The sequence below is a fragment of the Rhinolophus hipposideros genome (assembly GCF_964194185.1).
Source record: "Rhinolophus hipposideros genome assembly, chromosome: X".
In the NCBI taxonomy this organism is placed as follows: Eukaryota; Metazoa; Chordata; class Mammalia; order Chiroptera; family Rhinolophidae; genus Rhinolophus; species Rhinolophus hipposideros.
In genome coordinates, this window is record NC_138046.1 from 126,343,535 (window position 1) to 126,465,430 (window position 121,896).

The window sequence follows — 121,896 nt, forward strand, 5'->3', positions numbered from 1 at the left end:
CCCCTGGGGCCTCCGGAGGGAGCATGGCCCTGGGACACCTTGATGTCACATTTCTGGTCTCCAGGACTTTGAGAAAACAAATCATGTTGTTTCAAGCTCACCAATGTGCGGCCATTAGGAAAGAAATACACACAGTGATACAGGGTGTGTGTTTAGGAAATCTAAGGAAATGCGTCTTTAGCCGAGGAGCATATTATCAGCAGTCCACACTGCTGGTCCAGGGCAGACTTTCCTTGGCCATTCCCACAGGTCCAGAATTGGGGAAGTGATGAGGAACGAGCAAGGTCTCCACACTCTCGGAGAACCCTCTGTTTTGGGCACTGTTCTCATTTTCTCCTAAGAAATGCAGTGCCTCTCTGGGAAGGGGGCATGGGCAAGTCGGGGGAGGGGCACGGCAGTCAGTCATGGTTTCAGGGATGAGATTTGGGCACGGATGTCGGAGAGCAGGTCTTCTCCAAGCTTCCAGGCAGAACCCCAGACACAGGCGTGGAACCACGGTGGGTCCAGGGCAGGTGGGTGACCCCAGCTGGCCTCTCAGGCTGCAGTGAGGGTCAGCAAAAGAAGAGGACTCAGGAAGAATGCCCTGAGGAACTGTCAGAGAAGGACTTCAAAGTCCTGGAGAAGGAGCCACGCATGGTCCCAGGCTGCTCTGGACCCTGCCCCACAGACGTGGCCTGTCCTGCACTCCCTCATTCCCATGGCCGTCATGGCCGCCATTTCTTAACCCCTCACCCTCTGGCCGGCACCTTGGCTGTGCCCAAGTCCACTCTACCAGCATTCTCATAAATTGGCTCTTTGACCATATCATATGTTCCTACAGCAGAAAAACTGGCAATGAAGAAAGTTAAAGAAATATACCTCCAACTTCACACTTCTCACAAATAATCACGAACCATACGGATCTCATTTGACCATAACATTTCTTCCTTCCTTCTTCCTTCTGCCCCCTTTGTGTCTCCCCCACCTCCATGTACACAGAGGGAAGACCATGTGGGCACAAAATGAGCTCAAACCAGGAAGAGGGATCTCACTAGAAACCAACCCTGCTGATCTTGGACATCGAGCCTCCAGAATCATGAGATAATAAATGTTGTTGAAGCTGCTTGTGGTGTTTTTTTCTAGCAGCCTGAGCCATTTAATACACTAGTTTGACACCCACCTTTTCCTCTCCATTGTCACCAGCCTCATCCAGACTTTCATCAGCTCCAGCAGAGCTAGTCAATAGTCAATAATCTTCCGGGTTGTCTGTGTGATGGCTGCCAAGAGAAGTTGATTGACCAGTGGAGAATCATTTTTTTTTTTAATTTGAAATTATGTGGCAAGTTATGCTGGATTCCACTTAACTGCTCAGAAGTGGAGTCCAGGCAACTCCTTAATCAGTTTCATTTCCTCCCAAGGTTGGTTTTCCCCCCCTTTGGACATGTTTTATGAGCCTTCTGCCAAGACTTTCATCATTTTCCATTTCTCCCTGGAATCCCCTCCATTTGTCCAGGTCTCAGTTCTCTCTGGCCCACCTCTCAGCTCTGAGTCTGCAAGCTGTCCCTTCTTGGAACTGAGATCTAAGGACACTGAAGATAAGTAGGAGTCCATGAGATCACACAAAAAAATGGGACTGTGGTGTGTCTGTAGCAGGGGCTTGCTTACGAGGTGACTCATTCTCCAATAACAGGAATACATTGGTATGAAAACGTTTAAGCTCTGCAGACTCATTCGATTTGTGTTTGGCACTCAGCAATATTTGAAGCACTTAGGGAGTGAATTTAGGTTACATGTTGCAGGCATTGATGTTGACACAATGGGCTCCTACAGCAGGCTTTTTCGTCTTCTATGCATGCATATTGTCATTGTTGCTGTTGCTGTTGTTTTGTTTCTTATGCCTTTTGTGCAGTGAATTGCATCCCCGGAAAAGATACATTGAAGTCCCAAGCTCCTGTATTAGTAAACGTGACCTTATTTGAAAATAGGGTTTCTTGCAGACGTATGTAAGCCAAGATGGGGTCACTATGGTGCACCCTGATCCCATAGGACTGGTGGTCTTACGAGAAGAGGAAAATACCGTGTAAAGACACAGGCCCACTGGAAGAAAGCCATATATAGACAGAGGCAGAGATGGGAGTGATGCATCTACAAGCCAGGGAACCCCAAGGATTGCTGGCCAGCACCAGAAGCTGATAGAGGCAAGAAATGTGTCTCCCTTGCAGGTTTCAAAAGGACCCTGGCCCCGCTGACACCTTAATCTTGGACTTCCAGCCACCAAACACATCATTTCTATAAATTTAAGCCACTCAGTCTGTGGTACTTTGTTACAGCAGCCCTAGGAAAATCATATAATATCTCCCCACTACTCTGCTCAACTCAATTGTATTCAGTCATGTCAAAGGATTTACTGAAAATACCTTACGTGCCCTCAATTTTTCTAACTGTGGTTGGTGAATATCAAATAACAATTCTTCCTTGGATTGGGGTGGGCTGAGATTAATCTTTCATTGATCTTAGGCAAAATAAGAGCAATAAACACATCTACCCTATTAGCTATCTATCAATCTCTCTACCCCTACATACTTCCAAGGGTAATGCTGCCAACTGATCTTTGGAAGAAGATCATTCTATTTGGAGAGAATTTCTTTCTCACCTTTTGACTATGAAGCTTCTCTTGTATAGCACGTGCTGTAATATACAACAGAGGAGGGATTACAGACCCGCCAGTAACTAAAGAACTATTTGATAAAGAGGGCTGGGACGATTGGTTTTCCACATGGAAAAAAATGAAAACCATATGAACACACACATACACAAATTCCAACTGGATTAAAGTTACACTTATGCAAGAAAATATAGAAAAATATCTTTCACTTCTGAAGTCCAGAGGGATTCTTTCAAGAAAATACACACACAAAAAATGTTCACCATGAAAGAAAATGCCAGGGGAACTCCCTTAAAATTAAGAACTTCTGTTTATCAAAAAGCTTCATAAGTGAAACGAAAAGGAGGAATAATTTGAACAAATTCTCTTCCCAAAGGTTTCAAATGATGCTTTTGCAGGATATACATACAACTTCAAATTTATAGGAAAGACACAACTCATTACAAACTTGGTGAAATCAATGAGGAAACATTTCACTCAAAATGAATATACATATGTCCCCAAACCACTGAAATTATGATCAACTCTATTCATTCAAGGAAACACGAGTCAAGACCACAACATGATAAATATTATCATCATTTCACTAGCAGCATTTAAATAATCTGAAAAGGCCAAGCATTGGAGAGAATGGGAATCTATGGAGAATACTCAATCATCTTGAATCTATAAGTGAATATGACTTCGCTGGAAAACCATTTTGCATAATCTACCAGCTTAATCACACAGCTATGACTCAAGAATTCCTCTCCTGGGTGAATAGCCTAGGAAAAGCCATGTAGGCATGCACCAAATACATATGACTGAATATTCATACCATTTGTGTTGGTAATAGCCACGTATCCATCACCAAGAAAATGTAGAAATATATTGGTCCACTCACTCAATAAAAAAGAAAGAAAAATAATGAAATACAGACACAGGCAATAGGAAAAATCTAAGAAAGCACATATTAAGTGAAAAAGAAAGTCTAAAGTGTTATTATAAAGTACAGGATAGGTCCAATTCGATATCATATAATATATGCAAGTCATACACACACATATATGGTTTCAACTTACTTGCATGTACTATGTTCAGAGAATTTTAAAAACAAGGACATGATATACTCTAAATGTAGGGTAGTGGTTCATTCCAAGTTGAAGTAAGAGACAGGTAAAGAACATAAACAAAAGGTTTCATTAATGATACAGGTCTCAGGTTACACAGTGGGTCTTTGGTGGTTTGTTATATTCTTATGCCTTACATATTTCATATTCTATCCTTCAAACACTGCATTAAACTACAACACATTATTATTTTGCAAGAATGGAGAGCTCTTACTATCCTTGCAAGTTGTCATTGTCTTGTGTTTATGCCCCTAGTGAAACCCACAGATGTTGAAGAAATTCTGCCCACATTCCAGACCACCTAGAAATTGTCTTTCTGGTACGATTCTCAGTGTGAACATTAATTGACTATTCCTGTAAAATGTTGCATGTTCTTATTAATAAGCCTTTGCTTAGCTTTTTTGGCACAATGTGTTGAAGCAGAAGCTATTTGAAATGTCTTATTCTACCTAGACAACTTTAAGCCAAGAAAATGATGATCTCTGCATGTAACATGCCTTGACTCATTCAAGAATGTTGGGGGGGACATTTCAGACGTCAAGAGCGGCGTCTCCTCCAAATCTCTTTTAGAAATTCCTGCCAAAATGCCTTCAGTCTGTTAACATTACATGTCCTCGGGAACTTACACGTGCGTCTGGAGGGGATTGTGACATCCCCATGATACTACCAGCACCCTACTTATATTCTCAAGTGGACTAGAATGAAATAAACAGAGGGGCCATCAGGACAGCTGCCAAAATTCTGTTTCTTGACCTGGTGAGTCTTCCATCGTGTCTGTCTGCTAATAAAATCATGAAGCCACGTGTGCTTTGTGTAGTTTTTTTGCATTCCTTTTACTTAACAATGTTACTGAAAAATAAAGTTGTTTCTTTATTTTACGTGCTGTATTCATTTTATTTCGCAATGTTATTTAACAATAAAGTTGTTTCCATCTTAGTTTGTGTACTGTATGCGTTTTGTTTAAGAATTTACTTTCAAAGCAAAGTTGTGTCTTTCCCGTATGCCCGGCATTCGTTTTATTTCACAATGTTGTTTAAAAATGAAGTTGTTTCCATTTTGTTTTAGGGAACAATAAAAATAATTTCTTACGATGTCCAATTAAATTGTACTGTTTGGAAGAAATTATTTCAGTTTTATGCAACAATAAAAAATTATTTATTGTTAAATAAGTTGGTTTCTGTTTAATGGTTCATACAAGTTATTTAGAGCTGAGGGTAAAATATAGATACTTTACGAGAACAAAATAAAGATGTGAGTGTCTATTCACAATCCACATGTGTTATATGGCTTCAGAGTACAGAAGGTGCGTACATAAATGGATTACCCAAGTATGCTTTAGAGAAAGTGGAGTTTAAACTTGGTTTGAGGGTTTGAAAAGGAAGAATGGGGTGAAAAGAGGAAGATGACCTGCCTGCGAGGCAAAGAGGGAAGATGTGAGTGAGTGAGACATGGGCACATGACTTTGGGATTCATGTTGTCATAAGAGGGGATTGAGAAGAGGGGCCTAATTTAAGTCGGGGTTGGCAGTGGAAACAGATGGCAGAACTGCAGGAACTTGTAACCCAAAGCCCGAAGGTCCTAAGTGGTACATCAGGAGACCCAAGAGGGATCCGATCAGGTGTGTGGCAGGAAAAAAAAAATGGTATTCAAATGGATTGCAGGAGACAGTAGAGTAGACTTTGGAGATTGGAAAACGGTTGCGTTACCTTGGAAGCTGACTCTGACCTGCAGAACGTCCAGAACGTCTACGGGTGATGTGGATGGCTTGATGGAAAGACAGAGTTGCATCTGACATGAAGATGTTGATACAAAGAGAATTTTTTCTTTCTTGAGTAATGATGGCCCATGCAGTACATCTGGACTAGAAGAAATTTTACCTCTTTTCTTTTTTTTTTCCCCCAACAACTTTGGCTTCCTGATTCGTTGTTGCAAAGGCAATGTCTATTCCATTTTGATTTCTGTGGTTAGGAGAGAAAAAACTTTCAATTTTCCAAATAAACACTTTAAAACTTTCTAAAAATGGCATATTGATTCTAGATAGAATAGAGTATAGATGGATGAATGGATAGATAGATAGACAGATAGATAGATAGTAGATGGATATGTAGATTCATATCTAGGAGATATATGTAGTTAGAGAAGAGCCTGGCCGATTACTGATTCACAGGATAGCTAAGCACACTTTTCTTTTTTCTTCCATAGTGAAGTAGTCATAGGCTATGGTACAAGGAGAAAGAAAAACACAGCTGGGAGTTGAGAAGACAATGCAGAGTGAGGCCAAACTGTGTAATCAGAAGCACTTCTAATCCCACCATTAATTTCCTGAAGGGGAAAAAGCCCTCCCCTTCTTGCTATGCACACTTGAAATTGATTCTTTTTTAAGGGATCCATCTTCATCGATTGGGTTAACTTCAGGGAACGCCCACCAACAGATCTTTGCATGTGGGTGGGAAGTTGTGTTTTGGTGGAGAAGGAAGCAGGGTTTGAGGACTAAATCACAGGAACTGGGGGAAGTGGGGGGTGAGGCAAGTCAGTGAGCTCAAGAGTTCACGGCTGTACACTTTGCCAAAGCATCCTTTCTTCTCTGAGGCCATTCGGGGGACAGAAGCACCAGGGGGGAACCTTCACGGTGCCTTGTGCCCTTGTGCTAAGGACAATGGTTTGAAAGAGTGTGGTTTGGGTGGAGGCCATGTGGTCAGAAAAGCAGGGGCTATCTGCTGGGGACCAAGTGGGTGGTAATGAACAGAATGAGGCTATTAGTGGGGAAAGCCCTGGGGTCATGCTGCGTCCAGCCTTTCATTTTGTCCCTGGCAACAGTAAAATAAAAATAATAAAAAAGACAAAAGCTTCACCAACTGGCTTTCCTCACTTATTTTGCATGAATTGGAGGGGTTGTTTTGAACAGCATCTCAAATATGACAAAGTTAATGAAATAGCGATGGTTTCAGAAGGAAATAAATAAAATGATGGTCTCGAGAGTAGTGAAGGAATAGAATAAATCCTTTAAAATACTGGATCTAGCATTACGGCTCTTCAATCTTTACATACGTTCACGTGCATGTGTGTGTGTGTGTGTGTGTGTGTGTGTGTGTACGTGCACATCTGCACATGCTTTGAGAAATTAACAGATGTCAACTAATTTCCCATAGAATAATCTGGAAACACATTCTGGATCTAGCAGGGACATTTTGTAGTTGCTATCAAACTGTGCAGTAGACAGACAGAAATCGGTCTTATTTACTATACACACACCTCTGTCTCTGACTACTAAGTTATAACTATAGTTGCTGAGTTTTTTAAGCTCCTCCTCCTAGTAGAGGAGGAAGAGAAACGGTTTCTTCTTGTTATTAGTGACCAAGATGTGAGCAGCAGCTCCTGTCTGAGTTACGGTTTTCTCCACATCAAAACCTATTGGCTTATTTCTAAAGTCCCTGGGGCCAGGTATAATCATGGCTCTGTCCTCAAATGTAAGATGCAAGCTAACCAGGTTTATCAACAGCCAGTTTATGAAAGTCTCCTAGTTCCTAGTCTCCTAGGCCAAGGGGTATATGGTCATGGGAAATTGAGACCCTAGGTTTCTCCCAGTCTCACTGAAAAGGAAGAAGGAGAAGGAGAAGGAGAAGAAGGAGGAGAAGGAGAAGAAGGAGAAGAAGAAAGAAAGAAAGAAAGAAAGAAAGAAAGAAAGAAAGAAAGAAAGAAAGAAAGAAAGAAAGAAAGAAAGAAAGAAAGAAGAAAGAAAGAAAGAAAGAAAGAAAGAAAGAAAGAAAGAAAGAAAGAAAGAAAGAAAAAAAGAAAGAAAGAAAGAAAGAAAGAAAGACGGAAAGAAAGAAAGAAAGAAAGAGCAATTGATAATTTGGTGGCCGTGTAGTCAGGACTTCTGGGATAGCCTTTGTTCAAAATGCTCAGCCTCATTTTCCCTATATGTAGAAAGAAAAGGAAAGGATGGGAACTGGTTGTGGAAGACAGATGGAAATAGGATAGGAGGAGAAAGGAAAGGATGAGGACTTGTATTGATTGAATCCTAACTCACACCAGATTTACAGCACAAATTGGGAAGCAGATAGAATGACCCACACTCTATAGAAAAAGAAACACAGGTTATTGGGGTAACTCCAGAGCATAGAAACAATTACTTCCAGGACAAGCACTCCAACACGCGTTTCCTTAGCATCACTGTCTGTCTTTCTCTCCATGCCCTCCTTCCTCTGGTACTCCGACATCTGGGCTGAGTTCAATTGGGAAAATATGGCCACCATATTGAAGGAGAAGCATCAAGGAAGAATTGTACCAACACCAAAGATGGGTGAGTCACTCCACATGTTTTTTTCTCTTGAGTTGAAATGCTCAATGCTTTCTTTTCAGATCAAAAACTCGTTTTTTTTCCAGTCAGAAGCGAAACCTAAAATTTAGCTGTCCTAGTTCTCTAAACCCAATATTTTAGTAATTCAAAAGGAAGCATCATTAAATGAATATGTAGAAGAGAAGTAGAAAGCCTCACTTACCCTCTAGTTATTTCCCTTAGGAGGAGAACAGAGAGATGAAAGCCAACAAACAAACAACCAAACCATCTTCCTGACAGTGTTAGGTCTTGGCCATGCCACATGTATAGAGCAGATACCATGTGTGTCTCATGGGACAGGCTGAGTGGATGATGGAAAAGCCGAACCATTGATTCCAACACATTAACAGCAATATTCATTGCTGACCATGAAAGATGTACGCTAAGAACAAAAAAGAAAGTCAACAGTAACCCATGGTGGCACCGATAGGAATGTCAGTATTTCACAATCTCTCCTTTTCCCATATATTTAGTTATTTCTACTGTGAATAAGGTACAAGTAAACTGCAAAACATGGGATATAGACTTACACGGAATAATATTCTTCCATCCGTTATAAGCACGTTGTGGGCAAGAAAGTCAGCTATTGATCTTCAATTCAATACAGTAAATAGTATAGACATGCATTTATATATTAATAAATTTATTCCAAGGTGATAATGGGGAATCGAAACTCTAGGAACTAATGAAGAAAAACTTTATAGAATAGTCTCTCTTATTTAAGGTACAAGGACACAGGAGTTAATAATATACTCTCTTGAACTCTTAGTAATAACATCTGATATTTATCTTTTATTTTTTTGTATGTGAATATTCAGCCACTTTATTCATAATTGCCAAACACTGGCAACAAACCAAATGTCTATCAACAGGTGAGGGGACAAACTGTGATCCATCCATACAATGGGATATCATAAAAAGGAACAGAAACTGGTAAACAGACCAACACAGACGAGTCTCAAAAGCATTATGTTGAGTGAAAGGAACCAGACACAAAAGAGGGCATAGTGTATGAGTTCATTTCTATAAAATTATAGAACAGGTGAATTTAATCTATGGTGACAGGAAACAGATTGGTGTTCGCCTGGGGACAGAGATGGGGGTGTTAACTGAAAGGGGCATGAGGGAACTTTTGGGGTGATGGAAATATTCTGAATCTTGATGGTGGTGGTGGTTACATGGCGTACACATTAGTCAAAACTTGTCACGCTGTACACTTAAGATGGGTGCATTGTACTGTAGGTAATACATACCTCAGTAAAGTTGACAGCAATGTGTCATGTGTTACCTAGCACTGCCGCTTCATCTAGTGGTAGGCTTTTCTTCATGTCCTGTACCACTATCACATTCCATCTGGGAGTCTTCAGAGGTCTTTTGCTAGCCTCATCTTTTGAGGACCCACCTGTGCTGGACACTATTGGAAGTGCTTACTGATTTCATAATCGTTTCCTGATATTTATCTTATGCTTAGCTTTCCAGGGCGATGCCAGATAATCAATGAACCCAAAAGTACCTACTTAATGTGGAGTCTAATGAATATTGGGAGAGTTATATAACACACTACACAACCTCAAACAATTAAAATCTTACAACTTATTCATTGTTTAAATATTCAGATTGTACTTTTATGGTCTCTTTCTACCGTGTTTCCCCAAAAATAAGACCCACCCTGAAAATACGCCCCAGTTAAGATCTCAGCCAGACGGACGCATTTAGTATGTTAGGACAATATTCCAGAAGAAGATGACTGTAATTGAATCAATGTAGATTGTTGTACATGAAAAATAAGACATCCTTTGAAAATCCACTCTGAAAATTAATATAAGACCCGGTCTTATTTTCGAGGAAACATGGTAGCAGATGCCAGTAAGGTCACTGATGAAAAGTGAATGGAGATTTCAGTATGTATTGACTAAAATTATACATCGTAGATGAATGAAGTTTACTGACAACCGCAGAATCAAATTGTTCCTTCAATTAATTTCTACATCTGAAATATCCAAATGATTGCATCATTGGCTCTTGGACATTGAGACACAAATCAAGGTGGAATTGCTTGGAGGGTTTTTCTTCATATGAAATATTGTGGATGTGTGATTATGTGTGAACAAGCTGGTCATGAACAGGCTATGATGCTGAAAAGGCTTCAACAAGGATTTTTATTTTGAAGGAGAAGAATTATTTTCTTTCAACCTTTGAAAAGATGAGTTTTCCCCCCATTCTTAGCCAAAGATGACGTTGACAGGAGTCGTCGGTATTCTCTTTGCGGATATGAAATGTGACCAAACAGAAATCATTACGTAAGGTCAAAGGGCAGGTATTAAGGCGGTGCTTCATCGAGAGGAAATTTGGATGCTGCGTTCCTCTCTGCACCCAAGGCTGACTTCAGAGCTGGGCTGGCTTCCCAAACTTCAGCTCCAACCAAAGCTGGGGAGTGCCAGGGAAGCCAACCAGATCACAAGATCCAAGAACTGTAGGAACACAACTCAGGGGGAGGTGACTACACTCAGTATCCCTCATAGGAGCTGGAGTTTCCATGCTATTAGATGCACACTCATTGGAAATTTCCCGATGCAAGGGTTCTGGCAGGTGTTCTGGGAAATTTTAACAAGTTCTGCAAGAAAAGACATTGAAACAGGTCAGAGGATTTCTAAAGAGAGAAGCAAAATCATCATCATCATCATCATCATCTGTTGATTCTTGATTTGTCGCCATCACCCTGTGCTGCTTCCCAGAAAAATGTCAGGTGTCCAGGTGTTCAGAGCTCATGAGCAAAACGCCTCTAAATGAGGACACTTTTCAGGGCACAGGGAGAGTATTAATTCAGCACATGTTTACTGAGCATGCAAAGCCGACTTCATCCAACTTCCACTTTTCTGTCAGCAGAGCCCTGGTTTTTTGGGAGGACAGGTATATCCCTCCTTTCCGAGGCCATATACTCCAATGGAAGATTTGGGTGAAATGCTGGTTATACCAAGCTAACCATGGGTGTTTCTGCTTTCCATATCATGCATGGTTTCAGCGTAGGCATACAGCAAAGCTTTATGTCAAGGCATGAGGTTAAGTCTTCCAGGGACAAATCAGGAACAGTTGCCTTTCGCTTGAAAAGAGACAGTGGATGACAGGGTCTCTACTCCCCCATAGTTGCACATCATCAGGGATATCTGCTCTACGTGTCCCCCTGCCCCTTGAGGGAAACAAGCCTGTAGGCAAAGCCAACGCTAGGGGGAAGGCAGAAACTAGAAGTTCTCACCAGGTGGAACAACGTATTGACCTACTGGGTAAACCTCTTAGGCTGATTGTGTGTCCGTTTCTGCTACAAGTGATGCAGGGACTCCATGTCATCTTACACACAATCCTTTTTGAACACCTTCTATATAGGAAAAGGGTATAGGCATGTCCATATTTTGGGTTGCTTCTTGTTAAGATCTAACTTAAACAACGAGAATTCCCCACCTCCCCGTCCTGAATGGTCATATTCCTTTTATTGAAGCAGCATAGACCTTCCTCTCCTCGATAAGAAGCTCTTGCATTGAGCTCTATTCTTTCTTCCTGAAAACACTCTTCAGGGAGCCTTGGGGTCTCTGTGCTACTTACACCCAAGTGGATTCATCCTGTTACTCCCTGGCTCTTAACACTTCTTTGTTCTTGGTCTGGAAAACACCAAGTATCTGTTTTGCCCTCCCAAAGGAGGTTTAGCCCATAAACTTTCTTCCATTGTTGCATATCGAAGCTCAGTATTTGTTTTTGTTTTGTGTTTTCCCTCACATTGATTCACAAGTGTGGTCAGGTTCAGAATTCGCAGAGGTTAAAAACAAAACATGGCATCATAGAAAGGGGAAGCCCCATTTTCTCTCACCATCCCGTGACACCAATGTGAAGTTCAATGTCACCTGATGGGTGTTGCAACGTGGCTACCTGAATTTTCTCCTTGTCCCTGGAGGATATGGCTTTCTCTGGGTGCTGCGATATTTATTAGTTCTTCCTGTATACCACATCAGCCTAAATTTCAGTGGCTTAAAGACAACAATCGTTGTTGGGCTCATGGCTCTGTGGGTGGGTGATGTGAGTAGGTCCCAGCTGGGCTCACTCATACATCTGTGGTCAGCTGCTGGCCAACTCTGCCTATGGGGTGTGACTGGCTGTTGGCTGGGGCAATGGGGACAAGAGGGCCACTTAACGCTCATCACAGAGCAGCCTGGGTTGCACGTCCTCACATGCTGGTTGGATTCTGAAAACAGTGGTGAGAAAGGAACTGACAAACTTCTAGCAACACGCTTTAGAACCTCCCTGACTTCACTTTCCCTGCATTTCATGGTCCCGGCAAGTCACAAGACAGCCCACATCTATGGTGGGGAAATAAATCACAGCCAGATGTGATAACCAACATTATGACAGGGTGGAGCCTCGTGAGCAGTGAATATCAGTTGCCGAACAAAACCTTCACTGCGTTCCCTCTTTTATGCCCTGGAGAGAACCAACGTTGGCTTTCAAACAACGAAGAAATTTGAAAAAAAAAACAAAAAACATGAAAACGCTAGAAGAGCCATGGTTGCATAAATACGGCCATTTTGGAATTGTTTTCTGCAATCTTACTGGAGTTCTTCTGATTTAGTTAAAAGTTAACTTGATGAAGGTCTCATGTGGGACAGGTGAAGGTGTTGGATCATTTTCTGGGAAGCTGAGTCACTTTTTGAGGCATTTGATTGGATTTCCCCTAAAGATGGAAAGTCAGGAAGGACACCACAGGTTGTATCCTGAATAACTCTTAACTCTATCTTCTGCTTCCAGCAAGCCAGAATGGTGGAGAATTGTCTAAGATACAGGGCTGGAAAGAGACTGGCTTTAAGTGAGAAGTCACGTTCTGAGGCTGGTATGGGGTAGTGAGGAAAGAGGAGGAGTGGATTTGGAACACTGAATACCAATCCAAATCGCTTTTGACAGCTCCCCTTAAAACACCCAACTTGAAGGATGATTTCCTTTGCGTCTTCCACCTTGAAGAAAGATTCCCAAAATGAATGATGGACCTTCTTCTCCAAGACTTGTCTTCCTCGTGCTAATTCCTGAAGGTCCTGTTCAACCTGCATCTCTTCCTGAAGGTATTCCAGCTGCCAGCATCTGTGACTCTTCGTTTGGGGTCTCCCATTTCTAATGTATGAACGCTTGGATACCCTGTGTTCTCAAGTCATTTGCAAGAAACCTGAAGGCATGGAGGGCGTCTATCATCTCTTTGTTCCCTCGCCTGCAGCATTCCAAAACCAGTGGTAGCTTAAGTAATGTTCTAAACCGGCAATCAGCAAACTTCCCAGAGCTAAAGAGTAAATATTTCCAGCTTTGCGGGCCATATGGTCTGTGGAAAGTACTCATATCCACTGTTGTAGCAAGAAGGCAGCCACAGACGTTACATGAATGAATTCGCGTGGCCGCGTGCCAATAAAGCAACGTGTCACTAAACATTAATCTTCCTTTGAACCTTTGAAAATATTTAAAAATATAGAAACCATACACAGGCAGACAGCAAGACTGATTTGACCCGGGGTTCACAATTTGCCAACCGCTGTAATAAACTGATAAAGATTTAAACATTTAGGAAGTCACGCAAAACCTCAGAAAATTAATGACATCACTTGCACTTGGGTTTGTCTTCCAAACTATGCTATTGTTTTGGAAGCCGTGTTTTATTCTCCTCATTTCCTTAGCTTGTAATAAGATGCAGTCATATTTGTGACTGAGGGAATCTATTCCAAACCAACGTGAGCTTTTAAGACATGCACTTTATTCATCGTTTCAATGTTTAAAATTTATTGTTACTTCAGATTGACCGACAGTGGTATATAAGTTTTAGGCATACGACAGCGTGATTCCACATTTACTTCTGTATGTAAAGAACTGATCAACTCAGTGCATGATAAAAAATAAGATTCTCCTGCTAATTTACTCATGAAAACTCCCATAATCCATTTTGCACGAGAGAACTTTGCATCTGACCCAACAAGGCACTTACTTACGCCAACACGTAACCCCTTTCTTCCTAAGCGTGACGAATACGTAATGTTACAGAGGTGCCACGTTAGTGTCTGGTCACAGATCTATTCCTGACGTCCCACTGTGTTTGTCTACTCCATTTGATAGTGGAGCAGTTGTAGACGTGGCCATAAATTTATTATTTAGCAAGGCAACTGGGAACATGCCCAAAGCCACCTTTTCAGGCATCGTATGCTTTTTTAAGTGCAGAATCGCACAAGAGGTGTTTGTTCCAGAGCCAGCTCAGAAGCCAGGAAGACCACAAATGGTACGTGCTCTTTGGGAAACATCTCTCCCCCACTGTTATGAAGGGGAAAAAAAGTCAATTGTTTATTTTTGATCTCGTCGAATATTTCTGAATTCATAGAAATGGTCAAATCATAACTTTCCAAACCTCAAGGGCGGTTTCCACTCAGGGTCTGTGTGGCTTTCCCCACCTGGTCCATCCGAGGCACACTTGCTCCAGGCTTGTGGATTCCACCTCTGAGGTCCCACAAATTGTGTTTACAGAGCATAAAAACATCACGCCGAGTCAACATTGGCTGTTTCAGAACATTCTAGTTCAGGCATAACCACACGACGTGTCATCTACTCACCGCATACTTCTGAAATGTTTGCCTCGGTTCCTAAAAATGGTGGGATTGAAGGTGGGGTGGGCACCGTTCTCAGCTCTGCAAATGGAAGAACGGTTTATTGTGCCAACCTGCTGCTTATGCAGCTGCGTGGCATGTGGGCACAGGTGTTCCTGGAAAGAGCCAACCCTTAAACCTGAGGCTGTGGTTTCAATGGCATGACCCTCCCCGGTGGCAGTTCCAGACCCTGCCGGCCCTTAGCAGCCCATACTACATAAATTGATGCCACCATCTTTCTGCTCCCATGGTCACCCACTCATATCCTGCATCTGCAAACACTCTCTAGGTTTCTGGGTGACACTTTTTGTGGAAAGCCAGCATTTTGGGGGGAAAGGCAGAACCACAGCCGTACCTTATGACCCTTGTCCAATTCCACCAAGGGCAAAACAAAGTGAGAGAGACAGAACAGGTCTAAACTTGGAGACCCCAAAATGGTTCACATTCAGGAAAAAACACAGCAAAACACTCTGTTCTTAAGCTTTCCACCTGTTTAAAAGGATTTGTATCAAATCACGGGAAAGGGTTACAGCAGTTTATCACTCGTCTCTAAAATCAGACATAGGTTGGGATGAAATCAATGTGGATGTAAATTTGACCAACAACCAAAATAAACGATGATGTGCGGGAATTCCAGACGTGAGGAGGCCAGTGGTGCTTGTCAGTGACCCAGGTAAACGTGGCAGGGTCCACCATCCGTCCATGACAGATAAATGAGAGCCTCGCAAGGTTTCCTCATCCAGATTCAAATACAAACAGATGTGAGCCGAAAGATACGCAAGCCGGCAGCCAGGACGGCAGAGCTGTCCACTTGAAGGTTTCTGGCAGAAGTTGTAAATTCCACGAATACCAAAAAGTTATTATTAGAATCTCATTAGAAAGCTCCAAACCACAGGGAGAGGGGATGGGCTGTCTCTCTCTCTCTCTCTCTCTCTCTCTCTCTCTCTCTCTCTCTCTCTCTCTCTCTCTCTCTGTCTCTCTCTCTCTGTCTCCACATACATGATACATGTAAGGAAGAATAGAAGAGTTTGTTGTGATTTGACCCCAGATTGAAAGCCATCTCCAAGCGTCGTGTTTCATTAGTTCCAGCAAAGACAGGGTAGGTGCAAGAAGGAGCCAACTCCAAAGTGAGAAGAAGAGTTGTCCCCAAGACCACCCTCACTGCTGACACCAACTGCACGTTTCAGGGTCCCCACGACCACCCTTGGGTCTGATAATTCACCAGAAGGACCCCAGACCTCACTGCAAGCTTTAGACTCGTAAGTGTGGGGTGTTACCCACAAAGGGCATGTTTTGCCGTCCGCCGTGGGGAGAGGGGCACGGGGCAGGGTCCAGGATAGGACCAAGTGTAACCTCTTGTCGTCCCATCCCTAGGGAGCTGTGGACAGCGCAACGCGTCCTGGCCACCAAGTGTGGCCATATGTGTGAAGCGCTGCCAGGAGGCAGGCTCAGTGCAGCCTGTGTCCAGTTCTTCCTGGGGTCCGAGGGGCACACCTCAGTGTCCCCCACCTCTGAGGCCTGAGCTCTCGCTACAGAAGCCAAGTCACACTCAGGCACACAACCATGGGTGTGACCTGACCCCACCGCCCCAAATCACAAGATTTGGCGAATGAGGGTCCTTGACAAAAAAAGACAGTCCTGTCAGACAGGACATTCCAGGGGCTTAGTGGTCACCTTCCCAGAGCCAAAGTTACGGGTCAGGCGTCTCTGTAAACAGGTTAGTTTCTTTCCTTACATAGCAGGGGTCGCTGCAGACATTGTTTTGTCTGCTTTATGAGAAAAGCCGTATGGTCGCTTAGCAGTGTGTGTGTGTGTGTTTCTGTGTGTGTGTGAATAATTAAAACATGTGCCTTGACTGCTGAATTTATGGAAATTCTGTGCCCAAGGTGACGGCTTTTTTCAAATCACCCCCGAGCCCAGCCCTGGGCACCCCAAAAGAAAACATACATATATATGTACCTGTATACATACATATATACATGTATAACATGTATAAACAGCTAGTATCAGTGACATCTACATTCATACACATATATTTGGTTTTATACATATGTAACTATGTACATATATACCTAGGTGTATGTATAGCTGGTTAAAATATGTGTTATATTTTATGCACATACCATTTACACATAAAACTTATGCACCTACGTATACATCTGTGCATAAGTCTGCATATCTATCTGCTTAAAATGATGCCTCCATATATTATTTTATATACATATAAAATTTGTACATACAAAATTATATATGTATATGATGTGTGTTACATAGCTGCTTAAAATTATATATAAACATATATACACACATACATTTTGATACAATTAATCAGCAATAGTTGACATACACCATATTATGTTTTATACACTCCAAATTATATATACACGCATAGACATACGTGTGAGTGTATGCACACACATCATGCATGCACATGTGTATGTGTGTATATACATGTATAATTTTCAGTACATGTAATTATAGGTGTACTACTCTGTATTCATAAATACACGTATATTGGGTACATACATAAAATTTTTTAACCACCTGCAGTGCTTAGGACAGAGCTGGAGGAAGGAAAGTAGCGTAACCACTTTAGACATAAAATTTCCAGGGCCACGAAAATATTCAGTAGTCAAGATGCATAATGTTTTAGTGCAATATTATAATAAATCCAAATGAAAGCAAAAAACTCCATGAAGAATGAACTATCAACATTTTTAATGATGACAAGTCCCTTTTCTCTGAACGAGGCTATTTTTACATCCACTCTGAAGGGCTCACTAAATACCCACAGAGACTGACTGACCTTCCCCTTGGACGGATGGCCTCACAATCATTATTGGGGTGGTAAAACGTGATTTGGCACAAGGAAACCATGACTGCATACTTAATTAGGCTCACATTGGCCCAAACTGCATGGAAGTCACAGCAGCTGGCATTGCAAGAACCACATTAATTGTCATTTCAATGGCTCTCCATTGCAAACAATAATATGAATGGAGCTGCCCTCCCAGACAACCGGCCTGGCATGTCTGACACCTCAAACCTGTGCAGGTAAAAACAGGACAAAGTCACCTCAGGACGGGGCCTTAGCAACCTGGTGTCCCAAAGAGCTGTTTGCAAAGACAACAAGAAAGCAGGTGTCCTGACTCCAGGACGATGACTCTGGGCTGAAAATTAAAAACACTGTTTAGCATCAGGGTCACCGTGTCACGTTATCCTCACCAATAGCAACACTTCCTTCTGTGATGTCATTGTCCCCTCCCTTTGTCATAAACACCCCTGGCCTTTGTTTCCTCATCGGAACACTGTCTGGGCTGCTGCCTGAATCAGTGCTTCCCAAATGACTACTCTTATTGATCTCAAATAAACGCTTGTGACCTGTCACTTTGGAAGACATTTTTATTTTTAAGTTAACAGCACATACTATCCTGGGTTGACTTTCTGTGGAAAACCAGTTCCCAGAGTGTAATGCATGAAATTTTGTTGAGTTGCACCAATCCAGGAAGGAATCGTGGCTTCTGAGCAGAGTTTGGAAAGAGAGAATGGGACGGTGAGAAGTGACCGGGCACAGAGGAGCCTGTACCAGAAATTGTCTCTGATCAAGGCCTTGGAACTAGGAACTCGAGAGAGACAACCAACAACCTTAGTGCTCCTCAAAAAGGCTGGGAAAGTGCCCTTTAACTTAACAGTCATGGAAAAAAAAACATAACCAAGCCAGTTGCAGTTCAGGGTCCTTACAATGTAAGAACATGGAGAAAGCTGGCCCATCTCAGGAACCATCACGTTAGAATTTTGCTATAAGAGTCCCGTGTTCCCATGTGTTAGGCAAACCAGTGCCACTCACCTATCGTCTGCTTACAAATGTGTGCTTTGCAAGCTGGGATTTACTTGGGAGCGTATGATGGGTTGGATCTGTGCCAAGAACCCATCACAGGGACCATACACCTGTAGGAGAAAGATGTGTGCCATAATGGGGGTGTCAAGAGGAAACCATGACAAGACCCCGCACTCCTGCAGTCTTCCCCTGCCCTGACCACCTTTATGTAAAGAAGGGAAAGAGGAAGGACAGAAGGAAGGAACTCCAGGCAGAAGAGGACGGGTCCTGAAGGCAAGTGGCCTAATTTTGCAGGGCCCCCCACATTTCCATGCCCACACGACCACCACCCTCCTTTTGCTATCACGCAAGTGCACTCCAGCTCAGGAACCAAGCCCAACTCTGCCACACACCTAACACCAACCAAAGTAAGCAAGCTCTACATCATTCACAGAAATGGCAGTTCCTTGGGTTGCTCCAAAGGCCTGCCAATAACCCTGAATTTTAAGAATTAATTCCCCAAAAGAATCACATAGCAAGACATCTGTCCTCTCATACCCTTCACAGAAAAATTCTACTGGCCTTTTCGCTTGGCAAGTCGCAACCACTATGGAAATTTCTTGGCCAAACAGAGCTCTCTTTGAGAATATGTATTTACTTATGTGAGGTTTTCCTGTAATAAACTAGGAGAAAGCCAATCCTTTATTGTGTTTCCTAACCGCAACCTAATGCAGGCTAAACAATTGTGTTGAATTTTATATACCATTTTTTTTAAAGTATCCCATTAACCTCTCTTCCTTTGTTGTTAAGAGCTAATATTTACAGAAAAGTGAGAGCTAATATTTACAGAAAAGTGACACAGCCATGTCGCTTTCTTTCATACCTTAAGTTTAGCTCCTAAGGATAACCAGGAGTGATTCCTAGGTAGTTTTTTTTTGTTTGTTTGTTCTTTGTTTTTTAAAAAAGGCATAATGGCTCACCTTTGGGTCTTATTCCATTTTTCAGGCAAGATTCAGTCACTGATTGCATTTCTCGTCTGACTATGGAGAACACAGGTTACACCCACAATTACAATGCAGTCCATCTGCTGCCTAGTGACGACGTGGCCCAGAAAAAGCTGGTCATCAGGGAAACAACTGTGTCATCCGCCCAGGAGGACACGAGGGTCCCCAGGTGAGCAGGTGCCGTCACAGTGAGATTTCTCAGGCACGGGATTCACGACCCAAGTGGCTATCCTGCAGCTTTGAAATCACAGTAATTAAAAACAAACAAACAACAACAACAACAACAAAAAACAGTGATGCTTATTTGACAGAACATGCACAAAGTATTTGGTTTAAAACAAAAAATGTCAGCTTGTGAAAAATAACAAAACAAAACAAAACGTTTTTCTTGCCAGTTTTGTTACTTTGCTCTGAAATGCTTCCTGAGTCATCAGCCGCCAGTGAAATCCCCACAAAGAATGGATCAAATGAGAAACATCATTCTTCTGCTCAAAGCCCCAGGGAAAGCACATGCCTCGTGCATGTGAACGGTTCCATGAAAATGAAATTCTTTGTGTATCGATTGAATCAGGGAGATTCAAAGTGAGAGGACAACCGCCAACGAGCAACCTTTTCAACTCACACACTCCCTTGCTCGGGGACACAAAAAAAGGCAGGAATTGTGAATCACACACTGTTATCATTTGCAAACAAAATGAAATGTTTCTAGGGTGATCGGCAAGACCATCTGGTTTCAATTGGCCTGAATGTAAGTTTTGATGTTGCCTTCTTTGTTTGTTTCTTTTGTCCTGTTGCAAGACAAGAACCTCTGTTAAAAAAAAAAAAAAAGTCATTGAGAAGTTGGTTCTGGCTCATTTACCCATACATGGAGTTTTAATTTGGATTTATGATTGATACAACTGCGAAAGGTGAGCCTGAGGTCTGGAATGCTGGTCTGTATGATATAGTCCCAGGGGAAAAGAGTTGACTCAAATCACTACTCAGCATTATCTGAATACAGACTAGGGGGGAAAAAATAATAAGATTAACCAAGTGTTGATTAGGACTAACATTTGCTGCTGTCTCTTTTCTTTCTTCCCTTTTTTTCTTTCTTCCATTGGGCAATAACTCTTAACAATTTTGACCGTAGAGGCCACGTGTGCTGCACACCAAATATGTCCCGCTCTGTGCTTGCAGACACAGGGCATGTGTGCCCTTGGAGCTGAGTGGGTCAATGACAGTCGTCCTGGACCATCTGAGAGGATGGGACATTGAAGTGCTGGCACAAGGCAGTCCCGAACTCTCTTTTCCCCTCTGGAGCGGGGGCTACCAATGGTGGAGGTGGACATGCTGTCAGGAGGGGTGGAATCAGTCCAATAAGCAGCTGACGCTTCAACAGAACATGGTGACATGAAGGAAATGAACCTTTTTGTCTTACACATTGATATTTGGGGGTCTTGACCACATAACCCTCCAGGTTGACATAGCTGCTTGGGAGGGTGGGGTTGACCCTCCCAACCCTTGACATAGCTGCTTGGGAGGGAGGCCATCTTGACCTTGACCTGTAAAGACGCTGGAGGTCACAGGGGTGGGATGACATACCCTAGTTAGCGCCTGAAACCAGCGGTACAGAGATCGAACTCTATTGCTTTCTCAGATCACCTTCCCATAACAAACCTGATTTTGTGTTCCATGATAAGAAGCTCTGCACAGAGAATGTGTTGGAACAGGGGAAGCGTTCTTCGGACACTTTCCCACCCATCTCCCCTGCTCGTTTGGGAACCATGGTCTTCCATTAGCATGGAGCCAAACAGAAATGCTCCAACAGAAATCGAACATCCAGGGAAATAGTCCTGGCAGTTAGACACACGCTGGCTTACGTTCAAACCGCAGGATGGCAGTTACTGAATCCTTGTGGAAGCACAGTATCACCCAGGGTGGTGAGGAACACGCCAGGTGACTGGGCAGGGAGACGAGAGGTGCAGGCAAAAGATCAAGAAGATGAGGTTGGTAGTAAGGTGGAGCCAGGGCAGAAGAGGTGCAGAAATAAAAGAGGAGCAAGCCGCCATGTTGGTGCTGGTTGGACCCAACCCTGGGCAACGTTTTGCACGAAAGCACAGATGCTTGGGGTGGAAAACAATCACGAGCCCTACTTCCGACAAAGCCATGCTGCTCTACCTGCCTTTGGGGCAGTGTTGGGTCCGGCGTGGAAACCATTCAGTGCAGACTGCAGTTTCCTGCACAAGGCACTTGAGGGTGACCAAGGGCTAGAAATGCACAATATGGAATGAGTCAAAGCCTCTCTCCTCCAGCCCCGTGGGCTTCATCTTATAGAGTAAATGCTTTTCCTCAATCGACTGGATGCATGAGAATGGAAGAGATGTCTCAGCAATGGTCAAGGGGATGCAGAGAGATTCATGTGTCTAAATAAGAAGAAATTTAAAGATTTTAATTTAAGATATCTTTGAATACGTGGATAGATACATAGATAGTTAGATAGATAGATAGATAGATAGATAGATAGATAGATAGATGATAGAAGATATATCTACCTACATACTGGCATAGATGTATGTATATAATTCTAGCTATCATCCATCTATCATCTACCTATCTATCCATCTGTCATTCTATCATCTATCTATGCATTCATTATCTATCTATCTGTCTATTTACGTACCTATCTATCCATGTATCATTCTATCTGTCATCTATCCGTTCATTCATGATCTATCTATCTATCTATCTGTCTGTCTGTCTATCTATCTATCTATCTATCTATCTATCTATCTATGTATCTATCTATCTATCTATCATTGTGTCTATCATCTATCCATCCATTTATTATCTATCTATCTGTCTGTCTATCTATTTATCTATCTATCTATCTATCTATCTATCTATCTATCTATCTATCTATCTATCATGTATTACTCTATCCATCCATCATCTTTTACTTTGGTCTTTTCCCTTACATGTGAAATATAGGTCTACTCACAGCATCACTGCCGGTTACTTGGTACATGGGAATGAGGAATAGTATCTTCTCAGTGGAGAAATGTGAAAAACATGGCTTCATCCACGTGATCAAGGTCAACATCAACAATGGAAAGTCATCTTCATGGCACTCACCCTGCATGTCATGTAATAAGAAAGGCACTTTACCTGTACGAGGCAACGCCATCATATGAGGGACAGGTCCCTGGTCTCCAAACAACATGGGAGCCTCATGCATGGAGTGGTCATTTATCCATCACCTAGGACATGCCAGCTGCTAGACCCAATCGTACATAAGACATGGGTGCTCATCTACCTGTGAGAGGCCTTTCACACCGAGAGGTGGCCAGCGTTTATCTGAGCTCCATGAGAGTAGCTATCGGGAAGCCCTGACTCAGGCGGAAGCCCACACAGTGTTCCGATGAGGACACAAACGCCAGGCATGTTTGTGAGAAAGGGAGGGGACAATGACATCACAGAAGGAAGGCGTTGCTGTTGGTGACGCTCCATGGTAAACAGTGTTTTTAATTTTCAGCCTAGAGTCATCCGTCCTGGAGTCACGACACCTGCTTTATTGTTGTCTTTGCAAACAGCTCTTTGGGACACCAGGTTGCTAAGGCCCCGTCCTGAGGTGACTTTGTCCTGTTTCCCCCTGCACAGGTTTGAGGCGTCAGACGTGCCAGGATGGTCCTCTGGGAGGGCAGCCCAGCTCCATGTCAAAGGGTTCCATTTACATCATTCTTTACAACTTTTAACCCCAAGTTGTGCCGTCAGAGAACAGAGAACTGGGACAGAATATGTGTATATGTTTAATAATAAAAATAACATTAATTAGAATAAGAAGTACAGATTTTTACAAATCTGTTACAGTTTGCAAATACTTTTTATCTATGTAATCCTCTCTGAACCTGAGACGTAATTACTGTACACAGAAGGAAACCATTTCCAACAGTTGAATGGCTGTACGAAAGAAGCTGGGACTCCATTCCTGGATGTTACCATTCTAAATAGATGGCCGCACTTATTCTAGCTGAGGGTCCGGTTACATTGGAGATGTCTTCATTAACAGAACTGCCGATAAAAAAGCCACATCCAGAGCTCAGTCTAAAAATGTAAAAGAGGTGCCATCTTTGATCATGCCTCCTTTGCTTGAAACGATAAGAGATATAATTTATATACCACAAAATTCACTTTTGTTAGGAGTTCATGAGTTTTCGTAAATTGACCGAGTTCTGTAGCCAACGCCATGAACCAGTTTCGGGAACTTTCCATCATCTCAGGAAGTTCCCATGTTTTCATGTATCCCTAACCCCACCCCCACCCACCCTAGTCCCAGGAAATCTGCTCTCCGTGTGTTCAGATCTGCCTTTTCTGGGCCTATCCTAGAAATGGACAGCGTGTGCTCTTTCATGACGGGCTTATTTCACTCAGCCTCATGATGTGTTTTGTTTTATTGAGGTAACATTGATTTGTGACATTAGATAAGTTTCAGGTGTACACCAGTAAAATTCGATATCTGTAGGCTTATTTCTTTTAAGAGCAGTTTTAAATTCATACTACGATTGAGAAGAAGGCATCGAGATTTCCCATACACCCCTTCCCCCCACACAAGCACAGTCTTCCCCACCAGAGGACACATTTGTCACAACTGATGAACCTACATTGAAATGTCATCAGCACCCAAAATCTATACTTGACATCAGGGCTCACTCTTGGTGGTGTACGTTCTGTGGGTTTGGACAAATGTATAACGACATGTATTCATCAAGATGGCATCACACACGGTGTTTTCACTGCCCTAACCATCCTCTGTGCTCTGCCTGTTCACCCTCCCTCCCAACCCCTGGCAACCCTGATCTTTCCACTGTCTCCATAGTTCTGCCTTTTCCAGAATGTCATAGAGTTGGGATCAGACAGTGTGTGTCCTTCTCAAACTGGCTTCGTTCACTCAGTCCTAGGCAGCTAAGGCTCCTCCATGTCTTTTCAGGGCTTGAGGGCTCATTTATGTTTAGCGCTGAACAACATTCCACGTCGGGATGGACCACGGGTTCCTTCTCCATCACCCCTTGCAGGGCCCCTGGGTGCCCCCACTCCCTGCCTTGCCCTAGCTGAAGGCACTTCCGCTGCACTCACACGCCCTATTTTTTCCGTCCTACCCCCTAGCTTGGCCCCTACTGTTTGCTGCCAAAAGCCCACGACCTTCACATCTGCAGCACGTTGGAGATATGCCCTACTGAAGAGCTTGGTTCTCTGTAATGCTCTCTGGGCACGTCAGCAACCACGTTGAACCTGGTTGCCCTTTTATTCCAGAAGCTCTTTCTGCCTTCTGGTTTGGGAGAGAAGGAAACAGCTTCTCAGCCACAGTATTGCAACACACCTGGTGCCCATGGAAACCCCGGACGTCTTACTTTCCTCCTAATCCCTCCTTAAATCTATGTGGTAACCACAACCAGAGCCCGCCCCAATGTCAAAGTCTCCAGCCACAGATACAAGCCTCCTCCCGCACTTTTTAAATCCTCTGGACCATTTCCTCTCTCCTCCCAACTATTTGTGACCTCATTGCCTCTGCCTACTGATTAAGCTCAGTCCTGTTTCTTTTCAAGGAAGCCCACTGTCATTGTGCCACCAATGGCATGGACTTGCTAAGACCAGTCCCACGTGTGGAATTTTCAGACACTGAACAGGAAAGCCACAGTCTAAACAAACTGCACATTTGCAAAATCCACGGCAAAAGTATCAGCTGCTTGGGGCTGGGGATTTTGCAATTGCCCAAGTAAGACATTCCTATGTCTACGTTAAGAAACATCCTGACCTGCAGAAAATGTTTATGAGTTTATTTCAGAGCAACGGGTGAGAATTGCTGGGAAGCAAAATCTCCACGGACTGAGAAAATGCTCTGGAGAACGGCAGTTTTGCAGCTTATTTTACACATGAGAATCGAAGAAGACATTTCAGGGGTTACATGGAATCCATGGGCGACAGATAAGGGGCCAGGAGAAAGCCAAGGGAGGAAACCTCTGGGGTTGAATAAAACGTAACACGAAGAGACACATACTTCTTTCACACTGGTGGGTGCAGGATAGATAACAATTAACATTGAGAGCACGTATCAGGGAACAAGAAAACAAGGAGGGGTTCTGTGGTCTCCTGCTCGGGTTGGAGGTTGTGCCCTGAGGGGTCTGAAAAGGAGATTACTCCCACACTCCAAGGGGGTGTTATCGTAGGTGCAAAAAGACAATAGACAGGCTAACTTCAGGTAAAGACTGACCTTGGTCCAGGAAGCTACAGGCCCGGGATGGGACTACCCGCCATGTCCCACTTAGTTAGGAATTTTTATGTTCAGATCATCCTATGGGGTTACTTTTGATCTCTGAGTTTGTGGGGGCCCCTATGTTGGCCTCCCCTGAGCTTGTCAGGTTTAGTATGTGGCCCTTTTTTTCACCCACAGCTAACAGATCCTGCAGTCTGTAGGAGGGAAAGTTTGTTTTTATAGGGAGAGGGGATGGTTATTTAACTCTCCAAGGGGGAATGAAAGCCCTCCCACTGCTACCTCTCCTTTCTTCTCCCTAAGGGATGGGAAGTGGCCTGTTTTGTTGGTAAGCAGCCTCAGGAACAGGCAGTACTTTCTCTCTCTCTCTCTCTTTCTCTCTCTCTCTCTCTCTCTCTCTCTCTCTCTCTCTCTCTCTCTCTCTCTCTCTCATACCTCTCTCTCTCATACTGACCTGCAGAGCAGCAGTTTCTTCCTTAGACTGTGCATATCTTTTCCTAACTTGACAGATAAAAATGGGGTAACATGTTAATGCACAATGACCAGTGCCCATGCTGCTGATTCAAGGTAAAAATGGTCACCTCTGAATGCATGTCCTCGCATTTCCTCTCATCTCCCCCAGTCAACTCTCAGAGAAATCCATGGTAGGAGAGGAGAGTCCAAGATTTGTTTTAGAAGTGCCATACCAATCCACTATAAGAGCGGAGGGGACATAAAAATTGGGGCCACCAATGTCACAAAGTTCAGGGGAAAGGTCTGAATAAAATCAAACGCAGTAACTGAAGGAAACCAGATTTTGGGGGGCAAGCAAGTGATACAGTTTACAGACATGGAATTATCATGTGGTGCACCTGAATTTTATGTAATGTTATTAACCAATGTCACCTCAATAAATTTTTAAAACATCAGGTGGGACTAGACTTACCGGGACGATTACTTCCTAAGGTGTATAAATGTCTAACCACTATGCTGTACACCTGAAACCAACACGATAGTGTATGTCAACTGTGATTGAAAAACAAATTTCTAGAAACACAAAACAAAAGACATGTTCTCACTGAAACGCTGCATGGAAGTTGAGGCGATGCATGTCTTCCGTTGGTAGAGACGACCAACACCCGTTGCGCTTGTACAAAGGCAAATTATCAGGTATGTTTAGATGTTTGCATTCTGGTTTCTCATTGGTTGTTGTCTTAGGTTGAAGAGTGTCCCCTCAAAATTCATGTCCATCCAGCCTCAGGATGATACATTATTTGGCAATAAGGTCTTCTCAGATGGGACTAAGTGAAGGATCTGAGATGAGGTCGTCCTGGATCGAGGGGCCCTGAACCCAATGACAGTGTCCTGGATTGGGGGCCCTGAACCCAGAGACAGAAGAGGAGGGACCCAGACACAGAGGAGACGCCACGTGGAGACGGAGTCAGAGATGGGAGAGACGCGGCCACCAGCCCAGGGACGCCTGGAGCCCCAGGGAGCTGGAAGGGGCAGGAGGGACTGTCCCCTATTATTTTCAGAGAGAATGCAGTCTTGCCAATGCCTTCATTTTGGACTTCGGACCAGTGAGAAAACAATTTTCTATTGTCTTAATACACCTGCTTTGTGCTCATTTTTATACAGCAGTGCCAGAAAATCAATAGAACAGTCTTCTATTGTCCGAAGGGAAAGAAAAACATTTTAAACAACAGATGATACTTGTATCTTCAATGAAGATATCCAAAGGACACCGAAAGGGCAGCTTGAAAGGGAAGCCCCTTACTGCATGGGGTCAGGTGCATGCCTTTTCTCGTATGAAATGTTTCACATAGTAGGAGTGGAGCATACATACCCAGGATGTTGAACCTTGCGAGCTAAAAATAATTACTCTTCCTTCCCCCTTCTAAGTTCCTCTACCTGGGTTAATAATCAAATTAACAGGGACAGATACGCAGGAGAAAATGTACCAAGATTATGACAGATGTACAAGCCAGAGATGTCATAAGATACGGGACCCAAAACGCAGTGGGTCATTGTGGTTCAGATGCCATTATGGACAAAGGAGAAAGGGGGTAGGAGGCTGAGATTTTGAGGGAAATAGGCAGTTTACAGGTAACTGGGGAAGAACAGAACATGTGGCAGGCAAATTCCTGCTAGGCACCCCAAAACAATGGGACACGGGAGTGAGATGGGGATTGAGCAAACAGGCCCCCACTGGAGACTTTTTATGTAATGCTAAGGAAAATATGCTAAGATTCCCTTCCTGGAGAAGCTCTTTCCATTGGAATCGCTGAGACGAGAAAAAGGGACCAGTCAAAGCCTTATTCTGAGTCTTCTGTTTCTTAATAACCAGCTATGAATCAATATCCCAAAAGGCACAGTTTGGCACAGAAGCCAAAACTTTGGTTCTCTTCAAATGCAATGGAAGCCAAAAGCTGATAGGGGAACAAGATTCTAATTTGTCCATGTGGTGCACCTGTGGGCGGTGGGTGGTGGGGCCGCTGGGCACCTCTGGAAAGGTTCTCCATGGGAAGTAGTGCCCCCAGGCAAATTTAATTTGCTGGCTGAAACAGGACTCAGCTGGCCAAGTAGCCTCTGTGATACCAACAGACATCTCCTAATTTAATCACCATAATTCAAAGCTATTGTAGGAACAGGACTCAGGGACGTGGTTTCCAAAACTTGGTGCTCTCTGCATTTGGCGCCAGAGAGCTCTCTGCTCTGGGGAACCATGCTGGGCTCTGTAAGGTGTTTATCTGCGTCCCTGCTCTCTGCCTGTTAGATTCCAAGTGGACCCCTCATCCTCTCGTTGGGCAACCAAAAATGCCTCCATACATTGGCCACTGTCCCCTCGGGTGGGTGTGAAGAAATATCCCTTTCTGGTTGAGGACTGCTGTTTTAGAGACGATGGGGTGCAAGAACCACTCTCAATGGAAGACGAGTATCTCACGTTTCAACGCAAAGTTCTCACAGCAAGGACATTTCTTCAGCGTCCCATCGGTGAACTGAAATGGGAGCAACATTACAAATTAGTGCCGTGGGTACCCACAGGGTGGCTGAAACAGAGTTATGGGCTGTGTCACCATTCTGGAGTCCAGATGTCTGAAATCCTTGGAGCTCCTTGGCTGGTAGGCAAATCACCCTGAACTCTGCCTTCACCTCCACGTGTCCTCCTCTTTCTGTGTGTGTGTGTGTGTGTGTGTGTGTGTGTGTGTGTGTTTCTGTCCAAATTCCTCCTTCTAATAAAGACACAAGTCAGACTGGATTAGGATCCAGCCTACTGACCTAATTGCTCTGTGACTCCATCTGCAAAGACCCTCTCTCCAAATACAGACTCCTGGGTGTTACAACTTCAGTGTATGAATTTTGAGGAGACACAATTGAATCTATAAGAATGCATTCGCTTTCAAGGAGGACAGAAGGATATAACTGTACCTATCACAATGTTTCCTTTCTGGCACGGCGCATTTCTTTCTGTGTGGGTGATGCTACAGGGAACCTGTAAAATCTTGTATTTCCATCTCTGGCCCGGAAAGCATTCCAGACCAGCTTTGGGGCTTCCCGCTGTAGGTTTCAGCAGGCAGAGCACATCAGAGCTGGTGACCTGGGCCAGCATGCTTCCAAGGCAGCCATAAACTCACGAACACTCAATCTGCTTTACAGAAAGGCCATCTTGAGACTTCCTCTCGAGAGAAACACGAGAACAGACAGCAAACTTGGAAGACCGTTCATTCAAAAACAAACACTGGGAATTTCCATAAGTGGAGTGTTTTGTTTTCTTCTTTTCCTTTCAAATGGAAACATAATTAACAACGGCCCCTCTACGCTGAGTTTTCTAGAAACACTGGCCTGACGTCATTCACTATTTTCTTCCTCATTCTCCATTATTTTATACATCTAGGTTCCATGCTCTGCTTTGGAAAAAAAAAGAAGATGGACATAAAAATCTTAACAATATGTGCTCTGCTAAGAACCCCCCATAAATTAAACATGAAATAGGTAATTATATTTATGGGTATTTGCTGAAATGTCAACTTTCTTCTGGGCTGTGTGCCCAGATATTGTCCAATTACTGATATGGAATGATACTTTGCATTTCTCCATAAGTGGGATCTCCAGGTCTTTTGGAAAACCCTGCCTACCATCTGTGAATGTCCCCAAAGGGACTTCCTCTGGTTCCATTGTCATCATGCTGTGATCTGGGCTACGTGGTGGCCGCCATATGTTTCTCTTCTACCTTGCCTCTCATTGTTCCATGTACTCAAGGATGAAAGAACTTTATGACCGTTTCTGGGTGCCTACCACCAAAGCACTTCACTTGGTGCCCCAAATCCCCCCTTCCTTCCCACCTCTGCCCCACAGCCATTCCCTAGGGTCCCACCTGTACTACCCAGCCACATGCTGCTTGCTGAGGAGAGGAGAAAAATGGCTCTCCCACCAAGCTTAGTCCTGGCCTCTGTCTGTCTGCTCTACATGACCTTAGAAAGTTGTCAGACACATGATTGGTTTTATTTAAAGAAATCATCATATTCAGAAAGACAGACAGAGAGATAGAGATAGAGGGGGCGGGGGAGAGAAATGAACCCAGTGTCTTCAACTTAGTTCAGCCCTATCCAGCAATTTTAAGGAGAATGTCCCACCTCAATCCAATGAATGAGACTAGAAATGGGGATGGATTTGTCAAGGTGGGATTCCAGAAGCTGAGGTGGGTTCCTGGCCCTTTATATTCCCTGTAACAACTATGTAGTGAAGGCAATCACATTTCCAGTAGTAGAGGCTGTCCAATTCCCATCACTAGACACAAGCACCCCTATAAATACCAATCGTTGATACTGGAACCACCATGACCATTAGTCAGAATGCATTTGTGACACTGCTTTGATCGTCAATCAGGGACCCAAAGGAAGGAGACATGGGTAGCTTCACATGGGTAGCTTGACCTGAGGAAGGAAAGCAAACATTTCTAGAACATGAAGAGTATTTAGGCAGCATGGACACACTCAACAAACTCAGGTGGGCAGGCTGAGCCCAGAAGGTTCTCTTTCGGGGATGGCTTGATTGCAGGATGGGGAGCTACAAGACCCCTCGCCCTAAACAAGCTTGATTTATTTTCTACTTAGCAGTTTTGCCAAATAGCCACTCTGTCAGAAAATCTTGAGCCTATTGGCCCGATCTCAGTCATTGATTGTTTTCCCTGGACTGAGGTGATCGCGGTGATCAGGGCTCATCATGTTGGATGTAGATTGTTCTTTACGGACAGAGAGATGACCACGACTGACCCTCCTCTCCTAACCTCAGTCATAGATTATTTTTCCTGCACCAAGATGATCACTAGCCATCATCTCTGCCATTGATTATTTTCCCTGGAATAAAAAGACCATCACTCACTCTGCAGGTCAGGGATCTTTCTTTCTGTTGCTGTTCATCTTAAAATAGTTTCTGGTGTTAGAGGTTTGGGTGGGAGTCAGTGACCCAATATGTTTCGTTTGCATGTAGGAAAATCTCCCAAGAATCTTTGAACACGTGGTTGTGGTCATTTAGAATAGGACTCAGCCTTCATGTGGTTATTTGCTTTTTTGGGAGATTGTACTGGGGGCAGGATACATGTATTACTTGGAAATGAAGATCTGCAAGACGGAAAATGTAAACCGATATATTATGGAGAGATAAGGATCTTTTGCCTGAAGGAGACAGAGCTACTCATAGAACACAGCCAAAATCCAGTACAGGTATCAACATATCCAGAAACAGAGAATGTATCTTCGAAAGTTTCTAGGGAGATGGAACAGAGGAGAAAAGACATCCAAGAGGCCAGGTTGGTCACTTTATGCCTTATTCTGCGTGGAGGAGAGAACACCCTGCCCGTCTAAGGTCAAGTGCCTACTTCTGGGGAGATACACCTGCCCCCTTTTTAAGTTAATGTATTTTTTATTTAAGTACAGTTTGTATACAATCTTACATTGGTTATATTAGTTTCCAGTGTACGATACAGTGGTATAGAGACAAGTTCTTTCATCTTTTTGTCTCTCAAGTCGGCAAACATGCAAATCCCTTCCATTTGGTGACTTCTTGAACACAAAACAATCCCAGTTAGCTTCCCAAGCACATTTCCTAGTTGGAGAAAATGAGCAGATCAGGGTGACCTTTGCCATGTTTCCTAAATTAAGTTTACAAATCAATTTTGATACATGACTACACTAGCATTCTGGTGGGCATGCTAGGTCTTTGGCATGCCATTGGATGGATTTTGCAGGAGGCAGCGTCACGGAGCCCAGAAAATGCTCTGACAACTTGATGTTGCCCAATGACACTTACTCACCGATATCTAACCCATCACTCCATCTCTCCATGCGTTTGTGGATCAACCACAGCACTGGCCAGAAGCCGTATCTCAAATGGCTGTCCTCATTGGTCAAACCAAGGAGGGTCAGATAGCTAGCTGATAGGACCTGATAAGGTCACCAGCAAGGGACGACTTTGCATGCTGTGACTCAATTCAAACTGTTGAGGAAATAGAGAAGATCCTGTCACCCAAATGGACCTCCGAACTGTGTGTCTTCTCCAAGAGGCTTGAGGTGTTCTTTCACAGACGTTCTGTGTAAAAATGACAACGTGATCAGGAACAAATGACAATTGTAACTCCATGAAAAGTTATTCCCTAAGACGAGGACAGATTGATGAAAAAAGAAAAGACGGTCAGAAAAATAACGAAGACTTGGCCAGCATATAAAATACTCATGTTTATATGTTCATGTCTTCCCTCAATAATTCCTTAGGAACAAGACAATTACCGGCGAAGGAACGTAATGCATATTGTCATATTTCAAGGGAAGAATGAAGTCATGCTACAGGGTGCTGGGGTCGAGATACAGTCAGAGGTGTGACAAAACAATTTCTAAAATATGGAATATATCAGTATAGTCCTCATTCCTTTTATTTATGAATAAAAGCAATCAGTGCACTCTCAGCTCAAACCAACGCCTGAGCCATAATTCTGACTTATTTCTTTATTTTTTGTCAGAAGGCTTGATTCTGGGAATGGGAACTCGCAAGACACGTGTGTTTAAAATTCTTAGCCCTTCACACATCTGTCATGAACGATTGTGACCAACTTAGCATCTTGGTCTGCCTGAGTGGGTGTTTCGAAAGCATCCCTTGAATTCTCGAACGGGATTTCATTATTCATTAGCAGGTCCGCTCTGCTAGATGTACAGTCAGCATTCCAGATCCCTTCCTTTTCCTGTCTCTGTTCATCAAAACCTGTTTCTATCTCCGTATTCTCAGGTCCTGAAGTTTCTGTTTCCTTTACAACGTGCTTCACAGGTAACAGGCTGTGTGAGAATGGGCTGCAACTGACTTCTCAGTGGAGACCGAGTCAGCCAGCATTTCTCATCCCTGAGTCATCCTTTCTGAGGTTGGAGTCGAGAATTCACCTTGAATAACCCGTGGAAATACAACATCTTGTCCCCAAAGCTTTATTCAAAACACAGGATAGGAAGGAGGGAAATCTCTACATTACCAAAAAAAAGGGGGGTGTGGGGGTAGAAATTATCTTGTTCTTGCATTACATAAGACTCAGAAAATCTCATAAAAAATGGTTAAGATAATCCAGTTCAAAATTGATGGTTCTGATGGGAGGGGGTTGGGGGGACAGGGTAAAAAAGGGGAAGAGATTAAGAAGTACAAATTACCAGCTATAAAAATAGTCACAGGGATGTAAAATACAGCATAGGAAACATAGTCAATAACATGGTAATAACTCTGCATGATGCCAGAGTTATTATCTCGGGGGGGATCTCTTCTTAAACTATATAAATGTCTTACCACTATGCTGTACACCTGAAGTTAATGTACTAGCGAATGTGAATCGTACTAGAAAAGCCAAAAAAAAAAAAGAAAAAAAAGGTGAAAATACGATGTAGTTTAAACCGTTTGTTTTGAAGGTAAGGAACCTTGCAATGCGAACGGATCAGGTGTTGCATTCCATGTCACGCAGCAAAGGACACAGCCAGATGGCACTGGGGGGTTGTGCTACAGCTTCATGCCTTCACTCCTGCACCTGTAGGTGGGTGGGGTCTCCCACAGCGGACCAATGAGAAGACTGAGATTGCCTAGGGTTCAATCTGCTAACCCCTTTCTCTAATAACAACTAACTTTGCAAGTCCCCCCCATCCCTACTCGTGTTAATGTATTGGCTCGGTTTATTCCTTCCTCTCATCTTTCTCCAATTCCCTTTGGGGCAGAATAATGCATTCACCAGCAGGGAGACAAGTAAGGGAATCAAACCTCCTGGCTTCTCTCTCGTTTGCCTTCTCATCTTCTCCTGTGGCTTTCTTTTGGCTCCATTCTATTGATGCTCCCACAGGAGCTGTCTTCCTGGGGCATGGGGTGGGGGGAGAGGTGTTATTGTGGATAGAGAGAGGAGTGGCAGGCCAGAGAAAACATTCACCCACCCACACCCAGCCCGGCTCAGCTCACGCTCAGTGGATATGTCAAACACACCTGTCTCAAACTCAGGGAGCGAGCAGAGGGAGTGCTGAATAATCGTGCTGGGATTCCTGGTTAAATGTTTGCAAAATAAATCACAAACTGGAATCAGAGGTTTACTTGATTCCATGCATTAGCAGAAGTTTGAAATGGACTAAGAATTAAATATGCATAATGACGCCACTCAAGGAAGGAAGGAAGGAAAGAACGGAGGGAAGGAGGTAGTTTTATTTCTAATGTTGCGAGGACCCTCCACACTGTTTTCCATAGTGGCTGCACCCATTTGCAATCCTAACAGTGCACGAGGGTTCCCTTTTCTCCGCATCCTCGCCAGCACTTGCTGTTTGGTGATTTATTGATGATAGCCATTCTGACTGGGATGAGGTGATACCTCATTGTGTTTTTTATTTGCATTTCCCTGATGATTAGTGAGGTTGAGCATGTTTTCATGGGTCTGTTGGCCATCTGTATGTCCTTTTTGGAGACATGTCTGTTTTGGTTTTTCACTTCGATACCCAACTTGCCAAATAACTCTTTTTTTTAACTGTAGCCAAACGCACATAACAAAATTTACCATCTCAGGCATTTTTAAGGGTACAGTGCAGTAGCGTTAAGTGTATTCACATTATTGTGCGACTCATCTCCAGACGTTTCTTCATCTTGCAAAACTGAAACTCGGTTCCCCACTAAACAACTGCTCCCCGTTTCTTCCTCCCTGCCGCACTTGGCAATCTTAATTTTTTTTTTAACAACAACACATTATTCTATAGTATGAAAAAACTGTGTTGTATCAAGACTACCCCCCTGGCAGACATCCATATTGTTTCCAGTGTGGGTACCACAGACATCGCTGCGGGGACTATATTTTGCGTTGTGCGTGTGCTGCCAATCGATGTACTGATTCCACAAAAGGCATCGCACAGCTGCTCTACGCCAGGCTCCCTCTTGTTCTCGGAATCAGGGGTTCCAGAAGACAGGCATGGCCTTTTCTCACATGCAGGCAACTTCGATCCCAGTAGAAGGCAATAGAAAGAAAACCCCAAAATGAAAAGACACCCGAAATGTAATGTGAGACTCTCGGGGACCAGACCAACACACTGCAAAAGGTTTCACGTTGGAATAAGGATTGTTTTCAGCTGGAGGCAATTGAAAAGCAGTCGATGCAGGAAGATGTCTTCCCAGACCGTCCCTTACGTGGTTTAATGCAGAAGGTTATTAGAAGGGAGGATGGGCACGAATCTCCTCCCTGGGCAAGTTTTGTGGCCGTGGGGAGGTTGGGAAGTCAATGCCGAGAGGGACCTGCACACACACAAACACACACACACACACACACACACACACTGATATTTCCAAAGCCAGCTGCCATGAGCACTTCTTGCAGGGCCATTTGTTACCAAGGCATCTCAACATACACCCTACGTACACCCTTGGAGCCTTGGGCTCTCAACAAGCCTTGCTTTCATTTCCTCTCACAATGCGATCATGAAAAGTGACCTCACCCTGATTTCAACACCCGTTTCTCTGAATGCTGCCAGCAGAGGTTGGTCAGTTGGTACATGTATTGCCCCTCTGAGCCATTCCTCCCCAAACTTGCTTGTTTCTCCATTTTCCTGTGAGGGGATAGCTGGGACCCTTTCACTCCTCTTTGCTCAACTCATGGGGAAGGCTGCTTTAAACAGTTAGATCTCTAGCTTGCATTTCACTTGGGTTGTGAGGTTGCAGGCACGATAAGAGTCTCCGGGGAAAACCCAACAACTTAGGAGGAGCGTGGGATGATAAGAAAAAGAATAAGCTGTCTCCTTCCTGGGTAGACAAGCGGGCAAGCAACTTCTCGCCAACACCTTCTGCGTTCCCATCATCCCACAATGTAAATAAAGGAAGGTGCTTATTGAAACATGCAGGTTACTTAGTAGCTTCTAAAAACCCTTTACTTCATTAAATTCTTTGAACATCTCCCATTATGCCTTCCCTCATCTAGTGGGCTGTAGAGAAATACCTTTCCCCAAAGAGCATTTCTGGGTCTGCCACAGATGTAGCTGATGCTTTTCACTCACATTCTTAGCTTCTCAATGTCTTTGCTCCATCTCTAGCCCCATCAATCATGTGCTCACAGGTAGAGCATTGCATTGCAAGGAAGAATATCACCCTTTTAATAGCCCTACAGACATCTACTGAGAAATGTCACACTTGAACAAAGAAACATATTTAAAATATTTTTTTTCCTATTTCCTAACTTTCTTGGTCCTTTACCTTGAAGTGGTATTGATGCAAGATGATCACTGTCTTTTATTTTAAGGAGATCATCCATGTTTGGTCTCTGGAGAATGAGATGGACCCACACCCTCCCCCCCCCACAAAAAAAAGCCAGTGTTTGCTCCTAAGAAGGGTATGATCTGAACTCAGCAGTGTCTTCTTAGCTTTTGAGATGTTGCCCATGAAGTTGAAAATGAGGCCAGACAGAGAAGCATGTCCCAAAATACCCTTTGCAATTGTTCAGCCAGATGACATCAAAACAGCAAAGAAATATGATATCGTCATATCAAGCTGACCACAGCTAGGATCTATGTGAGAAGCCTGCCATAAGCATATTGGGTTTTTGTTTGTTTGTTTGTTTTAACTTTTATTTATTTTTAAGTGCGTTTCTCCAGGACCCATCAGCTCCAAGACAAGTCGGTGTCCTTCAATCTACTTGTGGAGGACGCAGCTCACAGTGGCCCATGTGGGAATCGAACTGGGAACCTTGTTGTTAAGAGCACCACACTCTAACCAACTGAGCTAACTGGCCGCCCCCATATTGGTTTTATCATTTTCTTTTCCTGGCTTTTTCTATGCCTTCTTTGGAAATCCACCTCAAATTCACAAACCCAATGCACCGTACATCAGAGGTCAGCAAAACATACACACACGAGTCCATCTTTGCATGGCCCTTCAGCTGACAGTTTTTATATTAGTAAATGGTTGGGGGCAAAAACATCTGGAGAAAAACTATTGTGTGATGTCTGAAAAATCACATGAAACTCAAATTTAGGTGTCTATAAAGTTGTATTGGAACGCAGTCATTCGTTTTTGCGCTGTCTGTGGGTGAGCACAGTTCCAGGTATCATAAAATAAACCGCTGTCCAAAGGGAGATGGAAACTCACGGCCTCTGGATTCAGTAACCCACACGTCAATAATTTGAGTAGAGTGGTTATTATTAATTAGTTGTACCGTATAGTCAGTTAAAATAGCAACAGAAAAGAAGACAGCTATTTGTTTTCTTTTCTGCATTATACGTTCCGCGTGGCCCAGCGACACCAAACACACATTATGTATGGTAGACCTTACTTATGTGAAGTGCAGAGACAGGCAAAATTCTCTCTATGACGTCACCAATCAGCCTAGCAGTTTCCTAGGTGATGATGCCGGGTTATATAACAGTTCCCTTACTGATGACGTCCATGGAAAACTACTCTGCCTCAGAGAAAGCTTATAAGAGTTTATCTGAGCCACACTGACAATGATTGCCGGGAAGCCAAGTCTCAACCGATGGAGAAAAATGCTCCGCAAAATGGCAGTTTGCAGCTTATGTTCTACGTAGAATCAAAGGAGGAAGGTTCCATGAAATTCATTTGTGGTAGATTAAGGGGGTGGGAGAAAGCCAGGCGGGCAGAGCTCTGAGATTGAATGAAAGTAAATTGGAGAGACAGGTACATTCACATAGGTGGGTACAGGATAGTTCATCGTTCACTTTTTACAGCACATAGAGATGGCAATCAGGGGACTAAAACAATAATAATGAGGAATTCTGTAGTTTCCTGCTCTGGTCCCGAAAAAGGGATTCCTGACATTCCAAGGATGTCATGTTAGGTGCAAAAAGACAATAGACAGGCACAGTTTTAAGGCACAGAGTAACTTTATGAAGGAAGCTTTTGGCTAAAGATGTGACTTCCTGCCATGGCCCACCTTACTCAGGAATTTTTATGCTCACACCATCCTATGTGGTTATTTTCAGTCTCCTGTGCTTGTCAGGTTTAACACGTGGCCCCTTTTCCATTCACATTGGTCAACATGTCATTTCCCTTCCCGGGTGCTGGTAGCATTTAGGTTTGTTTCTTTCGGCGGATGTGGGGAAGGCGTGAAGAAAGATTTTCCACGTGCCCTCCCAGGTTCCATAGCTGATAACGGGCAGATCAGTAGACGACAAGGGGTACACATTTATTAATGTTTACTATCATGCACGAGGGCATCACGTTAAAAAAAGGGGGGGAAGACACAAAAAGCACTGAGATTTTGTCACTGAAACTCTCCAACATTTTTCCTTGAGTTCACCTGCCCATGCACACTGGCCCACAGAAATGCACGAGCAGGAGTTTTCAGGTTAGGAAGGAAACATAGTTTAATACGGAATTGGCCAAAATGGAGATCGACAGAGCTTATGTCCAGAAAACCCAGCTCTCACCAATGGCGTGTGGGTTGCCGATTCTCTGGGGCAAAATCTCTAGAACCTGTGGGTTGGGGGTTCAGGGTTACGCTGGGAGCTGATAGGTGGGAGGTGAGGTAATGAATCATTTCTTCAGCTCTTGAGGACAGTTCTGAGGTCTGTTCCATGTGCCCCTTTCCTGAAAAAGTAACCAGGGGTCAGTCATTCCACCTCAGGGCTCCGGAACTGAGACATAACTGAGATCAAGACGCTGCCTTGATGTGGCCAGAGGTCTGCACCTGTGACCATTGGTCAGGTCCGCCTACTGTCTTCTGCTGCTGGGGGTGGCGTGGGGGCAGTGGGGGGGTTGTTGATTATCTGGGGGAGAGACTGGGTCTCTGAGGGGTGGAGAGAGAGAGGAATATGATTCCTGGAGCTAGGGTTTAAAGCTACATTTAGAGTCATAAGGACCCTCGGTTTCCATTCTAGAGCTTATATCCTGACTTAATAGGAGGAGGGGAGGTGGGGGGGATGATTTTAGGAAAGGTGGACCCTTAGAGGACGAGATGGGAGGTGTGACAGTTTGGGACAAGGTCCATTTGGGTGTGGGGTCCGAGTCTCGTCTCCTGGGACAAGCCGATGACAGTCCCAGGAAAGGAGGGATGACAGGTGGCTCCCTTTTAGAGAATTGTTAGGCAGCAACGGCAGACACGTGCCAGTACACATTTGTCCAACCCCATACTATGTGCGACACCAGTAGTGAAATCTGATGTCCACTATGGACCCTCGTGAATAATAAGGAATGGATATCGCCTCATTAATTGTAATTACGTATCGCGTTCATGCAACATGAGAAGAAGAGTGGTCACCTGAAACTAATATAATGTATGTCAACTGTATTTGAAAATATTTTTTAAAAGACATTTTTTTGTGGGGTGTTTTTTTTTTTTTTTTTAAATAGTGGAAACTGGGTGGGTGAATGGGTACAAGGGGACTCTGGACTTCCTGTTTAATTTTCTGTAAACCTGCAAGTGCTCCTAAAGTGAAGTCTATTCTTCAAAAAAAAAACAACAACAAAACATAACAAGAGGTTTGCCCTCTACTTGTAGGCTTGTAGTTTTACTAGAAAATGCAGCTGATCTTAAAATGAAGATGCTGACTTTCTCTCATTGGCCGACTCCAGGAAATATATATCCTGTGGCTAGGCATGCTTTCTTAAGACTTGTTTGCCCTCCTGCGCAAGCGGCAGCCCTCCAGCCCCCTTTCCTGCAGGCTGTAGGATTCCAGGCGTGGCTAAGCCCTGTGTTTACCTTCCTGCTCACTTAAGAGGACACACTATGAAGTCCCCGGGAGGTCACCGTGCAGATGGAAGGCCATGGAGCTGCAGAAACCCAGCCTGAGGATTGAATGCTTTCAGACATTGGGTTTGCATTTTAGGTGCCAGTCTGCCAGAATTAGGAATATGGCTTTGGGGCAAGTCGACTGCACTTTGTTTACAGGGAGAAATCCTTTCAAATCAGCCTTTTCTCCCTGTGAAGCTACGTGCTCGGCCCTTACTTTGTGTTTTATTCCCGATTCCAACCAGCAAAGCAGCTGTGGGTTTTTGTTGTTGTTGTGTTTTTTTTTCTTTTTGGCATGTCCGGGCACCTCTCTTGCTTCATTTGCACAACACAAAGGGAGCCCGTCCTTGACAACGAGAACAGAGGGGTTCAAAGTATAAGCAGAGAGTGTGACTAAAGAACCAGTAACCCGGGAAGTTGATTGATTCCTAGCGTGGAGGCAAATCCCTTGGTCAGGCTCCAGCCATTGGCTCCCCATTGAAAGCCGCAGTCTTTGTAAAGCAGGACTAATAGTGGTGACGCCTCCCTCCCAGGGCAGGGTGGCCTCGGTGAGCAGGAACGTACAGTCAGGTTTTAGCGACTCCCTCGCAGGCTCTAAGAACTTAAGGAGGGCTGCCGGGTATTCACGGGACGGTTCTTTGTAAAGGGGTTCGTGCCACGATGAACAGTTGTGATCAGTCGTCATTCATCATTTTGCCAAACGAGGTACAGCCCCCACGCCTTTCTGTGGCCACTCAAACCTCACAGCTCATCCACACAGGCAGCCACCCATCTGACTGTCCTCTGGGACCAGAAGATGAAAATGCAAGGTCACCTCGGGCCTGTTTATCTTCTACACAGCCATTCTTCCGGCAGTGGTGCCATGCCATCCACCAAGGAACATGCTCAGGGGCCATACTTCCTGTGTAAGCCAGGCTGCTGCAGAAAATAGATCCCCTAGGAGGTAGATAGATGGAGAGGTAGGTGGGTCTACTGCCGTATATATGGTAATATATGTCCTGCTCCAGTCCTCCAGGTGAAGTGCCCTATAAATGATAGTATGTGCCCTCAGTGTGCTCTCCATTGGCAACAAGGTTTGAAAGAGAACAGGCTTCGTTTCTACATATAAAATGACATGGCTGCTGGTCATTTTCTAGTTAAGTGGATGGCTTCAAATTGCCAAAGTGATTTTTCAGCTCTCAACATTTCCTTCCTTATTTTTTTTCTCGATTGCTATTACCCTGGAGAGGTTTAGCAATCAAATGATGACAGCATTGCGTTGCCGTTGAATAAGAAGAGTTTTCAGTCTTGGCTGACCATGGCGCTTTTCCCGAACCTCACTTAAATTTCTTTCTTTAGAGTCATTTATCATCTTAATTCCTTTCGAAGGACCACCATTTCCCCCTGGGATGTAATGCAACTGTATTTTTAGAGCTCCAAGTTTTTGGCCTTGATGTGGACATTGTAGCAGAGGGGTGTCCACACTGCGGCCCACGGGCCAACTGCGATCGGCAATCCATTGTTAATTGGCCCGCAGCGAATTCCAAAAATATATTTAGTTTACTTAAATAAACCAGGTGAGGCAATACGTACTTCACCTCGAGGGAGTGGCCCGGCTGTTTGTGTATTTTACCGCATATGGCCCTTGGTGAAAAACGTTGAAAAAAGTTTGGACACCCCTGATATAGCACCTTTCATAAATCCCTTTGTCTATGATTTTTCCCATTGATTAAAAAAAAAAATACAGCGACAACGTATCTGAGAAATCGAACCCTTACCTCATTATGTATTGGCGTCCCTTGCTCTTCAGAAATGTTTGATGGTCACAGCTTTCTCGGGCTCAGTGTCTGGGTTTTATCCGCTGGTGACATGAAGTAGATGAATTTCTCATTCATCAGACCTGTTTAGATGACCTTCAGGCTTCAAGCTTCGGCTGTGGTTCAGAAGACAAGAAGTCACAACGTCTCCCGTTTCATCAAGCCTGCTTCATCTGCTTATTACTTGTCATGGTCGCTGGTGTTTCTTGCTCCCAAATTCTACATTTGGTGTTAAGAAAATCCACTCAAAGTCCAGAAATAAGACATTTAATGACTTGTTTGTCCATAGTGGTCCATGGCTTTCTTCTCCTTAATTCATCAGGAGGGATTTATAGTTACTATGGAAACTTGATTGACACAAAGGAGCCCAACAAGGGAGGAAATGAACCAACCCTGGCACTCTATTATTCCTACACCCTTCTGAAAAAAAAACTCTTTTTTCTTTTTTCTTTTTCTTCTTTTTTTTCTTTTTCTTTTGGCTCAGAAAAGCATTTGACTGGCAAGCATAAGGATGAGTCAAGAAGTTATAAATCCTCCCTAAAACAGGTCACTCTTTATTCAACCCTGATTATATTTTGAATCTATGGGCTCCTTGAGGACGCGTCTATTCTTGATTGTGGATTACATGCACACATGCACACACACGTACGCACACGCGTGTGCGTGCATATACAAACACACACCTAAATGCAGCTGCAGCCCCTCCATCATTGCAGTTATGTTCTCACGTGCGCTCATTCCTCCCATTTTCATCCCCCCCACTTTCTGGGTGTGATCTCTGGCACACACGTCCTCTAAGCAGCGTCTGTTGACCACCTGCAGGCAAATTGACAAACTGGGGACATTTCTCTTCCCTTGTGTCACCTTCTCTTTGTGCACTATTCTTAAAACTCCACTCCCGCCTCGGGGAGTGGGGGTTCACAACTCAGGCCTTTGCCCACTCACTCCCAAGGAAAGTCACCTGACACTGTAATTCACAACGAGGGAAGAAGGGCTTGGAGCTATGCGTCCAGAATGCTTCCCAAATACCCACTGTTTCCAGCCTGAGGAAGAATCAGAAGGCCACACAGTCTTTACACATGGTTTTCATCTAAAGGACGGAACTAATTCAAAGGAGGTCAGCATTTTCGAAATTAATTAGGGCTCCTCCTCTCGGGGAAAATCCAAAGAATCATCTGTTTTGCAGCCAACTGAGGTCATGGTGGGTTTTTTTTTTTTTCCTATTTCTCTATTCAAGCAGATGGCTTGCATTGAAAACGATACTTGCTAAGGGAATTCCAGATTTGGGGGGAGATTCCTGAATGTGAAGTTTCATGAGGCATCTTTCAAAGCTTAGACTCTGCGTCCAAGGTCACTCCAACAACAAGTCACCAGGGAAATTCATTTCTCTCCTGTGCCGTCCTGGGTGACAGACAACAGGTCTGAAGAACCCCAACAGGCAGCTGTCATCCCCCACTCAGATTGGCACAACTCCCCCAGGAACCTACTTGCTACAGGATTTGAAAATGGAGCCATAGCCTGGAGCCAAAACCATTGTTACAGACCCAGCTGATTTCCTCCATTGCAAAAAATGGAACGGATGTAAGACAGACCATGATTCAACCAAGAATAGAAACAAAACTCCCTGAGCTTTGACCGTACCTGACCGCCATTCCCAACATGTGATCCCAGGTCCGTACCATGAGACACTATTCACATATTCATATACTATGAATATACTATGAATATACTATTCATATATTTATACCCAGGGACGGTGTGTGGACCAACTGTAAAAACAGGCCTCTGCCCCATGACTGGCAGCAACCAGCACAGGAAGCCCAACAACCTGGGAAGTAATTGGCCCCAAAGAGCCAGCGTTCGGTCAATTACTGCCAACATCTCTAATTTTTGCTCGCGTTTCCATCTTAGGACCAAGCAGAGTGTCGTGCAGGGTCTCAGCTCCCGCTCCCCGCCCAAGAACGCAGGACACGGTGAGGCCAAAAAGGAACACCCATGGAACCATAGGTAGGGAAGTCAAACCAATATATTCTCGCTGGCGTCTGGGCTGGAGACACAGAAAGCAGGATCTACATAATCTGCCTAACAGCAGTCCGCACTTGCCAGCCACCATCTTCTTGCTAGCCCCCATTTCTTTTCTGCTAGCGTAGCCACAACCGTTACATTAGTGGCCAATGGCTTACGGGTTACAGCTGACGGCCAACCAGCCACAGCTGCTGGCCATCTGATCACAGTTGATGGCCATTTACTACCCGAGCCAGCACCTTTCTATGTGAGGCCGAGAGCCCGGAAACTGTTTTTTGGGGGCTTAGTTCCCACACAGAGAAAAGCAAACAGGCACCCCAACCGATCACATGGGATGCCCTTTGTCTAATGAGCCCCTCCCGGCTTCTTCCGGGTGCCAATAGCCTCCATTCAGGGTACAGCTCAACCTTCCTTCTCTTCTACCAGCAAGCTGCCCCCCTCCTCAGCCTGCCTTTGAGTTTCAGTCAAATGCACGTGATAGAAATCAATTGCGTTGCTCAGCCATCTCTGAGCACACAGCCTGTGCTTGTTCTCATTTATTCCCACACCATCATCTCCAAATTCTTCATTATCTGGCTCTACCCCCGCCCCTTATTCCCAGCTCCCCCGATGTCTGCTCTCTCATGGCTCCGAGCCTGCACACCTGCCATCTCCCACACCACTTCTTCTCTCCAGGTCACCTTACCACCTGCCACTCGTCCCTCACAGCTCGTCTAGGTTGCTCTGGCTTTGAGAAGCCTCGTCTGGTTCCTCTAATTCCACCCTTAGAACAAGCCCAATTCCAGGTACCATCCACGCCTACCCCCTCATCTGCTCTTCTTTCCTTCTGAGCCAGAAGCTCACGAAGGTCCAGGATCCTCTCTGGTCTCCTTCAGACAGTAACTCCTCACTTAACATCATCAATACTTTGTGGGACCTGCAGGGAAATGATGTGTAAGGAAACGAGCTTTTACCACGGGTAAATTGATATAACCAAGAGTTAATTTTCTATGGCTTCTCATCAATGTTATGATGAGATGATATTCAATGGAACGAGGTTATTTGAGGACCCAAGACCAGGCACAGTGCTCGGCAGATCTTGATTGCTCAAAAAAGCATTGATGGATGAATTAACGGGCTCACTGTGACGTCTCCTCCTTCGCCACCCAAGCAGTCATTGTGTAAGGAATCCATCTACCGGAAGAGATAGCTTTGCAGTGTGCGTAATGAGTTACAGGACCATGCTGTAGTGAGTCAGACAGCGTCTCTCCAAAACCCATGAGCACCTGGAACTTCAGAGTGTTACCTTATGTGGAAATAGAATATTTATAGGTTAAGATGAGGTCCTACTGAAGTTAGGTGTGCCCTAAATCCAATGACTGGTGTCCTTATAAGAAGAACAGAGGACACAGGGAAATCTAGAGGAGACGGATATGTGAAGACAGAGGCAGAATTTAACGTGAAGCTTCCATGAGCCAGTGTAAGAAAGAGAAAAATCTTTTTTTCTGCCCTCTTAGGTTCTGTACCAGGGGCCTGCAAATTAAAATGAACAAAGAGAGATTAATAAGAGAATAACTAAATGTAATCATGTGCTTTTGTATGCAGGGGAGTTCACAAAGGAAGATGTGGCTCAAGGAGGCAACCAGATGATTAAGGTTTCTGTGGCATCTTAGACTAAACAAAAGAAATGGGTTTGGGCTTCCCGGAGGAGGCAAGTTAACAAGAAGGTGAGGGGTATGCAGATAAGAGTCTGTCCGATGATAAGAATTGTCTCTGGGAGTAGCTAGCTCTTTTTCTGGTATAGAGACATGTTTACTCATACAAATGAAAATTTCCTTTACAAGAAGGGAAAATGTATACTCCATTTTTAGGCAGTTAGGGGGAGGTAAAGAGCTTTTCAGGCATCTGGTCATTCTCAATCACCTTTCATGCAAAATAATCCATATACCAAACATGCATAATTTAGGGTAGCGTGTTCTGATACCGTGACAGGGAACATCAGGGATTGCCAGAGCCACCAGAAGGTACAAGAGAGATAGGGACAAGACACGCCCTCATAACCTCCAGGAGGAACCAACCCTGCCCACAGCTGATGTCAGACTTCCGGTCTCCAGAACCAAGCGAGGACACATCTCTGTTGTCTCACCACCACCCCCCGGACCCCCGAGTTTGTGGTCATTTGTGTCTGTTACCCCAGGACACTCATTCACATGCCAACCTGGGAGTCTTTATTTGCTTCCCGGCAGTTCTCTGTCCTGGTCCAGCTGCCTCCTTAAGTGGTCCTTTTTCTGTAGCCTGAATGCTTCCCAGACACTGTGGCCCCTCCATCGGGAGCGTGATGGGCAGACACCTGGCATCCAAAATCAAAATGAAATGAAACGAATGTCCTGACCTCCCAAGAGAAAGGGAAAACAGTGTTTCTACTGAATAAAACAAGCTCAAATGACTCAGCACAGAGTCGAAGCATAGCTTTGTGTCCAGGTTGGTTTACTGTTTCCATGGATATGTGAGATGTAGAAAAAAAATTTTAAAAAAATAACAGTGTTGAGGGAGGTCACAGCTTATGAAAATTCTTCTCCTCTAACCTACGGAAAAAGTCGCTGTATCACATGGAAAAATTCCTTGCAGAAGAATCCTTTATTCAAATTTTAATAAACCTATTCCTGGGACAAAAAAGAAAAAAAAAGAAAAAGTTGCTGAAACTTATTTTTATAGTTGTGGCTGTTCTGCAAGTTTTAGACCATTTTCAGCAAGACGCCACTGATGTAAAGTGTTGAATTTAAATAAAGTTAACACAAAGTGGAGTTCACCTGAGGTCAACTTTAACCCGTGTGCATAGTCTCACCCAGCCTACAGGTGTTTGATGTTATAGATTTTCCCTTTTCTTGCAATCACCCTGATTTTTATTTTATGTGACATCGACATAATCTCAGCATTTTCACATCAAATGGCTTCAATTAGGTGTAAAAGCTGGTTCAGTTCAATCACACCTGCTGATCACACCAAACATGACTTCCCTCCTTATTTCTCAAATCTCTATACCCACAAAACACTCAAAGAAACTGCAACCCTCTAACTCTTCACAGGAAATAATAAAATTAAATTAAAAGGTAAGCTAAAATACCGTAACATAAAATAACATAAAATACAATTAAATAAAGTAACATAAAATAATAAAAAGCTACAGTCTGTAACCACAGGTTTTGACGAAAAGTCAATGTTCTTCAAATTATGTCTTATATGCACTGACATCCACTATGGGAGAATTAAGAAAAATAAATCAGCTCTCTGATCCATGCTTTATAGTTTTCAGGGGAAAAAATACTTCTGACAGTTTTGAAACGATTCTTTCCAATGGGAAAGTTAGCAGTAAAGAGAACAGTGGAGGGGGGAAAGGAAAAGAAAAGTCCCTTTCAGAAAAAATATTAAGGGGTGTGTGTGTGTGTGTGTGTGTGTGTGTGTGTGTGTGTGTGTGTTGTAATCAGGGTCTCCAGCTTCATGACCCTGGCCAGAGGTATGAACACCATCTCTCCCATATCCTTTCCTGGATGACTGCCTCAAAATTTGGATTCAGGAGCATAAAAAGCCAACCAGCTTTGCAAACAAACAGGGATATCTCTTATTTTTACCTGTGACAAAACTATTGAGCCATGTTTTTGTCCGGGAAGGGGAGTATTCCCACTCCACCCCCCACCCGCAACCTTGCCTCTCCTCTTTAGTTCTTATGGCCAGACTAAAAGTAAGAGAATAAAATTGACCCAAGACTAGTTTAATAGGAGGAAAGAAATTTAATAGGAGACTCCCAATGTGAGGCTCAGATCATGAAATGAGGCTCAAAGAAATGATTGAACCAGGCACCTTTTTATATTTATTGGTTGGACAAACAACCAATAAATTCGTAAAGAAATTGACAGGACAAAGGAAGAAGAAGACAATGTCAAGCGAGGGGTAGATATTCATTAAGGAGGAAACTGAAACAAGTCAGTAAGTTAGAAAGGGGGCGACGAGGTTTGTTTACACAGACTCTTTGGCTCTGAGTTGTTTAGTGGTCAGGAGTGTCGTCCAGGTGTGAGAAGGGCACCTGTCACGTAAGAGATACACCTCGACCTTTTAGGGGGACAGAGAGGTGACAGCGCTCTTCTTGCACTGGCAGTTTCTTAAGTAAATTTAAGTCAAAATCACCGAAACGTCAGTCTGGGATATCTTGAAGCAGCACCTAGAGAGGAGTCAGAAAATTACAAGGTCTACCGTACCCCATGGGACAGTAAGAGAGGGTGACAGGAAGCACTGGTGCCCCAAATCCCCATAAAAGGGTCTGAATAACCTTAGGAACAAAGACACGAAAGGCAGCTCCCTTCCCCCAGGTACCCGGCAAGACTGCTGGTAGGGCCCTGTCATAGTCCATCTCTAGTGACTCCCACAGCCAGACGACTAAAACCAGTAACAATAAGTTGTATTATCTACGAAAACCTTTAAATATGTGTTTAAAAATGTTTTTCCTGCACTTCGGCAAACAACAGTCGGGATTACCATGGGTTATTGCCAATCACGTCTTAATTCATTCCCCCGTGAAAATGCTCCACGTTTTCACATATCTGAACACCAGCACTCTGTTGCGTCAAAATCACATTTAAAAACAAAAAACAGAAAATGTTTACACTTTTGAGTGCATGGCGGTGTTTTCCTCGAACTCCCTGACTCGATGACCCCATCCTGAAAGCGAATTCTGTGTGAGACACACACTTATATGCCAGAGGGTGTTCGTTCCAAGGAACACCTGGGTTGATGTGCAAATGGTGTTATTCTCCCAGGGATGTTCGATGAGGCTCACAAAGGTGGGACGGTCGGCTGAATATCACACCTGGGTTGAATGGCAAAGCCCAGACAGAAACGCAGGCGGAACTAACCACCAGGTCCTGCTCCCGGGCTTCTCTCACCGGGCCATCCAGCCGCCCCTTGCCCCAGGCTGGCACCACCGTCCAGCGGGGTCCCTGTGCCCTCTTCTGAGTCAAAAAGAACAGGACTTCGTGGGTCGCCCAGTGGGGAGGGCTGCCTGGTGGAGGGTGAACGTTACATAGGGCAGGTGTGCAGCCAGGCGCCTGCACCTGCAGCTACCCCCACGGCCCCTGCGCCTTGGTCCCCGTGCAAACTGTGAAACCATGTGGCCACTGCATTCTCTGCAGCGTGTGTTGTGTGGGGTGTGTCTGCACAGAGCTGACGTTCGTCTCCCTGCAAGAAATCATGAGAACCCTTGGGCACTGACGCCAGCTAAGCTGTGTTTCCATCTGGACTTAGAAAATGTTTCCACGTAAATCTGCAGAAACAACAAGCGAGTCTAGATTTCATCCACAGTGTCACCAGATCTGGGATAAGCATTAGCCGGAGGCCATGATTAACTTCACATTGGTCTGGCATAAACAAAAGTTGCCATAGGTCTTTCTTTGTGCTTGTGTGTGAGGGATCCAACTACAGTTTCATCATCGATTTTTAAAATGAGTCGCACATACTTTTCGTAAAGGTCACTGACACCTTGTGGTTGATGGTATGTCCGTCTGTTCCGAACCTTTCCAACGTCTTAACAGTTTCCCTTCATATTTTAACTCCGCGCCTGATGATTACGGTACAGACTTCAGACTCCAAAGTTGTTCCCTAAGTTGGGCTTATATTATTTGAAGTGGAAGAATTTTTTTTCCATGGGAGTGGAATTTCCGCACGGCTTAAAAGAAAAAAAAAAACAGAAAAGGAAAGCAGCTACGATCCACGAAGTGTAAGACAATATTCTTCCTCTCGAACTGGGTGTGTACCACGCATTTGCAAATGAGAAAGGCGTAATTACCGACAGTGTTTATTTAATTTTCACCGATAACCAGACCGAGTGTAGGTAGGTGTGCTTCTCTGCACAGAGTCCTGTAGAGATGTTTAAAACGTGGGTCCCTAATCCTTTCCGGTACTTGGGTATTGCACAGCTCCTTCGGAATTCAATCGCATATAAAAAAAGGTGTTTCCAAGAGGCCTTTCAGAGACGTCTTCCACTCACATGGCGTTTTTACATCGTCAGCTGTTCATTGGCTGCCAATTTGAATTGTTTCTCTCCAAGTCTTAGGAGTCTGTCTTCTACAAGAAAAGCAATATACTTCACTGTTCTTTATCTCGGAAAGAGGGAGCGTCCTTTGGATGAACTGAAATCTTCAAAATGGCTTTCTATTCATTTGCTTAGCCTTTTCCACCCAGTGACTTTTTCCATGTGGACATGGAATTCTGTTCTCCTGGAAATTATATTTCTTTTGCTGCTTCTGAAGCGTGAAAGCTTTCTTGTGAGAGGGCAGGAGGAGGTGGTGAGATTTTCACAGCTGCTAAGTTTCTCCCCTGAATTCATCCAAGGCTCAAACCAAACTGGTAACAGCCAATGCCTTGCTATTTCTTGTAAAGTTTCACTAAGCAAATCTAGAGAACTTTTATTTTGCTAAAATACCAAGTGGAATGTCAGGAATAACAATTTATTACTACTCCGTTTTCACCCCTTAAAAGCACACAGAAACCCAGTTTAATACACTGGCTGCTGGGCAAATATCTACTATGGAAGCTGTACTGGGTTAAGTGGTGACTCCTAAACCATATGTCCATATCCTAATCCCAGAACCTTTGCAAGTGATATTATTTTGGGGAAAAAATATTTGCAGATGGGACTGAGTGAGGGATCGGAGACGAGGTCGTCCTGGATCAGGGGGCCCTGAACCCAATCACAGTGTCCTCATCAGAGACATAAGAGGAGGGACACAGACACAGAGGGGACGCCACGTGGAGACAGAGGCAGAGATGGGAGGGAGGTGGCCACCAGCCCAGGGACGCCTGGAGCCCCCAGGAGCTGGAAGACCCAGGAGGGACTGTCCCCGGGGGCCTCCGGAGGGAGCGTGGCCCTGGGACACACTGATGGCAGACTCCTGGTGTCCAGGATTGAGAGAGGAAAAAAACCACTCAGTTTTGTGTAATTTGTTGCAGCAGCCACAGAAATCTCATATGGACACTTTTGTGGAACACATGGCTTCTAACTTTTTAGCAATGCCCATGTTCTTCTTCCCTTGCTACAGGAACCAGTGCGGGACGACAGGACGGCTGGGCACCGGTCTGTCTGTTGTGACGAGTGGCCATGCCCATCTAGGGTGCATCTGAGTCACGGTACTGGCCCTCAGAGCAGACGTGTGAGTCTTGGTTCTATGGCTTAATAAACTAACTGAGTCTTGGTTCTATGGCTTAATAACATTATTCCTCGTCGCTTATTTGCTCTCTGCTAGAGCTGCCTGCCTTGCCCAGAAAGCCATAGAATTGCACACAGAAAAGAGTGGACTTGGGTACCGATTTCCACCTATCTGAGGTGCCTCATGGAAGGAATCAACCGGGCTTGGTAGAATGTCTTCCCATTATCATCCCGTAAGAGAAGTAGACACACACGGGGAAATGAATCCAGTTTACAGGTAGTGGGGATGGTGTGTGTAGCGTGTTTTTTCCAAAGGGAGCATGCCTGGGGCTGAGGAAGGCTCACAGGTCCACACCACTGTCATCACGACACGAAATGTGGTCTCTGCTGGGTCACATACAGAGCAGACAAACCTACGCCACGTTCGGTAACAGGGAACGGAAACGTGTCCCTCTCTCTATCTTGTATGCTCCGTGAGGGGACCAGAGAAATGCAGCCCAAACCAAAGCCTTGTAGAGATGGTAACGAAACTAGTGCTTCCTCCCTGCTTAGACTTTCTCACCGTTCCCCACGAAGACTACACATGCACAGATCGAAAGACATTGTCCCCAGATGACCCTGTTCACAGAACATGTTTACAATGCAGCTTCTCGGATGTTCAGATAATCACACAGTAATACATTGCAGGCGGGTTGGAGGTGTAAAACCAGCCTGTAACTCTTAGAACCCCCTCGGGTTTTGGTAGACTGCTATTCGGCCATTGGTCAAGAGTGCCTGCCTGTTTTCAAACAACAGTCGGGTGGAGAGACTTAGAAGGACATCGAAAAGGTAAAGAGGTTGGAACGTGACTGGGAATGAAGCACCCTGAGTCCTTAACGGCAATGGAAAGAGTGAAGTCAAGTCACGTAACCGAGTCATGAGGGTTATTGAGAGACGATTTAGAATCATTATTTTGCGTCTCCCTGGACATTCAAGGTGGAAGTGAGAGGGGTATGTACTGTGTCCTAAAGATGGATTGGGCCATGGAATCTGATTTTTTCCACCAAAAGTAATCAACCAGAAGTTACATGGAGGCCTTGCCGCCGGACATTTCCACGAACTTGCCTCAAGTCCTGAAAAGAGTTACAGACAGAGCGAGACTGGCGTCCACGGTGCCCCAGACTGTATTGCAGCGAACAGCAGCCATCCTTCACTGAATATTTAGAAAAGAAATATGGTCTGCATTATGCTAGCTACCTGTCGGAACCAGACGTTTTCTCCATACCACCTGAAGGAAATGTGCTGTGAAAGAACAAGCCCCACGTCTGGAAGCCGTTTCTCTATAACTCTCTGGGTCACCCCCAGGATTCATCGCATCAAACTGCTACCCTACAGCAACCCCGTAAAATGACTCATGATACCAAGGTGAGGATTAGCCGTTCGATCAGCCATGGTGTGGCCCCTCCAAATTGCCTTTCATTTATGGAGCAAAAGCCCAAGGCCGCTCACGATAATACAGCTTCTTTCTCAACGATGGTCCAGAGCAAAGAAACAACAGCAAATAATACTGAAGTAGGTTCATCTGAGAGTATGGATATCATCTAATCCCCCTGTCCTGTTGCTTTAATCTAAATACCGTTCTGGACCAGCCTACGTCTTTCTATGTCTAATGCCAGCACCCAGGTTCAAAGTTCCATCATCTGCCACTTTCCTCATTGCAAGGCCTTCCTACCTGGGACCTCCCCAATGTCCATTCTCGTGCGTCTTTGCTCCAAAACCCACGTGACACCCAGGACGATGTAACTCTATATCGCTCCACCTTGGATTCTATATAAACCCATCTCAGAGGCTCCTCCCTTCCCCCCAACACTTGGAGAGTTTCTTCCCATGTTCCTCTGTTCCTACTGAAGACCACTTCTGCCAACACCACGTCACTAGCAGCTGCCCACTTCGTAATGTGTCTGTCCTCCATTCGAAGACAAGGATGATATTCGCACCCCCAGCTCAGTCTCACCGGTGTATTATACACTCACGGCATGTTTGTCGAATGACTACATGATGCATTTGGAGACGCGCTTGAAAGCTGATTTAAATGCATAAGATTAAAGAAGTCCATCGAAAGAGATGTGGCGAGGTCTCGATTTTCCTGGGTCGTGCCTCAGCCCCTGGTATGGAATAACTTTATCAGCACAAATAACACGTGACTTTGAACTCTTCCGTTCTCAAAAGGACTATGACTTGCCTTCTCTTCGAAGGCAGGACCCAACATGAACTCACATGAAGCAGACATTCCCACGAACCAGGGAACCAAATGCTGTGGCTGGAGCCAATGTCCCCAACTGCTCTTTTGTCACCTGTAAACCAACAGTGTCTTCTCAGGCAGTTGTCACCATCCCTGTATTTCCACTTGGGTGTCTCGGTGGTGGCACTCAGGGCTGGAAACTTGTTTCTCCCTTGAGTGCCATCTGTGCCCCTCGCACCAGGTTGCCTCCAGCAGTTCAGGCAAGAAAACAAGACATTACCGGTGATAACTTTCCATCCCTTGGCCCTGCTACCCCACAACCAATTAGCAGCAAGTCCGGTTACTCTGCTGCAAATATGTGTCTGAAACCCAGGTGTAATGCCGTGACCCTGGTGGGTCCATCATCATGCCACATGTGGCCGACTGCTGCCAACGCCTCTCCTCTCATTGTCTACTGACCGGGTATCACCTCCCACCACTCATTGCCCCACCCCACATTACAGCAGCGTGAGTGTCGGAGAAACGCATGCATTCCTCAAAACCCACCAGTGCCTTTCTGTCTCCAACCACCCTCCCCTTTCCCTCCACACGCACAAAGATCTGCAGCAACCTGCTGGAAGCCACACAGTTTTGGCCATGAACCCTCCTTCCCTGTCTTTTCCTCCACACCTGGGTCCTTCCAACGTGATGTCCCTTCTAGCTCTCGAACGTCCACCTACAGCCCATTAAACGTGAAGAATGCAAGGACTGGTTTGTGGCTTGCCGGGTCCCACCTACAATGTCAGAGATGCTTTTGATAAGGAATGAAGCCCGTCCCAGAATGCCGCTGCGGGTTCCAGGAGAGATTCAGAAGGAGAGTACTCACAATCGGTCAGGCTCCATGGCGCGCTGTCATGGAGCTGTCAGCCGGGGCCCCTCCCCGGTCACCTGGGGTCCCACCTCTTAGAAGGGACCACCACTTCTGGCTTAAGGCTTGGCTATCGTCATCCTGAAATTCTTCAGCATGTTGGAAGAAAGACCCCGGCCTTTTCATTCTGCACTGTGCCCTGCAAATTATACAGCCAGTCCTGACCACCGTTACCACTCAGCCCAGGAACTCACAAGAGTGCATTTATGTACACAGAGGATTGCTGTCAACGGTGCATGTTTCTTGTGTCTAGATTTTCAGAATATTCCCTCAGCAGAGACCTCAGTTTGGCTCTCGGGGTGACAGCGAGGGTGCCTGGATCATTGCTTACAGTTCTGCTAAGGAGAAGCAGGGTTTTCTTTAGAGCTGAAAGAAAGGATACAGGCGCAGGAAGTGTGGGCGTGGGGGGATAGTCGGCGTTTGCAGCCTAAACGTTTCACTTGCCTCTCCTCGAAATGCAATGGGAAACAGAGTCGGGCAGCAGCATGCCTTCTGAGTCAGAAATTCATATTTTTCCATCCTACTGCTCAGTCTGCAAAATTCCCCTGGAAAATGTGCCATGCTCTATTAGCATATGCAGAGGTTGCCTGCCCAACACCCCCGAGGCTTCCACTCAACCCACACACACAGTACTTGGCAACTCGGGCTGTCTGTATCTCCCAAACGTCTTCTGGAACCATATTAATTAAGGAGACGCACTCTGGCCAGAGGCTGGGTTTCAGCAGCTGCCAGGTGACCTTAGGATGTCACATACCCTTGAGCCTACGAGTCTTTCCCACCTTAAGTCCATCCAAGGTAGGATTTGCTTCTGAATGCCGCTGGCGTCCCAGGTCAAGTTTCCTAAAAGATCTGGATTTCAGAATGGCTTTCCAGCTAAATACACTGATTCCTTAGATAAGTTGCATCCAAAATTAGAAGAGAGGAAGCAGATGGGAGCTTGGCATATTTTTGTGCATATCTCACGTCTAATTCTCTTCCCGCCCCCGAAAAAAAGACGATCTCAGGACAGAAGAAAGTGGGCATGTTTGCTCCACATAACTGAGTGCCTGGATTCTTCTAGGTGTCCAATTAACGCTCACCATAGGTGGGATGGATGAATAAAATAGATCACAAATACTCGGTGTAATCACTGTGACTGCTTAGGAAAATCCAGCTTTTTCCCGCCTCTCTGACTTTGTCTAACTTTTGCTTTCAGCGGTTTCTACCAGAAAACTATTATCCGATCAAACATTACTACCATTTGAGGGGCATTTGTAAACCCTTTAAGATGCACCAGGCAGGGGGGGTGAATTTCTTGACCCAATCGGAGGTGACAGGCTGAAAAGGGTGTGTGTCCCTTGCAAATTCCTTTCTCAGGAATGGAGGTGCAACATATGCGACCTTCATGAAAGTGAAAGAAATGTGTGCGTTTAAAAAGTTGAGAGATTTTTGCATCTGTTGCGCAGGCGGCTATGTCAGTGTGACCCCTAGCGGTTAAATTAATCTAAGGATTAAAAACATCTATAGTTCAATAGGCTGATTATGACATTGGGGATTGGAGAAAGTATGTGTGTGTGTGTGTGTGTGTGTGTGTATAATGTTACGTTTACATTGTGTATATTATGTTGTGTTATGTTATGATATTATGTTATATACAGAAACACTTTTTTAGAGCAATTTCAGGTCCACAGCAATATTGAGAGGAAGATACAGAGATATCCCATATATCCCCTGCCCTCCCCCAAATACCAACTTGGAAAATAATTTTAAGTACCTACATATACGTAGCCAGAATTTTAAAATTTATAACTCGATTTTGGGTCAACGGTTCATTAATTTTCCAGTTTGGGGTGTTTGGACAAATGGGAAAGGTCTGTATTGTTTTAACACGTGGCACGCAAGCATACCTTGTTTTATTATGCATTGCTTTATTGCACTTTGCAGATACGCATTTTTCGTTTTCTCTTCTTTTTTTCTTTTTTACAAATTGAAGGAAAGACCCTCCAGCAGCAAAAAGGTTACAAGTCACTGAAGGCTCAGATGATGGTTAGTATTTTTCAGCAATAAAGTATATTTTAATTAAGGTATGTACATTGTTTTTACAGACACAAGGCTGTTGCACATTTGATAGATTACAGTCTGGTGCAAACACAACTTTTATAGGCACTGGGAAACGAAAAACCTAGTGTGACTCTCTTAATAGCAATATCCGCTTTATTGCAGCCATCTGGAAGTGAACCCAACATGTCTTCACATTTCTGAGGAACTCCTGTACCTTAATTTTAATTTTAAGGTACATTGAAAACTGCTAATAGATAAATTTTGATCTGGTGGTCTATATGGGGCTGTGTGATAAGTTTTTTATACAAATTTTGCAAATGGAAGAATCGAAGTATACGAGGTCTGACTACTAAATTTGAGAACTCATCCTAGAAAAAGTGCCACACACCTCATTGCTGAATGTCACTATGGTCACCTTCGAAGGACTCCCCTTGGGAAGCTGTGCACCGACGCCAGCACCTAGTCCACCCTTCAAAGCAATGTTGGAACTCTTTTTCTGGAATGGCCATCAGGGCTGTCGTCGTATTACCCTTGATGTCCTAAATGTCATCCAAATGCCTTCCTTTCAATATTTCCTTTATCTTCGGGTAAAGAAAGAAGTCACTGGGGGCCAGATCAGGTGAGTAGGGAAGAGTGTTCCAATACAGTTATTTGTTTCCTGGCTAAAAACTCCCTCACAGACACAGTGCCCTGTGAGCTGGTGCATTGTCGTGATGCAAGAGCCTAAATTGTTGGCGAAAAGCTCAGGTCGTCTAACTTTTTCATGCAGCCTTCTCTGCACTTCCAAATAGGAAACTTGGTTACCTGTGTGTCCAGTTGGTACAAATTCATCATGAGTAATCCCTCTGATATCAAAAATTATTAGCAACAGTGTTGAAACTAGTTCACTATCTTGATTGTCAGACCTCGTAGGTGGGTTAGGGACTTGTCAGAAGACCCCTAGATGGCAGAAACAGTATTGCTATTGAACTCATACTGTCAAACCCCGTGAATCTTTTTCATTTCATCTCAATAGATATCACTGTACAAAAATATGAAGAAAGGAACAAGGTGAGTCTTCCGCTGTATGTAGCTTGCTTTTTCTCACAGCCTTCTGTCCATGTGACTAAAAGAAGTGGAAAGGAGGGAGAGCTGCTAGGTGTCAACCCCCGGGACATTCAAGCTGGTGGTGCTCACTCCAGGATGTGGTGTTGGTTATGCCCTTTGCTATCTCTGCACTCTGTTTTCCTTATCCATAAACTAAGGGGGTTTGATGAGGCAATCTCGGAAGACCCTTCTCAGGCTAAAATTCTGAGATTCTGTCCTGTGAGATCCTAAATTCAGAAGGAACCTTCTCATAAGCTATATGATTAAAGAAGGATGGGTTGGAAACCTTAGAAAAAGTTGTGGTAGAAAAATGAATAAGCTTTCCTCAGTAATCCTTTCGGGGATGAAAACATCCAAGATGGTTACCCAGCATTTCTTAGGGGAAAAAAAAAATCCTTGTTTGGTATTTACTATTAATATAATTGTTTGTGTTTGACTTTAGGTTTGCATGTTACTCCTTAAGAAAGACAATGATAGAGTAGAGATGTTTGGAAAAGGGATCAAACACAAAATTCTGTTTGTCTTGAGGCAGCAACTTGCAGTGGTATCGTGGGTGTCTGTGCGTGTGGGTTTAGGATTGGCTTGGCAAGGGATCCTGTATTCACCCCACGATTGCTGAGCTGTGTCCTCCTGACCAAGTCACAGGACACTTGCAAGCACCAGATACTGTACGTGCTGTAGGGAATTGATTTACGTCCCCCTTCCACCACCCTCCCAAAAAAGACGGGCTATATCATAAACACTGGTATTTGCACATGGGACCTTATTTGGAAACAGGGCCTTTGAAAATGTGATCAAGTTAAGATGAGGTCCCACTGGATTAGGTTGGGCTCTAACCCAATGACAGATGTCCTTAGAAAGACAGGAAGATTTGGACGTGGGCACAGAGGAATGGAAAGAGTCCATATGAAGACAGAGGAAAGGATTGGAGTGATGCCAAGGAGTGCCAGCCATGACCAGAAGCTGGGAGAGACCCGGGAAGAATTCCAACCAGAGCTTCAGAGAGCACGTGCTCCTGCCAATACCTTGATTTTGGATTCCTGGCCTCTAGAACGTGGAAAGAATAAATCTCTACTGGTCGAAGCCACCACATTTGTGGTGGTTTGTTTACACAGCCCCAGGAAGCTCATGCCGGGGTTTATGCCTAAATCGTGAGGGTGAAGTATGAAAGAAATAAGATACGCCATCAAAGTTCTAGAACATTCTATGGGACAGATCAGTACCGGCGCCCCTTCTGGGTTTTTAACTCCCACTTTTTGTAGCTCTCAGGAATCTTGCTGTGGATGAAGTTTTATCAACAGTTGGAGTGTCACCAATTGCTGTGTGGACAGCCACGTTGTGCCTAAAGAAATTGTACTAGTCTCGGACCAGCTTTTGCTTATTGTGGAAAAGAAAAAAAAAATTTATTTGGTTGGCTGAATGGCTACTTCAGACTGCACAAGGTCCCTGACTTACGATGGTCCGAAATAACAATTGTTCGACTTTACGAGGGTGAGAAAGCAATTGTCCTTCTGTAGAAACCGTCCTTTGAATTTTGGATATAGATTTTTTCACCCCCCAGGCTGATGACATGAGGTATGAAACTCTGTCGTAACGCTGGGTACTGGCAGCGAGACGCAGCTCCCCGTCAGGCCCTGCCATCACCCCGGTCAACAACCAACCCTGTCCAGTGAGCTGTGTTGCCAGCGTTTTCTTGGATATTGTGTTTTGTGTTTTCCCATCCCATCGTGTCTGCACAACACCCATTTTGTCTCCTGCCTCTGGTGAGATCAAAGCAATTACTCTTGAGATAATACTCAAGATAATTAATGACCCACCCACAGCTCGTGTAAGTGTCTGAGCACGTTTAAGGTAGGTTAACCTATGATGTTGGCTCTTTCAGCCGGTGTATTGTCAGCTTACGATGGGTTTATCAGGATGTAACCCGATCATACCATCATACGTCAGGGAGAGTCTGTAGACAGTTTTAATGTATTGTTACTTACACGGTGGGAGGTTTGCCTCTCCCGGCTATCAAGTTTCACGTACACAGGCCCTCACTTGTAGCTTGTGGAGTCTGCTTTAAAGAACAAGAGAGCCAGAGGGACAGATGGCTAGCAATGCCGCTTTCCTAGCACTGAAAACCAGATTTAAAAACTTGGGAAATGGGCAGCCCGGTGGCTCAAATGGTTGGAGCGCTGTGCTTCTAACACCAAGGTTGCTGGTTCGATCACCACATGGGCCAGTGAGCTGCGCTCTCTACAGCTAAGATTGTGAATAATGGCTTGAACCAGACTTGAGGGGGAGGGAGGAGGACTCAGAAAATAAGATAAACACTGAGCACCAAGAATCCAAAAAAAAAAAAAAAAGTTCACGGACATTTAATAATCTGGAACGGACATTTAATAATCTAGAATGGTAGATGGACATTTAATAATCTAGAATGGTAGATGGACATCCAGTTATAACCAATGGACATTTAATAATCTGGAATGGTAGATGAATGTATTGCCTGTCAAACCCATTCCTTGCGAATTTGAAAGTGCCAAGGGTGGCGGCCTTTGGCTGCTCGCTGTCCATCATAGTTTGTCTTTAGAACCCCAGGTTTGAGGTGTTCCCCTCCTTGTCACACAAGCAGAATGGGAACACCCCACAACAGGGCTTCAGCCATATACGGTCCGTATTCAGTTCTTTCCCAAGCTGCAACTGAACCGGGATGATGGTTTTTCTGTGTTCCTGCACGGCGTTGGCCACCGTCTTAATCACTAAATCATAGAGGGGCTCTGTGTCACCTGTCAGGGGTGTGGACTCGGACGGGTCTCTGGACAGGTCGAAGAGCAGAGGAGGGTCATGGTATGTGACCCTTTTACCCGAACAGGCACAGCCCTTGGTCCCATAACACGCCTGAGCTCCCGGTGGCTGGAACACTGGTGTCACATAATGAACCTTCCACACTGCCTGGCCTGGAGAAGAAGAGACACATCACAGACATGCAACCTAAGTACCCACTTCCTGTGTGTTCTGCCCCCTTCTCGAGCATTCTTCTGGTCTTTCTCTTTATCAACCTTTAGAATGTCAGCATCCCCTATTGGATAATGTCTCACATCTTTTCCAGCCGTCATGAGTCCTGTTTCTCAAAGTTGACATTTCTGGAAGTGACCTCCCTGCTTTTCTGAGGAAGAGCAATTCTCAGAAACTTTTCTGAGAAGGTAATTTCAGTGGCCTTCCCTGGACGACAAGGACTGGTCTTGCAGGTAGGGGAGGGCAGAAAATGGGAGAGCATGGAGGGTCCCTCTGAGTGACCCCACTTGTGGCATCTGCAGGGACCAGGGGCTCGTGTACTTACTGTCCTTTGGGTTCCAGCGTGCAGCATGGAGGTACACACCACAGTAATGGAAGAGAAACTCGTGCTCTGAGTGCTGGACGGCACCATGAAGCAGGGGCATGAGGTTTTGGCCATCAATCACCCTGCAAGGACGTAAAGCAAAGGACATTGACCATCACGGTGGTCAGTGCACTCCCTGACATTCCCCCAGAGAACAGTGTACTGCTGAGAATTTAGGGAAATCCATGCATGCTCTCAGGGAGACAGAGAGAGAAAGAGAGAGATGAGAACAACAAGCTTTTAGGGCCACAGAGGGTCTCAACAGCTCAGAGGCTCCGACGACTTCACAAATCAGAATTTCATTTGCAGGTGTATCACTCCCCTGAAACGGGAGATTTTATAGAATCTCTAAACAACTATATGCTTTTTTTTTTTGGTCTCATATCAGAAAATGTATCTTATACCTCATATTAGAAAACAATACCATGTTTCCCCGAAAATAAGACCTCGCTGGACCATCACCTCTAATGTGTCTTTTGGAGCAAAAATTAATATAAGACCCAGTATTATATTATATTATGTTGTATTATATTATATTTAAGACCAGGTCTTATATTAATTTTTGCTCCAAAAGATGCATTAGAGGTGATGGTCTGGCTAGATCCTATCTGCAGAGAAACAGTTATAATAAAACCTACCTCATAATAGAAAATAGGATAATAAGTCCCAGATAATCCTTAAACAATGATCATAAAAGAAAGAAAACCGTCCTTATGCTCATATAGAATCATGGCCTGTGTTGATAACCCTTTCAAAAACTACTGGAACTAACAGGTAAATTTAGCACGGTCATGCATTCAAGGCCAACTTTAAACAAAAATCTATTTTATTTCTATATTTTAGCAATGGATACTACTCTTTTAAAAATACCGTTTATTACAGCATTAAAAAACATGAAATATCCTCTTTTTTAATGTTAAAACTTCATATGCTAAGTGCCAGAAAACATCTGAAAGGAGAAATAAATGGACAGATAGACCATGTTCATGGATTGGAAGACTCAAATGGTAAAGATATCAATTCCCCACAAATTGATCTATAGATTTAATGCAATTGCAATAAAAAGAAACATCCTACAAGGCTTTTTTTGTATAAATTGAGAAACTTATTGTGAAATTTGTAGGGGAAAACAAGAAACCTAGAATCACCTAAACAATTTTGAAGAAAGAAAGGAAGGAAGGAAGGAAGGAAGGAAGGAAGGAAGGAAGGAAGGAAGGAAGGAAGGAAGGAAGGAAGGAAGGAAGGAAGGAAGGAAAGAAGGAAGGAAAGAAAGAAAGAAAGAAAGAAAGAAAGAAAGAAAGAAAGAAAGAAAGAAAGAAAGAAAGAAAGTTTTCAAACTTGCACTACATGATTGCAACATTTACAAGAAAGCTAGAGTAATCAAGACCATATAGTATTGACATAAGGATAGACATGTGAATCAAAGGAACAGGAACATGTCCAGAAATAGACCAGTGATGGAGTTTCAATTGATTTTCAACAAATGTCCAAAGTAGTTTACTACAGAAAGAACCGTCTTTCAATAAATGGCACTAGGAACAATAGACATCCAAATGCAAGACAAAATAAATCACAAACTTATTGACTATATCCCCTACTGTAATAATGTTCTACGGTGTCAGGTGGTTACTAGACGTACCATGGTGATCACTTCTTTAGGTCTATAAATGTTGAGTAACTATGGTGTACACCTGAAACTAATATAATATTGTATGTTAGCTATATTTCAATAAATTCTTTTTTAAAAGAGAAAAAGATCACAACCTATACTTCACACTATATGAAAAATTTGCACACAATATCAACCATAAAGCCTAATGTAAAACATGAAAGTATAAGACCTCCAGAAGAAAATGTAAGAAATTTTTGGTAACCTTGAAATGAGAAAATGCTCTTTTAGACATAGCGTAATAATCACAGTCTATAAAAGAAAAAAATCACACAATAAATTGACCATTATCAAAACTGAAAGCTTCTGCTGGTCCAATAACAATGTAAGAAAATGAAAAGGTGAGCCACAGACTGGGAAAAAAATATTAGCAAAACACATATCTGATAAAGAAGTTGCATCCAGACTGTGTAAAGAGTTCTTACAATTCAACAATAAAAAAATAAAACACTCTCAATTGAAAAATGGACAAAAGATTTGAACAGACTCTTCACAAAGAAGAGTATGGGTGGTAAATAACTACACACAGAGGTGTTTAACATCATTAGATACCAGGGAAACACAAGTTGGCACCACACTGAGATTCTAGTTGGCACTTATCATGGTTAAAATTAAGAACACTGGTGATTCCAAGTGTTGTCAAGGATATAGAGCAACTGAAACTTTCATTTATTGGTGGTGGGAATGCCAAGTGGTTCAGCCATTTTAGAAATCAATCTGACAGTTTCTTATGAAGTTAAACATATATTGATACTATGACCCAGATTCCCCACTCCTGGCATTTACCCCAAACAAATAAAAAATTGATGACCACACAAAGATGTCTATGAAAATGTCCAGTGCAACTTGAATCATGACAACCCAATTTATTTCTGCAAAGCATGCATGCCTTCATTTTCCCTTGAAAACTGAAATGTAGAGGAAAGGAAGATATGATATTTTTTTGAGCTAATTTTGAAAAAAAAGTAAAAATCAAATCATTTCCATGAGGGAATCCTAATCAGAGCTTACAGCACACTATTACTTAAGATCGAGTTTCCAGATAGCCCTTTGTGAGTCCAAAATATAGACTAGTAGCAATGCCCCAAAGTCAAAGCACCTCATTAATAATTGAGAAAAAAAAATATGACTATGATAGGCTTAGCAACTTTAAAAAGTTGCATGTAGTACTAATGCTATCATCTTTTTTTTAAAAAAATGGATAATTTAGCTGAAATTGATACTCTCCTTCTAAGTAAAAGGGAGCTTTATTCAGTTATCATTTTATATGAATTCTCAGTAAATCCTATTGTCGGAATCTAAAGAACAAAATAAGCAACAGTAACACAATAAAAGAAACCCAAAACAAAACAGGAACAGACTCATAGATACAGAGAACAAACTGGTGGTGGCTGGGGGTTGGGGGGGCATGGGGGACGGTGAGAAGCTGGGTGAAAATGAGAAAGGATTAGAAGTACACATTGGTAGTTACAAAATAGCCACGGGGATGTACAGTATAGGAAATATAGTCAATAATATTGTAATAATTGTGTGTGGTGCCAGTGCGGACTAGACTAATTGGGGACACCACTTTGTAAGCTATACAAATGTCTAACCATTGTGGTGGACACCTGAAACTAACATAAAATAATATTGAATGTCAACTATAATAAAAGAAAAAAAATAAAGGATTAAAGAAAATTGAGAACGTGGTTTTATTTGTTTGTTTCTAATTAGCTTTTGAACACATTGTACTTTCATTCCAAATGAGATCAGCTCCATCGCATGAAGAAAGAAACCTTAAAATAACTCTTTGCACTTCAAAGGGAAAAATGGCAGTGGGTTGGAGCTATTGGATTTGCTTAGAAAGCTGCGATCAATGAACGATCAGAAAATCAGCTTCAAACTGACTCTAATTAGGTCAGTTATGCCAGTGGGTGTAAAAATGCAATCTGAAGAACTTGTCCTGATGGAATTAAAACATTCAGGATTAAGTTCAAAGTATTCATAGAATGCCTTTCCTTCATCTGAGCCTTCTGAATCTTGCACACCAGACACTAGGGAATTGTTCTTTTTTTTTTTTTAATCTTATATGGATGACTGAGTTTGACCAGCCACGTTCCTCTCTCCAAATTTTCCTGTCTTCATGTACCTCCCAAATAAAAACTAAAGTGTCTAAGATGGGCCATCATAGTGCAAAAATCGATGACTAGTACATGAATAACACTCAATAAACAGCTATATACAAAGGTAAAAATTACCTAGGTGCTGGGGAGAAAGTGTACCTGTTGGGTCTGAGTTTGTCTCCTTTGTCCAGAATCCTCTCAAGACAAAGAAAGAAGAAAAAGAAGGAAAAGGAGGAGGAGAAGAAGGAAGAGAAGAAAAAGCTTTGTTAATAGATCGTATTATATGACATCACCTGTCCTGAGGGACAGTGCCTCCTGTCAGTGCTGCTACAGTTGGCAAAATATCCATCAAGCTTGTAGGCTCCTCGATTACTTTTCCAGCTGGTAATTTTCCAGACCATCGGAAAAGTCCAGGCACACGGATTCCACCTTCCCAGCCGCCCATGCCTTTCCCACCTACAGGGCAAGGTAGTGGAGTTCCAGTTAAAATCGTCACTGTCATAAGAGTATTTGTAAATCAACATCAAGAAAGACAATCTCTGCTCAGTGCCTCCCACGAGCAGAGTCCTGATGGGGTCAGCAGTACGTGTCCACGGAACTATGTTTTCTTGGGCTGCTGATAGGTTGTTGATTAAATAATTAACTAACCGTATTCTCTCTGCCTAGAACACTGTTTTCTCAGGTACACAGCAACTTTGTTTCAAGCCTCTTTCAGTACGAATATCTTTCTCTACGAAGACGTTATTTAAAATGGCAGTCTCATCCCAGGATTTTTTTCTACCCTATTTTTCTCCATTCTTTCCTGATCTACTTTTCTGTAGTATTTACTACCTTCTGCCATATCAGATACTTCACTTTTTTTTTCTGACGTTGCCTCTTTCCACAAGAATATAAATTCCATGAAGGTGGGATTTTTGTGTGTGTTGTTCATTCCTGAATCAAGCCTGCTGAAAACGAATTGAATGGAATAGGATGGGAATATGCAAATTTACTGCTTAATCGAAGGCGTTACTGAGAATGAGAGCAGGAGGCAATGATGACACAAAGAAGAATGGCCATCCTATTATTTCATTCAATTACTCAAAGTAGAGTTGAACTCGTAGCATGCTTAGCAATGGAGATATGTTGAAAGTTCTCACAAGAAAAACATAAAAGTTTCCTTATTAATTTGTTTTGTTATTTAAGCACACACTTTAGTTGTGCAAGCCCTAAGCTGCAGATACTCTCACCCTTCTGCCAGAGTGAGGCAAACACTTCATCTCATTCAGACAGAAATCATCATTTCCTACTGAACCCGACTATAGAATCCATATTTGCATGAACAAGAACGTAGTTTCCTCTAGACAACACTTTAGAATCTCTTTCAGTCCCTCTGATAAAATGTGCCGAACGTCTTCCAGATAATTTTCTTACACCATCAAGGTACATGTCAACAGATAAGGTCAATGTGGTTGGTGGGGGGTGGGCAGGTTTTCAAGGACCAAGGGTCACAGTAGGACATGGAATTAGCACGTGTGACTTGAATTGTAAAGCCTTAGACAAGCTTGGCAGTATCTCTGGAGGACAGCACCAGAACTCCTTCCACAGCTCCTGAGTGGTCAAGGAGCCCCTGGTTTGTTTCCTCTGTGGCCCCATTACTCCTTATTCCATCTGCTGTCAGTCCTCTTGTAGGTATAATCAATCATTATTCAACTCATTTAAAGAGTTCTTGTAGTCATCTGCTTACGTTAACTATCTTCAATCTCATCAGATTATGAGGGAAGCCTATTTCCAGAGGTGTCTTCTAGCACTTCCTAGAAATGACTTAAGGTCAATATCCTTGGGTTTTGGCCCTGCTGTTTATTTTTACTAAACAATCAATCAATCAACCAATGAAACGTGCTCAGGTTTTCATGCCTTCATCTCATCACATCATGGGTTTTTATCGCACGGAGAACAGGAGAGCTTATTCCCAAGCAGACCCCACACCTCACCTTGCCCCCTCACCTTTGTAGATTCCATTCCATCCACCCAGCTGGACATGGCCCAGCCTGGACTCCAATTTCCCTCCGTGGTCTGATGTGAAGTAGATGAGGGTGTGGTTTCTCAGTCCCAAATTGTCAATGGCAGCGAGAAGCTTGCCTGGAAAATACAAAAGGGGTGCATAACACGAAGGACATTATGAGATATGGGTGGTCATACTCTCCTCAAGAGCTGCACATTTCTTTCGGAGTCATTGCAGACAGGTTTCTCATCTGAGATATCCCATTTTACACTCGCAGGAGTCATGTGTGAGTGTGCCCATCTTCTCCATTTCCCACCAGCATCTCCTGTCTAAGATGTGATTATGTCAAATCGGGTGAAAACAGATTTCTTCCTATGCCAACACTCACTTTTATACTTTCAATATATAATATAAGTTACGTTAGGCTCTTGGTAATTTTTTTTGGGGGGAAGGGGTTCTCGTGTTTCTATTATTGATTTGTAAGGACTCTTTATTTATTAAGGAATTAAAACAATGTCATGTAATTGCTAATGTTTTCTCAATGTGCAAGGTGCTTCATGTAGGCTATGTATGATGGATGCTTTTGACATTAAATCAAATCTAACGATTTTTGCCTTTCCCCATCTTTGCATGGTTTTTACTAGCTATGCTCCTTATCCAGAGAGAAACAATATTTAACTGTAGTTCCTTCCAGCTTGTGCTTAGCTTCATTCAATGTCCTTAATTTGCATGGAAAAAATATGCCAATTCAATTCATGGTGTTTTTTCCTAAATCAACTGTGTGAGTTTCCTAAGTCTATTGTAACAAATTATTACAAGCTTCATGTCTTAAAACAACAGAGATTTTTTTTTTCACCCTCACAATTCTGGAGGCCAGAAGTCCTAAAATGTTGGCAGCCTCTCTCTCTCTCTCTCTCTCTCTCTCTCTCTCTCTCTCTCTCTCTCTCTCTCTCTCTCTCTCTGTCTCTCTCTCCTCTCCCTCTCTCTCCTCTCCCTTTCCTCTCCCTCTCCGTCTCTGTTTCTCTCTCTCTCTCAACTCCCTTGCCTCTTCCTAGCTCCTGATGGTGGCTGTCAATTTTTAGCATTCCCTGGGCTATACATGCATCTCTCCAATCTCTGCCACCTTTGTCACATGGCCTTGTCACTCCCGTGTGTGTCTGTATCTTCACACAGCATGCTCCTCTGTGTGTTTCTATCTCTGTTTCTCTTCCTCTCCTCTAAGGACACCCACCATATTGCATTAGGGCCTATCCCAATGACTTCATCATACCTTGATTTCCCCTTCAAAGACCCTGTTTCCAAATAAGGTCCCATTCACAGGTACCAGGGTTCAGAGTGTGTTCATATCTTTTTAGGAGACACATTTCTACCCATGTCACTGACTTCCCCCAGGGTATTCCATCCCAGCTGCCTTGATGTAGAAAGCTTCCTTGCTCATAAGTCCTTTTCCTCATTGGACTTGCTCTCAGGCTATCTACTTGCGCTTCACTGATAGGAATCCTGCACCAGTGTGTCTGGATTTGTAGTGTTATTTTCAGTACTACCTGCTTTGTGCTCACAGAACTGACTCCTAAAGCAACACCCATCCTTGGAACATTTCACATTTCTTACCAGTCAATTCCTCTATTGCCCAGATTGTCATTGTTGTCTCGGTAACGAGAACCAGCCCCCAGCTCACAGTAAGTACAGCTTTAATTAGAACCACATTAAACCCCTAGATTAATTTTGGAATAACTAATATTTTGTTATCTAATCACTCTTCTCATCTAGAAAGGGGTATAGTTAATTACCCAATTTTAATAATTAATTAAAGTGTTAATTAATTAACATTTTCCTTTATAAGGGAGTTATCCCCAATACTACCATTTATTTTTTGAAAACTTATTTCTAAATGTTTAATGGTTGATATTGGAGCTCTAGGAATAATACCTCATCACTTACTTAACTTGAAATGGGTTATTTTTAACATAAAGAAAACCCACTAATTTCCATGGCTATACTTAACACAAATATTGTAGCATGTATATGTATACATGTAAAATATATATTAATATAGTAATATAATATAATATAGTATAGTACAATATAATATAATATAGTATAGTATAATATAATATAATATAATATAATATAATATAATATAAATGCAGAGGGTGCCAAAACAATGTATACACTTTTTAAGAAAGGAAAAAACTGTATTAAAATTATGCTGTTGGGAACCACTTTGAGCACCTCTTGTAATTGCAGAAGTCAAATGTGACGTTATTCATCTTTCGTTATTGGTATATACTGAGTATTACAATTTTAATACAGTTTTTCTTTTCTTAAAATGTGTGCACATTTTTTTGGCACCCTCTGTATATAAGTAGAAAATGTATGTATAATAAACTGATTATACTAGTACACTAATGTTATTCTACTAGCATAATATCTAATTATCTCAATATCTCATATATCTCTCAATACATACATTATTACATATATTATTTGTATAGTATACTATTAATGAGGTAATACATATATAATATATAAGTCATATAGTATATGTTATTTTATATATAGCATGAAACACTATATATATAAATAGTATATATATTTAAGTCGATGCTAAAAAACATGTACGCATTTTCATGACTGTCTAATCATTTTTTTAAAAAACCTCTCAAACCGTTAAGAATAAAATCAGTTCAAAACTTTGGCCAACATCATGTGTAAGGGTAAAACAAGGAAGCTATTTCATTAATATATGCTGTAAAATAAGAGTTTTCCTGTCACTATGATTATTAGAACTTATTGTTCTTTGATAACCTGATTAATGCAATCAACATAAAAAATCCGTGTGTGTAGAATAAGAGATAAACTTGATATTAACTGCAACGAACATAATTGTTTATGTTGTAAACTCTACAAGGTTTCGTAAAACAGTTATTATGTTTTAAATATATTAAATATATTATCTGTAATATATTCAATATGCAGAATATGTTTATAATATTTTATACAATCTATGGTTATATAACATATATATTAAAATACACAAATATCATATTATATGTTTATATAACATAACATAATCATCATCGTATTACATCATATGTAATATATATGTACTAATATTTATTTGATTCGACTATGGTCTACAAAATCAACCCTTCTATCCTTTACAGGTATTAAGTTACTTTGAGATTTTTCTATTCTTAATATTTAAATATATTGAAAAATATAAATAGATAGCGGCCAAGGAAATGGTTAACCTTTCTATGATTATTAATGTTATAAATACATATATTTCTATCATCAACTGAAATATGTATATGTTTATATATTAAATATATTTATATAAATCTTAAATTTATCTTATATATTATACATGTATTATATATTATATAAATATATATAATGTATATTATATACATTTCAGTTGATGCTAGAAAGGTGTTTCTAGCCTTTCCATGGCCACTAGTTATTTTTTTAATCTCTCTAAATATTAAGAACAGAAACAGCTAATTATTTCTTTAATCTCCAAATATTAAGGACAGAAATATCTCAAAGCAACATGATGCCTGGAAAGGATATACCTGTCCAGGTTGAAAACCCTAGAGATTTAGTTGATGCTGGAAATATGGGGGTGTAACTTTCTGAGACAGGTTTGCGTTCTCCGTGGCTGGTGGTGCCCTGCCCAGTGGAGCTGGCCGAACGCTCCTTACTGACCCATCCTTACACATCCACCCCTGAATCCCAATCCCATCCCTCCTGACTGAGTGCAAACGGGTCCAGCCAAGACTCCGCTCCTGCTCCATCTCTCCTTCCTCCTCCTCATGATAACACTCATCTTCCCCTCCCACTCCTGAGAAACCTGCTGTTGAGCTGAGAACCGCTGACTTCTCTCATTTAGGATGTGTGATTAATGTGGACCCAGAGATTTTCCCATGGGTGGGGGTAGGGTACGGTATTGGCAATGGAACCTCCCACTGGTTTCCAGGAAGCCAGACTTGGTGGGGGGCAGTTTCTGCCGTGTTCCAGATACCCATGAAATGACAACATGGGGTGTCTGAGAGGTTATGAAATGCTTCAGAGAAGATCTTGCTCTCTTTCCCCAACTCTGTCCACATGCACTTTCCACAGCAGCCTCTGAGCTAGAGACTAAGAAAACCCAGGTTTCCATCCTGGCTCACCTGTACGTGACCTGTTGGTACCTTGTGCTTTTGTTTCCTCATCTGTTAACAGGGAGAGTGATGTCGTGCGGGGCGGCCTGCGGGACCTCTGGTCCTGCTCCCCACATAAGAACGCAGGATATGGCAAGGCCAAAAAGGAATAACCACGGAGCCATAGATAGGGGAGTCATACACTATATTCTCTCTGGCGACTGAGCAAGACACATGATCCACAGTCCACCATTCACTTCCCTGCCTGCCAACCAACCAAACAATCAAGGCAGCCCTGCAGTTACATCAGTAGCCAATTGGCTAACCGGTTACAGCTGATGGCCAACCAGCCACAGCTGATAAGTCATTCACCACCTGAGCCAATACCTCCCCACTCGAGGCCCAGAGCCTGGAAACTGCTCTCTGGGGCTCTGTCCCCACAGTGATGATGGTGAACATGGTACCCATGTCCTAAAACATTCATGGGGATTTGTCTAGAGCACCCTTGGAACAGTGCATGTCCCATTAGTGCCATGTGTCAAAGTATTTATTCAACCAATACATCGCATTGCAAGGGCTCTGCCATGTGAAACCTGCATTGGTTTCCAAAAGTAAGCATGATATCCCAACCAGGAGCTGCAGCAAATCAACCTCTCTATGAAACAAAGCAACTATTCTCGGATTGGGGTGCAGTATTGTGATAGCTTCCAGAGTAGATGTTTTGGGGGATAAGTAAATGTGCTTGTGCTTTCGAAATTGCATGTCAAAGTAGTTGATTATTATTCCTAAAAGCCCAATTCTGAGAGGCAAAACATACAAAGCCAATGGCATGTGTATCTCAGTGGCCTTTTCCAAATCCAACTTTTAAATGTGGTAGCATGTCCGCCTACATTTAACACACCCATCCTTTTGTGTAATATTACCAGAATGCCACTGAGAAAATCCTATTGAAACCAAGTTGCACCCAAAGTACCTTCTCTGCTGCCTTCATGCCATGTCTTTAAATTTTATGAAACGAGATATTTTGAAAACAGCTCATTAATTTAAAATTTTAAAGCATCTAGTAAGTAATTTATTGTTTTAGTTATCATATCTAGAGTTTGAATTCCTTACCTCATGTCCTTTCAAAGGCAGAATGATAGGGGGAATGAGCAGAGATTTTGAGATAGAGGGTAATATCAGAAGTACACATTTTAAGAACACTCTGTGTTCTCTCGTCCTGGGGGCAGGTACAAAGTGAGAAGGGGGGAAACACAAACGCACACCACACACCCACAAATAATCACTTACAGACACATATAAATATGTGCATAGATTTGATGACAATCGTGTTTATAGCTAAAATATTTTAAAAATATGTTCTGTGTTTTTTAAGACTGTTTTAACAGCTTCCCCTTGGTCAGGTTTGATTTCCAAAGCCTCTCTTTGTTTACTGACATATACTTCATACCAACATCTTCCATCTGGGAACAAGTATACCTTAAGTTTGCATCTTGCAAACACGTGTGGCCATCATGCTTTCTGCCACTCATGTTGGAAAAGGTGAATGTGTTTTGCCAGTTGATGTATGTATTGTGTAAACAATGGCCATTGTCTCTCTCTGGGGCATTCCCTTATGAGGGTTCTGGACTCTGAGTCGCCAACTCCAAACACACATCTTGGTCCTCAGCAGACCTGAACTAGAGGTGTGCTGTTCAACCAGAGAGTACCATGATCTGATTTCAGGTCCGACCTCAGTTAGAGACACAAGAATGTTGACAAGAGTGCTGGCTGGGAAGCAGCCGATGGGGTGAAAAGACAGGGTAACTACCGACCACAAGGGCTGCGTCTCTTTTGTCAACTGCTTCCATCTGGGACATTGTTTATGCCAAAGACCAGCCCTCCCTAGTGAGAAGGGTTCTCTTCACTCTTCAGATGGTTATCTCCACAGTCTCCTTCACAGGCTGGTTTCTAAGTGTCCCGAATTATCAAATCAGAGGTTCCGTTTACCTAGGTCCAGCCACTTACCCACAAAGAAGTCCATCTCCTGTACATTGTCCCCATATAAGCTGTGCTTGCTGGTGCCAATGAACTTCTCCATCGTGGGGCAGGGTACGTGAACATGAAGAAAGGAGTAAAACAGGAGGAAAGGCTCTTCACGGTGCCTGAGAAAACACCAATCACATCATTGCTGAGTTTTCAACATGTGGAGACATGTTCTCTGGCATACAGACACACTTCCCTTCCTTCCTTTCCACACCCCACGAGAGGGGACACGCACAAAAGGCAGCCCCTTTGAGAGACCATCCTAGCCAGACTGGAGTCCAGAACCCTCCAGCGTCTGGACTCTCCCCCTACTCTGGAGGTGAGGTCACCATAGTTCCTTTGCCTCTCTGATACCAGGAGATGGGTTGGACATACGCTACACTTGGAAGTCGCCACAGAACTATAACTCAAATCCAGCTCTGCGTGGTACACTTTCCAACGGCGCTTGACATCTCAGACTAGGGTCACACCTAAAGAAACACAGAGCATGCTCTCATGGGAGTGTTGTTTTAGCAACGTCGACACTTTCACAACCCGAGAGCAAGCATGGAAAGAAACATCTTGGCGAGCCGTCCTCACACCTTTGCTCCCCTTGGGAGGAATCAGGAAACAAGCTTGACTCTCTCCAATCCTGACCATCTGTCTGCAGGAATGATAGGTCCTCAGCTAGGCAGGGCAGCAGCCACTCTTGGCGAAATTTCTGCTCATGAGCTATCACTGTGTAAGAATAGGAAGGAAACATGGATAAGAAGAAAGAAAGAGTACTCCCAGTGCATTGTGTTAAATGGTGTGCCTCCAAAATTGTCCACCTAGAAATTCAGAATGTACTCTTATTAAGCTGAGGTCATAATGGGGGTGGAGGGTGGGCTCAGAGTCACGTAACCGGTGTCCCTACGAGAAGAGGGCTATTAGGAGATACAGAGGCACTCAGAGGGCAGATGTCATGTGAAAACGCAGAAATTGGAGTGATGTGGCCACAAGGCAGCAGACACCACAGACAGCGGCCAAGTGTGAGAAGGTGGCAGAGCTGGAAGAAACCAGGAAGACCGGTCAGAGGGATGGTAGCCCTGATGACACCTTGAGTTTGGACTTGTGGTCTGCGGAACTGGCAGAGGGTACATGTCTGCTGTGTCTCATCACCCTTTTCTGCCATGTTTTTTATAGTAGCCCTAGTAGCCTAGTAGCACTAACATACGTGTTTTTGAGGAGTGAGGTTCCATGTTTTTATAGGATACATTGAAAGGGGGAACCTGGGAAATAAGAAAGAAGGGGGCTGGTTGGTAGAGAAAAACCAAGATGCATATCCATTCTCTCATCTTAGCTTCCTGTGTGTCTTTGTGAAGGGGGACCCCCTACGATCGTTTGCTATCTTAGACTTGACTGCGTTGCATTTGGTCCCTTTCAGAAAATGTCCTTCTTCAAACCTAAATCAGTAAGACAGAAGGGGTATCTCACACGTCTAGCCCTTTAAAGTTTTAAAATCACTTAACATTCTAAATAAAGCTACCACAATAAAGAGTTATCTCAGCGGGGGTTGCCCGCATACCAGCTCACCTCAAAGATGCCCACTTTTTGTCCCCAGAACCTGTGAATATGTCACCTTACATGACAAGGTGACAACAGAAGCAGAGACAGGAGTGTCGCGGCGACAATCCAAGGAAAGCATGCCATTTCTAGAGTCTAGAACAGACATGAACAGATTCTCCCCTACAGTGTCCAGAAAAAAAAACACCCATTTTGGCAACATCTTACCTTTATCCCCGTAAAATTAATTTCACCTTTCTGACCTTAAGAACCACAAGATAATAAAGGTGTGTTGTGGTAAGCCCCTAAGATGATGGCAGCCATAGGTCACTCATGCACTCAAATCCACGTGAAAGCAGCTCCTAGCATCCTGAGCCTGAGTCACCTGCGTGTGGTTACATTGCCAGGCAATGGAGTCGCTTGTAAACCTCCAGACTCCCTGCTCACCATTCATGCTCTTTCTTTTCGATATTAAGTCACTGTGGATCATATAGACCTTGGTTCTGGCGATCCAAGCACATTTCAACACCAACTTTTCTTTTTTAAAACAAATTATTAATGTAAAACCACGAGCTACAAGGTGTAGGGGTGTTTTAAGATGAATTGGCTGACAGAATGGACAGGGTCACTTATAGTGAACTTTCGGAGTGGTGGAAGCCATCGAGGAACATGGTAGTGGTCTCTGTCAATCTTCCTAGAAATCGGCACCTTTGGAAGAGTACCAGCAAATAAAAGAGTGTGCCCTGCAGGAAACCAGCCATGCAGTTGCACACATCTGCAATGCAAATACGGTTCTACCACCTCAAGGTTCATTCTCTCCCCCTGGGCTACGGGGCAAGGACAACATTAGGTATCAGGGGACACACATTCTTCACCTCCTCAATCAACTCTGCGTGACAGTCAAACATGTCGGCTTGTCCCCTCACCATTGCTGGCTTGGCATATCTCATGCCCAGACCAAATTACTCACACATTCTTGCAAACATTCTTTTACACATGCTTTAACTTCTGCTGGCAGTGCCGGCCCACTCCTTCCTTCCTCTTGCTCTTACTCATCTTTGAATATCTTAGTCAGTCAGCCGAGATACTGTTTTTGAAAGTGTGGCCTCCGGGTGGCCAGTTTGCTCAGTGGTTAGAGCGCGGTGCTCATATCACCAAGGTTGCCTATTCGATTCTCACATGGGACAGTGAGCTGTGCCCTCCACAACTAGATTGAAAATAATGACTTGACATGGAGCTAATGGGTCCTGGAAAAACACACTGTTCCCCAATAAAAATTTTAAAAAAATAGAAAGGAAGAAAGAAAGTATGGCTTCTCCGGTGCTTACAACTGTTACCCTATTTCCTGTCGTTAGTTTGTATACCTCTTGCCATACATACCTGCATGGCAATCAATCAAGATAAAGCCTCAATCAGTGTGGAAAGAGCAAGTGAAAAGAAATGTGTCCACAGCCTTTTTCTGCAAGAAGGTCCGACACGTCAAGGATGGTACACGTACCTAGCTCAGAAAGCTTCCAGTTTTTCTCGACCCAGGCAGCTTTATAATGATCCAAATAGCTCCTTACATATCACATGATTAACAATAAGCCCTCAGATTCTAATTTCTACAGTAGGTTTTTCCCTAACAGGGAGACGCTGCGAGGACCAATGTCTTCTAGTGTCCACTTCTCTGGCGAATATATTTCCCACTGTAAATAAGTGTTGTAATGATAGGCATTGTACATTAATAAGCCAGGGTCATGAGTTTGACTCCAGTGTGAGTCTGGCTGCCTGGTTTATTGAAATGTAAATGTCAAGACCAACAGAGAAATTGTGATTTTAATCACAAGGGGAATCACCCCTTTAGGCCCTGCCTGAAGAGGTCAGGGGGCCTCCAAAACATTCTACTACTGCTTAGCCCAAACAATGGCAGTGTTTAGCAATGCTTAACAGTGCTCAAGTCATGCCCTCTTACTTTAAAAAACAAAAAAACAGTCATTCTTTTATCATTATCATACCATGGATTTTTTGTGTTCATTTCGTTTACCTTTCTAAAAATGAAATGGCCTCTTTCATCATGATGGACCCAGCCCTTTCGGCTTTCATGGGCTGCTCAGTAATCTCCTCCTCTCGCATGAGGATACAGTTCCAATACAGAGCAGATGTGTAGCTGCAGTACCAAAAACCGCCCAGGAGAAAAATAAAAAGAATCATGAGGAGGATGACGAACCAGGGAACACAGAACCAGCGACTGAGTTTCCCGAAGGTGAGGCTTAACGCGGTAACGGCGATCAGCTGCACACAGATCCACAGTCTGCTGCTGATGGCTAATTCCGTGTCCCGTGACAGGTCTGGCCAGCAAGGCATATACAGAGTGAATGGCATGCCATAGAAGTAATCAAACCCATAATTATACGGATGGTGGATGTGGTCACTTCGGTGTCGGCCGTTTAAACCCTGGTGCCATTTGCCTGAAATGAAAGACAGACACACAAAAAAGCATAATAGTCCCCCAAATCATGTGATCGTTCCTCATTTGAAACAATCAGCTCATGTACAAAAACGGAGTAGCAGAGAGTTTTCCTTTCCTTAAAAACCTGAGTTCAGCATGCTCTCATTCTGTGCTCTTCTTCAGTTGGCAGATATTTGTGTTAAGCTCTGGTTGCGAGCGAATAGGTAGGATGAAAAATAAAGGGGGGTGGGGTGCAACTGTGAACTCACAGCAAGGATGTGAATTGGGCACCTTCTCATTCACAGAGAGGACAAGTTGTAGTCACAAAGACAGATCATGATAGAGCCAAGGTAGAGTACAGATAATAGGTACAGAGGTAGGTAGATAGGTACGTATCTATTAGATAGCGAGAGAAATATGAGCGAAGGTGGGTGGATTAATAGAGAGATAAAAGATAGATACGTAGATAAATGACAGATGATGATAGATGGATAGAAGATATGGATGATAGATGATGATGATAGATAGATAGATAGATAGATAGATAGATAGATAGATAGATAGATAGAAAGATGATAGATGGTAGATTTCTGTTCTGCAACTCCACTAAGGTCATCTTCTCTTCTCAATGTCAGATTCATTACCAAAACTGAAGGACCCTAAAATGGCACAGTATCTCATGCCAGTTAAAGCCCAGTCCTCTCAAATCCGGACAGTAGGTCTCACTGCAGAAGGGTCACTGTTAGTTTACTTGTGTCATCTTTGTCAGTGAGCAGAAGGAAGTCCACATGGTTCTGCTTCAGCGAAACAGAGAAGCAGGCCAGACAAGGCGCAGTGAGCGACCCCAGAATGCACAAGGATCCCTGCAAATTCGATGTTATTGTGCAATCTCTGCTCGAAAACATCTGGTGTGTCCCTCCACTGTGCAAAGAATTCAATTCCTTGTCTCTGAAATCAGGGAGACGGGCTATGTTCCACCACGCAAGTAGCCAGAGACCATGGCCATTGCCAAAAGGGGCACCACCGTTTTCTTTTTGGAATTGACCCTCATGACCAACACGAGTGGAGACAGAGGGGAGCTGAGACAGAGGGGTGTGCTGGGAATGGTCCCATGGGGAATTTCTAGGGCAATGCACGTGCTCCTTATCGGGCTTTGGGTGATGGATGTACGGTGTCGAAATGCTCACAGCACCAAAAGTTGATGCACCATACAAAGTTGGTGCTGCTAAGGCTGTTTGGGTTTTCTCAGGAGGACTCATTACACTTCTGGAATTCTGCATGGTGGAGGAGATGACGGTTTCTCAGAGTCTGCAGAGAATAACGTGGAAAGAGAACCTCACTGTGACTCTTTAGCACCTCTGCAAAGATGAAGTCCATTGTGATACGGAAACATGTGGGATGGAAAGGCCTGGGAGGCAGGTGGGAAGGGGTCTTCAGTCATGCCTGGAAAGGGTGAATAGGTAGCATTTACAAAGGAGCATGAGTGTGTGTGTGTGGGAAGGGGCATTGCTATGGTGGCTCCCAGGTGAGCACAGCGCAGTGAGGAGAGACCAGCCTGCCAGTGCCTGAGAAGGACTCTGAGATACGAGCAGCTTCATGTCAGATCCTCAGGTAGGATATGGCCATTGAAATAGCACCTGTGAGCCAGGACCACATAGACAGGAGAGGCCTGCCTCTGCCATAGCCCAGATGCTAACACATTCTAAAACAAAACTTGTCCAAGACAACAGTAAGTCAAAACTAAAGCCGGGCCTATCGGAACTTAACAAAGAGTGACACCGATGACGGCTTCTTACCAATAAGTGCTGTGCTATATCCTTGCTTCTTGGCTATGGCTGCAAATGTCGTTTCATTAAGAGGGAGTCCTCCCGGGACAGCAAGGCTATTGATGACACGGGAATTTACATCAGAAACCATTCCTAAATGTGGTGCGGAAAAAACCAGCACATCAGTAAGTAAGTACCCAATGGATGCAATGAGTAAGCAGGTGCCCACCGGATACAGAGTAAAAGAGAGAGCCTTGGACAGTCGGAGGCAGGGAGGTGGAGAGATGATGACCAGGAAGAGAAAACCATCCTTTAGGGGAAGAAATCCTTCCCTCCAAAGACAGAACTCACACTGGCCCGTAACATAAAACCCCTTCAAATCCTTACGTGCACACCCACGCATGACACCTTCAGATACACACAAACACACCGTTCGGAAAACACTATACACATAGCCTCCTGCATTCTTCCGATGACACAGGATGTAGTGCCCATAGGTCACTGCTGATTGAACAGTGCCTTCCGTGGGCTGGGGAATCCATGGGTCAGAAAAAAAAGGGACATCTCGTGAAATTTTCAAACTTGACTGTGTCTTCAGTAAAACCTTTTTTTTCTGACAATAGGATTTAGTTCTGTTTGTAGTAAAGGTATATAAGGTCAATTCCTGTTCACAACATGACATTGGCGGCCTCTGGGAAGGGAAAACACATTCTTTCTGGATCTCTTATGACAAAACTGGTGTCAGGTAGCAGAACTACCACCCCCATCCGGCGTCTCTGGGAAGTAGCTGAAACTGGGGGGAATTTGCTAAGTCTCATTGAGGGTGCTGGCAGGGTCCTGGATATATTTTTAAATTTGTGGAGCCATCTAATCCTGGTGAACTCTCCAAACTGACCCATCCTGGTTTCCATCCCAAGTAGAATCCAACCTACAGCCACATCAGGGAGAGGAAACACAATTGGGTGAGACAGGACCCAAGCAGGTAAAAAGAAAAAGAAATTCAGATAAAAATGGGAGAGCAGATTAAGGCAGGAGCTCTCAGAGAGAGGGCTGTCATCACTTTAACTTTGACGCAAAAGAAAACTCTTTGAAATTAGATTTTTTAAAACCATACCATCTACAGGAAACACATCTCTTTCTGAGAGGTTAGGAAAACAAGTTTTACATAAACTGAGCAACACAGGTGGGGGGAGTCAAATCACATGCAAGTTTGCTACAAGGCCAAAAGAAAAACAAAACAGAGACTAAATACTTTGACTTTTCCTGGACCCGACTAACCTTATCACAAGCTAAGGCAGATATTGCAAACCTCATGGGATGGCAAAGGTTACCTGACACCCTCAGTAGCGGAAGGAATGAGTCGGTCTTCCCTAAAAATTAGACATCAATACTGGCCTTGGAATGGTATACCCTGGTTGGTCTCAAACTACGGGAGTTATGCCCATAAATGAAGGCCTTTACATAAAGAACCATAGGACCCAGCCGTTTCACTCCTAGTCATGTGTCCAAAAGAATTGAAAAGACATGTCCAAACAAAGCCTGGCACAGGCACGTTCCTAGCAGAACGGTTCATTACAGTCAAAAGACAGAAATAAGTAAGTCATGGGGCCGTCATACACAGCATGAGAAATATAGTCAATCATATGATAAAAATATGGTGTGGTACCAGGTGGGGACGAGACGTAGCATGACGATCACTTCTTCAGGTCTCTAAATGTTGAATAGCTAGGATGTACACCCGAAACTAATATAATATGATGTGTTAGCTCATCAGTGTTAGCTGAATAAAAAAAAATTTTTTTAAAGGAAAAAAGAAGGAAAGAAGGCGGAAACAGCCCACATGGTCCGTCAGTGGAAACAGGCTAAAATGGGGTGATCAACATTTGGGATATTCTCGTGGCCACTTTGTCATGACAGCCAGGTTCTGTTAACTATTCCCTCGCAAGGTAGCTTCTCGTTCCAATCCTGGGGCAGAACCTGAAGCCTACGCCTGGTCACAGGGCATTAACAAGAAAACATCATCATGAGGTGACAAAATGACAAGCCACGACTAGCCACATGGAAGGACCATAGTGACCTTGATGGTGACATCCGTGGCCGTGTATGCAAGCACGCGGGCGTGTTTGCACTTTGGAACTTTACAGGAGTGGCCAGGCTACATTTTTGTCCCCTCCCACCCGAACAGGACAGCAGGCAGAAGCCATGGCATGGGCACTCACACACCTGAACGGATGGCGTATCTGCCGGTGAGGAATGCACTCCTGCTTGGGGTACATAGGGAGGCTGCCGCAATGTGCTGGCTCAGCTTGACACCTTCTGCAGCCAACAGGTCAATATTCGGAGTTCTAGGAAGAGAGATGGAGGGAACATTGGGGAGGGATGCAGGCAGGAGAGACAGAGAGACTGAGAGAAAGACCTAGAGGGACCCAAAGGTAAACAGCTCCCTTCCCGACAACTCCCCAAGCTCAGACAGGGACAAAACCTACCTTGCACGGCGAGCTCATTCTCTATCTTAATCCCACATCTCGGGGACCAGAGGTTGTTTATCACAGGATAGGAATCATTTGATTCTGCGGTACTGTGTCTTCTGAATATATATACTACCTTTTAAGTGATAGATGTAAAATACAGAGGGGGCCAAAAAATGTAGACACATCTTAAGAAAGGGAAAAAATGTATTAAAATGGTAATACTATATACCGATGACAAAAGATGAATACAAGTCATGTGTGACTTCTGCAATGACAAGAGGTGCTCAGTGCCCATAGTCTTCTGATTATGGTGAACTACTGCTTGAGCAACAGTGACCAAAGGGTCCATTTGAATATATTTTTTTCGGTGCCCCTGGTATTGAAGTGTCTCTGGCCTCAGTAATTAAGGCTGAGGATTTAGAGACCTTACTTATGCCTCGATCCTTACACATCAAAGCATGAGTAGAACGCACATGTTCAATAGGTAAAGGTCCCTTGTCTACACACAGGTGGCAAAACCACCACGTGACCGAACATGAAACTAGCTGGAGATTGAAGAGAATGAAAGAGAGCCTTGGATGGAAGACAAACACTTTCCTTGCAGGGTGAAAACCAAACAAAATGAACCTCAAAGTGTTTGTGAGAGAGACTGTGGTCATATGGTGCACAAACAATTCCCAGCTTCACCATGGCATTTTTCTGATCCTTCATGTAAAGCGGAGAACCATCCACCATGTGTTACAGTATAATACCATTTGCAAAGAAAGAAGTTGTTTGTAAACCGCATGTAGGGGGCATCCCTGCCTTCTTTTAGGTTTCCCATTATCATCTCACTTCTCAAGTAACTGGTATTTTCAGCAAAACGTTTACACCCAGCTCTGCACACTCTCTGAAGATATGTGCTCTTTCCTTTCTTATGCCCTTTTTTCAGAGTCCTAACTCGCCTTATCAGAAGCAATCATTAATTTTGCCATCATCTGCTTTGATATCCATCTCTCCACCTCTCCTAATTTTTCTTGCCAAAAGCATAGAAGAGTAGTTTTGCCTTCTGTCAGTAACACCACACTACAATTTTTAATATGTACGAGCCCTACGTCTCAGGACGCTCTACCCCAAAGCTTTACAGAGGCACGGCTCATAGAGATGGCTTTTATAACCCGCCATAAAGCATGGAGTTTCAGTATCCTGTTTGTTTTACTTCTTTCAGAAAGTCTGTTGTCGAAAGAGAAAGACATCGCCTTCAAAAGGGTCTGTTGGCTTTCAAAGTTAGACAACATGGAATGATTATTTCTGCCGAGTAAAAATATATGGAAAAGTCACCACTCATCGTAATAGTCTACATTATATAGCGAGCTCACTTACTACGTGCCAGGTGACTACTTAGCACTCTGCGTGTGTGAATTCACAGGTACGGACTATTCACCTGTGTACACAACACCTGAGGAAACTGAGGTCCGCAGAGCTTACATAACTTGTCCAAAGTTCCCCAGCTCATAAGTACAGAACCAAGATTCCAATCAAGAATCCTGAATTTAACATACCGGAACACTGTTTGCTTCTTTTTTAAAAAAAGAAAGAAAGAAAATCCAACAAATCCATTTGGTGCTGCACGTAGACTCAGTCATAGAATGTGTGAACTGTCCACACCTGAACCATATATAAAAAAGTGTGATCCAACGTGTAGCCTTACCTTATGGTATCATTGCCATAGCAACCCAGGTCTCCAATGCCAAGGTCATCCGCCATTATAAGGACAATATTAGGCTTGTCATCAGTGGCCCTTTGTGCTTGGCAGATGCTTAGAAGGAACCACGTCAAAGATAGGGGGACCAGCCGGCTCCTGAAAAACAAGCATGGACCTTACTGGAGATACACTGATCTGGAAGGCCTCAGGAGGTCACTTCCATGCCAACACCATCTTCTCTGAGTGCAGTGGGATTTGCTGGACAATAGGCTGATCTCTCCAGGATCAGGCCAGGCTCCCGGAGTTCTCTTTCAAAGCAAGCATTGACCATCTCAGTTGAACGGAACCAGCGGTGCGTAGAGAAGACCCTCCTGGTTTCTCAACTCACAGAAAGAAATTGTTCTTCCAGGAGGTGACATCTGAGAATTCAGATCCAGAGATGAATAATGCATTCCTTGAGGAAGAGACGCGAAGACATGGGTCACTCATTGGGACACAGAGTAGGCTGACTGCCCTTCCCAGCGGAATGGGACCGCATATGGATACGGCAACTTTGTTGGAGAAACATTCGTCTGGACCAGGAAAACAGGCAAGCAAGACAAAGGAAAGGGGGGCCACAGAATAAAGGATAAGGGGAGCATGGAAGAAAATTGAATTCTGGAAAAGAAGCAGCCTGGAAACAGAAGACCAACTCCGTCCACTTCAAAATTGCACTCAATTCCAGCTCAAGTCCCGTTTTCTTGAAGAAACATGTAATTCTCGTCCTACTAGAACCCTACTTAGTTATCAGGGAATGGATACTGGACATTACAACTATTGCTTCAATCTCGACTTTGTCTTTAATCATATTGTAAAACCTACCTTAACTACCTCCTCTGGGAGGGAGCAGACAAAGAGTCACTGACCCCCATCTGTTCCCAGAGCCCTTTACTGGTATTTTAAAACCACAGTGGCCCCACAAGATTGCAACTCTATTTTCCCCAAAAACTGTGAACTTCTTGAAGACAGGTGCCGGATGCCCCAGTCTTTCCCTATGGCCAAATCGCAGGAATTACAGAAACACTCTTCCTCTGCCAGAAATTGATTGAGGTGTTTTTTTCTCACCCCAGTTTTACAATATTTTAAAATAACATAGGTGTGTGGGAAATTTGCCATTTCTATTTGTGCCAATCGCATGTAAATCTCTCCTATCTTTTCTTAATTCTAGACTTCCGGAACCCAGGATACCAATCTAGACATCTGATGGCCAACCATCTAAAGAACACATGACATAGAAGGCCTCTGGCAATCAAACTGAATGTGGTAATGTCACCAAATTATCCACATGTTTCAGTGTGTTGCTCATCTGGCTCATGACTTCCCTTTACCTGAGTATCATTCCGTCACCCCAAGTAGTTTCCTCTTTCCTTTGGTCAAAGATATGAGGTCCTGAAAAGAAAAGCAGGTTATCTTCATGAGGATTAAGCTAGGTCCTACTGTGAAATTCTTACTGAATTGGAGAGCCATATCTCTCTGTTTCCAACCTTTCGGAACTGGTTTTCTGACTTTTCAGGGAGCGAATCCTGAGCAGAAAGTGATTTTGCTCTGTTGGCCCGTTTTTAGAGAGTGTGTGCTGTGCCAACTCCTGCAGCCATCTGGCTCATTTAGGCTGTTGAGTGAATTGGCTCCATCCCTAAACCTACCCTAAAACATGTCTGGATGAAAACACACTCCCAATGAGCTACTGAATGTAAGAAGTTAAAGTCAGAACAACTGCTTGGCATGAATTCGAATCACTGGAAAAGGGGAGATTACTTGAATCTATCTCCTTTGTTTCTTCATCATTCCAAAAGGCAGATCACTGCATGGTGATTTTAGGAAAGTTAGTGATTGCATCCCATTGGGGACATGGGGCATGATGACCTAGTAATATGACAGCAAAATCCACGGCGATGAAAGAAAAAAACACCCATCTTCCATCTGCAAGCTATCACTTCTATTGGCACCTAAAAGTAACACTGAGAACATAATACTAATTTCTCCCTTCATAAATCTGTCTTGCTCAAAAACAAGATGACAGACACCGCCAAGAAAAGAAAAAACAAGAAACAATGATTGGTATAGAAAAGGGAAAGGAAGGAAAAGGAGAGAGATGACTCCAACAAAAATTGCTTTGGAATCAACTTGTAGGCTGATCCAATGAGTTCTAGAAAACAGCCACAGGAGCCTCTAAGTTTCAGAGCCCGTCCATGCCGCCTATTACAACAGAAAGATAAACAACAAAAGGGCCAAAAATGTCTACACTCATGCATCTTCTACAGACCACAAAAAAGGCAGAACCCCAACCCTATTCTCTCTCTCTCTCTCTCTCTCTGTCTCTTTCTCTCTCTGCCTATGGCCTCACTGTGTGGCGCCAGCTGTGCTGTGTCCTTTGTCATTTACAGGTCCCGTAAGTAATAAACCCTTGTTTCTTTCAAAATGTCCTGGTGGCTATTTCCTGGCGAAGGGTGCCTTGCCATTATAGTAAGAATCTCAAGGGCTGGTCCAAACACAACATTGGTGATGGATAAGCTAAGACCAGCACAAAACACCTCCCAGCAACTCACAGTGTGTCAGTGGTGTCGTCTGCCCGATGTCTAGGATGGAACTGAAAGGCTGTCCTCAGGAGCTTTTGAATCTTTTGGAAGCCACCTAGGATCTCCAACCAAACGGTAGGCTGCTATCACCAGCACCTTCACCTAGTAGTTATGTTCAGGATGTGCTGACGAAGAAATCTGCACCCCTGATTTGCATGTTGCTCCAGTCTGGGGAAATAAAACAAGAATAACAGTCAGCACAATACCTACAGCCTTCCAGCACTGGCTGACCATTTCTATACGTGGCTGCTGCCAAAATGACTCACGAAGAAGCTGTAATGAAGCCCAGCTTTTCTAAGGATGGTCAATCAATGGCTTTGAGTCCACCGTTGGATTAGAACGACCCGTGTACCTCACAAAAGGACCGAAAGTACAACCTCTTTGCTAAGATTATATCTGACTCACGTTTAGCAAGACAGACAGTGAAGTTGGATTAGGTAGCTCATGGGTGTGTCACCACACCCCAAATGGATTGCTGTTTCAGGGTGAATAAAGTAGAGTGAGTCAGTCTGCCTTCCATCCTCATGCATAAAGTTTCAGGCATCTAAAACCTAAGGCATCTCACACTCAAGGAAAGATTTATAAGCACCCAGGCAAACCAACAAGACCCATTCACTGTGTGGATTAGCTGCATATATTGTCACTCTGCAGCCCTCTTTCACCAACACATTGTTTGTTTGTTTGTTTGTTTGTTTGTTTGTTTGTTTGTTTGTTGAAAGGTGGGATGTTCTGTAAGCAGCACCACTCTGAGGTTCCTTGAAGTCTAGATACCAGATCCTGGACCCTCATACCAAACACTCAAGTATCTCTCGGTCAACACACTTGGACTCAAACTTCCCCTTGGGATTGTACGAAAACACCAAAAGAGATATGTCAACATGGTTTGAAGCCATTCTCCAAAAAGAGAAGTACAGAGGGCATGTGGGTCTTCATCCTGAACGAGAAACTACAGAGGAGAAAATCGTCTTACATACAGATCCCCCTAGCGCTTCCACAACAAGCTGGTTGAAAATCTCGTCAGTGTACTAATTAAATGATTCTCTTTTTCCCAGCATCTGCGGCAATCGTTGTACAGTCCTCGTTTTGGTGGGGTGAGTTGTGTTCACCTTATGGGCTTCTCAGGATCGTTCCTTACAATCCCAGAAAGGTTTTTCACTCTTGTTCCCTTGATGATGGCAGGTTCTCCAAGGTCACAGTGGCCCTTTTATCTATGGGCATGGACATACAGACAGCACTCACAGGGACTGCTGTCCCCAGCCCCCTTGCCTGATCATTTCAGGTGTCCCCCACACACACAATTGCTAGATGGGGAGGGCTCCACAAATTACAAGTCACACGGAATCAGATTCTGGTGTTCTCCTTGGAAGTAAAGGCAGTGTTAGAAAACAGATCATTACTCAAGTCATTCAGAAAGGAAAGCTAGAGCCTGTCCTAACAAATCAAACAAGCACAAACGTTTTCTGGCCTCTTACATTAAAAAAAAAAAAAGATACCAATCAATATCCAGTTTCAACAAACCAATAATAGATCATGCTAGAATATTCTTTACAGAAAATGTGCAGATGTCCACCAAATGTTGGAGAAGGGTCTTTTCTACCTGGGAGCAAAACGTCATCGGTGCCGTGAATTTTTCACCCAGTGCCAAGAAAGTGTCTGATTCCTGCGGCAGATGTCAGAGTTCAACGCCGAGTTGGAATCGCGCCTTGGTCAACAGTCTTAACAGCTGCACCAGGAGGGAAATATAGTCACAAGATTGACGAGAAAGGATTTCAGAGGACCAGTTCAAGGCGTCCAAGGAAGATACGGATGAGAATATGCAAATCTTCTACCTGGGGTGATGAGGTGAAGGGAGACTCTTGCGCGGGCAAGGCCTGATTTAGGGCAGGTGAGAAGGTGGGGGTGAGAGAACGACAAGTGCAGGTGGCAAAGGAGGAAAGCAGGGACCATAAGACGCTGGAACTTTGGATGTCCTTAGGAAGCACTTGGATTTTGGCTGCCCAGACGACCGACCGTGAGACTCAGGCCCACTGGTGACTGTATGCTGCCTTGTGGTTGCAGCAAACACATTGGAGGCTAATAGAGAGTGAATTATGGAGGTAATGTGAGAACTGGGGGGTCAGAAGGGGTGCTCTGTGTGCTGGGCGAAGCTGTGTTCTTTGTTGAGAAAGCACAGTGGGCACCTGTCACAGAGCTGTGAACATGCTGATGAATATTGCCATGTTCCACCCTCGCAAGGAGATCCAGGACCCCTCAAGGGCACCATAGGGGGCTCTCTGCATCTCCTGTTCTTCCATAGAAGGGGCTTCATTCCACACCAAACAGCCCAGGCCAGGAAGTGCATAACCACACAAGCAAACACTGAACCACTGGTCACTGCAGCCCTCACCCAGGCTGGTGGACCAGGCTAGGGTGGGAAACGATGCCTCTGTCTCAGGACAGCATACAAACTCACGATTAATGAAGACACTCGCTGGCACATGCCCCCAGTGCAGGCACATGACCTCTTAACTTTGAACTTCAATTAAACAAATGATATATACAGATACATGAGGTCTCACAATTAAGTTAGTGAACTTGTGGCAACGATGCCATTTGGGTGTTCTATCCACAGCTGTCAATGATGTATTTAGGTCCCCTAGTTGAAATTGAAGAAGACGCAAAGAAATGGAAAGATATTCCGTGCTTATGGATTGGAAGAATCAACATAGTTAAAATGGCCATATTACCCAAAGCAATATACAGATTTAATGCAATCCCCATCAAAATCCCAATGGCATTTTTTAAAGAAATAGAACAAAAAATCATCAGATTTGTTTGGAACCACAAAATCCCCAAATAGCCAAAGCAATATTTAAAAAAAAAGAACAATACTGGAGGTATCGCACTCCCTGACTTTAGCTTGTACTACAGGGCTACAATAATCAAAACAGCTTGGTATTGGCAGAAAAACAGACACATAGACCAATGGAATAGAATTGAGAACCCAGAAATAAACCCACATAAATATGGACAGATAATTTTTGACAAAGAAGCTAAAAACATACAATGGAGGAAAGACAGCCTCTTCAATAAATGGTGCTGGGAGAATTGGATAGCCACGTGCAAAAGAATGAAACTGGACTGCTACGTGTCGCCATGTACCAAAATTAATTAAAAATGGATCAAAGACTTAAGCATAAGACCTGACACAATAAACTGCATAGAAGAAAACATAGGTACTAAACTTATGGACCTTGGGTTCAAAGAGCATTTTATGAATTTGACTCCAAAGGCAATGGAAGTAAAAGCTAAAATAAACAAATGGGACTATATAAAACTGAAAAGCTTCTGCACAGCAAAAGAAACCATCGACAAAATAAAGAGGCAACCAACTGAATGGGAGAAGGTTTTTGCAAACAGTACCTCTGATAAGGGGCTAATTTCCAAAATATACAAGGAACTCATGAAGCTCAACAACAAAAAAACAAACAACCCAATTGAAAAATGTGCACAGGCCCTGAAGAGACATTTCTCCAAAGAGGACTTACAAATGGCAAATAGACATATGAAAAAATGCTCAACATCAGTAATCATCAGAGAAATGCAAATGAAAACCACAATGAGGTATCACCTCACCCCAGTCAGAATGGCTATCATCAACAAGACAAATAGTAACAAGTGTTGGAGAGGCTGTGGAGAAAAAGGAACCCTCATACACTGTTGGTGGGAATGCAGACTGGTGCAGCCGTTATGGAAGGCAGTGTGGAGGTTCCTCAAGAAATTACGAATAGAATTACCATGTGACCCAGCAATCCCTCTCCTGGGTATCTACCTAAAAAATCTGAAAACATTTACACATAAAGACACGTGTGCTCCAATGTTCATTGCAGCTCTGTTTACGGTGGCCAAGACATGGAAACAACCAAAATGTCCTTCGATAGATGAATGGGTAAAGAAGTTGTGGTATATATACACAATGGAATACTATTCGGCGTTAAGGAAAGATGATATAGGAGCATTTGTGACAACATGGATGGATCTTGAGAGTATAATGCTAAGCAAAATAAGTCAGACAGAAAAAGCAGAGAACCCTATGATTTCACTGATATGTGGTATATAAACCAAAAACAATAAAAGAACAAGACAAACAAATGAGAAACAAGAACTCATAGACACAGACAATAGTTTAGTGGTTACCAGAGGGTAAGGGGGGTGGAGGGTGGGAGATGAGGATAAGGGGGATCAAATACATGGTGATGGAAGGAGAACTGACTCTGGGTGGTGAACACACAATGGGATATTTATAGATGACGTATTACAGAATTGTACACCTGAAATCTATGTAACGTTACTAAGAATTGTCACCCCAATAAACTTTAATTAAAAAACAAAAAAAAAAGTCATGGGGATGTAAAGTACAGCATAGGGAATATAGTCAGTAATACTGTAATCACTATGTGTTAAAATATAGCTAACATACAACATTAGTTTCAGGTGTATACCATAATTATTCAGCATATATAGACCTAAAGGCCTGATCCCCAGGATAAGTCCAGCCCCCATCTGACACCGTCCCACGCTGTCCAATATTATTGACTGTATTCCCTATGCTGTACATTACATCCCCATGACTTACTTGTTTCACATGTGGCAATTTGGGCCTGTCATTCCCCTTCACCTTTCCTCCTCTTTTTAAATGTTTTCAATTGCAGTTGACATTCAAAATTAATTTATATTTATATTTTCACTATGCCTCCATAGTCTCTTATGCAGAGGAAGTTCTGAGGCCAGAGAGGTCCCTGATACAGGATTGTAGTGGAAAGAATTGACCTGATCCGGGATCATGTACAAAAGCTTGCAACCTTGGCGAAAAGAAAGATTTCAAGTCCTAGAGGTTTGCTGCAGTTCCCCTTGCTTCTTTAAAATTAGAGGGCGATTAAAGTCACTCTTTTTTATTTAACATTTTCACCTTTCTCACCCAGTCCTCCACTCCCCTCCCATCTGGCAACCATCAGTTGCTTCTCTGTATCTGACAGTCTGTTTCTGGTTGTTGTTTTTTTAAATGACTCCACTCGTGAACTTTTCACATGAGAAATTAGCCAAATCCCTCTAAGCTCTCATTGTGTGGCCTTAAATGTTTTTATAGTCACTGAGAATTACTGTTATATCCACATGCTCTGCATGTTTCTTTGTGGAAAACACATATAGGAGCATGTATAAATGTAACACTGTAACACTGCCACGGCAACAGCCCCTTTTAAATGTAACTTTTAATTGAAATATGCATATAGAAAAAAGCACATACATGTCAGTATATGGCTTCATAAATTTCCACAACAAAGTAACTAGCATAAAGTGCGCCTAAATTGTCAAATGTATTGGTTTCACATTTTTCTTTTAATACCCGCAACATTTCTAGTCATGTCTCTTCTTTAATCCTGATATTGCTTATTTTGTTCTCTCTCTCTCTCTCTCTCTCTCTCTCTGTCTCTCTCTCCTTTCTTTCTCTCAGTGACCTACATAAGATTTTCAAGGAGGAACACATTTCTTAGGAAAAAAATGGGGAAATTTTGGACAGAAATAGATCTGAGAGAAACAAACAACTGTATAAACGTTGGTCTTTTAAAAAGGATCTTATTCACAAATTTATTACATAGCCAAGGATGAGTGCTAAAACCTTATGGCATTTAAACTGAATTTAATAAATGTTAACGTGTGACATTACAGTGTTACTTTTAAATATTGATGTTTACAAAAGCCATGTCCACCGCCATTTGAATTTGCAACGGAAAAAATATACAAGTCAAGTGGTTAATATTTCAGAAGGTACATTTTTTTAAATGATCGACTTTATTAAAATAATAATTTATTGATGCAATACAATAGATGTATTTTAAATGTCAAGGCCAATGACTGTTGACCAAAAAAAAAAAAAAAAGTTCACTCGTGGAACCACAATGAAAATTCTTCCTGTGCTCCATTTTCAGGACACCCCCACCTCAATTCTAGACCCCAGGCAACTACCCACTGACTTCCTGCAACCACAGATTAAATTGACATTTTTCTAGAGTTTCATATAAATAAAAGCATACCACATGTACTCTGTAGCACTGTATTAATAATAGGAGGCAATCTAGGGCAGTACATCATATCTGGTTATCAAGAAAAATATTACAAGGCAAAAAGACAAAACGAATAGACAAAACACCGAAGAGGCAGGGCCAGTATCAGAACCAGACTAATGCAGGGATGCTAGAATTATCAGATCAGAAATATACAACTATGATGCCTATGAAAAAAATATAATGGACAAAGTAGACAGCATGCAAGAACAGATGGGCAATATAAACAAAGAGATGGAAATCCTAAGAAAGAACCCAAAAGAAATTCTAGGGACAAAAACAAACAAACTGGGGACTTTGGAAAGGATGATGTGAGGTCCATTGGAATACATGACTTCACAAGTTTTTGTTGTTGTTTTTTTCACTTGTATATTTTTACAATGCCATCTACTTGGTACATTCATGCACAGAAATTATGCTGGATTAGTCTTTCACACAGTGATAGAACTGCACTCTTTGTATTCTTTTCTGATACTCGGGAGCTTTTAGGGAAGTGTTAAACTGAAGAGAGAAAGAAATAAATGTCAGAAAGAGCTAACATTAAACTCAAATGTAGCAGAAAGTAAGGCAAAAGAGACATGACCATCTCTAGGGCATGTGAAACTTGTGAATGTAAATGGGCCTTGCAAAACCCTGTATAGCCTTTAGACTGGAGAGAACAATAATTTTTTTCCTACTAGAAGCAAGGTCTTGAATGTGAACTGAGGAGATGTTTTATACACGTGAATCCTCCAAACACCCTCTCATGAAAATTTTGAAAGTGTACGTTATATCTGGACACAAGCTTTTTAACGTCTAAGTGTAGAAAACATAAACACTCTGACAATGTGTCATAGAAACCATACAGGGGCTTGCAAATGATATGTTACACAGGATTTAACAGATTGTTAGTTTGAAGTGATTTAATGAGTTGATGTGTTTTTAATTATTTCTTTTTTCAGTTACAGTTGACATTCCCTATTACTCGATATTAGTTTCAGATGTACAGCCTAGTGGTTAGACGTCTATATAATTTATGCAGTGATCTCCATGATGAGTCTAGTCCCCACTTGGCACCATACAGAGTTCTTGCAACATTATTGACTGTGTTTTCTATACTGTACTTTACATCCCCGTGACTATTTTGCAACTACCAGCTGGTGTTTCTTCATCCCTGCACCTTTTTTTTCCACCCCAAACCTCCTCCTCTCAGGCAACTATCAGTTTGTTCTCTGTATCTATAAATCTGTTTCTGTTTTGTTTGTTTATTGCTTTTCTTTCCTTTGGATTCCACAGGTCAGTGAAGTCATATGATATGTATCTTTCTCCACCTGATTGATTTCACTCAGCATAATACCCTCTTGGTCCATCCATATTGTCGCAATGGTAAAATTTCAGTGCTATAGTTTTGATCTCTCAAAACACAAATTTAGCCAAAAGATTGTTTCTTCCTCTTTCCTTTTAAACACCATGACCATGAATAGCTTCCACCTGTCCACTCTACAAAACATTATGTGTCATTCCCGTCCTGTATCCTTCTTTCTTCCAGAGGGGTGCAAATGAGCCATACAACCCAATTGTTATACATTGTGTATATAACGTAGATATAACTCTTTAACCTAGCTTTTGCCTTGATTCATGCGAGGTGATTTTCATTCAAGGTCTTTTAAGTTGGTAGAATCTCATGAATCATTGAAGAAAGTGCCATATAACTTCTTTATGAAGAGCAAGCTCTATTTCCCAACGGCATGAGCATAGAATCCAAGGACGCTTGGGTCAGTGTGTGTGGAATCCATATTCTACTCCTCTAAATCACCGTGTTTCTCCATCTGGTTACCCCTCCGAATCTTAAGGATGCCAGTCTTACTGCTCACAGCACGGAAAAAAGCTACAAGGAGCCCAGCCATTTCAAAACTTTGGGACAGCTGGTTTACAGTAAGCACAAAGCGATGCTCTTGTTTACAGGTCTGAGAGGCTTCATTGTCACAATGTGACCAAGACATAGATGTACTGTATGCTTTTTATACGTGGGCACTTATCTTTACAAGAACATTCTGACATTTATTCCTGTAGTCATCAATTTTTTTTGTTTTGTAAGTCTTGGAAATTCTCTCATTTATTTATTTCCCATGGTGGCAAGAACACTTAACGTGAGACCCGCCCTCTTAAATGTTTAAGCGTGCAACACAATATTGTTAACGATTGGTACAATGCTACACAGAAGATTGCTAGAATTTACTCATCTTCCATAACTGACTCTTTAAACCGGTTGGACTGCATCTCCCTATTTCCCCCTCCAACCAGCCTTTGGCAACCACCGTTCTACTCCATGTTTCTACAAATGTGACTGTTCCAGAGACCTCATACGAATGGAACCATGAAATGTTGCAAACCATCATATTTATACTCAGCATTTAACCAATGCCCCGCCCCCCCAACAAATGACCAGGAAAGTTCTAGGAAAAAAACAAAGACATCATAATCGCTGAGGATGTTGAGATATGTGTAATGAAGACAAACTGTGTGTTCTTTTCTAAAACATAATAATGATTAAATGTAATTCTCTGAGATCATGGAGTCAATGTCCTTAGTTAATGAACGTGAAACTCTTATGGTTACTCTGATGCCAATAATAGCTTGTGGATTTATATCACAAATAAATAAATACTCACTGCCTATCATTAACCGTCAGTGAGGAAAGATGATTATCTACGTTTTATAGGCAAGTCACTACAACCAGGTGACACCCCTCAGAGATATGATAAGTTTGGCCTTGGGGTTTAGTTTACTTAGTAAACTTGGCTAACGTATTTCACTTAAGCATGAAATAAACCTGTTGCTCCACCTATACAAAAAAACATGGGGGGCAAGAACATGCCCTTTTCTTTTTAAATTAAATGTATTAGGGTGACAGTGGCTAATAATATTATATGAATTTCAGATGCACATCTTTATAATAGGACATGTATTTATTCCACTGTGTGCTCATCACCCAAAGTCTAGTCTCCCTCGGTCACTGTCAATTTGATCCCCGTTACTCTCTTCATCTTCTCTCCATCCCACTTTTTCTCTGGTAATTACCACCCTGTTATCTGTGCCTGTGAATTTATTTGTTCATTTGTTGCTTTCTGTTTTATAGCCTACATATGAGTACCTGTGAATTCAGAGAATTGTTATCCTTCTCTGTCTGACTTATTTCACTTAGAGTGATACTCTCAAGATCCGTCCCTGTTGACACAAGAACCCACTCTTATCAGCTCATGGACACATCACATTTCCAGGATTGATGCATGAAGATTGAGTCACAAAAATGTGGCAAGGTCATTGAGGAAGGCTGAGCTTTTGGGATGGATTATCACCAAGTTGGAGCCAAGTTGGAGTTTGGGTTGCATTATCGTCAAGTTGGAGCCCCGAAATCATTGCCACAAAATCATTGCTCTGATTTCTGCTTCAAGAATGAAGCCACTCCTAGACACGCCTTTACAGAGATAACATCTATAATCCCTACACGAAATACAAAAGTGAACTAGTAATGACTGTAGAGAGTACATAGAAAGTCAGGTTCTGGAGGATAGGGAATACTTGGTCCTTTCTTAGGACCAACATGCAATGACTTCCCAGTTTTTAAGGCTTTTAGTCTGAGGGTAGCTTGTAAACAATAACACAAGGGACAGCTAAAAGTCAGATTCAAAATCTGCAGTCCTTCTGGCATGAACAATTAGAGAAGAGGGTCCAATACACACACAGTCACTGAAAGGGAAGGTGAAAATCACAGAAAGAAAAGAGCCTGTGAGGGATGGTTGTAAATGCTGTATAGAAACTCTGCCCAGATCTGTGACTGACATAAGAACCGTACACCGGAAGGGCAAACACAGAATAACCGATTAAAGATTTTTTAAAATAAATAAATAAATAAATAATCGAAACTGAGATTTGAGCAGCTACCTAGTAGCCAGAATTTGCCCTTTGAGTTCAATCCAATTAATTCCCTGATAAAAGAAAAGCATCAGCCCTCTTTTGAAGAATGGAAGAATAAAGAGGGAGACCAAAAAGATAAAAGAACATTCTAAAAGAAAATAAAATCCAGTCAACCCAAAAATCCAGTCAACCCAACCCAGATAGGGCAGTGAGAATTCGAAGACCAAAACCCAACCATGTCAATAATTACACTAAACATTAATGGACAAAACATTCCAATACCAGACATCATCAGGAAGGATTAAAACTCAAGACTCAATTTCATGGTATCTAGGAGAGAGGTGCTTTAAATGGAAAGCCACGATAGGTCGAAGTGACAAGAAAATGTCCACCATTTAAATATTCAGCATAAGAAGGCTAAAGTTTCTGTGTTCATTAAATAGACTTCAAGGTAAACAGCATTCCCAGGTATAAAGAGAGAAATTGCAGAATGATCAAAGGTTTGTTCATCAGGAACAAAAACATTAAAACATTTTTTTTCTAGTACCAGAGCTTCAAAACACATGAAAGCAGAGTTAAATAAAAGAGTAGAATATTCCACAATAATAGTTTTCTGTGTTTTAAAAGATTTTCAGCACTATTATTGAATAACTCAGTTGGGTATGTAACTCTAGGTTGATAGTTTTCTCTCAAAAGTTTGAAAAGATTGTCTTGTGTCTCCTCTTGGGGCTGTTAGTAAGTCTATGTTAGTTGAACACTTTCTGTTTTTTGGGCAACCTTGTGTTTTTCTCTAACTGATTTGAAGACATTTTCTTAATCTTTTGAAGTCTGCAGTTTCCCCATGATGCCTTAAGTTATAAAGTTATTTTTGTTTATCACGCTTAGAATTACTTTCTAAGTGTGCTTCCTGAGTACCTTTCATCAATTACAAATTTTTTCCAGCCATTTTTTTCCCTTCTATTTTACTTTAGTCTCTTCTCCAGTCTTTCTATTCTGTACTTCAGGGAATATAATTGATGACAACTGATGTTGGTGACAGCATTCATCATAATCGCATTTATTGAGGGCTCACTGTACACAAAGAAAATTCACATGAAACAACATATGCAATGCTCACAGCTACTCTGTGACATAATAGACAGTGGTTTTCCCCATTCTACACATGAAGAAAGCAAGATGCTGAGATTTCTCCCCAATAGCATGCTCAGCAGGAAGCAGAGCCAGGCATTTTTGTCCCAGAACCAAAAGTTTATTAGCAAGAGAGAAGAAGAAGAGAAAAAGGGAGACGAAGGCACACAAATGACCTCAGTGCCCCTTCACATTTTATGTACACTACCTACTTCGTGCTGAAGTGAAATATTCATCATGATTGATTACAGAAACAGTATGTCTGGTGTTTAGGACCGGCAAGCAGAAACCCGTAACATAATCATGTAAAAACAATGGCACTGGACCTATTATGTCTAACTATCTTCCAGGAATCACAGGTCCAGAAGAATTTGCAGAAGGTCACCTTGGTTCACCTTCATCACCACCTTGGTTCACCTTCGTCCTTGAACAATGACCTAATTACATAAAAACATGATAAAGCAAATGCTCCACTCCAGTTCACTGGTGTATGGATCCACTTTCGTTTCATTGATTTCCTAGACACAACTTGAAGGAAAAACTGAAATCTGAGGGGAAAAGAAAAAAAAAAACTGGTGGAGGGCATCGTTTCTGATCCCAGATGGAATGAATGAGTCAGCTGACAATTGCTTGGAATGACCTTTTGTAATAGTGTGTTGGTGGTTGGTAACAAGCTGTCCCTTTCCACTCCTCAAGCCTTGGGTATAATGTCATCTTCTTTGTCACAGCCACAAAAGGGGAACGTCCCACAGCAGGGCTGCAGCCACGGCTTCCAAATGGTGTTGAACATGGACAGCTGCAGTGGGGCGGGTGTGAGCGTCTGACGATGGTCTTGTATGGCTGCCTCGACTTTCTGGACCACTGAGTCGAATAACGCCTCATTGCCAGGGCTGACAGGTTGGGCTTCAGAAGGGTCCCTTGAGATGTCAAAGAGCAGTGGAGGGTCATGGTAGGTCACATCGGTGCTGCAGGAACACATTGCACTTCCGTAGCAGGCCCCAACACCCTCTGGGGAGAACTTGGGGGTCACGTAATGAACCTTCCACACAGTTGCACCTGGAAAACAGAGCCCCATTGGGATGCTATGTTTGTGACTGTCCTTAGATTTTTTTCCCCATTAAAAAATATACGAGGCCTGATAATTAAGTTCACAAACGTATGGCAACGATGTTGCTAACCTTTTTTGATATCGTAGGGATTATTCATTAAGAATTTGTACCAACTGGACAGATAGGTAACCAAATTTACTATTTGGAAAGTGCTGAAAAGGCTGCATGAAAAAGTTAGATGACCTGAACTTTTCGACAACAATTCATGGCTCTTGCATCATGACAATGCACCAGCTCACACGGCACTGTCTGTGAGGGAGTTTTTAGCCAGGAAACAAATAACTGTATTGGAACACCCTCCCTACTCACCTGATCTGGCCCCCAGTGACTTCTTTCTTTACCCAAAGATAAAGGAAATAATGTGTTTCCCCGAAAATAAGCCCCAGTTATGATCGTCAACCAGACGGACTCATTAGTACGTTATGACAATGTTCCAGAAGAAGATAACATGACTGTATTTGAGTAAATGTAGATTGTTGTACATGAAAAAATAAGACATTCCCTGAAAATACACCCTAATGTGTCTTTTGCAGAAAAAATTTAATGTAAGACCCGGTCTTATTTTTGGGGAAATGTGGTATTGAAAGGAAGACATGTTGATGACATTCAGGACATCAAGGGTAATACGATGACAGCTCTGATGGCCATTCCAGAAAAAGAGTTCCAACATTGCTTTGAAGGGTGGACTAGGTGCTGGCGTCAGTACATAGCTTCCCAAGGGGAGTCCTTCAAAGGTGACTGTAGTGATATTCAGCAATGAGGTGTGTAGCACTTTTTCTAGGATGAGTTTGTGAACTTAATTGGCAGACCTTGTATTTGTCAAATGCTTTGGCTGATAATTGAAAATCTTCTGCACAGAATCCCACAGCACCAATAGCGTTTCCTCAGCTACAAGAATAACATATGTGACTGCAAACTGGCACTTTTCTATCTTATCATGAGAGCATGTGGACACAGTAGTTACTACCCGAATGGCCACTGTAATCATGGAAATCCTAATTCAGAATGTCCATGATTCATTCCCAACCTTCCTCTGACTTGGCGTACGCAAAATGGAAAATTTTCTAAGGCTAAATACCGCTTTTCAGATCTGAAATTGGCAAAGGTCATTTGGCAAGATCAGTCATTCCTTATTGTTTTCTTCCTTCCTACTCCCTCCCTTCCTTCCCTTCTTCTTTCTTCCCTTCTTCCTTCTTTCCTTCCTATATGAACAGTTTTCCATTTTATTTCCAGAGGCCACTTTTAGATTAAAAAAACCCTCATAAACATTTTCCAGCCTCTGGTCACTTAGCCTTACACAGAAGCCCACTGATGGAGTCTAAGAGAAAAGCTATGTTTTCCTAATAAAATTAGACTGAATCATCTGCCTGGTGATTCTGGAATTTCACCTCCCTTGTTTTTCCCCCTTCTTTCCTGCGTGGAGTAAAGAAGTGATGCCCGGAAGAACAGCAGCCATTTTGCAACCATGAGGTTAGAAAGACAAGAAAGAAAGCTGGCATGCCAGGGATGTTGGACTAGAAACTGACAAAGAGCCCAGATTCCTGATCACGGTTGGGCAGTAAAGCAGCCCTGTGCTTCCAACTTCTGGAATTCATATTATGAAAAGATAAACCCAGTTGTATTTGGTTAGCCCTCTGTAGTTAAATTGCAGTGTGTGTGGGGGGGGGTGTTGTTGTTTGAGGGTGAGGAGCTGTTCTCTTGTTTTATTCACCATTGAATGTCTCCCTAACTGAGACAGAATCTAAAAGGAGTTTTTGTTTGTTTTTATTTTATGTGGGAAACTGATTCACTTTGATCTGAAGACCCTATCCCCTCGTGAGTGATGGATCGCAAGGGAGAAAATCTATGTGTCTCCCGCAAATTAAGTCCAGTCCAATCAAGTAAGGATTCTGGAACTTGGTACAAATGTCTGTGAATGAGCTTTCTTTACAGGGGCAAATGAGTATCATTTGCTAATTGGTATTTGTTTATAGGTATCCCCTAGCATGAAGGTAGGATACAGAGGATGAATCAGGAGGGGGCAGTTAGTGAGTGTGCTTGCCCCGCCATCCCAAGGAAAAGGGGACAGGCTGTGTCCTCATGGTGTTTCCCACCTCTGCCACCTTCACACTCACAGTCCCTCTGATGCCACCTTACGCTGTGCAGGTAGAGCCCACAGTAGTGGAAGAGAAATTCATGGTCCGAGTGGTAGACCCTTCCTTCCAACAGAGGCATCAGGTTCCGGCCATCGACCACTCTTAGGAGACAAGGGGAAATGCAGAAAGGAGTGAGGCAGGCATCCTTCCAACACACAGCTTAGAACAAAACAAGGGGGACGGGAGGACGGACTTTTCAGGGCCCAGTACACAGCTTCACTTATTTTGTAAAAAAAAACAAGAAATAAGACTGATGGGACATTGGCTAAGATAACGGGACAAGGGAGCGGCTGGAAGTATTATTCTAATACTTCGCAAGAAGACACCATGAGTGAGGGTCATGGATTAGAACATCGAACATCTTCATTTACTTCAAGGAAAACTCCACTGCAGACGAACACACCCACCCCCAACACACACACACATACACACACATACCGACACAGAATTACACCATTAGAGCATGTAACATGTGACTTAAAGCCCAAGAGAAATGTGGCACAATTCATCACACACACATGGACACATACTGCCTTTTATTCAGTGACTTGCTTAATAAATATTTGCTTAAGGTTATGGGTGCTGCAAGGCATATCCAAATGCGTGAAGCTCAGATCCCAGAAATAAGGACAAACCAACCTGTGCCTGAACAAATACAACTGAGAGAAAGTAAGGCAGTTTCTAAGACGGAAACAGACAAGCTATTCCAGCACGAACTAAGGAGAGAAAGATGTCCGCTGGTCTCTACAGAATATTGAAAATTAAGTGATAGTCTTTGCACGCACGTATAAAATCACCTGCTACATCCACATGCGTGACAAGTCTGTCTCCCTAGTTTTCATACCTGTCCTGGGGCAATATTCCTCCACCGACATAAGACAGCGTTGGGTAAATGTCCATCAGACTCGTGGGCTCGTCAATGACCTTCCCAGCCTCCAGGACTGCCGGCCACCGGAATATTCCTGGGACACGGATGCCGCCTTCCCATCCGCCCATCCCTTTGCCACCTGAAACCAAAGATAAAAGCCAACGATGAATTCAACTCAACCATATCATTCTCCACTCGACTGGAAGTTAAATCCAGACGGAACGTTCGCGTGCTGTATTGACGTGAACAGCCTACGTGCATGGGGAGAGAGAGAGAGATAACCATGAACGATAACTCTTGCATTCCACAAGTGAAAACTCTCAGGGTAAGTGGAGTAAATACACGGCAGACAAAGGAGACTAGACTTCCGATGGTGAATACCCAGTGCCGTGTACACATGATGTGTGGTAAGTCGTGCACCCGAAATTTGCGTGACATTAACCAATGTTATCCCCATGCATTTAACTTGAAAATCAACCGCCCCAAAAAATCTGCGAAGAAAAGGGAAATTCTAATCTCCCTGACTATTTTTTATCGCTTTTTAATCCCTTCCCCTTTCTCATCCATTTCCCCCAACCCCCTCACAACTGGCAACCATCCGTTTGTTCTCTGTATCTATGGATTTGTTTCTGTTTTCTTTGTTTGTGTATTTTGTTTTTCAGATTCCACTTCTAAGTGAGATCATACAGTATTTGTCTCTCTCTGTCTGATGTATCTCACTCAGTCTAACGCCCTCTGCATCCATCCATGTTGTCGCAAATGGTAAGATGTCATTCTTTTTAGGGCCGAGTGATAGTCCAGTGTGTATATGTACGATGGGCACCTAGGTTACTTCTATACCTTCTCTCTGACTAGTAATGAGAGGGTGAGGACATGTGTCTTTTCCAATTAGTGTTTTGGGCTTCTTTGGATAAATACCCAGGAATGGAATAGCTGGGTCATACGGTCATTCTCTTGAAAATCTTCCGTCTCTGTTGGAATGACATCAGATACTAAAAGATGGAAAAGTAAGTAAGGTTCAAAACAAGACTGAAAACCAGGATCTGCCTGGGTTACGGTGGTCCTTGCGAGAGAACCTAACGACACTTGAGTTTGCCCTGATCTACGGCATGGAAGAAGGAGGAAGGGAGCAGAGACAGGTGAACGGGGCACAGACAGGAGTGTGTTGACCATCTCCGTTTACACAAAGGACACACTGGGTGTTTCTGAGCACAAAACAGATGACAAAGCCTGTGCTTTGGAAACAGTCCTGAGATCACGACACACGTAGCCGAACAGAAATGTGCCCCCAAACCAAATGATGAAGTCCACATCATACAGGCTCATCACGGAAAAAAATAATAATGAAAATGGGACTCGGGGAGAACTGTTCCAAAGCCCCGTGAATACATCATGTTCGGAGAACACCATTTTTGGGCATATCACTCCAACGATACGAATCACAAATTAAACACCAGACAGGGTCTCTCGAGGAGGAGTGAGCAAACGTTAAATGACGATACATTTAGGTACCCAGACTCCAGGTCCAAGGCCACCCACGTCCTCAGCACCTGTCTTTATTAAAAGGAAGACAGCACAAGCTCCATGGACAGAATTGATATATATAGTCCATGTCAACCAGAAACAAGCACACATAAACCCACCCTGACATTTTTCCATCATTTGTATTCACAGGAAACTGTGTGAAGCAACTAGAAGAAAACCATTTGTTCACCCAGGACACCCAATCTTATCCACCAAACAGTTCAGCCCCCCGCACCGAAGTCCATTGGAGACCTGACAATTTGTTCCAAAGGTAAAAGCTGCTCACCACAATTTTGTCACACTTCTCTCAGGAATATAAGAAGGCACTTTTTACAATGAGGGTTTTGCACACACACTATCTATCTATCTCTATCTCTTATCTATCATCTATCTCTTATCTACCATCTACCAATCATCTATCTATCGATCGATCTATCTACCTACCTATTGTTAAAATAGAAACACCAAACTGGGGTATTCAAGTAAGCATTTTTCTAGAGCAAGTGGTTCTTACCTGGAGATGATTTGACCCCAGAGGGTAGACACAATATCCTATGTGCTTATTCTCATGAGACTTTCGTGACTTCAGGCATTTTTGTCTTAAATTTTTGGAAATGGCCCCAAAACGCACAGCCTGTTTTTTCACATAGCTTCCTAAGAGATTATAAGTCCCGCCAACATCTCCAAACAGCGTTTGCCAAGGAATGAAAGCGAAAGCACAGCTCTCTAGACATCGCAGAGGAATAAACGAAACACGACAGCCGCTGGCCATCACCTTTGTAGGGCCCGTTCCAGCCGCCCAGCTGGGCCCCGCTGGCCTGCGCCTCCAGACGACCCCCGTTGTCCGAGGTGAAGTACACCAGCGTGTGGTTGGCCAGGCGCTCCTGGTCCAGGGACTCCAGGATCTTACCTGGCGGAGGTGGAAACAGGAAGGTGCTCACCTTTCACGGGCACCATTGCAACCTCACCGTGTATGGGTTGCTCTGCATTTACTACACAGAACAGTGTAATTAAATGTTACTTTATTATACATTATATAAGATTACCTCGGAAGCCACTACTTAATATAGAACATGGTAATACAGACAGAGTATATATGGTGTATACTATGTAGTATATAAAATATTAAATTTATAATTACTTGTTATATGTTTATGACATAATATCTAATGTGTTATCTATGTACAGCAAACACGTTTAATATAAATATCATAAATAGTAAATATATAATATACAATAAATATAATTCATTGTTATGTTATAAATATAAAATGTGCTTATATTATATCAAAATTGGAATATATAATATATACTGTAATATATAAGTATATTATCTATATATAAATTATTGTTATACTCTGATATACTTTTAATATTATGAATATTATATAATATTACATTACATACAAACTATAATATGTGGTATTTAAATATATAATATTTTTAACTATAAGACTTATAATTCATAAATATATAACAACATAATATATAATGATGGACAATTATGTACCATATAATAGCATCACATAATAATTATGTGGAATTATACAATAATTATGTGATAGTAATATGTTATTATGTAAGATGCAATTATGGTATTTAACTTTTAATATGTGATTTCATTATATAGTAATATAATTTTATGATATAATCCATAAGAAAACATCTTTTATTTTACAAATTATGTAATGTATACAAATAATGGAAAAATACACCTTCGGTTATATATGATGTGTATACGGACAATATATTACAAAGTAATATATACTATATACAATATCAGCGTCCCCCACAACCAACAGCCAGTACAAATGAGGTTTCACACCTAAAATAAACTTGTGAGTGCTAATGAAACAGAACCAATAGTTTGCAAAATGACACCACCAGAGGTCAGTAAGCAAACCCACCCACGTGCTCGAGAGACCAGCACCCCCGCGCTTCAGGTACTTCTCATGCGGGGTCAGCACCTGAAGTCTGCACCCAAGCTACCGGTTGTTCTTTGTGTTCCAGTTGTGAGTAAGCATTTGATGATGATGAATCCTCGGCTCCACTCAGCCAGGATTGTGTTTATGGGTCAACAACCCTTTTGGAGGACAAACTATTTTAAAAAACCGAGCGGAGGGTGGTCAGATGACTCAACTGGTTAGAGCGCGAGCTCTGAACAACAGGGTTGCCGGCTCGTTTCCCACATGGGCCAGTGAGCTGCGTCCTCCACAATTAGATTGAAGACAATGAGCTGCTGCTGAGCTTCGGAGGGACGGCCGGATGGCTCAGTTGGTGAGAGCACGAGCTCTTAACAACAAGGTTGCCGGTTCAATTCCCGCATGGGATGGTGGGCTGTGCCCCCTGCAACTAAGATTGAAAACGGCAACTGGACTTGGAGCTAGGCTGCGCCCTCCTCAACTAGATTAAAGGACAATGACTTGGGACCTGGAGGAACGTACTGTTCCCCAATATTCCCCAATGAAATTTTTTTTAAAAAAGCGATTTGCTTTCAAAGCCACATTGTTTACTTTTTAGAAATGCTGCAGCTAGAAATGAAGACTTGTGTTTCCGTCCTGCGTTTGGAAGAGAAAAGCGTGTCAAGTCTTCCTGGCAAGAGAATAATGATACCTGAATGATTGGTTTGCATTAGCTCTGGCGAGAGGATTAAGTAGGAGGATAATTTGTAACTTACACCAAGTCAATAAAAGAGCGAGGAATCCTGTGTGTGTGTGTGTGTGTGTGTGTGTGTAAATATATATGTCAATCTTCGTGTATGTAATGTAGAAACATGTACGTGCCCGTGTGTAAATGCCTCTGGCAGCAGAAAAATCGTAAGATCTCTTACCAGACAGAAATACTAGGAAAGAGGCCAATTATAAAAAGTGGCTGAGTACTTTTTCAAGGTAAAAGTTTCCTCCAATAGAAAGTTTCAAGTGTTACTGAACTCTTGAGCATTCAGTAAATGGACTTTGCGTGTCATTTGGAGTGTAGCAGAGTTACGGTTCATTTTTAACCAAGGTTAATAACTGGCTAAACAATTTTGTGTTTTATAAACACAGCATTAAGTAGGAAAATAATACACACAGCAGACGCCGGCCTGGTTTTTGATCTGCCTTTGGCTTTCATATGATGTTCACAAGGGATGAGGAGGGAAATGCAGATTATGTTAGGCACAGAAATAGCTGCCTTTTGTTTCTCCCAGGTAAACAACCTTAACCCTTTACTGAATGCAACGAACAGAATAATCAAAAGTATTCGTTAGCGACAAACACCACATATAGACCTCGACAGAAATTCCCTTTGCAGAATACTGGCCTTTCACTAAAGACAAATACAGCAAAGAGACTTATTTTCAAAGGAGATTTTTCTGGAGGGGAATAAGCATCAATGAAGGAAATCATAATCTTACAGTTACACACAAAAACGTACAATGTGACAGCTGTTTTTACTGTAATAGTTGTAGTAGGTTTCAATGTTTGTGTTTCAATGGTTGTGTAGTATTTGCCAGAATATTAAATATAGATATATATTTAAATTTATAGTGTGTATAATTTACATACATATGTATAAATACATATATATTTTGTGATATATGTGACAAATATATATGCATATTGTGATACATGTATACACCATATATAACTTTATCTCTATCTATCTAATCTATCATTTATCTATCTATCTATCTATCTATCTATCTATCTATCTATCACAGTATAAAATTTAAGCCAGTAATAGAGCTTTAATTCAATGAGCTTAAAATGAGCTTCTGATGTCAGATAATTAGTTAACTTTCATTAAGCCCTTCAGTTGTTGCTATTCATATATTCCTTTTTTCCTTCTATTTCTGCTTAAACTTCCTACTGCCAACTCATGATTTCTCTTTGGGATTACATATAAACTCTAAATATAATTGTATGTAGATACTTTTGATCAACACACATGGTGGCAATATAAAGCAGAAATTTACTCAGATTTCCTCTGTCCTGCAAGAGACCGATCACTCATTCTCCAGTCCTAACCAGCCTTCTCCAATCTCACCTAGACTGTGGTTTAATCAGAGTACATCACGTGTAACAGACATTGATGGTTTGACAGACTTCAAGTGCGTTTAAATTAAGCTAACTCTATTTCTTTTAAGGATACGTGATATGAATGTCCATTTACACAAGCAGGAAAAGAAAACTAAGCTATTATCAGCTTAGGTGGCTCTGCATAGGACAACTTTTAGAAATCTCTACTAGCAGGAGAGAAAAAAAATCGTACTGTGTTTCATAAGTAAAACACCCTTACTGAGAGGAAGGAATAGTGTCATACATGAAATGGGAAAAATGCTGTTCAAATAGCACCATTATTTATTTTATTGACATGCATGCAGCACTGACTTCCCCTGCCTTCACACCGGCCTCCCCCCTTCTAATTAATTATCCTCAGTATTATTTTTCTATATCAACCCATGTGAATTCTAAACAAATGGCTGCACTTGGGGTAAATTCCCTCCCACAGTTCGAAGCATTGCTTGTAACAAGTAACTAATTTAAGGATAACATGTTTCCTTTCATATCCCCCAAAGCAGCCAGGAATGCCAATATTCTCTACAGTACATTATTAATGTCACAAAAGGTGGTTTGTTTGTTTGTTTTCTTTTTTTTTTTCCTGGAAAGTGGCTATCTTTATTTTAAAGACAGGAAAACCTGTATTTACACATTGTGATTCATTCCCTTGGGGAATGTTTGTTGATTTTACTAATGCTAAAGGCAGCTTTGAATTCAATTCAGGGAAATGCTCATCGATTGCCCATAGTGCGCCAGGGGGCTGTGTATTATTAGAGGCAATTAATACAGATTTTCTTTAGTCTAGTCCATGAATGAGACACTTACAGTTGATTTTCCCAAATACTCACCCACCATCCAATCCATTTCTTCTATGTTATCGCCGTAACGTCCATATTTACTGTGCCCCACAAACTTCTCTCGGGTGGTCAGTGGTGTGTGGACATGTAGAAAGGAAACAAACAGGAGAAAAGGTCCACGTTTATACCTAAGGGGTAGAAATTTAACTGAGTTATCTTAGTAAATAAAGGCGTGTTTTTTTCCCCACTTGGATATTATTCTGCCTCCACTGAGAGGTCTCAGAAGAGTTGGCAGAGGTTTCTATGTATTTCAGTTACTTTGATGAATTATTTGGGTAACAAATACCATAGCAAGACTCATGCAGAAAGGATATGAGGAGGAAAGAAGAATAACGGAAAATCTGTATCAGCGATAAAATATCTGGCAGAGTCGGACCATTTCATCTCTTGCATGCAGGGTAGCATGTGACATAAAATAACAGCTTAATACATCTTTTTAATCTTTGTTGACTAAATAGATGTCTGGATGAATGAATGAGTGAATGAATGAAACCCATATGGATTCTTCCCATCTATTTTCTGAGAATCATTTCTCAGACATGGGTTAGGAAGACTCGTACCCCAAGCAGAGACACAGGTATACTGCATTCAGGTTTCAGGCAGTCCCTACTCTCTGTGCCCCTCAGTCACACAAGCCCCAGCATTTAACTGGACACACAGTTGTCCAGAACACAGACTGCTTATATGTAGGTAGGAGTGTCCATTTGAACCACTACCAACCAAGGGAAACAAAGGGCATGTAAGTAAAAAGATAGCATGTCGTCTATAGAAAGGGTTCTTGTGCATTTCTCCTTCTTCCTTCTTTGTGCTGCCTGGAACATAAACATGATGGCTGGAGCTTTGGCCTCCAGTTTGGACTGTGAGGATGCTCAGGCAGAATTTTTTTTTTTAAATAGCAAGTGGGGTGCTCATAACAAGAGAGACATACGCTTCTTTCCTTTACATGTCATTTGTTGTGTTCTGCATTTTAATGTCCCATGTAGCCAACCTAAAAGTACTCCTTCATACCCATTTACAACCGAGGGAGAGGCATAAAGATAGCATGTGTTGGGATCTCAAAGAGATCCCAAGCAAACTTGCGTTGGTATGGGAACAGCGGGTACAATGAACAGAGCCAGGTAACTGTCCCACCATTCTGCCTGCTGTGTTAAGCAAAGAATGAATGTGACCGTTACAAAGGCTGATGAGGGAATGAGGTCCCATTGCCTAGTCATTATACCCGTGGAGTCATACTGTATCATCCTCCTGCATGCCCCCCACACCCCCATTAGGAGAGCAGAGAAAGGTCAATGAGTCTGCATGCCAACAACTTCAAAACACCTCTCGCTGGGCATCTGAACTAAGCGGCTGTGCAAAGGTCTGACAGTATTACATTCCTGGGTGCATGGCTTGCATTAAGTGTGTAAAACTTAAAACTAGATATCACTAAATAGAGTCACTCCCTGATTGTTTGGGAACACCTTACTAGTCTTTTCAGGCTGTTTCTGGGCAAAGCAAAATTGAGATGAAGCTCGAAGAGTCCGTCCGTCTTGATACTAACCCACACCAATGGATTAAAATGCTGTAATTCCAGTTGTATGTTTTTTAAAGCAGTGAGCAAAACCTATTTCTTCGCTTTTGCAGGGTTCGAAATTGGCAGAAAATGTTAACTGTCCATTTCTTTTCTATCTCAGTAGAAATTCCAACATAGCGTGCATATCTCACACACAGAAAAGGCCCAGGTCATCCGGAGGTAGCCAATTTCTCTGAAATAACAACAAAACGGTCATGCAGGAAATCAGGCCAGCCCGAAGGGCTGACCTGTCCTACCTTTTGATGAAGCTCAGGGCTTCTTTCAGCATGAACGTGGAAACTCTGTCTTCTCTCATCGGCTGCTGGAGGATTTCGTGGTTTCTCATCAGGACGCAGTTCCAACGCCGAGTAAAGCCATAGCTGGAGTACCAGGATACAAAAAAGAGGAGGGCGAGGAGAGTGAAGGTCACGATGACCTTCCAGGGAATCGCGAGCCAGTGGGCAAGCTTGGGGACAAGGAGGAGAAGAGGGACGAGGCCGATGGCTGCAGTGGCCACCCAGAGCTGGACCCTGAGGCGACTGTGCAATTCGGGCGTCTCAGTTGCTACGCAGTCACTCAGGAGACCCAAAGGCAGGCCGTAGAAATAGTTGAACCCGTGGTTCAGGGGGTGGTAGCAGTGGTCGTCCCGGGACGCACAGCTCAGGCCTTGGTGCCATTTTCCTGCAAGGGACACAGCACAGGGACGGTGGCAGCACCAACGCTAAGCTGTTTCTACAGGGTGGACGTCCCTCTGTGAACGCCAAGGGGGCCTTGGACTTCCTGGCCAGGGTACCATCATCTCCGTGGCCCCATCATCACCTCCCTGCTAACAAGTCTACATAAGCCACCAGCATGTCTCACCCTACATTCTGAGAGTTTGGGACTGGAACTGGGCAGCAGAAACCCGTTTGCTCGCTGGAAAGACGTGATGCCAGTGGTGCCTCAGAAGAAAGAATATGCTGGACACCTGACTATCCCTTGGACCCTTAGGAATGTTCTAGGTGTCGGGTACCAGCTGGGTGGCCAGACCCTACGTCTGTGTTCACATCTGCACCCACTAGCAGTGAGTTTTGCACGTGGTCATTCTTATCCAGGCTCTCTTATGGTAACTCCCTGACAAGGCACCAAAATGCGACGAACAGAGCTCCAGACCAAGGCCCCCCAGGTCTGCATGATGAACTAGCCAAAGAAATTCATGCAAGTCAACCAATGAACTCGGGCTCTGTTAGCCCTTCCTTCTAATGACAACTTACCACGTGGGCCAGTTCTAATTCACTTACACACATAATAGTCCTTACTCCTTTCCAGACCCTGCATGATCGATGAGAAATGCACTAGCTTATATTATAACAGCAAAGCCACATTTGAGTCTGGGGGGAGAGCAGGTCTGAGTGTTCCTGAGAGCTGATTTAGAATATCTGCATTCAATGATGCTGCTGGGGATTTCACGAGAATAAACTCCTTGTTGGTCAACATATGGACGACACAATTATGTTTTTTCTTAAATAGGGGGCATCTTAGAAGACGTTCTAGTCTTGTAATCCACAGGGAGAATCCTAAAAAGCGTGGACACAGTGAGTAGGCAGCACTTCTCACACGTATTTGCTCACAGAATGTCTCCTCCGAGGAATTCTATGGAATTCTATGGAATAAACCTACTCGGTGTTACGGTGACTCATTCTCACACCCACCCCTCCCCACCCAAGGGCACAGGACACCAGGTGATCTAAATAAATCATTGCCTCAACGTGGTCAGATTTCCTGCATTCATTTCTCAAGGTCAAGAAGAGGACATCTTTAAAAAATTCATTTTTTTTTTTTTTTTTTTTTTGCTAGCAGTGGGGACCCAAAAGGTTTCATCTGTTTTTATTCCCATGGGTTTTCCAATACTGTGCTGTTGGTATTATTTGTGTCTTAAATTCCTCCCCCATGTGTCTCTGCTCCAAGAGGAATCAGCTGGCAGGTACCCAGCCAACGTCTCCGGAAAGCCGAGTCCCAAGGAGAGGCAATGTGCCTAACCCTGTTTCCACAGCCTCGGGCCATACCTATCAGTCCTGTTCGGTAACCCCGCTGCTGCAGCAGCTTGGCAAATGTCGTCTCGTTGGCGGGAAGACCACCCGAGCCTCCAAGCCAAGGCAGGGCACGGTTCAGGTTGGAGGGAGACGCCATTCCTGAACATAGAGAAGCAAACGACCGATGAGTACCACAGCCCGCTCTGTGTGACAGTCTGCATGAACTGTAATATGGAACCCCGATGTCCTTAAACTGTCTCCTCGTGCATATCCTCTAGTCTGTTCGTTCTCTCCCAAGTTTCCCCTTGATGTTGTCTCTGTACGGCCTTAGCTCGTCTCCTCCCACTCCCTGTGTCAAAAGCAGATATTGTCTTGAAATTAGGGTACAAGACAATGGAATTTCATATTAACAGGAAGCATTTTTTTTTCTTTTTTGAGTAGACATGTCTGTTCCAAATATTGCCGAGGGCATGTACTGGTTGCTTATTCAAAATTCAAGTTTAACTGGACGTGTTACTGCACAGGGTATCCTTGGACATCAATTCTGAACCTGAACCCCATCTTTCTAGGGGGTGAAAAGCCCACATGGGGGAGACACAGAAGTTTCTGTCCTACCTTCAGCTTCACAGTGGGCATCTGTATATTTGGGAATCCAAGTCTTAGCACGGCAAACACAGACTTCCTCATCTTTGTGCTTGAAACCGGCCTCAGTAAAGGACCATAATTCTCCCAGTCATCGTGTCCAGAAATGTATGGGCTCCTTTGCAATCTCACTCCTCCCTCAGCCTCACCTCCAATCAATCACCAAGTCCTGACAACTCCACCTCAGTAAACAATTCGGGGTTGTTTTTTAATCTCTGATGTCATGGCTTTGGAGCAGAGCGTCAGATGCACTCCGCAATGGAGTCCCATAGCTGAACTCCTCTGTCTACCAGTCTCAATCGCCTTCCCAAGGACCCTTCCAATCCCTGTCTTTCCCCCCCGTCAAAATGCACCAATGGCCTTCCATCACCCTCTGTTCAAATCCAAATGTGGGGTATGGCTTAGGCAGTCTTTCCTGCTCTGAGATGTGTGATTGTTTGGGCGGACACCCCCATCTCTACTCATTCACACATCCCCACATTATCTTTGTGCATCATTTTCTGAGGGGGAACCCACCCTTCCTCCTGTGGCACGTCTTCTAGGAAGGCTTGTCTGAGATGGTTGACAGGCCCGTATGAGCTGCGGCTTCCTGAAATTCTGAATTGTCACTGTTGTTTGAGCATGAACCCTGCGACCACATCTCGTGGTGTTGTGCCCTACTTATAGGACAACTTCCAAGAAGAAACCTATCAATGAAAGCATCTCAAGGGAAGTCACTCATTGTCACACAGAAGTGTTCCCAAGAGTATCCTAGGCATGAACAAAAGGAGAATTCTGTAGCATTAGGTTGGTGCAAAAGTGATTGCCCTTAAAAGGTTAAAAAAAAATGCAAACACTGCAATTACTTTTAATAGGTATGTATTCTCCACACTGGCTGGCAGATTGCTTTTTTTCACTTAACAAAAATACCTCGGAGAACTCCCGGGGTCAGGATGTGGAAAGCTTCGCCTACGATTTTAAGTATGCATTAAGGTGCCATGTTATAAACACACCATTATTTATTCAATCGCTTCCTACCAGTAAACATTTAATTTTATTTCCCCAATCTCTTAGTGCCAGATAAAATTATAAGGAATAACGACATGTGTCATTTAGAACACGTGAAACTATGACTAACCAATTTCTAGAAAAATGGAGTTGCTGCTTGAAAGGCTAAATGCCAAAATGTCCCCAGTCTCTTCAAGCAACTAAGTATTAAGAGTGTCAATTTTTTTGACACTCTGAATGGTGAAAAAATAGCATCTAAAGAATTTTAATCAATGTATCTCTTATGATCACAGCTTGAAAATATGTCCCTTTGTTTAAAAAAAAAAAAAGCTTTGCCTCCCCCCCCAAAAAAAAACTATCACCTTTTTAAAACTACCTCATCTGAACTTAGGAACAAGAACTATTTGGAACTTTTACATCATAAAAGGAAAAAATATTATATTAATATGTTGAGGGGGTCAGGTTAGAGGTCAGAGCTTTCCTCTTGCATGTCATTGTCCTATTTCCATGAACTCTAAGCTCGTGTATTCAAGAACTCACTAGGCAGAGAGTAGATTTTATCCTAAGTGGTTTCTTCTGGATAAGAACTCACCTCCTGGTGGGTACAGGAGAATACATCAGTTCTGTGATTCATGTAATAGGAGAACGAGAGAGCAAAGATGTCACAATTCTTTTCCCAAATTGTTTTAGGTGGAGTTAGACTGCTAGGTGAATAAATTAACTGCTGGTTTTAAAGGCACTCATATAAAAAAGAAAAACAGAAGCAAGGAATGTGAGGATTAAAGATGGATACGTAAATGATCATTTCAAGGGTCCTAGCCTAGAAAAAGGAAGAAGTTGGATAATATGGTATCACTGATGGGAAACAGAACCTGTTTCATTAAGGGAAGTATTGGAATATTACCTTGGAATTGAATCGATTTTCTTGTTTGCTAGAATTGTTTGATGAGCAGGAAGAATTCAATTGAATGATTTGTGCCCCCCCCAAAAAAAATAGCAATGATTTGACCAATGACTCCTTCAACCACTTAATTTTTATTCTTAATTTTGTAAGATAGATTTTTCCACCTAATCAATATTTAGAATCCCATGAAATTATAAAAGTAATTGATTTTTAAAAGAGCACAGACGTGTATCTTTATCACCTATTCCTACACAGTAATGCAGTATTTAGACACAAATTATGTGGTAAACTATTGCAAACAAAATTGGGCACACCGAATTATGAAAAAAGTTCTTTGAGCAACAAAAATAGAAAAATAGATGGTAATGCATCAAAGTTCCTGGGACAAGAACTTGCAATGTTTATTTACTCTTAAATTTCATATAATTCAAATTAACCTGATTACTCCATTCCCCGGAACTTATGAAAAGCTATCACTTAGAAGGAGGAAAACTCAGAGGAAAAGCTGTCACTGAAAAATAAACTACAAGGGTGGATATATTATAATTGTGACAAGCAGATAGTAGACTCAATGAAAACACAATAGTCTGGGGCAATTTCATGTAAAGGCCAGTAACCCTGAAGCCCTCAGCAGATGCCAAAGGCATCACTGGGTTTTAGCTGGGTATAAAAATTGATATTTATAATGTCATTTCCACATTGCTGTTTATATTGTTGATTCTACTAAGCTAAGCTACAAAGGGAAATATTAAATTGTGATCATTACACTCAACTTGGTGAGTATGGATGTTGAAATTGTGTGTGTGTGTGAGTGTGTGTCTGCACATGAGAGAAAGAGAGAAAGAGAGAGAGAGAGAGAGAGAGAGAGAGAGAGAGAGAGAGAGAGAGAGAAACAGAGAGAGAGAGATTATGTATGGCTCCCATTTCTTTTACATTTTCTTAGCCACACTTTCTTCCCAATTGCTCCTTCTGGTTTTCCAATCTCATCCCCAGAGGTTGGATGGACCCACTTTCATTAGAATGCTTGATTACATGGTCTCAGCTAGCTTTAAGAGATGAGAAACCTATTACTACAAGACAAGGGCTGTTACTACAAGCACCTAGAAATGGTAGTGTGTGTCCAAGGCAACCTGGAAATTGCTCATCAGAGGCTCACTGTAGGCATACAGGTGAGCAGATTTGGTGGTTCCTGGCAACACACACCTGCAACACACAACTGACCAGGTATAGCAACACAACCTTCATTTGAATTTAGATTCTTAATACCTCAAGTGACCTTTTGAGAGTTGTTATGAAGAGCTGCGAAGAAAAGTAAATTATAAGAAGGCATGATTGTGAGACAAAAATGCTGTTGCATTCTCCAGGCCCACCTGATCGGATGGGGTACCGGCCAGTTAGGAAGGCAGCCCGACTTGGGGTGCCTACAGAGGCAGCTGCCAGGTGCTGGGTGAGCCTTACTCCCTCACTCGCCAGGCGGTCGATGTTGGGTGTGCTGCAGACAAAACAAGAATTCAGCTTGCAAGTTTCCGATTCCCAATAAAATGAACAAGATTCAAAGCCATCATGTTTTGGGTCAAAGTGACTCTCTTTCCAGTAAACCTGAAATACACCTTTTTGAAACTTCAATCCATCTGCCTGCTAGGAGGCAAAGGAAAAGCAGAGTATACAACAATATATCTGCGGCAAAATGATCACAAACTCAAATGGGTCACCAGGTATAATTAAACTACTACCGTATTTTCCCCAAAATAAGACCTAACTGGAAAATAAGTCCTGGCATGATTTTTCAGGATGACATCCCATGAACATAAGCCCTAATAAGTTTTATGCAGCAAAAATTCATATAAGACCCAGTCTTATTTTCAGGGAAAGACGGTACTCAGCCGAGTTAACAGGCATTTCAATAGAAAAGCTGGTCAACTGGATCTTGTCATATTCCTAAAATTAATGAGTCACTTAGATTCCATAAAATGTTCATGTGTTTCTTACAGGAAAATCTGTCTTTTCTTATAACCAAGTTCTGTCATGGTTGAATTCAGTCAATTTCCCATTTTGTTTGTCTAATACTTTAAGGTCTCCAGATTACGACCTCCACTCCCACCCACGCCCCCCAAAAATAGGTCACCTAAATAGAGGCAGAACAGGGTGCATTGCTCTTCCCTGAGCATGCTTTGCTTCTCTCACAATCCCACAGAAAGGTGATGGTGGAGAGTCTTACCCCTCAAACACTCTCAGTATCTTTGTGGAAAGAATCTGTCTGTGTAGCCCACACTTGTGGGGGTACAGTCAGTGTCTGTTCGAGAGTGACAGCCTATGAACCCTGAATAAAGTTTCCTTTCTTACCCACAGCTTCCACAGAGGGGGCAGACAGAAAAACACCTGCCTCAGTTTGTTGCTTTATATAGAACTAAAATGCCTGTAAGTAAACCAACTCCTTTCAATCTGCACGTATATACGGGTAAATTATGGGGCTATACTGCAATCTGCATTTCAAGGTAAATCAATGCAATTTAAATTCAAGGGAAGAGGGACCATATATTTGCACATGAACAGAATTTGTGTAGTGATGGAGGACAGGCTGATAAAGGAGAATGTTGGGTAACAGAGGCTTTGGAAAGAATCCAAGGAAGATGTTGAAAAACTCTAAACTAATACAGTGGAATATTATTCAGCCATGGAAAGAAATGAAGCACTGAGACATTCTATAATGTACAGGAACCTAAAAAACTTATGCTCAGTGAAAGAAGTCAGGAAAACACATATTATGTGTTGTGGGCCGAAGTGTGTCACCCAAAACTTATATGTTGGAGCCCTCACTCCCAGGACCTCAGAATGGGGCTGTATTAGGAGACGGGTCTGTAAAGAGGGGACTAAGGTAACATGAGGTCACTAGCGTGGGCCCTGATCCAATAGGACTGTGTCCTTATAAGAAGAGGACATGAGGACACAGACACACACAGAGGGATGACCGTGTGAGGACACGGGGAGCAGACGGCCGTCCACACGCCTAGGAGAGAGGCCTCAGGGGGGACCAGCCCTGGGACACCTGGATCTCAGATCCAGCCTCCAGAACCGGGAGAGATAAATGTCTGTTATTTAAGCCACTCAGTCTGGGGTACTTCGTTACAGCCGCCCTAGCAAGCTAATACATTATATGATTCAACTTATGTGAAATTTCCAGAATAGGCAAATCCACAGAGACAGAAAGCAGTTAGTGGCTGCCAGGGTCTGGGAGAGGGGGAGGTATAGGGGACGACTGTTAGTAAGTACAGGGTCACCTTTTGGAGGTGATGATATAAAAGTTTAGGAACTAGACAGCGGCAATGGTTGTGGAACACTGTGAATTTACTAAATGCCCCTGAACCGCTAGCTTTAAGTTCGTTCAACAGGTCAAGTTTGTATTACGTGGTTTCTTTCCTTTCTTTTTCTTTTTCTTTTCTAACCACAATAATAAAAACAGCAGCAGCAGCAACTACATATAAACTAAGGAGACGGGTTGCAAATGCTGTCCTGACATTTTGCAGCTTGCCTGCGGCGACCTCTGCTGTCCTGGATGACACCCGACTCCAGTCTGTGTTTTCAATGGCAGAGATGTGACCGGAGACATGAGGCAGCGCCCTCTACAGGCAAGAGAATGTCTTACCTCACGGTGTTGTTACCATAGCAGCATAAGTCCCCCACCCCAAGGTCGTCTGCCATTAAGAGGACAATATTGGGCCTGGCGTTCCTTGTCACGAACGTTCCGTTGAGTCCCCCAAACAAGTAACACAGTGACAGCGACAGCCAGCACTTCCTGAAAGGGTTTTGTTGTTTTTTGGGGGGAGGGAGGGAAGATAAAAGGGGAAAAAAAATAGAAACCATCAATTCACATTTGCATTTTAGGCAACTTAAGAAAGGAAATAATGGCATTCTTTAGCACTTTCCATTACCCGTCATACCCGAGCTGGCTTCCTCAGAAACCAGGATTTTTTTTTTTTAAGTCCTGTTTTAAGTTAATGTAGAATAATTTACAAGTTAATGTTACGTGCATTGGGACATTAAAGTCTCATAACTTCTCCAGTCGTTTTAGTGAGGTGAGGCTCTTAAAACAAACCTAACAATGGTTAAAGTGGAGTGTGAGGTCTCATAATTGGATTTCTTTGTATAGAAATGTAAACAAAATGGAAAATAAGAGCAAATAGGCAGCTAGTCAGGCTTGTTGGGTTTTGTTTTGTTTTTTAATGCTCAGTTGTACTTTTTCATACATTTTATAACTTTGTAATTTTGCCCCAAGCCACACAGGGGGGAAAATGCCAGCAGAAACTCTAGTAACTTCTTGGGTGTGAGCCCAGGAGTAAATGATGGAAAACCAGTATTCTGGGGTAGGTTACATCTGAGCACAGACAGTAATTATGCCTTTTCTTCATGAAGAAATTGTGCACAGGACAAATCAATCACGTGAGGGATATTCAAGTGCCAAAGGAAAAAAGAAAAAAAGAAAAACCCAAAGGAAAAAAAACTCCCAGAAATTCTTTCAGCATCTGAAAAAGGAAATGTAACATTTTGCAATATTCTACTAAAGTTTAGACTGTAGAATAACACATGTGTAAGTGTTGGACCCTATAACATGCTGAAAACACACACACACACACACACAACCACCCTTGATGGAAAATGATCACTACAAATTAAGGACCATCCACTCATGCAGGATGGTTCCCGAACCCGAAATGGTTCCCGAACCCGAAATGTCATCCAATCAATTCTAAGCCCTGTTAGTTGCAACCCCCCCCCAAAAAACCCACATCTTAAATTCATTGCGTCCATGTACGTTTAGTCCCATCCTTGTAGCCCAAGTCCCTCACTTGTAGATCCAAAATCATCCTCGCTGGCCTGGTCATTCCCATTTTTGCCTCCTGGGTAGAACAAAACGCAACCAGGCAGAGCAATCTCGTAAACACACAGTCATGGTTGCCATACGCCCTAAAGAAGTCCAGTGGCTTCCCATTGTCTCTTGGGATTAAAAATCCCACCCTTCCCAGCATAACTGACAAGCTTCACTGATGACAGCTCTTGGCTCTTCTCTCACGTTCTCCTCTCACACCCACCTCCACCACTGGCACACCCGTGATCGCCCTTAAATTTCTACCATCATCCATGACTTTGGTCCTTGCGCACCCTCCATCTCTGGAAGTCACGCCTTTTGCCCTGTGGATTCATTCCCACACGCACTGCCATTCCTTTACGACCATCCTTTAGGACTCCATCAACCCACATCCACCAACACACTCCCCACTACCCTCTTCACATCTTCAGTAGACCAAGTAGACCCAGCATGACCCTGGACGGAGACAACTTAGACGAAGAAGCCTTCTCTCTAGACTCAGAGAATAATGAAAGCTGACGATTGTGTCCACTCACCACTCATAAAAAGGCTGCCTCATGGCTTCTTATTCTGTCACCTAGGGAACAAAACAACAAGCTGAGAATGTCGGCAAAGCAGGTATTTTCCTCATCGCTAGACAGTTGATGGTTCAACGTGCTAACGAGCTTCTGTGTGGTGTTGCTCGTCGTGCGTCGTGAATTCGCGAACTTAAATGTCAGGTGTCATATGGACTCTGCAAGAGAGAACGCTGTTGTGTGGTCTACACACAGTGGAAAATCAATGCTATCTATCCTGAAAAGCATGATGCCAGCCATGGTGGCCAGACTCATAGAGAAGGACAGGTGAAGTGGCTGTAATTAGGATCCTTTCACAGGAGTTCAGAGACTGGTCCAGTGTGGTACCCCCCCCCCACCTGGAACCTTCAAATTGCTCCCAGCCAGTGAGATTGCTTTAGGCTGAGGAACCACAGACAAATGACAGATCATAAAAATTAAGAACGCGGCCATTTAGTATACAGGTTTCCTCATCCCCGAGGCATTTCCACACACATGTCCCCACTGAATCCTCAAAATATCTCCCTGGCTGGCTGGGAAGGGTTAATGACAGCTCACCTGTTTTTGGGGGAGAGAGAGTTGGGGGGTCATAGACTTTAAAGACTTTCACAAGGCTGGTAAATTGCAGATGTGGGATTCAATATGAGCTCTGTGACTACTAACCGTGTGAGTGTGTGTGTGTGTGTGTGTGTGTGTGTGTGTCTGTGTGTGTGTGAACCCCCAGGGCCTTCTTCTAATCTTAGACCTCAAGTAAAGCTCCCAAATGTGACATTTCTGGAGGCTACTACAGGGGGGCCCTTGGTAAAACCCACACGTCACCCTTTGAGTGGTGGCCCATTGTCTCTGCCCCACACCCAATCAATAATTCTGCATTAGACTTGATTCCCCTGTGCCCATATTATATTTTCTATCTCTCCAACTGCACTGTCTAACACAATGTATACCGTTCCACTAAAGACAGTTTACAGAAATCAAGGTCTACAGGAATGCTGCTTTTTTTTTTTTCACCAGTTGTACCCTTTTCCACACTAATGTATAAGCCTCTGTCCATCCAAGATTGGTAAAAGTCACAACTGGTGGTCCTAGCCACCAGTGCAGAGTTCTTCCTAAGTGGCAAGGAACAAAAACCATTCATTAGTCATAGATGAAAATAACACTTTCCTTTGTGAAGGAAACCAATCGAACGTTATCAATTCCAGATTTCAAGGAATATCAAAAGGACCCTTTGTACCCAGGACGCTGTTCCACCCCAGTCTGAATGTCTTTCTTCTCCTTCTCCTACCCCCCCCCCAATTTTAACATAGGATTCTATCAAATATTATCTCATTGTGAGGCATGCTTGAGCTTCTAGAAATGCATGAGGCTGGCACCAAACCCAACTCTGGATTTACAAATTGGTTTTGTTTTCCAAATGTATTTAAAGAGGTCTCCAGAATCACCTACTCAATCAAGAAGCACCCCTCAAAAAACTATTCGATAAGGTCGTCTTATTAATGGTTTGCATCTAAGAAAGAGCAGGAAGCATGTGAGCCAATAGGAGACTTACATTCCAAAACGGGTGAAATGTTGCAGGCAAAATGCATGTGAATGTGTGTGCCTTCTACATTCCCTCAGATGGAGGTAGATAGAAAGATAGATAGATAGATAGATAGATAGATAGATAGATAGATAGATAGACCCTTGGTGGTAGAGTGGACCTTCCAAAATGATGGGGTTAAAAACTGTAACTATGTCAGGTGATGGACGTGGTAACTAGCCTGATTATGGTAATCATTTTGCAGTATATACGTGTATCAAATTGTCACATTATACAGCTTAACCTTACACAATGCTGTCTGTCGATTCTATCTCAATCAAGCCAAAAGAAAATGTTTTAAAACTATTCCAAATTTTATTGTTTGGGTCTTTAAAGGTAAAACGCCAATGATTCCAAAATAAGCAAGTGTGTCAACCATGGATACCTTAGTGAGGTACTGTCTATCAGATACTTATACAGAGGCACCTGGGGAACGGGGCCCTGTCTGGAAACAGGGTCCCTGCAGATGGGACTCAGTGAGGGATCTGAGATGAGGTCGTCCTGGATCAGGGGGCCCTGAACCCAATGACAGTGTCCTCATCAGAGACAGAAGAGGACGGACACAGACAGAGGAGACGCCACATGGAGACAAAGGCAGAGATGGAGGGACGAGGCCACCAGCCCAGGGACGTCTGGAGCCCCCAGGGGCTGGAAGGGGCAGGAGGGACCGTCCCCTGAGGCCCCCGGAGGGAGCATGGCCCTGGGACACCCGTGATGTCACACTCCTCCCCACACTCAGGCCTGTGCTCTCCGCCCAGCCTCCAAAACTAAAACAGAGCATATCTCTGCTGTTGTAAGACGTCAGTTTCTAGTAATTTTTTTACAGCAGCCACGGGAAAAGAAATATGTAAGAAAAAAGAAACTTCGATATGATAAGAGTATGGACGAAGAAAGGGACCACACTTTAAAGCTCAGGGGAGGCCAGCATGGCAGAGCCTACAGACTCAGAGGCCGAAAGTAACCACACAGGATGGTCTGAACATAAAAATTCCTCACTGAAACCTGGTCTTGTCGGGTAGTCCCATCCCGGGCCTGTAGCTTCCTGGACCAAGGTCAGTCTTTACCTGAAGTGAGCATGTCTATTGTCTTTTTGCATCTAAGATAACACCCCCTTGGAGTGTGGGAGTAATCTCCTTTTCAGACCCCTCAGGGCACAACCTCCAACCCGAGCAGGAGACCACAGAACCCCTCCTTGTTTTCTTGTTCCCTGATACGTGCTCTCAATGTTAATTATTATCTATCCTGCACCCACCAAAGTAAAAGAAGTATGTGTCTCTCTGTGTTCCTTTTTATCCCATCTCAGAGGTTTCGCCGCTTGGCTTTCTCCCACCCCTTTATCTACCACCCGTGGATTTCATGTAACTCTCCTTACGTCTCTTCCTTTGATTCTAATGTACAAACAAAATAAGCTGCAAAACTGCCATTCTCCAGAGCATGTGTTCATCTGTTGAGATTTTGCTTCCCAGCAATTGTCATCAGTTTGGCTCAAATAAATTAAACTTCTCTACAGGTTTGGATGTTTCTTAGGTCAAGAGACACCATCAGCAAAGCAACACTGACATGTTCACAGAAAGAGGAAATATCTGCAATATGTTGTATAAATCAATTAGAAATGGAACAAAAATACAATAGAAAAATGAAACATAAGGTGCCAGGTCACAGAAGAGAAACAAATGATCGACAAGCACATAAAAATTACCCTCGTCTCCTCAGCCACCAGAAGAAGGAAATTTCAAGGATCACAGGAGGGTATGTCTCTATGAAAACAGCAGTAATTTTTCAAGTTGGATTCTATGCCGTTTTAACAAAGATTCAAAGAAAGTTACCTAGACACTGCTGGTGAAAATTTTTGTCAGGGTCAGTTGCCACTAAATACTAAAATAATAATAATAATAATAATAATAATAATAATAATAATAATAATAATTTCAAGTCAGGAGTGAGAATGTCTGTTGCAACATGATTTTTAAACAGTCAAATTGAAACCAACTGGACCTCCCATTATAAAGAGGAATGGGTGAATACCTGGAATGCCAGTTGGACAATTAAGTTTGTGATCTTTCCACCGTGTAAGTGCATGGCGGAAAGTTTGGGAACTGAATTG

At 43.0% G+C, this 121,896-nt stretch overlaps 2 protein-coding genes across 2 annotated transcripts; both read right to left on the minus strand.

Annotated features, from left to right (window-relative positions):
* Nucleotides 1-59,830: 59,830 nt before the first annotated feature.
* Nucleotides 59,831-83,805, minus strand: ARSF (arylsulfatase F; the record flags this gene model as incomplete). The annotated part of the gene is made up of 10 exons (XM_081043121.1): nt 59,831-60,201; nt 60,585-60,706; nt 64,691-64,853; nt 66,384-66,518; nt 72,534-72,670; nt 76,102-76,525; nt 78,303-78,425; nt 80,496-80,617; nt 82,434-82,583; nt 83,795-83,805. The coding sequence occupies 10 exons, from the start codon at nt 83,803-83,805 to the stop codon at nt 59,831-59,833; spliced, it is 1,758 nt and encodes a 585-aa protein (XP_080899247.1).
* A 12,422-nt stretch (nt 83,806-96,227) lies between these two features.
* On the minus strand, nt 96,228-118,222 carry ARSH (arylsulfatase family member H). The gene is made up of 10 exons (XM_081042320.1): nt 118,199-118,222; nt 116,442-116,591; nt 114,169-114,290; nt 110,299-110,424; nt 108,511-108,934; nt 106,693-106,829; nt 102,580-102,714; nt 100,257-100,419; nt 99,392-99,513; nt 96,228-97,224 (listed from the first exon to the last, which is right to left on the minus strand). The coding sequence occupies exons 1-10, from the start codon at nt 118,219-118,221 to the stop codon at nt 96,860-96,862; spliced, it is 1,767 nt and encodes a 588-aa protein (XP_080898446.1). The 5' UTR covers nt 118,222; the 3' UTR covers nt 96,228-96,859.
* Nucleotides 118,223-121,896: the final 3,674 nt, after the last annotated feature.

What these genes read in the sequence shown, in the direction of transcription:
- ARSH (XM_081042320.1), bottom strand. Translation starts at nt 118,221, where the DNA reads ATGAGGCAGCCTTTTTATGAGTG. An exon ending in TATGGTAACAACACCGTGAG is followed by an intron (nt 114,291 to 116,441) that starts GTAAGACATTCT and finishes TTTTGTCTGCAG; the next exon opens with CACACCCAACATCGACCGCC. An exon ending in CTGGAACGGGCCCTACAAAG is followed by an intron (nt 100,420 to 102,579) that starts GTGATGGCCAGC and finishes CTTTGGTTTCAG; the next exon opens with GTGGCAAAGGGATGGGCGGA.